At 40.0% G+C, this 144,179-nt stretch overlaps 8 protein-coding genes across 17 annotated transcripts; 5 read left to right on the forward strand and 3 right to left on the reverse strand.

The window, feature by feature from the left end:
* Nucleotides 1-6,376: 6,376 nt before the first annotated feature.
* Nucleotides 6,377-32,937, forward strand: ppp1r14bb (protein phosphatase 1, regulatory (inhibitor) subunit 14Bb). The gene is made up of 4 exons (XM_083906848.1): nt 6,377-6,779; nt 29,139-29,222; nt 30,187-30,219; nt 30,315-32,937. Exons 1-4 carry the CDS (start codon nt 6,585-6,587, stop codon nt 30,381-30,383), a joined length of 381 nt encoding a protein of 126 aa, XP_083762974.1. The 5' UTR covers nt 6,377-6,584; the 3' UTR covers nt 30,384-32,937.
* A 1,945-nt stretch (nt 32,938-34,882) lies between these two features.
* brms1 (BRMS1 transcriptional repressor and anoikis regulator) lies at nt 34,883-38,166 on the forward strand (the record flags this gene model as incomplete). Its single annotated transcript, XM_083906845.1, has 9 exons — nt 34,883-35,105; nt 35,205-35,295; nt 35,409-35,536; nt 36,441-36,520; nt 36,633-36,759; nt 36,865-36,954; nt 37,073-37,137; nt 37,853-37,892; nt 37,970-38,166. The coding sequence occupies 9 exons, from the start codon at nt 34,883-34,885 to the stop codon at nt 37,987-37,989; spliced, it is 864 nt and encodes a 287-aa protein (XP_083762971.1). The 3' UTR covers nt 37,990-38,166.
* Nucleotides 38,167-40,880: 2,714 nt separating this feature from the next.
* pfdn2 (prefoldin subunit 2) lies at nt 40,881-43,049 on the reverse strand. The gene is made up of 4 exons (XM_083906847.1): nt 42,946-43,049; nt 42,056-42,144; nt 41,839-41,962; nt 40,881-41,719 (listed from the first exon to the last, which is right to left on the reverse strand). The coding sequence occupies exons 1-4, from the start codon at nt 43,024-43,026 to the stop codon at nt 41,528-41,530; spliced, it is 486 nt and encodes a 161-aa protein (XP_083762973.1). The 5' UTR covers nt 43,027-43,049; the 3' UTR covers nt 40,881-41,527.
* Nucleotides 43,050-43,370: 321 nt separating this feature from the next.
* Nucleotides 43,371-46,288, forward strand: nit1 (nitrilase 1). 4 transcript variants are annotated; one of them, XM_083906841.1, is made up of 7 exons: nt 43,371-43,506; nt 44,106-44,357; nt 44,451-44,501; nt 44,774-44,877; nt 45,002-45,138; nt 45,287-45,412; nt 45,731-46,288. In XM_083906841.1, the coding sequence occupies exons 1-7, from the start codon at nt 43,448-43,450 to the stop codon at nt 45,995-45,997; spliced, it is 996 nt and encodes a 331-aa protein (XP_083762967.1). In that variant the 5' UTR covers nt 43,371-43,447; the 3' UTR covers nt 45,998-46,288. The 4 variants fall into 4 exon arrangements, with proteins under 4 accessions (XP_083762967.1, XP_083762969.1, XP_083762968.1 ...); XM_083906842.1 differs by having other exon boundaries at nt 43,384-43,506; nt 44,133-44,357; XM_083906843.1 differs by lacking the exon at nt 44,451-44,501.
* A 754-nt stretch (nt 46,289-47,042) lies between these two features.
* clcn3 (chloride channel 3) lies at nt 47,043-76,371 on the forward strand. Of its 5 annotated transcripts, XM_083906838.1 has the most exons (15): nt 47,051-47,182; nt 52,507-52,688; nt 62,584-62,744; nt 63,755-63,854; nt 64,525-64,712; nt 64,931-65,053; nt 65,178-65,384; nt 65,838-65,918; nt 66,033-66,285; nt 66,872-67,164; nt 67,303-67,489; nt 68,065-68,463; nt 68,689-68,905; nt 70,317-70,392; nt 74,776-76,371. In XM_083906838.1, the coding sequence occupies exons 2-15, from the start codon at nt 52,526-52,528 to the stop codon at nt 74,974-74,976; spliced, it is 2,649 nt and encodes an 882-aa protein (XP_083762964.1). In that variant the 5' UTR covers nt 47,051-47,182; nt 52,507-52,525; the 3' UTR covers nt 74,977-76,371. The 5 variants fall into 5 exon arrangements, with proteins under 5 accessions (XP_083762962.1, XP_083762964.1, XP_083762960.1 ...); XM_083906834.1 differs by lacking the exon at nt 70,317-70,392 and having other exon boundaries at nt 74,776-74,957; XM_083906836.1 differs by lacking the exons at nt 52,507-52,688; nt 70,317-70,392 and having other exon boundaries at nt 47,043-47,182; nt 74,776-74,957.
* A 2,638-nt stretch (nt 76,372-79,009) lies between these two features.
* On the reverse strand, nt 79,010-87,337 carry mfap3l (microfibril associated protein 3 like). Its single transcript, XM_083906840.1, has 3 exons — nt 87,218-87,337; nt 85,489-85,890; nt 79,010-81,220 (listed from the first exon to the last, which is right to left on the reverse strand). The coding sequence occupies exons 2-3, from the start codon at nt 85,763-85,765 to the stop codon at nt 80,274-80,276; spliced, it is 1,224 nt and encodes a 407-aa protein (XP_083762966.1). The 5' UTR covers nt 85,766-85,890; nt 87,218-87,337; the 3' UTR covers nt 79,010-80,273.
* Nucleotides 87,338-89,483: 2,146 nt separating this feature from the next.
* Nucleotides 89,484-115,347, forward strand: mkln1 (muskelin 1, intracellular mediator containing kelch motifs). Its single transcript, XM_083907124.1, has 18 exons — nt 89,484-89,587; nt 94,082-94,151; nt 95,351-95,493; nt 96,442-96,530; nt 96,622-96,731; nt 99,663-99,855; nt 99,957-100,073; nt 100,234-100,299; nt 100,792-100,904; nt 102,160-102,372; nt 104,185-104,406; nt 104,512-104,641; nt 109,693-109,840; nt 110,857-110,971; nt 111,624-111,763; nt 113,052-113,154; nt 113,369-113,423; nt 114,527-115,347. Exons 1-18 carry the CDS (start codon nt 89,508-89,510, stop codon nt 114,646-114,648), a joined length of 2,229 nt encoding a protein of 742 aa, XP_083763250.1. The 5' UTR covers nt 89,484-89,507; the 3' UTR covers nt 114,649-115,347.
* Nucleotides 115,348-120,043: 4,696 nt separating this feature from the next.
* On the reverse strand, nt 120,044-134,784 carry LOC310941981 (uncharacterized protein). Of its 3 annotated transcripts, XM_083907250.1 has the most exons (9): nt 134,476-134,784; nt 129,034-129,309; nt 128,683-128,940; nt 127,599-127,810; nt 126,340-126,363; nt 124,657-124,789; nt 124,527-124,570; nt 124,009-124,128; nt 120,044-121,327 (listed from the first exon to the last, which is right to left on the reverse strand). In XM_083907250.1, the coding sequence occupies exons 1-9, from the start codon at nt 134,525-134,527 to the stop codon at nt 121,133-121,135; spliced, it is 1,314 nt and encodes a 437-aa protein (XP_083763376.1). In that variant the 5' UTR covers nt 134,528-134,784; the 3' UTR covers nt 120,044-121,132. The 3 variants fall into 3 exon arrangements, with proteins under 3 accessions (XP_083763376.1, XP_083763375.1, XP_083763374.1); XM_083907249.1 differs by having other exon boundaries at nt 127,599-127,804; nt 128,683-129,309; XM_083907248.1 differs by having other exon boundaries at nt 128,683-129,309.
* Nucleotides 134,785-144,179: the final 9,395 nt, after the last annotated feature.

Raw genomic sequence — 144,179 nt, forward strand, 5'->3', positions numbered from 1 at the left:
TCTTATGCGCACACAAATACCCGTGTTTTTAGATGAACAATGTTGCGTTGAATGCTGCGTTTGAAGTACAAGCACCTGTGGTGTCAATAGTCTGCCTCTGCCACTCACCTCACCTCACCTCACCTCACCTCTCCTCTATCTCTCTGTATGAATTCATTCTTTCCTTACATCCCTCCCTTTTCTCTCTCGCCCACATTCACAAACCCTCTTCATCCTCTGTGTTTTTCCTATCTCGCCCCCCTGATCCAACAGGTGTCCCTCTCTCCTATGGGATGCAAATGTGTTGTTGATTCAGTGACAGCAGTAAATACAGCTTTCCTGTCATTTCGGACGGGCCCCAGGAGATTTTGACAGGGGTCAAAATAAATCAGATAAATCTGCAGAATGTTTTCTAGCTCTTTACTCAAGATTCATGTGCATTTTGTATGACGTGTCTTTAATAACACATGCATAAAATGTCATATATATACAAGTAAATGAAGAGTATTTGTACATTCACAGTTCTGATACTGGCTACTATAGTTGTTTGAATAATTGTGTGTGTTTTTTACAGCAAAGCACTAGGTGTCAAAGAAACTGTACTTTGACACCAGTGCTGTACAATTATACACAAAAAAACCCTGTTTACTGTGTACTTATTACTGTTAGCAATAATTTATTTGCATAAATACAATGTGAGCATCGCAGAAATGGCAGTAATGTTTATGACTTAATTTGTGAATTAAATTAGGATAGATAGATAGATAGATAGATAGATAGATAGATAGATAGATAGATAGATAGATAGATAGATAGATAGATAGATAGATAGATAGATAGATAGATAGATAGATAGATAGATAGATAGATAGATAGATAGATAGATAGATAGATAGATAGATAGATAACCATTTTTTGCCAGCTTAAGCTAACCTTTAGCGAACTTTAAGCTATCTTTAAGATAGATAGATAGATAGATAGATAGATAGATAGATAGATAGATAGATAGATAGATAGATAGATAGATAGATAGATAGATAGATAGATAGATAGATAGATAGAAAGACAGACAGACAGACAGACAGACAGACAGACAGACAGACAGACAGACAGACAGACAGACAGATAGATAGATAGATAGATAGATAGATAGATAGATAGATAGATAGATAGATAGATAGATAGATAGATAGATAGATAGATAGATAGATAGATAGATAGATAGATAGATAGATAGATAGATAGATAGATGTAACATAATGCACATTTAAAGTAGTCAAAATCTCTTTAAGCTAATAGATAGACAAGGGAGCAAAAGTCCCTGAATAAAAAGAACAAAGACAGAGATAGTTTTCATTCATGGACACTGGAGTGAAAATGAGATCTAATCAAGGTCAGGCATGAAGTCTTTTGTGTTCACAGCATCAAGGAAGAGGCGATATTTAGTCTACTACATGTGTGGCAGATAGTGACAATACAAGTGTTTGGGGGCAACATGACTAAGCAAAGAAAAGTGAAAGAATGCTCAGAAAGAAAAGGTGGACTCATAATGGCCTGTTGATTAAAACAAATATTTTTTTTATTTTTTTTTTAAAGGGTTCAAAAACACATTACGAAAAGAGGTTAAGACTGAAGAAAAGCAATGGAGAGACATATGGAAAAGATGCTGCAAAAGGAAAAACACCTCCAACCACTCATCTCTCCTCTAACTATCAGCTTCTCTTTTTTCCCTCTCTTTCTTGACTGAAAGCCAGCTCCTTTTTTCTCCAACGCAAAGCCAGGAACTCACAAAGACACATTGTACACAGACATATCCACTGCCCTGCCTCCACACACACACACACACACACATACACACTCATGCAAACACCAGCTCTAATGGAAAAGGTCTGACTCAGTCAACAGTAGCAATAAAATCTTGATCCGATTACACTGTTCGAGATTCTGGCCCCAAACCTGTAGCGACAGGGTCACTGGAGAGTGGACCCACTCTGCGTCCATGACATCTCAGCATCACTGTCACGGTCATGTGGGCAAAATGTGGATTACAGTTTCAGTCAAGCAGAAGAGAGCACTCACAGATTATTTGGATAAATGTGACCCTAAAAAAAACAGCTCTCACAAGAGATTCATTCATTTCTGTCCAAATCTGTTTAGCTGCATCAGGAGATCCTTTCTACTGCCTCTAAATTATCCCCCCAAAAAAGGTCAACAGTTATTGATTTTCATGAATATTTTTACACTGTCACAGTCTGCACATGTCTGCATTAGAATCCTGTGCTGCCATCTAGTGGTTATATTGTACCACTACAATCTCACAGCCACAGGATAAATATAGTTAGGGTGGGTTTCCTTGCGTATGTTAGTATAATTGTGTGGTATTTGGAATTAAACTGAACTATTATTATTATTATTATTATGCTGTTACCATCAAGGTTATTATAGTTAACGAAAACCAGCAAAATAACGAAAAACTAGCAACAATTTGAATTGTGTGCTTACAAAACTAACTAAAATTGTAGTGAAAATTTGCATAGTTTTCATCTTTGTAAATTTATTTCATACATAATTATTTTGGGTATATATGAAATGTGTGCACCTTCTTTTTAATGTTTGCACCTGGCAAATACTCCATATTACAAAAAACTAACACTAAAACTAATACAAATTAAAACTAAGCATTTACAAGAAATAAAAACTAATAAAACTGCTAAAAAACTAACTAATTTAATAAACAAAATGTTGAAATGTTTCTTTAAATCTAGAGACTTAATTGTGTGTTTATTCTTTATATAATCTGTTAATCTCACTTGATTGAATTGTATTGTTACTTCTTGTTTTTGAATAATTCCATCTTATCTTTCATACCATTATTTGTTGTTTTAAGATTATCTGTTGTTCTTTATTGTTTGCTTCCTTCTGTATATTGCACCTTGTACCTCTGGATTTAAAAGGCACTTACAAGGCACAGAAACTGTATCGCAGCACCCCCATGTGGAAGGAAATCACATACCTCTTTGTTAGATGTATGTAAAGAAACATTACAAGTCTAAAAAATACTCTGAAAAATGTGCTGAACATGAGGTTATGTATTACAAATTCTGATGTATACACAGTTTTTACTGAGCTGGTTTTAATCTCCCACATTCACAAACTTAGGGGTCAGGCAAGGACAGGAAAACGTACAAAACTTGCTCTTAAATGTCGGTGCCTAACATTTGATTATACCCTGTGTTTTTGTTATCAATTTTATTATGATTTTGTGTAAACACAGTGCAAACATCACAGGAGAACTCTTTATGTGTCTGCAGATGTCAGAGTCATACAGTTTTAAAGTGAAACTCCTGCCAAGAAAAGTAATAGAGGAGAATCATTTCATCATGCATATGTGTATTGTACACATATACATATACATATGTATATATATACAGCTAAAAAACAGTAAGTGTGAGGAAACTGCAGGTCTATGTCAGATCTGGGGTCACCTTCCTCATGACACATGCATGCTACCATGTCTGCTCTTTATTCTCTGTAAAGAGTTCACAGCTCTGGCTGTCTGAGATTCTTCTTTGAGCCTCTGACATGACTTCTTTTTCACACAGAGGCAAAGATTCCACTCTGACCTTCCTCTGTCTGGATGACAGAGGACCCAAAAGGTCACACGAGCCCAGTAGCTTCACCGATGATGATGATGATGATGCACGTGTACAGCTAGTTTGCATACATACTGTGCTTGATATACTGTATGAAAGCGAGCGCATGTGCAAGCATTCAAGTTACCGTGTGTGGTCGGTCTGTCTGTGCTTACTCATCTGGAAGTCTCAGACATGCTCACTGAATAATTCACGTTTTTCTGTCTTGCACGCTGTTGCCACGGCTGTCTGTTAAAATGACACACACACACACATCCGGACACAAGAGGCAGAGAAATAATTTCTTGTCCTTGTCTTTGCCTCCTCCTTCACTTCCTAACACTGTTATTATTAAAAAGTTCTTGTTATTAACCAGCATACCTAGGGTGTATGGGGGTTGGTGGTTGGAGGTTTTCTTACCTTATCACAGCCTGGGACGTGAAAATAACCCAACGAGAAAGTCCAGATGCCACAGCTGCTTTGAATCTGCACAAGTACAGTGAGTGATCTTTAAATTTAACACATACAACATTCATTTCTTTTGATAAAGTGGAAACAAACAGTCTATCTTATCCCAGAGTGTGAAGTGTGGGTGTGAAATTGTCACTGCAAACATCTGACACACGCATAGCTGAGAGGACATTTTAACAGTTATGAACGAGTCAAATGAGCACTCAAATACCAAGTGTTTGAAGCAGTTTAGAGGCCTCCAGGTACAACTGCACAACTCTGCTCAGAGATTAATGCTTGCATTGATAAATAATGGGCTAAAGTGGACCTGGTGCCACAAGGAGGCTTATGAGGCATATTTTATGCTTTTTTTTCAGCTTCATACATTTTCAGTGAGGCTAAAATATATGATTTTCAAAGTATGTATGAAACAACACCATTAGCCAATTGCAAAAGCTGCAATTCAATCTGGATCTGAAATTGTCCAGTTTGAGTCCATTTGGGGGACTATAATTCAATCTTTAAATTAATATGTGGTCGATAGAAAGATAAATCCATAAAAATATTACTGTAAAACAGCCAAACTGCATCTTTTACGGCACTTTTCCACTGCACAGTTGACTCCTGGCACTTTTTTTATTAATACCTTATTCTACATAACCTTATTCTACCTCTATTGCGACATGAATTAAGATTTTTCCTGCGTATGGTGTTAATACGTGCTTAATATTTACTAATATAGGGCTAGCATGCTACTTATATGCATGTATTCTACCTCTATTACGATATGAATTAAGATTTTTCCTACAACAGGTGTTAATACGTGCTTAATATTTACTAATATAGGGCTAGCATGCTACTTATATGCATGTATTCTACCTCTATTATGACATGAATTAAGATTTTTCCTACGTAAAGTGTTAATACGTGCTTAATATTTACTAATATAGGGCAAGCATGCTACTTATATGCATGTATTGTAGCCATATAAGGACATTAATTAAGATTTTTCCTACAACAGGTGTTAATACGTGCTTAATATTTACTAATATAGGGCTAGCATGCTACTTATATGCATGTATTCTAGCTATTACGACATGAATAAAGATTTTTCCTACGTAAAGTGTTAATACGTGCTTAATATTTACTAATAAAGGGCTAGCATGCTACTTATATGCATGTATTCTACTGCTATAAGGACATTAATTAAGATTTTTCCTACAGGTGTTAATACGTGCTTAATATTTACTAATAAAGTGCTAGCATGCTACTTATATGGGGGTCGTACCTATGTTCCCCGGTATTCTAGCTATTACGACATGAATTAAGATTTTTCCTACGTAAGGTGTTAATACGTGCTTAATATTTACTAATATAGGGCTAGCATGCTACTTATATGCATGTATTCTACTGCTATAAGGACATTAATTAAGATTTTACCTACGTAAAGTGTTAATACGTGCTTAATATTTACTAATATAGGGCAAGCATGCTACTTATATGCATGTATTGTAGCCATATAAGGACATTAATTAAGATTTTTCCTACAACAGGTGTTACTACGTGCTTAATATTTACTAATATAGGGCTAGCATGCTACTTATATGCATGTATTCTACTGCTATAAGGACATTAATTAAGATTTTACCTACGTAAAGTGTTAATACGTGCTTAATATTTACTAATATAGGGCAAGCATGCTACTTATATGCATGTATTGTAGCCATATAAGGACATTAATTAAGATTTTTCCTACAACAGGTGTTAATACGTGCTTAATATTTACTAATATAGGGCTAGCATGCTACTTATATGCATGTATTCTACCTCTATTACGACATGAATTTAGATTGTTCCACCGTAAGGTGTTAATACGTAACGAAACAAAGATTTCCACAGATGTATTGAAGGAGGTTTTTATTCATTTATTTATTTATTTTAATGATATCATGTGAATGTGGTGCTTGAAGGAAGTGGGAGAGTACATTGTGGGGGAGTTAAAGTTCCGGGAGTGGGGGAAGAAGAAAACGGACACTAGAGGGTTTTTAAATGTGGGGGTTGAAAGTTATTTTTCCTCGTAGTCGCGAGAGTCCAGTAGGAGCACGCGCGCACATCTGTGTGTGTGTGTGTGTGTGACAGAGAGAGAGAGAGAGAGAGAGAGAGAGAGAGAGAGAGAGGGAGTGTGTGAGAGAGAGAGGTGTGCTTTCTCTTTGTACTGACTGAAGAGTTGACGTCGCTGTTAGACGCTGCCTCTCTTTTTATGTAAGCAGAGTTTTCCACCGCGGCTGTAAATAGCACAATAAGCCGGTCGCACTTTTCGTTCCGCCGTTACTTCGTCGCTCTCGCGTCTGTTTTGTGCGTTTCTTTCCGAGAACAAACAAAGCGTGAGGAGGTCCAGGCTGAACTGCTGCTGCTGCTGCTTCTCTGTGGATTTTTACATTCACTCACCATCAAACACCAGCCGTGGTTTTCCGCTCGCCGCGTCCTCTCTTCTCGCCTCTCCTTCTCCCTCTCCGAGCGACCATGGCTGCTGTAACGAGCCCGGAGACGAGCCCTCAACCCCGGGTGTATTTCCAGACGCCGGACGCCTCCGAACCGGAGACGCCGGTGAGGAAGCAGGGACGCGTTACCGTCAAATACGACCGCAAGGAGCTGAGGAAGAGACTGAACCTGGAGGAGTGGATCATCGACCAGCTAACGGACCTGTACGACTGTGAGGTAAAGACCCCGGCAACAATAACCTGCCTCCGAAACCGATCGAACCTATCGATCTGCCGGCTGTGTTAAGTAATAGGGCTCCGCGGTGAAGTCAGTTTATCGGCTCTTTGTGTGCACTTTCTCTGCAAAAGTGTTGACAAAGACACATTAACGGGCCTTTTGTCGCTGCCTTTCTTTGGCCTGGCCTCGCTTCTTCTTCTTCTTCTACAGCCTGTGTTACTGTACTATAGTGTGTGTATGTGTGTGTGTGTGTGTGTGCCATGTGTGAGCACATGAGGTAATGAAGGCAGACATTTAAAGGGAAACAACGTAATCATTATTAGCGGAAGAAGGAGAAGAAATATCCACAGCACACTTTCATTAGAGTGGGATTTAAAGTGCACTGCTCCACCCACAGGTGAAGGCTAAATGTAGCATGTGCAGCTTTTATAGCCCTAATCATGGAATGGACAGCTGCTGCTCTGTGCTCTGATTGGCTGAGGCTGTGTTTTAAAGCACACCTGTAAACTCGGCTCATCCAATAGTAACTGTGCACTGGAAATCACTACTTACAAGTGTCATCATCAGAGAGTGAGGAGCTGCTGTTAAAGGGCAGGTGTTCTTCTTTTGTTAGGGAAAAAAAAAACACATTAACTTAAATCCTCTAAGCTGTTTCATACAATTTAAAATAATACTTTTAGCAGTTTAATTGCAAGATATGTCACAAAATGATTTTTCTTAATGATAAAGATAATAAATACACATGCATTACCAAAAAAAGTACAATATTTGAAGATACTAACACTAAGACTTTAAAAAAGTTAACATAGAATGTGTAATGTGTTTTATAGACAGCTTCCAGAATATATACAGTATGGACTAGATATTTATGTTACAAACAGAGATTGAGCATGGGATATATCTATATTGCACTTGTGTAAAATTACAGTGTATTAGCAAACAATAGCAACACATAACAAAGCTTCATATACATATGTACATACATTTATATAGATATAGTTAGCTGCTAACTATAGCTATAATGTTGTACACTTTGTGATATTTACGCATAATCACACATTATTTTTTTGCCTTAGATTTGTGAAATGTTTCGTTATTTTGTGCCTATGCAGAAGTTAAAGGTGCCATATGTAAGAATGTGGCCAAAAACTGTTACTACATTCAAACTCAAAATACCAAGGTCTTTTAGGTTTCGTTTTCTGACATAACTGGCAACCCGTGGTTGCTCGGCAGCTGAGACTCTACTGACTGCAATGATTGGTAGACGGCGGTAGGTGGCGCCACATGCCAAAACATGATTTCAAAACATAAACATGATTTGCAGTCTGCTAAATATTTTTTGTAATGCAAATATTTTGTCTGTACTGTTGTTGTTTGTGAGTTCAGTTTGTTATTTATGAACATTATTCCTGAGTCTCTGTGACATATTAGGAGGATTTTATGGCCAGTTGCTTTATATTTATTACATAATGCACCTTTAAAACCCACTATTAACAGGTTTCTTCCACAATTAAGCATATTTACTAATAGTAGAGCACTGGCATGTCACTACACATTGAAGAATTCTAAATCACCACATCATTATTGTTGTTGTTATCATTATTATTATTTTGCATAGAACAGCATTCTAACCACTTATGTTGTGTGCCCATCTAATAACACTGCTGTTGATTTAAAAGTGTGACACATTGGAGACGAGCAGCAACAACAGCAGCAGCACCAGTAGCTATAAGCTATAATATAACCTGGCAGTAGTTGCGGTGTAGCTACTGGCGTCAGTAGTTGGTAAGCTCATGACAGCTCCACTGAGCTGGCAGTGACCCACATTCTATTCCTAGTGTGAGGGGAAAAACAACGACTTAACAGGTTTGGAGAATTCTTGTGGCTAATACAGAGAAACGACAGGTCAATCGAAGAGCAGCCACACTTTCGGTTACCAAGTGTTTTTCAGCTACAGAGAAAAACAAGTTAGTGATGAAATAATCACCCGTTCATGGCTCCACTGAGCTGTTTCCATATATTAGGATTCCAAGCCGCAGAATCTCTTAGGAAAGACTACAACTCTCGTCATGTTGTGTAAGGAAACGTCATTTTTAGTTTATCGCAGAAGTTTTTTATGCAGTTTAGTGGGATACCCCATGAGATGTGGATAATAAAGTGGTGTGAATGTGCCAGAGTCTCATGTGCCAGCAGAGGTGATTGATTGAATGGCCTGCAGTGGATTTTAAAAGGACTGGGCTTTGATTGTCTGCCAATACTACTGTAGTTTGCTATGCATCAAAGCTGTGTGGAGTCAAATGTGCGCAAAGTAAATGCATTCAGGAGAAAAGCTTTGCAGCACCAGGTTCCACTTGGATTACACAGCAGAAGACATTAAAGGTGGTTTTTGACAGAAATAACAGATTTTGAATTGATTGCATCACCTTAGGTCCCAGGGATTGATGTTTCTATCTGATATTTCTGTTTTACACGGGCTAGTTCTATTCATGTATTCATTCAATTGGACTGAAATCCACTCAGGCTTTCAGTCCTGCACACAGGGGTCACACATCACTGCTGGACACTCAGTGACTGTATCTGCTGTCCATCGACAATGACACCTGACACTTACTTAATGATTTATTATGAACACGTCACATTCATTTCAGATGATACTTGTGTATATGAGAAGTGAATGAATTATTTCCCCTTTTTTTGGCCACATATTCCTCACTCGTACCTATTCTTAGCCCCGGTCCACCGTACGGTTCCCCTTTTTTTCATTGTCCGGATCCTCCCTGCCTGCGCTGTTAGACAACAAGGAGATTAATTTACAGTCGCTTCACTGATGGAGACACATTGGGCTCATTTAGGCAGGGAAATGTGGAGTACGTGCTGCTAAAGAGTGAAACCAGAGAGGCGTTTTTCAGTCGGTCAGGGTGCAGAGCAGGAACTGGGACAACACTGATCACTGATAAAGACATGGAGCATGTCTCTCTTTCGGTTCCGACATGTTATAATCCATTCATGCATTTGCCACGCTCATCTTTTCTTTATCTCCATTTTGTGGATGTGCATTTCAACAATTAAATAAATCACAGGGGAGTTTGTTCAGCAAGGGAATTCATAACAAAGCAATTTCCCCCATTCATATAAAGACAAGCAAGCAGCTTTTGATATGCTCATCCAGCCATTAGTCAGCCCATCAGGCAGGGTTGCTATGCTTAATAGTGGGGTTGTGATTTTTCATGTGATTCTATGGCAACAAGGCTCGTTAAACGTCTATGCTGGTTAATCAGGAAGTGGATAAAGGGCTGTGACACTTGACACATTTGGCATATATATATATATATATATATATATATTTTTTTAAAACCAGATCATAATAAAATAGATAGATAGATAGATAGATAGATAGATAGATAGATAGATAGATAACCATTTTTTGCCAGCTAAAGCTAACTTTTAGCGACCTTTACGCTATTTTTAAGCTAATAGATAGATAGATAACAATTGTTTTAGCCAACTTAAGCTAATTTAGCTAATTCTAAGCTATCTTTAAGCTGATAGATGGATAACCTTTTTTTGCCAGCTTAAGCTAACCTTTAGCGAACTTTAAGCTATCTTTAAGATGATAGATAGATAGATAGATAGATAGATAGATAGATAGATAGATAGATAGATAGATAGATAGATAGATAGATAACCATTTTTTGCCAGCTAAAGCTAACTTTTAGCGACCTTTACGCTATTTTTAAGCTAATAGATAGATAGATAACAATTGTTTTAGCCAACTTAAGCTAATTTAGCTAATTCTAAGCTATCTTTAAGCTGATAGATGGATAACCTTTTTTTGCCAGCTTAAGCTAACCTTTAGCGAACTTTAAGCTATCTTTAAGATGATAGATAGATAGATAGATAGATAGATAGATAGATAGATAGATAGATAGATAGATAGATAGATAGATAGATAGATAGATAGATAGATAGATTCAAGAATGGTAATGTGGCAGTTGCTGTGTAAGAACGAACCACTGGTAAGCTAAACCAAACGAACCTGAACACTGATTGAAAATATCTATAGTAAGAAAATCAACATCATAAAGTTTATTGTATTAGGTCTATTGAAAAATATGAATAACATTCTTTTTCCACAACTGATGCAATGCAGCCTCCTAACCTTACAGCTGCTTTCCGTGTCACAGTATACATCTTAAACCCTAAGTATAAACGGTGTTAATCTAAGTATATAAACAGGAAAGTGGCTGTTAATGCAAGGCCTCAGGAGTGTCAGGGTGGCACGTAATGAAATCAGGCAGCGTTTCCTTAAGGATGTTTCCTTAAAGTCATGTTCACTCTCTGTGTTGTTGTTGTAGTGGCCCCACTCCATTACTGGCTTTGTATGAGCTGAATGAGTTTAAGCTCGCTGTAGGGAAAAGGAGAGTGTGTGTGTGTGGGGGGGGGGGGGGGTGATGCTGATTCAAGGCCACAGCATGATTTATTTTCGCACCAGTCTTAACCAGACTGATAAGATTTCATTCGCCACTAAAGACGTTTGCTCCGTTTGCTGGTCACATGGAGCTGACCAGTGGCTACATGGTTAACAGTGGAGCAAGTGGGTGGACCAATCCCCAAACTCAGTGTCCTACGTGGCCACAGGGACCCACACACATGCACATAAACACAGATGGAAATATGAGTGAGAACAGAGGCAGGATTGGTGAGCAGGAATGCAACAAACGGGGGAAGAGAACGGGGGGAAGAAAAACTCCAAGAGAGGAGAAGGAAAATGTAGCTGTAGTGGGCAGGGATGTCAGAGAAGGAGAATGTGTTTTTGTAACATGTGTCCCCCTGTTATTGCATGTTACTGACACTGAGGAAATAAAGTTCCAACTGCTCAGACTGTGTCACGCACTTCTGACAACTGAATCAATGAGCACATGTATGTTTTCCTCACATGGAGTTGTTGTTACGGCCGTTTGATCTTGTGTTTAAAGTCACACCATGAAGACACGTATCACTCGGGCAGTCATCACATGTCTCAGGAGATGAGGTGGTTCAGTCAGATCAGCAGTTTCCACCACATTAGTTGTCAGACATTTACCAATTTAAGCGGAACTAGACCGGAAGTTCCTATTATCGCTGTTTTTTTGGTGTGTATCTGCGTCATTACCTTGTTTATGAAGCCTGACGGTTCGAAACAAACAGTTCAGCCATTGCTGAGAACGTTGTGTTTTATTGTAATCTCGGGGCTCAACGAGATCACTGAAATTCCCGTAATAGTTACGTAAACAGCGGTTCTCCTGAACAGCAGATCCTCCTGCTCCGGGCACTAGTCCGGGCACATCCGGTTACGTACATTGAACCGCAGAAGAAGAATAACGTCCGTTGTGGAGGTGTTTCACGAGCAACAGTGTCTTCTGACTCTGGGTCTGACTCCGGTTTAAAGTCATAAAAGGGACTGAGGCGGGGAGTCGTGAAGAAGCTATTTTTAAACACTGTTAAAACAATGTTTTGATATTGAGGAGCAGTGCATCCGCCGTTCCAGAGGGGGGCGCTGCGCTTCTGAGAACGGATGTGCTGGATAGTACTGGCCAATCACAAGACTCTGTCTTCTGGGGGTGAAAGTTCACTCTGAAATCTCGCAGCAGAAAATCACTGTCAGAAAAGAGGATTTCTATCGGCTAGTTTACAGCAACTAGGAGGTTTTTGACCATAAAAACAAGTTAATATATGTAAGTAGACCTCCATAACTAACATTTATGTGCAACAGGACCACTCTATGTGAGCTTTAAATTAATCAGCTGTTTGATTGTGTGATGGTTATCCGATGCAAGTGCAGTGAGTATAATCCGATAATTACCAAAAGTTATGCATAAAACAGGAATATCACAATACTCATTCACCGTTTAATGTTTTAAGTATTTAACATTAAAGTACAGTTAAAGTAGGAGACACTCAAACATATTGTAAATTATTGCAAATTACAAACATTGTCTGGTTTTGTCTCAAGATAAAGATAAACAAACTGTTAAATGTTAAAGAAGAGATGCGTCCGAGTGTTGTTTGGTTTCAGTTGTGTGGCTCAGTCACATTGGCTGAAACGAGCGAGTGGGAAGCCTAACTGTACAAGCAGCTGTTGACGATGGATTAACTTCACACTGTCTTAAGACACACATGTGCAAAACCACACACACACACACTTAAATGTTACACTTAAAAGCCTGCATACCAATCAGTATTACCCTGTTTATACTCCGGGTATGTAAGAGGGCGACTACAAAGAGTGGTTGTTACACAGCGGGAGTGAAAGACCCCACTGTGTCTTTGTGAACACCCCCCCACACCACACACACACACACACACATTCTCACACAGACATGCACAGTAACAGTGTGACCAGGTTAAATGTGGTTGTGCATGGTGAGCATACAGTCAGCTTCCTGTTTGATTGAGGGTGAGTCAGCGTGCACTGTACCTCTGACCTTCTGACTGACCACGTGAGGGTTGTAAAGATGGCGGCGGGTGAGCATTTTTTTTTTGTTTTGTTTGTCTTTCGATCGGTGTGTGAGTAAGATCGGCAGGAAACTAAGAAAACAAGACATGGTGTGGATTAAGTAGAGTGCAGGGATGTGAGTCATTCTAGGCAAATGTTTTTGCATTTTGTCACAGGAAGTAACGATTGAGACATGGAAATAAAAGAACAACATAAACATCCACAGTGACTTTCCCTTTAGAAGCACACCACACACACACACCTGTTGATTCACACCGAATTCGCACATTTGGCCGTTTTTTATAAGTGAGGTTAAGGTTTTGGTTGATTAGGTTTGATTTAGGTTTTTTTGTATCAGCAGTACACAAAACCAAAAACCAGCAGTGTTAATTAAATAAAGTATAGTAGCATTCTTAAAGCTTGGGTAGTCAGCACTGTAGATTTAAGGCTATGTGTCCTGACACCTCATACCAGATAAGTGAGGACAGACATCCATGGAAATGGACAAATGACAGTCTGGTTATACATTAATGTCTTAGTAGGACTAAAACCTGACTTTTAAAATATATGTCAACACGTTAGCACCCAGATAATGCCAATGGGAGATGAATTACCATCGCATTTCCCCGTCCAAGTCTTCTAATTTCTATAACAACCAATAGGAGCGATCCTTCCCAGAATTGGCCTTTGATTGACCTTGTCTCAGTCTAGATTTTCCCAAGCCTGGAAACATATGAGGTGCAACAGTCAAGGTCTCTCATATCACTTGATTTATGATATGCAGAAAGGTTATTATGGGATTATTGCTCAATAATGTCTGTAATTGCCACCTGTGTCTGCTGTAAATGTTCTAACTCTGAATAGCGTGCATGCATGCGCTCATCGTCACGCCGTTCCTGTTGCCGTTCACCTCCGTGTGTCTTTGTTGTGTCTCGTTATCTCCATCATGTGTCAGCCGTCACACTCTGGACAGTACATACTGACACATACCTCGCACCTCCCCACAGCGTAAAGCCATCAGTGTTGTGTTTCAGTACAAGCCGCGCTTGATGAGCTTGTCGTTCCACCCTGTGTCACAACAGTTCCTGCTGTCAGCCAAGTGAATGATTTTACTTCTGACATTCTGAGAGTTAGACTGCTCATGAAACTTCACTGCAGAACTGTCTATATTCTCTGTACTAATAGGCTTAACATTGGCTCCATAAACATGTCTATGAAGCACTTAACTGCTTCTGCGCTTATCAATTATTTGAATGCAATTTAGGGCTGCGTATTGGCAAGAATCTTGCACTGCTGTAGTAGGGATACTTTATGCAAAGCGGTGTATCTATTTTAAGAAAACTCCAGTCATAAACGTAACAGTGATATATGCATAAACAATATACAGTTATAAAGAGTGTCAAATTGCTAAAAACCTGTAACCAACTAGTGGTTGGAGGCTTGAATATAAACCACTGGATTTACATCCATAGTTTAATCGAGCAGAGGCCATAGTCCGACTAAGACAGGCAATCGGACTACTTGCAGAGTCCGACTATACACGTGGAGTAGAAAATGGATTTATTGGCCACGCACGCCTGACCTTGCCTCCATAGGTGGCACTGTATCTCTGTAAGCTAGTGCATATTGAATCAGTTTCCTGTTGACCTTTACGTCGCAGAAAAACAAACAGCAAATGGTGAGATGGATCGTGCTATGGTTCCGCCCGTATAATTTCCAGCAAAAAGTACTGCAGTTTATACGTCGTCTCCTTCTACTTCCGGGTAAAAAAAAACAAGTCTGACTAAAGTCCAACTATGCGTATACATGCTGGAGTAATAGAACTATGAATCGCATTATCCAGGTATGTTAGTCTGACTAAGACTAGTTCAATTTTAATTGTTTAAGTGTTAACATGACCAAATGATCATCTTAGTCTGACTAAAGTCAGACGTTTAATATGCACGTAAACACACCGACTGTCAGGAATGTTTCTGATGAAGCGTTCAAAGAATCAATAGTATCAGGCCGTAAGGTATTATTGTTTTCTTACACCCTGAAATGTAATCCATGTTTCAGAATGTCTGATACAAAGTGTTGTTTTCATGTTTCTGCATTTGGCTTTTTCAAAGTCAGCAGACCATAATAGTAAGGTAGTTTGCTACACATGCCGGTGTTATTACTAAATGTTGCTCCGGGGTGTTGTTGCTAAACAGTTGTGTACTTTCAGGTGAACGATGAATATGAGCTTATGACGACGTTTTACCAAACAAATTAAAAATGTATGAAAGAAACAAAGCCGTTCGACAGTTGTTATTGGAAAGAGTCATTATCACCGTGGAAGTTTGGTAAGTGATGCTAACTGCTCTCTGGCTGAGTGAGGTAACAGAGACCCACTCAGGAGTGAGTTTGAGTCCCGAGAGGCGCATCAAATGCAGACGCCGGTTTATCTGTCAGAAAGGCACTGTGATTTCCCTCTGGATAAATCGATGGACGACGCGGGGTGTGATTTTTAATATTTAGCGGTTGTAGCTTTCAGCAGGTAGTCACAGATTTACAGTCAGGTCGGGTTACAGAGCAGGGACAGACTATTCTGACCTGATGTCCTTCTCTGGCAGGCAGACAGCCACTGATCAAGAGGTTGGCTTCATGTCCTCCATGATGTCACCACAGTGTCAGGCCTAACTTGAGCCCTCCGTGGTATCGTGCAGGACATCATGCGGCAGGATTCTTGTGCTGTGAAGAAAGATGGAGGGATAATGGGGGAAAAAAACATAATTATTTTTAAATATTAAATGTAATCAAACATAAATGATTCATGTGTGGTTTTCCAGGAAGAAGGAACAACTGACTATATTTGGACAACGTGTCTGACAGGACTGATTACAGGTTACTGATTCATCACACACACACACACACACACACACACACGACTATCTTCACAGGACACTGAGTTCCATTCATTAGGACAGCTTAAAACTAAACTCTTTTCCTTAAACATAACCAGTTAAACCATGATTAAAATCTTAGCCATAAACTTAATCAGTTCCTCAGAAATGAGGTTTCCTCAAAGCCTGTTCCTCATTAGGTTGTGGTCTCCATGAGGACTACTGGTCCTGACAAGGTTAATGATAAAATGCCAGAAGACAAAAAAAACAGTTTGATCCTGCTGTTGTATAAAGTAAAAACAGGCTCAGTAAACAATTAAACAAGTCCAAATAGGTCAGTCAGTTTGACGGTGAAAGTTAAGAATTATTTCCTCACTTTCATATTTAAACTTCAGTGTGTTATTCATGACAGTGACACATTTACCAGATATTTGAAACCCTAACAATGTTTTGTAAGTGAAAGACAGTAATCATATGAGGGGGACAATATGTCAGTTAAGTTTATGTTTAAACAGTGTGTGTGTGTGTGTGTGTTTTTCTTAATATCCTGGAGCCGACTGAACATGGAAACCATCCAAAGCAGCAATTTGTTTGATTACGCAATATATCACTGACTTTCCCCGTTCCTTGAAATCATGGCAGAATGAATTAAATTAAACGGCCGCACATAAAAACCACCACAGTTCCTGTGGATTAAGAGCCGGAGGAAACGACAACAGGGTCAGAACCGCTTCAACAAAGGAATTCGTCACCGAGTGAGTGACATGGCAAAAGAACAAATGAATGATCATCTGCTGTTCTTTCTTTAATCTGATCGTAATCTCTTCTCTCAGGGCAATTTAGTGGCAATGAGGACGTGCATCTTAAATAGATTGTGCCTCAAAACTGTCATTGTGATGACGTTTTAGCAAGTCCTCACAAATTAAGTGGGCTTTTTGAGGGTCAAGATTCTTAGGGTTTTAGGGTTAGGGTTCAGGTTAGTGGAGGGAATGCATTAAAGTCAAAGTTCATTTATATAACACATTCAAATAATAGAATTTACTTTCAAACTCTGGGATTCACATATGTAGGCTATTCATCCCAAAACTCCTGTGTGTGTGTGTGTGTGTGTGTGTTGGAGTGATTCACTCGAGTATTGCATTTTTTATGGCAGATAGCTTGACTCGCAGTATCACAGTACATCATAATATGTTGAATCAATATCCTTGTATTATGATTACATTCTGTATTGTATGACTGGGGTTCCCTTACTCTGTGTCTGTGCTTTCTATTGTTGTTTTGTTTGCTCCCATGAAACTTGGGCGATTGATCGAAGGAGGAGAAGAAGGAAAAATCAATTTGTTGAAAACGCCCCCAGGCAACTTTTTTCCAAGACATCTACACACACTCACATATATATAGAAGTGCACTTTTATTGATATTATCTGTGGAGCATCTTACTGCAGAAATGGATTAACCCATGCATTTTCAGTTATATTAATACATTTATATCTAGCCACGTTGCTGATATCCTCATTATATTCTTACAAGTTTGGAAGACTCGCTGTGTGTTAGAACTGTTTTTCCTATCCTTTGATGTGTTTTAGTGTCAACCTCTTGTTTTTGTGTCAGGATCCACCGAAGATTGAAACATGTCAACATGACAGTTGGCAATTTCTTAAGTGTCTGATTATACTTGTTACACATTTTAGCTTGCGTGTACATGACCGCAGTTATATTCATACTAAATTAAAGGTCTGGGTCACTCACTAGTGTTCCATGCACTCGAAAGGGTCATTCCAGCAGTGGTTGTACGTTGTGGTATTCTTTCAGTACCGACAAGTTTCATTCGTTATTGTCGTTGTTATTGTCTCTTTGCTTAGAAAATGTTGCTCTACAGGGTGTTGTCGGTACGTGCGGTCAAACTCATGGAAAGTATGATTCTGACCGTTGACTTTGGTTTTCCAGTTTCAGTGTGTAATCTTATTTGTTTGTCTTCTTATCAGTGGTGGCTAGGGCTCGATTGATCGAGTAGTTTGGTCCAGAAAATGGTGAGAAATGTAGATTTTTTTTTTAGAAAGAAACCAGATGATATTCAAAAACCAGAAAGCCCTATTTCTATTCCATTTAGTTCTAAGTTTGTTTGTTTTTGCAGATCTTTTCTGACAGGTGAATGGAGAGGGAAAGAGAGAAAGATTGAAACTGGACAACAGCAGCAGCCGTGGCAAACTGTTGCCTTCATGTAGAAGTTAGCAAACATGAGACAGCCCTGGGGGGCATCGCACTGTTGCCAGTTACAAGTCTTCTCAGAGCTGCTCGTGTCCCTCTGGAGAGGCTGTGGCACAGACATGTCCAGTCGACACACAGAGAGCACTGAACCGTCGAGTCAGGCCAAACAAGCTGATGTGCTGAGTTCATTCAACCGTGCGAAGATCAGCTATGACTATGAGCGGGTTTGATGGGTCAAGGTTGGGGTAACATTCAGTGTTTTAATTCCAAAGTGTGAGTGTGAGTGTGTGTGTGTGTGTGTGAGATCATGCTATTTTCTGATTGGTGCTAAAGCTTCATCATGTGGCAGTCTAGAGGGAATATAAGACCCGGGTGAACAAAGCTCATTTCCTCTTCTTTGTCTGCTTCATTTTTGGCAGGGATGCAGATTCTTGCATAATTTTTACAGATTATTTTTTTACAATTTGGGATCAGATCAATCAAGGATGCATCTGTGGTGCAGGGGTTTTAGTGTGAAAAGGCTTCAGGTGTTCTGTCACCCCCCCCTCCCCCTTTATTAATAATCTGCATTACTGTGCCTATGCAATGGACACCACATTCACTGTGAGACCCAAAACTACTGTGCCTTCATTCTAATTATAGTAATGAATGTTTCCTGGCACCATATGAAGACTGGGAGCCTGTGTGATTTGGCTTTCTCCTGCAATAATAAGTGTGAAGCAGCAGCCCACACAGCGCTGGTGCACCACGCCACACAACAGACTCTGCCCACATCACTACCAGCTCTCTCTCTGGAAGCTTGGCTTCTTCTTTTTACTTTACATGACACAGCCATTTGCATTTTATCTGTAGTGAGATAAGAGGAAGGTTGACGGGGCCACTGAGTCAAAACAGATGGATGATGTACTAAGTCAGGGGTACATGTTTGAACAGGGTTTTCTTTGAAATGGAGCTTTAAAGCTGCACTATATAAATTTTTTTTTATTGTTGATGTTATTATTCCGCCTGTTTGGTCTTCATGAGCAGTTATGGTGTGCATTTGTATGCTACAGTTCAGTTTGGTACGGTACGGAATGGTATATACCTTTAAATAGTAGGTGGGGTGTACGTTATGTTAGCGAGATACCTAGCATGACGTTGTACCTAATGCAACACAACAGAACAGATTGTTTTTTTTCTGCTCTAGACTTCAGACATTATATGAGAATAGACTGTGGGCGTTGAAGTGACGCAAGGAAGGGATGCTTTTCTGTCGCCCAATCAGCTGACTGTCTTGGGTCTAGCTCCACCCATACCGCACCATTACTCTGGTACCTCAAATAAATGGTTTGGGTAGATTATTTTGGTTCTATTACTAATGGAAACGCAAACAATTTGTATCATACCGAACCGTGCAACTTGCAACGTGCAAAACCATATCAGACCTGACTGAGGGAGCTTTTGGGTGTATACAGCAGTAGCGTTTATCCCATCAAACTGCTGAATGACCAAGTTTTTTTTTATACTTTTAATGGGCAATCTGTTTGCAGTTGTCTTACATTAACTACCACAATGTTGCTATTTCTTCCGTCTGTCTTGATATTAACAAATTATTACTTCCTGTGTGCCGCGTGGGAATGATGCCGGGTGAGATGTAAATACTGATATGCACAGAAACGGGGGGGAGTCGAGGGCACATGACGAGCTTAATGAGCCTTGTGTGAACTCCTTTGACAATGGTTTAAATGTAATTTGTTTATGTTGAACGTTCACACTGCAATTTTAACATTTAGAACAAGAGGAGCATTATTACTAAGAAAATATTACAATGCAGCTACGTCTGTGTTCTGTGAGGAAGTTCATCCAGCTGATAAGACGTAGCAAGAGAGATGAAGATCGACTACATAAACACAAATAAGAAGTGCAGTGTCCTGACAAAAGTTGTGGGTCGGAGACAAAATGTCCCCCACAAAGATTTGTATGTTTTTGGACCTTGCATAGATAAAAATTAGTACACACGTGTGCACATGTACAATGTTAGTTAGTGTCTGCATTCTTTCAGACTTGTCTAAGTGTATTGTACTCTATTGATTATTGATTGCTGTGGTTTATGGTCGTCCGCGGTCATATGTGCGAGAGGCTCAGTCTCAGTCTTTTATTACAGCAGCCAGTCACTACTTAAATTAATTGTACAGGATGATATACTGTATATCCACACCAGCAGTACTACTCTGTCCACCCTGTCTTCTTTAAAGCTTTTTTTTGTTAACTTAAACACAAACACAATCAGCATGCAACTTCCTAAAGATACCCCCCCACCCCTCCCTTATCTTCCAATGAAATGACAGGAAGTAGCAGCACTAGCTGGTGTTTTAACCCCTTCAGAGCTTAAGAAAACAATAGAATATGTTTATTATTACGCTGTTTTCTTCTTGTTGTAAAATCAGTCAAGTCCTTATCATGCCCGCATGCGCGTGTGTGTGTGTGTGAGATCGAGGGAGATAAAAGCAGCAGGCGATGACTGACACAATACATCTCTAATCTCTGCACTGCTGTTGACCCTTCTGTTCCTCTCCCGGCTCTCATATCAGCTCCCACATTTTGTCCTAAGTGGAATATCGTGCCCGCAGCAAGGTGTTCCGAACGCTCTGATCTGACCTGTTACGGATGAGCTGTGGATGATTTATGACGGGGGGGGGGGCAGCACATGCAGTCGGAGAGAGGAAGGGCATCAGAGGGAGACATGAAGATGAAGAGACAGAGGGGTGGGGGAGCATGACAGGAAGCGGGTTCAAGCCCAGTATTTTTCCACTATGTCCCTGCCTGGATCACTCCCTGTGTGTGTGATCAGATGACACATTATCTGATCAGTCATCGTGTTAAGAGATTTCAACGTAGAGTGTGTCAACAACCATGCACAGGAATTTCTCGCAGCTATTCATTGCATAAAATGCGTCTATATTAAGTTTCTTTTCTTTGCTCAAATTGTATTGATGTGCACATCTGCACACGTGATTCATTATATGCAGGAAAAACAGCTGTGTCTTTGTCACATCCAATTACCTTTAAAACCCCTTTTCTTTAATCAAATTAAAAACAAAAACGTACTCTAAATCATTTTGTCATCAGAATATGATGCATAAACGGATGGCTCATTACAAGGATTACAAGTTAAAGCTGAGGTTTTTCCCCATGTTAATGGAAGCTAATTGTGTATTATGATAAGTAATCATGGGAAAGACAGACAGACGCTCCACGCTGCAGGTTTAAACACGACTGTATTGATCACAAAGCTGCTTTGTTGTCAGAACTGGTCATCATCCAAATATTTCATCCTGATATTAGATTGTGTCAGCCATGTATTTCCCACTGGCAACGAGCCACTTGTTTTTTCCCCCTCCTTCTCCATCTCTACACGGCCTCACATTCATCTATTATTGCACCAATAATCCTTTTTCACAAATTCAACTAATTCAATAGCGTCCCGACAAGAATGATTCATTACCTTTGGGCTTTTTTTTATACAAGACAACGGCGGTGATTAAAGCAACAACGCAGTTTTTCTCACAGTGCACAGAGAGTGCAGATAATCAGCTGTTTCGGCTTAAAACACTGGACTCTGGGAACTCGTAACCAGCTGGCATAACCTTGATTTGAGCACCCGTGCTTCTTTGGTGTGATAAAGAGTGAGAGAGAGAGAAAAAAGGACTGGTACCATGTGTTCTCAAAACCATCTGAGCAACACCTGTGCTCGTACACCCTCGCTCAGTGGTGTGGAACTTGTTATTTTAATAATCGTTTAATCTGTCGAGGACTTGTCTGATTTACCAAACCTGTAAATAATGACGTTCTTAAATGTCTTGTTCTACATGGAGCAAATAAACTGGAAAATATTCACAATTTAGAAGCTGAAAAAAATCAGAAATTCTGTTTTAGTTATTGGAAAAGCACTCCAAATCTGAATCCAAGCTGCAGCTGAATAATCGTTGCAGCTCTAAATATTCATTTTCTTTCTCTTGCCACTCTGTATTCCCCGTGTTTCTCCACCACTGTGCTGCGAAATGGAATATAATTGAAAAGTGATGCAAATAAAAGGAGTAAACAGAGTAGAAGGTCTGGTTAAATGGATAAATACATTTTCACTTTGCCAGTCGAGTCAAAACAAACACACACACACACAGAAGGAAACTGGAGTGAATGGCGACATTGTTCGTTGCCACGTGGCTCACTTTTCCCTCCTCCTTCCTCCTTCCTGTCTGCAGCAGCCATCACTTCCCTTTTGTCTCCGACTTCCTTCTTCCCTGCTCCCCTTTCTCTCTGCGTGTAGCCAAAACATTGTTCTTGTCTTTGTAGTTAGAAGAAGCAGCCATCTTGAATTCTGACTATTTTTAGTGTCCCTGTGAACGAGCTGGAAGGAAACCCCCAAAAGTTTCAATCTTTACATTTTAAATACTTTCTTCTATTCTCTCAGATCGTACCATCCCGTCACAGGAGGCTGTAATGTCGTGTGTTATCATCACCGGATTCCATGCTGTGTAATCTTTGCAGGTCCTCGGTGACCTACTTACACACAAGCTTCCCACTGTGATGAAATTGGCTTCTACCCATTACTCCATATTAATATGGGGTTTTATTTCCATGGCTGTCATCACGTTGGTATCTTACACTGTATATTTAAATAGATGCGGTCTTCCAGTTGCAGAACGAACCCCCGTTGTGAAGCGTCGGAATTCACATTTTGACTGAAAGTTCACACACAGCACCTGTCTATCACATTGGTCTCCACTTGTGTGCGCAGTGATTCATCATCTATTTGCCTCTATGGAGACATAATTTATAAATCTGACATCATATAAATTTGACGAAAACCTGAAACTAGCGATTGAGACCATTAAAGGTGCATTATGTAATAAATCTAAAGCAACTGGCCATAAAATCTTCCTAATATGTCACAGAGACTCAGGAATAATGTTCATATAACAAATTGAACTCACCAACAACAACAGTACAGACAAAATATTTGCATTAAAAAAAATATTTTGCAGACTGTAAATCATGTTTATGTTTTGAAATCATGTTTTGGCGTCATGTGGCGCCACCTACCGCCGTCTACCAATCATTGCAGTCAGTAGAGTCTCAGCTGCGGTGCAACCACGGGTTGCCAGTTACGTCAGAAAATGAAACCTAAAAGACTTTGGTATTTTGAATTTGAATGTAGTAACCGTTTTTGGCCACATTCTTACATATGGCACCTTTAACTCTGACCTTTAGGATGAGATTTGGATCATTTCCCATTGAGTTCCATTCAAACCACATTCTTTTTGGAAAAAACACACTATTTGTACATTTATAATATACAGTCAATGGTTGATATAACAGTTCAACTTTCACTTTGTATGGCTTGCAAATGTCATTATTTGGGCTTCAGCTCTGTGTTGACACACATTTCAGTCAGTAAAATAACTGTAAAATCAAGTCAGGTCAAAACTAAAAACTACTGACGCATGATTTAATCCTTAAAATGTGAATTCTTGGGACTCTACTTCAAAGAAAACCCTCCCTCTTTACTTCACTATCTTCTTTTTACTTATCTTCAGTTCCCCTTTTTCCACAGATACTTACAGTAGCAATGATTTGTCTTTCTGTTGTAATACAAGGCCACTGACCTACTTGTGTGTGTGTTTAGCTTATGTTTTTTCCGGTGAGGGAGTTGTATCTGTCATTTGATCTGTCCGAGCCTACACACACACACACACACACACACACACACACACACACACACACTGTCACATATGTAGTTGTACTCTGTTCTGCATGCGGCCTCCGTACAGACAGTGTGGCGGTTGGTTTGTCTGAATCATATTTACTGATTTAAATATGATTAACTCAGTAAATAGCCGGTTCGAACCCCGACCTGTCCGCAGCTGAAGTGCCCTTGAGCAAGGCACCTGACCCCCTCACTGCTCCCCGAGCGCCACTGAATGCAGGCAGCTCACTGCTCTGGGTTAGCATGTACTTCACCTCACTGTGTGCTGTATGTGTTCACTAACTCACGGATGGGTTAAAATGCAGAGATTGGAAATTTCCCCACTGCGATACTAATAAGGGAATCTTAATCTTAATCACAGTACGATTAGCCTGTAGGCTAGGGTTTACAGTATCAGTTTGTTTAGCACATGATGTTGGTATAACGTGTTGTTTGTGCTAAAAACATGACAAAGATATTAATCGTCAAAGCAAAAAACCAAACCCCAAATCAGCTGTTTACACTAAACCAATGCAGGTCAGTCATAAATCAGTGGATGGACAGGGACTTCTTTGTGTTTATAGGTAATTACACATCTGAGCATGCAAAAATGACATGTGGAGTTCCCCAAGGCTCCATTCTGGGGCCTCTTCTGTTTGACATCTACATGCTCCCACTGGCTCAGATCATGGCAGGAAGTTATCACTGAATAAAATTAAAAGAAATCTAGTTTTGATGAGCCTAACATTGTTGTAGTAAGTCACTAAGCTGTGAAATACAAAGTAAAGCCTCACACTAAAAGTTGTATAGTTGAAAAGTGTGAACTTATTTGTCTCATAAGCTTTTTGAAATACTGTGTAAAATAATCAACTAATTCATCAACAATCCACCAGTTTTTCATAATTTCATTAGGTTTCCCTCCTATGGTATGCAATTTTTTCAATTTAACATTTACAATAATTTGGCTAAAAGTAGCATATAAAATAATTCTATAAGGATTTAAAAGGAATTTCTGCAGATGCAAAGTTTCCCTCAATGTGATTCTGTTAACCATCTCTACAGAAGTTAATCTGATTCTGAAAATCCAGAATTTAGCCCAAAGTTAGCTGGCTAACCCTCTGATCTCACTTTGTGATAGAGGCCCCCAGATGTCAGCCCTGTTGCACACCAATACTGTGAAATCACACTATTGTTGAAGTGGTCTCCTATAGTCTCATGTGTTAAACACCTTAACAAGCATGCAGATGCCCTTTGAATGGCTGCCAGGAAGATTCCAAAATCTTTTCCCTCCAAATGAGATCACTGTAAATAGTTCCACTCCGCTCTGTTTACATGCATGCAGTGTGAGCCAGTAGCTCCACTGCAGCCATCTTTCTAGTCCGGCCAAAAGTAAAAAAAAACCCTCCAGTCTAGAGTGAATCCTCCTTGTTTTGGAAACCCTCCCATGTGATTCCCTTGCTTTCTTTGTGTCTCCTCTCTGAAGCCTGTCTTCCGGTGGTTTTTCACCATCGCTCAATGCTCACTCCCCTCCTCTCGCACTCGCTCTTCGGGGGCTGCTTCACTTCACTCAGCTGCTGCCTCTTCTCCTCAAAGTGCTTCATAGTCTCGTACCTTCCTTCCCTGTGGCGTTCATTCCCTTCCCCCCCTCGTAGATGTAGTAACGTGCTGTCTCTCCAATCATTTTAGAAGTAAGACGGGTTTTAAAGGTATCACAATTATCTGTTCTGTTTTTGTTTGTCTGTTTGTTCTTTCTGTCTTTCGTTCTTATTGAAGTAGAACAGAGAGCCAACATGTTCTACAGATCTGTGTGTGTGTGTGTGTGTGTGTGTGTGTGTGTGTGTGTAAAAGTAAAGCAGCTTTAATTTTTCTGCAGTGTAAGCAAAATTTGTGTTCAGTTGCTGTTGCTGCTCACAGTGTGTACATTTGTGTGTATTTTTAGAAAATTTTTGTCAATGTTACTGCTTACAGTATGTGTACGTGTGTGTGCACTGCTAACAGTAAGTGTGTCTGTCACCTCTCGTCTCTATCTCTTGCACACAGACACACAGTCCTGCCCTGATTTAAATCCTCACACACATAAATCACACACACACACACACACACGCTGGTTTTTCATTCTTTGTGTCCACACTCATAGACATAATGCATTCCCTTAGACCAGGGGTGTCAAACTCATTTTCACTGAGGGCCACATCAGCATAATGGTTACCCTCAAAGGGCCAGATGTAACTGTCATACAGAATAAATGTAACTAAATGTAACTAAATGTAACCAAATATAATGTCAAATAATGGTAACTATTACGTAAAATATTGCTAAATAACTTTCTGTATTTATTACTGATTCAAGTTACAAATATGATGCATTATAGATGTAACCTGGTCCGCGATGGTGATGCTGTCATGGGTAACATGCATTGTGGTAAATGTAGTTTATGGTCAACACACGCAGCATAGACCTATTTTAACACAGATTTTTAAGACAAATTAATCACTCTCGGGCCCCCGGGCCTTGAGTTTGACACATGTGCCTTAGACCCATGGATGTATCATATGAACTGGATGGAGCTCCGCCCCCTCTGCCTTGAAGACAATGTTTGCATGGTGGCCACTGTGGGTACTGCAACAAAAAATCCCATGGAGCCCAAAAAGCATTTGTCCCATTGACCGCAATAGTAAAAGAGACGCGTGTAAAAGTGTCCACAGGACAGTGAGGACACCTCGAGACATGGACACAGGCTTTTATAAATCTTTATACTATGTATTTTTTAGTTCATGGAGTTTCATGTTTGAAAAACATTCCTAAAGGCCATAAAAAGCCCAGACAAATTTTATTTCTCAGAGTGACGTCACAGCTGTGTACGAGCACAGCCAAGCGCGGTCATGTGGCTCATAGGTACGACCCTGTTTGGCGACGCCTGTCCCTGGCTGGAGGTGAAAATGTCCAAGTTCAAGTTCGGTCAAAATGTCTTCACAATTCAGTTCAGTTCATCTTTATTTATCAGGGACAATGCAGTGAGACAAAAAAGTGGTGGACAACATACTGTAAAGAGCTAGCATAGCAGTATATAGCAATTTGCTAGTTTGCTAGCAACTGGCAACCTGACTAGAAGTGAAAATCTCCTCACAAAGATAGATTTATTTTGCATTTGGTCCACACAAACACACACACGGACACACACACATACACACTCAGACTTATTATGTGTGTGAGTGTCTAAAAGACGACGTGTGTTTGTGGTTATTGTGGAGTTGTCGCTACAAAATACAAGACTACCATTTGAGACGCAAATGTGCTCTCACAGCATGGTGTGTGTGTGTGTGCGTGTGTGTGTGTGTGATGGAGTAGGGGGCAGTTGGGCAGGTGCAGAGACAGCTGGTGTGGGCAACTCTAACCAAGGGGGAGGACAAGAGCGAGCGAGAGATTCCTAGAGAATGACATGAATATAGGGTAACAGTCGAGCAGCAAAAGAGGGGTAAATGAGTGTGTGTGTGTGTGTGTGTGTGTGTGTGTGTGTGTGTGTGTGTGTGTGTGTGTGTGTGTGTGTGTGTGTGTGTGTGTGTGTGTTCTTGTATTTCCAGCATACTGAGGACCAGTGAGGGTTTTTAACCAACAAAGTGAGGTCATTTTTACGGAGTGAGGACATTTTGGCCGGTCCTCACTTTGTTTTCATTGAAATCACTTCCTTAGGTTGATATAACATGCTATACTCAATTTGTAAAGAAAAAAAAAACATTTTGGACGACATAGTATAGTATGACTTTTATGTCAAATTTTGGACCAAAATTTTTTTTTTAAATTTTGGTCAACATAGTATAGTATGACGTTTTTGCCAAATTTTGGACCAAAAAACAAAAAACTAAATCAAAAAAGTTTTCCAGCTCTTTTTACTCTGGGGCTCCACCTGCATACATTTTATGGTACTGCACCCGGTAGTTCTTTGTAGATGTCATTCATGAAGTAGATATTTGTAATTGTGTTGATTTATAAAGTGGAAAATGCTGGTCCTCACTTTGTCAGCATCCCAGTCCTCAGTATGCAGCAAGTACAAGAATGTGTGTGTGTGTGTGTGTGTGTGTGTGTGTGTGTGTGTGTGTGTGTGTGTGTGTGTGTGTGTGTGTCGCCCAGTGGTGAATTGCTTTGATAGAACACACTGAGCTTGTGTGTGTGTGTGTGTGTGGCACAGATGGAGAAATGGAGAATGCAAGGGAGAACATTAAACCTCTTATTACTGAACCACAGATAAATCGCAGAAAAATAATAATTGATTGAGTGAAAAAGAGAGGATGTGATGATAAGAGGAAGGGCAGATAGACACAAGTGGATTCAGTGTAATAAATCAAAATGGAATCGATTTATAAACGCTTTTTTGGCGTGAATTAAAAGAGTCTATTTTCTGTGCAGCTCAGTGATCCAGCAGAGCAGCGTGTTTTCACGTAAGACATCAGTGTGTGACTGTCAGCAGTTCACAAAGAAGCAAAAAATACGCTAATGTGATCCACACATCGTGAACGTGTGGCCATTGTCGTCATACATCTTCATTTTTAATCATTGTTTCGGTGTTAAGTGTATCTTCGCCTGCAGAAATTGCATCTACTTCCCAGAAGTACGTTTGTATAAGTGTATATTAAGGTGTAAAATAAAAATCGTTATAGCCTCATTAAGCCGTTTGAATGTCCCTCAGGGCCTCGCTTTGTGCAGCCACCTGGATTTGTAGGATTGTAAAGCATCGAGTGAAGCCAATAATTTATTCAATTAGCCAAATAACTTTTGCATTTTGCAGTCGTCCTCTTAATTAATATCCCTTGTTCATGGGGAAAAAATAGCAGCAGCAGGTTTTTCCTGTTCCTCTTTGTCCCTGCTCTTTTCTCTGTCAGGTACAGCAACACGGTGTGGTGTGATGGTGGGACGCTGCCCTCTAGTGTTCACCAGAAGCACATTCATCAGCCACAGTGGTCACAACCATGTATTTTCAGACGACCTCAGAACAACATAAATGCGAAAATCTAAGAATGAGAGGGATGACGAAGGGTTTTTAACAAACCAGTGTTTTACAATGGAATGTTTTTTTTCTCACGTTACAGGAGGAGGCCATCCCAGAACTGGAGATAGACGTGGACGAGCTGCTGGATATGCCCAGTGATGTTGAGCGAGCAGCCAGGGTCAAGGTAGGACACAGTGTGTGCGGAGACTCTCATGTGGGCAGAAACAAAGGCTACGTTGTTTCCGTATTCCTCAACACGTTAACTCATTACTGCTTTCGAGTCCACCTGCTGTCCACATCAACCCGGCCTTAAAGAGCTGTGTAGAATACGTTTGAAAAACCACGATAATGTCACGATATCTGTCTTAACTGGAGAGAACAAAACGTGTACGTGAAAAGTTAAAAATGCAGGATTTCTCTGTTTAATTCACGACATAGAGAACAAAGTGCATAAAGTCTATGTATTGGAACATGAATGGAGCGTCTCTTAACGTAGCTTTCTACGCCATTATCTCTCATGTATTTGGCCTAGCGTATCGATTATCGTGTTGCACAAGGAAGGGCGACGATATGTTACCAAATAGGCTACGTGCACAATGGAACTTCCGCCTAGCAACTGTGGCTGCTGGTACGAGGGGCTGTTTCCGTTTGGGTCGTGCTGTCGTTGTGATTTCCCGGAGACGTTAGTGTAGTGTAGTGGAATCAAGTTTATTAGTAAAAATCAATGATCAGTATGATAAACTTTCAAAGGTTTTCGGTGGATGCGTCCGTGCGAGCCGAAAGGATGGTGAGGGTACGTGTCTGGAATCCTCACATTTTTACTAATAAAATTGACTCCAGTACTTAGCACTTAGCGTCTCCTGGAAATCACAGCGACAACACGACCTACCGGAAGCAGCCCAGCGTACTAGCAGCCACGGTTGCTAGGCAGGAAGTTCCATTGTGCACGTAGCCTATTGGTACGTTAGCGCTTATTTTTTGGTCTCTACAGAAGCAAACAACTACACAGGAGAATATCAGCTTCCTGTTTCCAGCTCACATGATGCGCTTTTTCGCGTGTTAGCGTGGACGCAGATTACGTCATAAAATACCCGATGAAAACACAGAAGTCGGAGTGTAACGACGTCCTGTCTTTCTTTGTTTTCCAGGATTTGCTGGTGGAATGTTTTAAACCTACTGAGGTAATATGAAAAACACGTTCTTTCTATCCCTTCACCAATACACTGGATTTCTCACGCTCACACTGCTGCTTTTTGTCCCTCCCGTCCCTCCGTAGGACTTTGTCTCCGAGCTGCTGGACAAGATCCGAGGGATGCAGAAGCTCTCCACGCCTCAGAAGAAATGATGGCGTCCTCCATCCTCCTACTCTTCCTCCATCCCTACGCCCTCACCGCTCATCTTTTCTTTCGCTCCCCCTTTCTTTTTTTTTGTCTTCCTCTCTTTTCTCAAGTTGCCTGGATCCAGTCCCATAAATCACTTTCATTTAGTTAACTACCCCTCTCTAGGTCATTGAATAACTCCTTCCATCTTTCCTTCCTTCCTTCCATCCTTTATTTGGCTTCCCTCCTCTCCTCTCGTCCAGCTCTTCCTCCTTCCTTCCACCCTGCTATACTCTCCATCCTCCATCTGTCTGAGGAGGAAGTGGAGGGGAGTTTGCGATGAGATGAAACCCATAATTACTGGGAGTAGGCCAAGAAAAGGAATGGATGAGTGAACGATGATGATGATGATGGAGGGAACAGCAGCTTATCACTGCTTATATCACGACCAGTCATATTCTGTTATTTGTGAGGGATTGAAAACTGATCCAGGTCCCAAACATCCTTCTTCTGCTGTTTCCTTCTTCATTTTGAGGGCACGGGGGTGATAATCACTTGAATTTAGTCTTTACATGAATCAGGCTATTTTTCACCTTAATAATCAAAGGCATTTGCTACAGTGGTGCATTGAAACGAAGTCTTTTTGTGTATCTGTTTGAAAGAAAACAAGCTGCACTATGTAATTGTGGGAGGAAATCCGAACCTCTAACCACAAGGAGTATTGTAAGGTGTATTTTTAGTACAGCAAAGAGGCTGATTTGATCCTTGAAGCTCAAAGAAAGTCACTGGTTGGCTGTGGTGGTGGTGGTTTAGACTTAAAATATCTTCCATTTAGAGTTAGAAGTAGGTTGTTTTGGGTCGGGAAGAAAAAAATAAAATAAAAGAGAAGGTTTTTCTTTTCTCAAAGACGTAGTGCTGTCCTGAGGAGAGGCTTTTTAGAAGCCCCTGCTGTCGTGTGAGGGGTTGGGGGGTTTTTTGGCCTGTATATTCTGCTGTTCTGTATGAAAACTTTTAGTATAGGACTGGTTCCTGTGTTTCTTTTTGTTTGTTTTTAAAAAACTACACACACACACACACATATGCACACACTGACAGTTCAACAGAGGACCTGGAACAAAGCTGCCTTGTTTCTTCTTTCTTTTTGTCTTTTTTTTCCCCTCCCTTTCTCAGACTCTTTCTCACAGCGTTTCCCTTTTTTTCTACGACATCATATAGTCCTCCACATTGTTTGGCGGACAGCGGTCACATGGTTATGTAGATGTGGGAACTCTGAAAATGCCTTTTTTACATCACTGCAGCCACCAAACGAGATGCGAATGTGAAGGATGGAGGCCACTCTTTTGAATTTGAATGTGTCTAAATGAATTCACCACTCTCTTTCTTCCTCTGCTCACACACACACACACATGGACCACCCTTGGGGCAGAGGAACCTCTTACACAGATGCACACACACACACACACACACATACAAGTACAAGTACAGGGAGAGAAAAGAGGAGATTTTCCCGTTTTGCAGCTGCCAATCATCTCCCAGAATAAGCCATCTGTTTCTGATTCTAAGCCAATCAGATCGCAGGCCAAAGCCCATCGGCCAATAGGAGGAGCAGCAACATTTGCTGCGACCATTTGCCGACGACACCTGCGGTGACAGCAGACCTCCGAACTCTGCACGTCTTTATCTCTCGGGCACCTGAACGCACCAGCACACACACACACACACACTGTGGCCCATTTTCTTCTTGCTGCTCTGTCATCCACTCTCTCCTCCTCCTCCTCCTCCTCTTCCTCCTCTATCTCCACCCCTCTGTTCACCCTCCCTTTCTATTCTTCGTCATTTTCTTCTTTAAGAAACAGATGTTGCCTTAGGTATTATTTATGTTACACAAACCAAATAAACGGGAGACATTCATTTTTATTAAAAACAAGGTAACACAAAGCGCTAAAGCGGCGTGTTACTGAGCAGAAATGCCGAGCGTGGAGAATCCGAGATCTTCTCTCGCTCCTGTTTCTGTCTCCTTTTTTAAAAAAACAAAACAAAATGAGTTTCTGTTTTTGTTTTTATTTTTTAGAAGTGTGTGTTTAGTACTTTAGGCCTTGATACAGTGATTTTTGTTTAGATGAACCAATGTTCTTTGCAGTCACATTGAATACAGGTCTCTTTTTATTGTGATCATGACACTTCTTGATGACATGCCTTGGATTAACATGACATTTAAACAACAACAAAATCTGTTCAGATTAACTGTGGTGTCAAATCCTCGTCTAAAATCTGAATAGATTTTCATTTCTAAATCCAGGTTTTGGATTGTACCTTCTTAGACTGTTATTGAGAAGTCTGTTTTTTTTACTGTTGGGGAAAATTGCAAAAACAAAAAAAAAGATATATATACTGATAATTATCATTGAGGTAAATACAAGAGCTAAACTGTGGGGATTGAAGGAGTGGTGGTGTGTTTTGGTTTTGGTTATTTTGGCCAATGATTGGATCAAACCAACAAACAAATGTAGCAATATCAACAACAGGTCTTGTTTTTGCCCAATTTTGTTACACTTTTATGCAACTTTAATAAAAACATGTAAAACTGACATGAGTTATTTGTGTTTGTCATATTTATTAATAATTATTCTGATGATTTGCTATTTTTTTGCTCTAACATGCCAAAATGTCTGCCATGAAAAACGTCTATTGTCCAAATGATATGAATTCCACCATTATCATTTTTGCAGTGCTCTTGAGGGCTCTGCACACTGTTTTGGCGCCATCTTGTGGCTGCAGTCCGGTAACTACATCCACATCTAAGACGGTGGGAATGTGCATTTTTGGAAATATAACTGCTATATGAATAAACCTTGATTGATTGATTGTGCAGAATAAAAAAACAGCAATAAATTAATTAAATAATTAATATATAATTATATAAATGATTATAATCAAACAGAGATAATAGCGTGATACTGTTGCTGAGTATACTATGGAAAGTGCAGTATTTAAGATTTTTATATTATATTATGTGATATTATATTATATTATATTTTCAGAAACAAGCAGTTGTGATTGGCTAACACAGTCTGCTCTAGCATGTCTGATTGGACGAGCAGTGTTCGAGAGAGACCGTCGCTCCTATTGGCCAAGCGCACAATTGAGCTGGACGCTGATTGGCTGAGTTCGCGGGCAGTTCGAGTCCGGCGAAGTGTGTCAAACAACTGCGGGCTGAAGTGAAGTCTGAAGAGGAGGAAGTAGGTTTTTTTTTTTTGAAAGAATGGAAATGCGCTGAGGCGCAGTGGAAGTTGGGAGAAGGTGAGCGCACTCTTGTGTTTGTTTGTTTGTTTACTACAGCTCGTACGTTAAAACGTGACCTACTTTACGAATAGCCTCATCCTAATGACGGTTAACGTGATGTGCGTATATGTGTGTGTGTGGTTAATCCGTGTGTACAGTATGGGAAGAGAAGAGAGCGTCGCTGCTGTGACCGATAACATAATGTATAACTACTCAAACGTCAGATAGTTCAGTATAAATCATTTATGAGTGAATAAAGTGAGTGATGAGCAGAGACGGTCATCCATCCCACCGCTGTGTGCGGTTTCAGTTGTAAGCTAGTGTTGCACTTGACTTCACTCCGCTTTATTTGACGCTAAATTAACGTAAAACAACGCGACAACGAGTCTCTTTAAATTCATGTGGACGTTGTGAGTAACTTTGTCAGCCTCTTACGCACTGCTCTGCTCTTTGTTTCCCTCTAATTTCCGCTACGTTAAACGATTTGACTTCTGACATCACGGAAGCAAGTAGTGGTCAAGCTAGGCGAGGCGAAGCGGTACATCCGGTCAGTTAACAAAATAATAACCCTCGTAACGGAAGTAAAGGAAATGAATAGTGAATATCCCATTTCTTTAATTAAATGTATTCATTTATTTCTTTAAGTGTTAAATACACCCTACACTTAGTAATGCCGTTATTATTGTATAATCATAATAGTGCTACTGGTGTATATGCACTGTAAAACACTATACTGTCATTATTGTGCACAATTGTGTTATTATTGATCTGCTCTGTACTTAAAATATCCTTTGTGCTCTTCCTGGTGTTTTGCCCTTTTTAAAAAGGTTTTATCCATCCATCCATCTTCTACCGCCTATTCTCCACATAAGGGCGCGGGGGGGTGCTGTGCCAATCTCAGCTGACATAGGGCGATAGGCGGGGTCACACCCTGGACAGATTGCCAGTCCATCGCAGGGCCACATATATAGACAAACAACTGTCCAGGTATTTTTTGAATTTGTTCTTTTATGCTAAGAAATGATCTAGACAGAAGTTGCTTTCATAATAAACTCATTTTAGAAAAAAAAAAAATCAAGTTTTAGTGCACAAAGAAATAGACAAGATTCTGTGATCTAATGTTGATCACATGTAAAAAATCCCACGTTCTTTCAAAAAAAAATGTCTAAAACATAATGACATAAATTCCCAGCGTTACTTATTCATGTCTCTGACTGACTTTGTAACCTGTCTGCTCACAGCTATGCCTGCACAGCCTCCTGTGGGGGAGCCAGAGGAGGAGATGGAGGCAGAAGGAGAGTCACAACTCCCCGAGGCCAATGGAGAGTTGGAGGAACTGAGAGAACATGAAGGAAGAGGAGGTGAAGGCGGAGAGGAGAGCATGGACGAGAGAGACAGTGACTTAGATGAGAGTGAAGACGACGAAGAAGACGAAGAGGAGGGAGAAGAAGAAGAAGAGAGTTCGGGTAAAAATTCACTCCATTACAGGACTGTATAAAAATACCCGAGAAGAAATGAAGACACCGTATCTCAGGTTTTGATTGTTTTGTCTTTCTCCTGGGAAGAGATGGACGATGAAGACTGTGAGCGAAGGAGAGGGGAATGTCTCGACGAGATGCTCGATCTTGAAAAACAATTTCACGACCTGAAGGAGAAGTAAGACGAGCCTCGGTGGAGTTAAAAAAAAAAAAAAAAAGTCTCCACTTTCAACACGACTGGAGGGGATGTTTATTGTGTGAAGGACTGACTGAAGTGTTTTCACTCTGTAGGTTGTTTCGGGAGCGACTGAACCAGGTGAAGGTGAAGCTGGACGAGGTGTTGACAGGGCAGGCTGGAGAATACAGGGAACCACTGGCTGCACTGCAGAAGAGCATGCAGATACAAACACAAGTGGCAGGTATGTGGCTGGTGTTTTTCCTTTTCAGTGATCTCGTCAGATCAATGTGTCAACGTGTTGTGTTGTGTTGTGTTTGGACGTATGTCTCTCATTTTAGGATAACAACGACCTACTTTCTCAATATTAAGCACAAGCATTTATGCAGTAAACGTTTCAACGATATTGTATATCACAACCAGTGATAGAATGTTTCACTTGTTCTGTGTAATCACTTGTTTCTGGTCCCATTGGGAGCATTTCCTGAAAATGTCGACTTTTAGAGTGATCTTGCTAACAGACGGACAAACAAACAAAAGCCGGCAAAAAAACATATGCCTGCTGGCCGAGGTCAATAATAATATTTACTGTCTTTCAGAAAAAAATAAGAATAATTTAGAAGATTAACAAAATGCATGAAGGCAGTAACATCTCTACTGTGTTTCCAACAAGATGCAAAACTATACAAGTACCTTTTTTTTTTAGTACCTGGTACTGCCGTCATAGGAAGAGATGTCCGACACAAGAATCAAGCCCAACGATGACTTAACAATCCTAAAAACGTGGTTAAATCTCCAACAATTACCTAAAATCTCAATATTTAACAGAGGAGTCTGGTGTATTTATGCTGTATTTCAGTCCATGGAGGAAGTACTGACCAAATATCTTTAATTAACTGATTCTAATGATTCAGTTCCACTGAAAACAACCACTTTATAAGTCACTCTTTAGTGTGTGTGTGTGTCGTGCAGCTGTGCAGTGTTGACTCCGCCCACTTTGAGTAGGTACAAATTTTGTAGTGGAAAACTAACCGAAACCAGTTCTTTCACTAAGAATGAAAACGGCCTAATCATAATTTGTTAGTTGTGTGTGTGTGTGTGTGTGTGTGTGTGTGTGTGTGTGTGTGTGTGTGTGTGTGTTTCTGCAGGAGTTTACAGAGAAATGTGTCTGCAGATGATCAAACGCAAGCACGAGTGTGAAGTGCAAGGAGCAAGGCAGCACCTGGAGGTAACACACACACACACACACACGTTTGTCGCACAGTATGTAAACTGCAGAACAACACAACGCGTGTAGACGAGTTAATCTGAGCATATACAGGATTGAATGTTTGTTACAGAGCGAGCGCATGTTACTGTTCGATGCCATGAAGACTGAGATGCTGGAGAAGATTCGGAGACTGGATGAGGACAGACAGAATATAGACCTCACCTCAGGTACACACACACACACACACACACACACACACACACACACACACACACACACACACACACACACACACACACACACACACATCCTTTGTTAGTATTTAAATGTCAAATAATGCATGTGGTTTGTTTTTATCTCAGAATGGAGTGATGAGATGAAGAGCAAGAAGTGTAAAAGAAAGAATCTGTTTGGTCGCACAGAGAGAAAAAAGAAAGTAGCTCTGGTCTCAGGTAAAAGTTCTTATTTCTTCATGTCATCTGTTACTTGTTGTTGTTTGCCGTCTGTCACTCTCTGTACCATGTGTTAGTTCTGTTTGTTTGTTTTTAAACACCTATATCTCTCTCACAGGACCTTTCATCGTCTACATGTTGAGAGACATCGACATCCTTGAAGACTGGACTGCCATAAAGAAGGTAATGTCTATTTTCCCCTCACTGAAAGCCCAATTTATACTCCTGCGTAAAGTGCTCTGCGTAGGTTGATATAAATGTATTATCATATAAAAAATAGTTAAGCCTCCATTTCTTTATTAATGCATTGAATGGAAAGTTTGAACATATTGTAGCTTTTTCATGAAATGTAATAAACATAGTGTTTGCTTTTTCATGACATTTGGACACTTTGAAGATATGGCAGGTGTGGTTAGCATTTTAATATTCATAATATTTAACAAGGTATAATAGGTTAACTAGTTTTATTAAAAACTAGAGAGAAATTGATGAGTTCAGGTATTCTGTGTTCAATATGGAGTTTATATGGATACTTTGAACATGTATAAAGTGTAGTCAGCATTATATCATAATATTTAACAGTTATTTTGTTGAATTTATTAATAATTAATTAAAACAGTTCGTTGCAGGTGCAAGTGCGTATACTTTGGGTATATTGGAAAGTTGAGGATTGGACAAGTTCGCGGATATACCCCTTGCTGTCGGCCCCAGACAGCGTAAGCTAGTTAATTGGAATATTAATTGAAAAAAAATGCTTTTACTTCAAAGTTAAGGACATTTCTGTGACCCCAAACTTTTGAACGGTTGTGTACATCGACTGACTGTTGCGTTATTATCTGCTGTTGCATCATCACTACATTTCCCTTGTATTTTTTGGTAACTTTCTGTGCTTTTACAGGCAAAAACAGCTCTGTCGCCGCTGAAAATTAAAGCTGAAAGTAAGTCTATAATTATAATCTATACGTTATAATCACACACGGTGAGCGTGAAGCTTCACACTCTAAATCATCATCAGTTTGTCTTTCAGAGCGGTGATGAAAGGACGCCAGACACACACACACTTGGACTGTTATTGTTTATTCTGCGCCTTTGACGACGGCTATCGTTGTGTTATCTATTGCTATTTAAAATAAGTTTTTAATGATATGACAAACCATGTATTTATAGAGTGATTTATGATGGTGATTAAAATTTTAACCTTTTGTGACACGAGCATGCGCGTGCGTCTGCTTTTATCTTTTTCTAGAGTAGACGTCTTTCAGGAAGTCAGTGTGTAAGAAATAGTGACCTCCGGTGGTGAGACTGCAGTAGTGGAAAACTCACCCGTATCTTTGCCAAGTGTCAGGAAACTGTGGTGGCTGTAGAAACATGGCAGCACAAGATGGCGGCTTCGGTACAGTAAGGCCCTGTCTTAAAGAGAATAAAAAATTATTTATAATCCCTTTAAAAAAAAATCGTTTTTTTGTTTTCTTTTAAAGAGATTATACACTTACATGAACATACTTATTGGAAGTTTCATCAAATTCTTAAGATTCACTTATGTTGCAGTGTTCCACAGGTTGGAAACTGTAGTAAAAGTAATTGGTAGTAAAAAATAGGAAAAATCCCATGGACAATTTAAAAATACAGTGACAGTGGAGTAAAGTATGAGTGTTTCAAACAGCAGGAGACAATTATTAGTTTCAAAAGTATTTATGAACAAAGTGAGGAGGGATCAAAAAGATGTTTTACACGGCAGCAATAAATTAGAAAAACTATGAAGACTGTTTTTCCCTCCATTTTGTCAGTTTCACAGTGCACTCCCCATTCTGTCCCCCTGCCCATCACTCCATCCATCACTCTCTCTGACTGCATGCTGTTGCACAGGATGCCGCCTCTTCCTCGCGTCCTCACAGCTGCTTGCTGAGTTTCCTCGCCTGCCTCTCCTTGGCTTCAAAGGCAGCTTTGGTGTCCATGAGCACGTCCAGCTGCCGGCGGATGTGGGCCATGTCCAGCTGGGTGGCCTCGCACTGCTCCCTCAGGCCGGCCGACTCCACCCTCAGCTGCGTGGCGGCCATGCAGAGCTGCTCGCTGCGCTCGCGGCACTGCGCCTGCATCCTCTTGGCGTCGTTCAGCAGGGACTCCACGCTCAGGACCACTGACTCGCACTGATCGCGAGACATGTTCTGCGAGACGGCGACATGGAAAAACAAAAGCTCTGGATGAGGATAGGAAATACTGACAGGATTTGAAAGTACCAGTGTGTGACATTTTGGAAGGTTAATTGGCAGAAATTGAATGTATAATACATCCGTTTACCGGTAGATCTAGATTCCAACCCTCACCTTTGGACATGAGCTTTGGGTAATGACCGAAAGAATGAGAATACAGGCAGAGAAAAATTAGTTTTCCCGCTGCTTCTCCAGCTGAGGGATCCCCCTTAAAGGAACTGGCCAAAGTGGCTGGGGAGAAGAGAAGGCTGTGTGGACTTCCTTACTAAGGCTACTGGACCCAGATAAGCAGAAGATGGCGATAAATCTGTTCATATAAGTCAGGGGTCTGCAACCTGTGGCTCTTCAGCCCCTTTGCAGTGGCTCCTTGTAGCTTAACATTGCGTTTATTTTTGCAGTATTTCCACGTTTTTCACACTTTCTTGTCGAGACGAAGGCATAAATAATAGGTTTTCAATATTTTCCTGTATTTTTGACGTCAAATGCGACACCAAAACCTCCCGAAATGAAATGTCAACAGTTTTCTTAAATTTCATGACAAATTGTAGTTCTATAGAGTATATATGTATAATATATATTGTGATATTATCTTCAATTTAAGTATCAAATCAAACTGGACCTCAAACTGGAGGCGTGTACACAGTATTGTCCAAGTGGAGGTTTGTCTTTGATTCAAATGTGAGATTTAAGGACTCTGCTTTGTTTCCTGTGGTTTACTGAACAGTCTCTATTGGCAGTAAAACTGCAGCTCTCCTGGAAAACAAGCAGATAATGTAAACCAATAGCTCACGGCACAAATCAAGGGTTTAAAACACTGGTGTGTGGAGCGTGGAGTAGCTCACAGAGGCTTATCGTGGTTTAACTCGTATTTGTTCACTACTCCTGTTTACGTTTTATTAACAGCAAGCTCTTCACGTCGCTCCTTTCTTTATATCCACACAGATCAAGATAATACATGAAAAATGTCTCACCATGGGCTCTAGAGTCAAATTTATCACCAGCTTTGTGGATTTCTTCTCAGTCTCGAGATCCAAACAGTCCTCAGTCTTCTCCAGAGTGATGTCGTCCTTCACAGATTGTGTCCTTATATGCAATTTTATTTTATTTTTTTAAATAAGAAAGTACAACAAGGATTCTCCTTCCTGCACAAATAGTAAACCGACGTTTTACATCTCCTTATTCTTCTCCTGCGTCGTTCCTTCTCTCGGGGAACATTATCTTTTGCCTCTAGACTAGAGGGAGGTCAGGTAATCCACAGAGATTATGCAGTTAGGGAGAGACAGGAGGAGTAAGCTCATTTTGTCTATTTTGATCTGCTCCAGCGCAGCCTAATCAGCCTTTCAGCTTCTGTGGCTGGTCACACACATTTAGAGGAGGACATGTTTAGATTTTAAAAACACAGCCTCCTCTACAGAGGATTCAAGGTCATCTTCCCCCATCAAAAAAAAAAAACGTATAAGGTATAACAGTAAGGTAATCTCGACTGTACGCAGAGTTCTCCTTCCCAAAATGTCATCCTTATAATCTTAAATTTAACTTTAAACAAATTGTTTATATGTACTTTTTCCATTTCCTCACTTCTGTTGCAAGTCTATATTCAACCACCAGAGGGAGACACAGCTCAGCATGTCCATTTTCACACCATCATTCTCGCTGTGACTTAGCAGAAATTTGTTTATGGTGGACTTAACGAATTGAACACAAAACACAACGAAATCACAATCGTGACAAATCTTTAATTCACGGCCATTAACGAAAAACATTTTTGCCCTTACAGGTGAAAAGAGCGGACAGTAACCATCAGGCCCTGGGAGTTAGACTTTTAAATGATTTGTTTGAGTCTTTCTGAAATCAAGCATAATCTACAAATAAAAAAAATGATTATTGGGGATTTTGTGGATACAAACCAGCAGCAATTTCTGCATTAATTGTGTATTTTCCCAGTTGTGAGACGTCTACAGTATAATATCTTGTTTACGAGAATAAGTGTTGTCAAACAGCGTTCCAGAACCTGTTGTCTATTATGCACAATCTCAACCCACACAAGAGTCATATGATATCAGCCTTTATTTTTCAGCAGATAGTCCAAAACCCCCAAATGACAAATTGCAGATTTGCTTTAAAATGAAAAACTATCAGAAACATGATCCAGAGGCTGGATTTAACTGATAAATTCACTGCTGAACTTGTATAGAAGTCTGTTCCAAATGACATCAATACCAAGTGCTCTGTGTTCAGTCTCCAAATCCAAACTTATTCTGTCAAAAGTTCCATTTTTAAACAAAAAATTTCTGACTCCAACTGTGTATTCAATTCTGCAGAAATCATAAGGCCTTACTGTCGCACTATATTATTACAATAAACTAAGACACTAAAACCCCGGCACCGCTTTTTGAGCCGCCTCCTTCGCTGTCCCTGGAAGACGTTGCCGACTGGCCTTGTCCCTGTCCTTCACCCTCTCCCACCAAGCGGATGTTGTAACGTTCCCTGTACTCTGTCAGTTCCCGTCCTTTCGTCTGCATCTGTGTGTTGAGGGACTCGACTATTTTGGAGATCTGTGGGAACAACATTTGAAAAGTGACTGAAATTGTCGTTCAACTCCTGACCTACTACTTCTACTGAAGTAATGATTCAAGAAGCTACTTGTTATTAGTGGATTTAACGGTTACATTACCTGTTCTTTGTTGCTTTCCAACGCTGGTAGAACTTCTTTTACCGTCCTCTCCACCAAAACTCCTCCTATTAGACGAAAGCATTTCCTCGAAGGATCCACGTCCTTCAACGTGTCAACGACTAAGCTAAATGGAACAACAGAAATGTTAATAACTCAAAATGCATTGCAGATAGACACAAGCAGCACCGATAAAAACAAGTGTTTATTTAAAATGCACCTGTGCTCATTGATCTCCATCTCCAACTCTGCAGCTTTGGAAGCCAAGCTGCGTTGTTCCTGGCGCATCTTTTGAAATGTCGCCACCACCTAAAAATACACAAAAAACACACAGTCAGCAACACACATTTATGTCCTTCAGGCTGACAAATTAATCCTTGTTTAAATCAGTGCAGTAACAGCAACGGAGAAGTGAAGAAAAGAAGTAAGAAGAGAGGAAACACTATCATGAACTTAAACAGCCATGAGGGAACACTGGAGACCAAAATCCTACTGGGTGATCAAAACAGGAAGTTAAAGAAGGTAAAAGAGAAATTAAAACATAGTAACAGATAATAATGAAATAGATAAGTGAATCAGTCCTTCAAATAAATAAGTAAGTTAATGGTAGAATAAAAATCATTTGTGTCAGACCCTTAAATTGTATAGGAGTACAAATAACTAATCAATACTACGTAAAAGCCAGGTTAAAAAGTGTGGGTCTTTAAAAATATGAAAAAGGTGTTTTGACTCTCTTGTCTTCACGTAATAAGACAGGGTCGGTGGTCTTAAGTTAAAAATAGCCTATCCCCTCTCCCTTTCACTAAATAACACCATCCTATATAACAAGTGCATATTAATTTAAAGACAGGTGACTGGATTAAAGCGTAAAAGACAGCGGCACAACACACACGCTTGTTTTATATGTAAATATATAATTAAGAGTCTCTTCATGTGACTCGATTTCGCAGCGTTTTGTGGTGAGAGAAGCAGAATGATGGCGATGGGGAAGCTAACGTTAGCATTGCCTGGCTGAGAGTCAGACTAGCGGCTTTAGCTTCGCCCGGCGCGGCTGAGTAACGCAATAGTCATCGCGGGGACCGAAGCAGACTCCGCCGGAGGTGACGGTACCTGTTCGGCCGAAGGACCGGACGGTTTTCCTCCAGAGCTGCCGCTCGGCTTGCTAACCGTGCTGCTGCTGTTGGCTGCCATCTTGGAAGGGTGTTGCTGAGACGGACCCCAGACTGGAAGTGTTGAGGTGGTTCAAGTGAATGCCTGAGTGTAAATTGGATCGGTTTTCTTTCTTCCAAATTAATCCTGACTTTAATCTCACATATCTGACTTTAATCTCAAAATTGTTTTGAGTTTTGTTTCCCCAAAAAATATATACACATGGCGTGGTCATACTACTCTTCCTTATTAAACACATATTTATTTAGTTGCCATTGAAAATGCACCTTTTTAACAACGCAAGCATACATTCTCACCAGCAGGTGGAGCTGGTTTCTTGATAATGTCAAACAGCAGAGAATAAGAACGAAGTCTTCCTGTTTTCAGAGCACTGACCCAAGTGCTTACTAACATTATGGATTAAAGAGGGGACGTGACAGAACCTCAGGGTCACGTTGGATCAATGTTCCGGTGCTTTTTGGGATCATCAGCTTGGAGACTCCGGATCAGGCTGCAGAATAGGTGTGTTTATGATTATTCTGAAGAAGAATTGTGTTGTTCTGACAGCTAAGAGCTAACTGTTTTCTGTTGATTTCTGCAAACTAAAACCACCTAGATGGAAAATAGACAGCAACAATGCAACAGTGGCTTAACTGTCATGACAGAAATGTTTTTTATTTAAAATTATTTCTTTCTTTTTCGCTCTGGGTGCAAACAATGTCCAATATTATACAGTAAATGTCTAACAGTGTAGTTACTCATCAACTGTGGGCCTTTTCCACAGCAGACATTTTAACATAAGAATGGAATAAGAGTTCCATTCTGCTGCTTCAGTTTCAGGAGACTGTTATAAATGCTGACCTAAATGTTATTACAGTTATTTTGATTGTTGTGACAAAATGAGGGTTCATCTTTACCTTATTGTCACTTATGTTCAATTAAATGGAATGTAAAAAAAAAATACGGTTGTAGTGTACTTCGCCACGTTTATTTGGGATTCTGAGAACAAAAATGTGTAAACTTACATCACTACAATTGTTCACATTATCAGCCAACGCCATTTATTATAAAATGGCAAAACGCAGGGCTCATGAATCTACCTCTTGTTTCCTTGTTTGCAGCATCATAATAACCTCCTCTCCACGCAGGATGTCTCACACCCTGGCTGCAGTCTGTCAGGTGACGGCCACCCCGGACAAAGAGGCCAACTTCTCCGCCTGCAAGCAGCTGGTGGAGGAAGCCAAAGAGCGAGGAGCGAGCATGGTCTTCCTGCCTGAAGGCTTCGACTACATCGGATCCAGTCGCGAAGAGTCGCTGTCACTGTCTGAGAGTCTGACAGGAGACACCGTCTCACGCTACACTCAGCTAGCCAGGTAGATATTGACAATAATATTTGCATGAGTTGAGTTAAGCCCTATAAGCTATTTACCACCATGCCTGTGGTGACTTTCCAACCCTGCACACAGTGACTCATTTTACGTCACAACTGAGCAAGCAAGGTGGAAGAAGCCCACAGTGTGAGTAAAGCAAGATGGCTTCATACAGCAGTATTATGAAGCACCCATGAAAAGTTTCACAAGTGGGTAATACCTACATACAGTAGATATTACTTCTAATTCAACACTTAGACCTATTGACTCCTGTTTTTATGAAAGCACTGAAGGTCATGGACAAGAAAGCATTTTCTTATCACCACTGTTGCATTCTTGACAAGTACAATCATTTAAATTTCACCAATTACAAACGTGTGGCTCTTGTCTGAATGTCCCTACTTCCCTTCTCCTCCCAGGAAGTTGGACGTGTGGTTGTCTCTTGGGGGATTTCACGAGCGAGGACATAAATGGGAGACTGACAAACGAATCTACAACAGTCACATTATAATTAATGAGAAAGGTGATTTTTGTATTGTTCACAGACTCTCTGTTTTATCGCACACACACACACACAAATGCTAATTGCACAAATGAATTCATGTCACACAGTACACTGACGTACACCCTCTTGTTGCAACCCCTAGGCGACATTGTTTCAGTCTACAGGAAGTCTCACTTGTTTGACGTGGAACTGCCAGAAAAAGGCGTATCCCTCAAAGAAAGTGCCTTCACCATCCCTGGGTCTTCCCTCGTGTCGCCGGTCCAAACTCCCATCGGCAAGGTGTTTTATCTTCATGTTATATATATATTCCTTGCTAGTTCAGGTGTTACCAAGAAAGTCGAGAACAATCCGGGTTGAATCGTGTTCACTGGTCTGAAGAAAAAATGGAAACATTCTGATCATATGTCGGTCTTTATTTTGTCTATAGGTTGGTTTGGGTATCTGCTATGACCTCAGATTCCCAGAGTTATCGCTGGCTCTGCAAAGACACGGCGCCGAGATCCTGACTTACCCATCAGCCTTCACGGTAGCCACAGGAGCTGCTCACTGGGAGGTGAGTGCAGTTATATGAATAAATAATTAAAGCCCTACTACTACTAGCCCTACGCTCTAACATGAAATGAGATTTTAACCCTCTGATTAGTGTCAATATTCAAATAAATGACTACTCGGAGGACATCGGTTGAGGAGGTGATCTCTAATGTGTCCTGGGGAAGATCGTGTTCATTTGCATTCAGGCCTGAAACTTAGCACTACTTGCATGTGATGGGATCAGTCAAAACAAAACTTAGTACCAGGTCTAAACAGGAATAAGAGATATCAATGTCAACCAGTAGAAATATACTTCATTTTAAACAATATTTATTTACAGGTGTTGCTCCGCGCCCGAGCCATTGAGACCCAGTGTTACGTATTGGCGGCGGCGCAGGTCGGTCAACACCACGAGAAGCGTTCTTCATACGGTCACGCCCTAGCAGTGGACCCCTGGGGTGAGGTGCTGGGTGACTGTGGACGGGAGAAACCAGGCGTGGTGCTGGTGGAGATCGACCTGGACAAAGTCAGCAGCACAAGGAGAAACATGCCGGTGCAGCAGCACCGCAGAGACTCGGACTTCTACGACAGTGTTGAGAAAACTTGACGAGACAAGAGTGTCCACTTTGAAAACGTTTCCGTTACAATCAAATCATTGTCTAATTAGTTCACACAATGCTGATTAAGCTTATCTCATGTCACTCGGTGACAATCCTCCACTTGCACACAGGAAGTGATTTGTCTGAGACGGACTCAAAATGGCCGTATAGTAAAGTGAGACGACTGCAAGTTGGATGACGGGGTCGCCTCTGTGTTGGGTTTTATACGTTTCTGTCATATTGTATCGTTTCAAATGTTGAAATGACTAATGCATCAAAGAATAAATAAATATATATCAGATAAATTAAATTCAATTAGATTGAGGTGATTGTCCTGGCTGAGCTGAAAATCAATAATATTTTACTCACACTCCTCACTTTACGGGATCAAAAAGGGAAGTTTAGTGATGAGTTTGAAAATTGGCCAAAATCTTCATCAACTGATGGTAGTTTGGGTCAGTAAAAGCATGTAAATGGTTTGATTAAAAAAAAAGAAAAAAAAGCTGAAAGACCACTGAGCATGACTACTTTTACTTCTAAAACTGAAGTACATTTTGCATCAGGAAAAAAACTTGTAAGTACAGTAAATGCCATAAACTTGAAGACCTTGAGTATTATTATAAACATCTACCAAAGTAATTTTCTGGTGACACTTCTATAGTTTATAGTTTTATAGTTTTTATACAACTTTATACAAGGCTGTCAGGGTTTATTTTTTCACAGCCTTGCAATCTGTGGCGCAATGCTGCCATCTGCTGGACATGACTTTACTTTAATATTTTATGAGTTTTATATGAACCATAATAGTAATTACAACAATAAGTTAGCTGTATTTGTAAACCACCTCTACAAAAACAGTGACATTTGAACTATGTCAACTATGTGTCTATACAATCCCTGACTTCTGTGGCAGCATAAATGTGGTATTTTACAACATTTTTTGATTATTAGCATACAGTATATCAGTGAGTAGGAGCGAACGTGCCATCGGTATTCATGAAATCCGCCAGCGCACGTCAGTAGCGTACTCCCGTCATGCCTTTCGCTGTGGACCGAAAACAGAAAACACCATCATGATGATGATGAAGAAGGAGAGAGTCAGGAAACTGAACCGTGTTTTTTAAGAAAATAAAATAAAAAAACAGGATAAGGATGAATTGTTGTGTCCGAGCTGGAATTGAGGCATCAGGAAGGTACGTGGTTGTGATGTGTGTGTTTGCTTTCTCTGTTGTGCACATATTAATGTGTGTAGCTCGGCTAACCTCAGTGTGTCAGTGTGAGTGAATGCATGAAGCGCTTCGCTATCTGACGCCATCGGTCTCTGCTGTCACTGTTTCTTCACATGTTGTGAACTCGCACCTCGAATTTTTCATGTCCACCGCTGTCAAGAAATGGCAAGTGCTAACTAGCTAGCTAGTAGCCACCTTGTAGCCCAGTCTGCGGCTAACGGTGAGATTACCCTGTGTTAGCTTGTGTACATGTCTGTTGACATTTTGGAGTTGCATTTTATTTTTGGCGTTTTTTTTAGACCCAGGCCTTTAGTAGCTAACAGAGACTGAAACTGCTGCAAATACAGTCATCTCTACGTTCATTTTTTATCGCGTAACACAGACTTAACGTGGAAAAAACACGGCTAGCTGCTGAGCGTATGCCGCTGTCACAGTAAACCAGTCTACCTTTCCACCACTAGCACTGAACACCATAGTCCACAATCACATCTTTATGTAAATAGACTTTATATTGAGCATAAAACTACAGCACGACTAATGCGGGATTTACGGAGCCGATACTCGATACCAGCAACGATCCGATATTGGTCGAAATCACTGGATCAAATATAAGTAACATAAACTTAAAATTCAGTACGTTTCTAAAACCTGAAATACCAAATACATTGTTGTTGAAAGGAGAATATAGATGCAACACCATTTTTGACTGTATCATGTTGTGTTGCAGGTAGTTATTACCCCATGGGAGCAGAATATTTGATACGCAGGTGCTGCATTCCAGTTGTAAGTCGGAATTCTGGAAAGTCGGGACAGAGCCCATCCAAACAAATGGCAACGACGACATAATTTCACGCCATAACATGAAAAACAAGTTGTGATAAAATTGCTGTGTCTAAAACAACTCTACACGCAGAAAAGTAAAGTTTATAGCCTATTCATGTGACTCCATGGGAGCCGCCATTATTCTCCGACGTCATTTTGGTGAAGTCGGGGTAGGTCGATCAGCCCCGACTTCGCAAGTAGGAGGTCCCACTTCGACAGGCATTCCAGTGCACTTTTTCTCGTTGGAGGTAGGATAATAAGTCCTAAGTCCAACTGGTTTGGATGGGCTCTGGAACGCAGCAAAAGTCACCAACCCCGTCTTGGGATTCCAAGATGGCTGCCACTCGAACAAACACTGCTACCTTTACTGTTAAAAAGGGATGGTGAACTGTTTTGCATATTGTGCGATGTGTTGTCCACGTTTGGGGCTAGCGGTGTCGGAACGTAAACAAACTATGTGTTGTCACTGTGAAGTCACTTATTAGCATGCTTAAAAACATTAAAGAGAAGGGGATTTACCAGGAATCCACACAGTTGGTGTAGCACTTTTGCAGCAAGAAGATCCGGGTTCAAACCCCGGTTGGAACAAGGGCCTTTCTGCATGAAGTTTGCATGTTCTGTGTGGGTTTTCTCTGGGTTCTCTGGCTTCCTCCCACAGTCCAAAAACATGCAATATGGGGATAAGGTAAATTGGTCACTCTAAATTGACCATAGGGATTTTCTCTCCTGGACTGAGTTTATTCTGGGCAGGGGTTAATTTGGTCTGTTACACTGGCAATCACGTAAAACCCCAAAAAAGTAAAACTTCAAGCACTGGTTCCAGGTCTAGGAAAGTTCTCTCTGTCTCCAGCACTCAAATATTTGCTTTGTGACATATTTCCAGTGACTAACAGAAACAAGATAGACGGCCTGTCCTCGTCATTTACCGCAGTTAAGCATAAACCTAAGTAAAACCAAGTAAGATCAGACTACATAGCAGTGGTCAGAGACTGGTCAAACCAAAGACACAGCAGTAGCATGACTTATTTGATTTGCCTTCATGATTAGTGTAATCAGAGCCCCTGATTGTGTTAGGTTTGCCTGAAGTATTTGCTTCCATTTCATTAGGCACATTCATGTTTTAAAGTGTGTGTGTTACCGATGACACTCTTGTGTTGTAGTGCAGTGAAACCTCCCCGTTATGTTGAATTTGATGTGCAGTGGACGTTTAGTTACAAAGCGATCCATGTATTGACCATTCGCTGCCTTTTGAAAGATGCGTATCAACTTACTGGCCCCCCGTCTCTCAGTAGAAGAGAGTGTAAAATGCTGAATCACATTCCAGCAACAGTTTCCTGGGCAACGCCTTCGTAGTGACCATCCAGAAAAAGATAAGGCCTCATGTTGCACAATTTGCTGTGCAAGATCAACAGACCCTGCAATGTGGCCTTACCTCACCTCACGCACCCCTGCCTCTCCTCAGCTTAGCCGCATCCACAATGAAACTGTGCATGGTCGCTGGTTAGAAACCCATGGAAAAACACAAGCTTCTTCCCCATGATTGATTTTATTATTTATTTGTTTTGCCAACAACAAGGAAGACATGGCCCATGTATGTTGCAGAAAATGTGTCATAATTATGGCTATCACATGTCAGCACCAGACAGAAGCAGGAAGAAAGACGAGACGTCTTATAAAAGCAGGCCATTGTAGAGAGGCTCAGCAGCAGCAGCAGCACAGACTATTTGATATCAGATCTGTCTGAAAATATACACAGTTTGTAGTTGTGCTGTTTACCTTTAAACCTCAAAGTCTAAATCATGATGACTCAGCATTGTAAGTCGATGTCAAAGGGCAATCACATGGGATCAGCCTCGCAGCTCTTTGCCCTGACGTTGACTGTGCAGACGAGCTTCATTGGATTTCCTGGCCATGCTGATTCAATAGAGCTCAAAGGGAAGTTGTGTCTTGTGATTGTTGGCTGAAGGGGAAAGTTTCTCTGTCCTATTTGCCTCACACATTATAGATTTTGTGCCAGGGAGGATTACCTTTTATTAAGTTTCACTGTCGTCGTTTGCAGGAGGCTTCTTTGTATTTTTTTGGTTAGCCTGTTGTTTTACTGTCATAACAACGTGTCCTGTGTTATCTGGTAGGGGTGAACGACTCTCTGTGCAAAAATCATCTCAAGTAAAAGGGTTTAATTGGCAATGTTTGTATTTTATTTGGTTTATTTTCCTAGTCTGCAGATGCAAACTGTCATTTAAATTAATCAAATATGCTAAATGAATACTTTTTAAAGGTCCAGTGTGTAGAATTAGTGACATTGACCATTAAGACTGTATAGTGCTTACTCCTTTCTTTTCCCAAGCACATTCAGGAACTATGGTGGCCCTCACTTACCAGAAAGGATGTAAACACTATTTCACAACTCTGCTGTTTCCTCCTTCATCAGATTTATGTGAACGGAGCTGTTCTGTTCTGTTATGTTAACGTAGTAAACAAGATGGTAGGATAGTGGCCTCTATAAAGCAAGACCCGTGCCTTAAAGTACATACAAAAGGCCCTTAGGCAAAGACAACCTTCACAGTTTTATGAACATTTTTTTTTTTTTTTTATTAAATTTTATTTTTAGGAAAAAATAACATCAGGTATGAAAGCGAGGAAATCTGTTTGGCCTGGGTGTTTTTCCATAGATGATACTGGAGTCAAGTGCAGCATGAGACTAGAGTGAGGATCAGTGAAGCTACAGCTGTGGAGCACATTAAATGTCTGTCTTCCTTTTTATTCCTCTGTGATTCATCATTGAACCTCTGGGCTGATGGTTTTAAAAATATCTCCAGGTTATCTTTCGTTTTCATGCACCATCACAGTGTCATTATTGAGCTCAGTTAGTGTGGTGGGGGTCGTTTTAATTCAGATCCATCACTGTGCCTACTCGCTTGTGGTTACATATTGAAGTGTAGTGTCCAGGTCTTCCACAGGGAGGCAGACTTTAAGAGCAGGTGACGGGCCTTGTGTTGATGCTGTTTTTGGCTCTCCTATCATGTGCATTAGTTTTTCATTTGAACAGAAGTGTTTTTGGTTGTTTTACCTTGATTATAAACAAGGAACTTTCTTCGTGGAGCTCAAAATAGGTGAAGCTGTCAGCAAACCAAACAAACATGCAACTTTACAAAGTCTTTCATTCTCTCTCTGCAGTCGGTATATTGCAGGAGAGGAACTGTCTGCGAGGAGTCTTCACGGCCAGGGAGTTGGTAATGAGTGACAATTAGCTTTATCAGCTGCTTAAATACGTTATTTTTGACCGTGCTTAATTACATCGTGCCTTTGGCAACAAAGTGGGCGATTGTGTGTGTGATATCACCATTTTAGTTGCATGGCAGGGAGCACTAGACAGTGAAGACACTATGGTCTGCTGTTAGCTTTAAAGGGAGGGCCACCAGCACGTACTTGGGTGTCAGACCGAAGTCTTGCATTGTGTCTTCTCCAGGGGATGGCGCTGCTTCCTCTTCTTATGTCCTCTTCTTGGTCTTCTTCTGTAACGCTGTCGCTAGGATTTTCTGTCATCATTTTCTCTTTTGGCTCACTCTCAATTCTGGTGTGTTGACTGTGCGTGCAGTGCCTCCCCACTGCTCGTCTTACATCTTGTGTGTCAACTTTGGTTCACAACAGCACTGTTTCTCTCATTGTCATTGGCTGTTTGGGTTGTCTGTCAAAACGTGGATGAAATGAGTTCTATCAAAGTTATATCGAGGTAAATTGTGATATCACAATCGTGTTATCGCCCAGCCCACCAAATTTTAAATGTCCCTGCCGATTTGTGCACATTGTCTGATCTTCTTCTTCCTCTAATTTCTGGCAGGGTAAACACTGCGAGAGGCTCAGTGCTGCCCCTACACAGTTCAAAGTTCTCAATTCAAAGCTCTTCGCAACAGATTTTCACCAAAGTCCTTACTCTTTCCTCCACCCTCAGCCCTTTTGACCCCACCAGTCATCTTACTCTTCCAATAAGTTCCATCAGGCTTTAAACAGCACATTCATAGACTTAAAATAATGTAAATACAGTACATACGACTAAAATCCTGAATATGTACTGGCACAGTCACAATAGCAATGATATTAAACAGCTACAACATAAAAGGTGAAAGCTAGTTTAACAATCACATGTCAGTAAGTGTTTGAATGCTTATAATACATTGTGAGTAACTTTCTTAAATTGAACCTGCAAACAGAAGGGGGAAAACAGCTGTAAATCCTGATTTCAAGACATCAAGAGGGGATTTCCTCGTCTAGTTGTCATGTGATTGAAACAATATTTGGGAATAGCAAAGTAATAATTAAACACTTATTCTAAAAGCCTCTAGGGAGAGGAAGTAGATCAGGTTCTCACAGAACATGAAGATGCACTACCCAGAGTATCATACTCTTTCATCCTTCTCATCTCCTGTCCTCTTCTTATATCCCGCCCTGCCCTTCTTATCGTGCAGGGCACTGGCGTGTTGCTAAATGGAGTCGAAGCAGCTGTACCACAGAGGTTACTGCAGGAACAGCTACAACAGCATCGCCAGCGCCAGCAGCGACGAGGAGCTGCTGGATGGAGCTGGCGTCATCATGGACTTCCACACCACTGAGGACGACAACCTCCTAGATGGAGATGCCGCCTCTCCAGGTAGGGAGGCAGTTTGATCGCTCACTCAAAATCTGGATGAAGTCTTCTCAAGCTTTCCTTTCCTGACCCAGGGTTGGCAAACCCCCGGCCTTCACTCTTCAGTCAGATATGTTCTGTGAACTCTCACTCAGCTTCCATCATGCTCTAATCTTATCTCTTTGTCATATTGATCCTCACCCATCAGCTGCTCTGAATACTCCTCTTGTTGCACACTTCAGACACCTGCTTCCCTGCAAATGATCATCCTGCTCCCATTTTTTTTTTTACCTTTCAAGCCTCACAGGTGGTTATAAATGAATAAAGAACAAGTGCAATACCCGCACCTGCATTTATTGAAATGATTTCCCAATCCAACCCATGTGACTCATATCCCGTCTTAAAGTCTATGAATACAATGCTTTATAAACATGTGTGAGGCTCTCTGAAGTGGTTTATTAGACCCACAGCATTAGTCTTCTTTTGTCTATCTTGTCTTGTATCATAGCTGTGATGCTTGTTTTATAAACATTACGTCATATTCGCTCTTTTGCCTGCTCCTCTCTCCTGGCTCGGTGTGGCCTCTCTCTCGCTTTACATGGATCTTTTTGTCAGTGCGCATGTTAAAGACTGATGCAGTGGTGGTGGTGTTGTGAACTATCAAGTTAGTTTGAATGTGCTACATATTAATGATGCAGTATTTATGGAATATGTTGGAACTACAGTTGATAAGGTAGCTTTTCTTCTCACATGTCACTCACTCATTCAGAAGCTTGGTGGTGCTGTTGCTTTTTGCTGTTGTATCTGTTGTCAACATCAACGTCTGATCTGCAGCATCCACTGTTCATTCGTCATTGACTGGTTTGGTTATTATTATTATTATTATGCAGATTCTGCTCTTTCTGAAGTTTCCCAGTTTCTTCATCTGCGACATGCAGCCGATCCAACAGTAAACATACCACTGCCACATATGCCACTGGCTATACTGGGAGGGATGGCTAAATTAAACTACTTCTCTTCCACACTCTGAATGACATTTTATGCATTATGCATTCTGTAAAACACATACACATATTTTAAATATCAATTTAAAAGGTTATGAAAAATTCTTCAAATTTGTTTGGGTACCCCAAAAAGTCTGCTGTTTGTTAATCAATGATTCAACATAAGTAGGGCTGCAGCTATCAAATAGGGTTAGGGTTCTGATCGGTAGAATACTCGATTATAAAAATATTTGATAGATGCAGCTCTAGAAAGCTACATTAAATCGGCTAACGTCATTGTTTACGAAGCTTTAGCAACTGGATGCTTTGGGCTCAGATGCTGAATCATTGAGGATGTGCTGTTGTGGTACGCCAGATGTAGCTTTCAGTGGTTACACTGCACCTTGTTGGCTTCTTGTTTAAGCGTGAAATGGTCCCACATTTGGACGGGCAGTTTCGCTCTCCGTCATCCGGATTTCTGCTCTGTGCTTCTGCTAAAACGGTCCGTGTGGAACAATGATCCCTGCGCTGAACAGGCCGCGTGAGATAGGATTTAAACGAATACTCGAGGCAGAGTTTTTGCCTCAAGGAATTTCTGTAATCCATTGACTCGAATCACTTGAGTAAAGGTTGCAGCCCTAATAGTACCTACCCTTTCAAAACACATGAACAATCCTTTTAAGAGACGAATCGGGGAGTGTGTATGTTTGTCTCACGTGGCAGTGATGAAAACACAGAGTAACCTTAACTCTAACCTTAACCTTGGCAACACTTCTGTTGTCATTCCTCCAACAAATACACATTAGTGGGCCACATTAGTAGTACACACAGCTACTATTTGGCCCATATTGTAATATTGAAATTTTTGGACCATATTGCAATCAAGTATGTGTCTGGCCTTCACCTGCAGATCTCGTCTGTCTTGATTTGTGTCTGGCCTTCTCGTACGCTAACATTCCTTTGAACCTGTTTGGCTGCCTGTGAGAGCCAGTGGATAGGGAAGTGTCTGAATGAATAGCCCTTCCTTGAAGTTGGTGAACTACTCTCGGGTGCTATTTTTACGTCATGCTGAGGGGTTGGTTCACAGTAAAGTATGTAAAGGTCTCCCTCGGAACTAAGTCTGCAGTATGAGCGGTGAGCCAGCTCACTCCTCAGCCGTATGGAAATATTAGCACATTGTTGTGTGTGTAAGAGAAGTAACGGTGATAAACGTTGGCTCTTGATCTTAAATCCTTTCAAATGGGCGGATCACAGAGACACGAGGGACTTTTTCCTTTTTTTCCACATTTGTTAAACGTGGTGACAAACCATGGCTGACCTCACCTGTGTTATTGCCTAGCAACAACAGCCCTGCTCAAAGGTAAGAGGCAATGGTAGTTCAAGGACAGTCGTGTAGTGTGTGGAATGTCAATGTCTCATTGTTTAAGTCTGGGAAGTGCAATACATATCATAAAGGTGGTTTGCACCAGTGTGAAATCCAGTTGTGAACAGTTTTAAGTGGAAACTGATGAAAATGATGTCCAGATGATGTACTTCATGGAAAAAAAGGACTGAGCACCTGCTGTCACCATGCTGAAGGCATCTCTTTGCATACTGTTGTTGTTGGCGTTTATGAAAAATGTCCATAATATGAAAGCCAGAAGAGCATATGACTCAAATTATTAGGCATTATTTGGGACATTATTGATGTGGTATTGCTCGTGCTGTAATAACTACATGAAGTGATTTGATTGGCTGGTGCTTGGTCCGTTTGTAAAGTCTGGTTGGCTAATTCCAGGAGTGTAAGAAAGGTTTTATTGAAGATGCTTCATCTATGATTCGTCTTCACTTGTTGCTGTCGGGAGAGGAAACCCAAGTATTTTGATATATATAACATATATATATAATGCTGCATTTACCTGAGGCCAAGTGTGAACCGCAGTCATTCTTTGAGTTGCTATAACAAGACGATAATCAGACTTGCATCAGAATTAAGTGACTGAGGAGCTTTTTCAATACTGCAGTTGCGCAACTCCTCTTTTTAAGTAGAATTTATTGATTTAATCAAATCCAATTACATTTTATTTGAATAGCATCACATCTTTATGTACATTAAGTAAGATGCGACCATACGCTATTATAGTGGGAAAGATAACCTTAGTTGACTACTCGCTCAAGTGTCAGCTGCTGTTAAAAACTGAACAGTTGTTTTTGAATTGAAAACGCAGTTTGAAACAATACAATCAGTTTGTTTGTTTAAAAAAATAAAGATCAATAAGTATTTCCAGCCATATTCAATCATTCTGGTTTGTGGACAAAACAAAACTAAACATTTGAGGATTTTAGGAAACACTGATGAACATTTTACAACATTTTATGGACCAAACAACTAATTGATGAATCCAGAAAGTAATTGACAGATTAATTGATGAAAATAATTATTAGTTGCGGGCCCATTTGAGTTGATCTTAAGTATATGTGTACTTCATATATCGATGGTATCATGTGGTTATAACTCATCTTGTTTGAAATGTATAACGGTAAATAAAATGTACTGTATTTGTCAGAAAAAAATCGCAATTGGATATTTTACCCAAGGCTTTTCAAACAACCTGTTCTCTTCCACACTCTCACACCCCTGTGACCCAACACCATGGTTGCTCCCATACAGGCAGGGCTCACTTATCTCCCCTGGCAACCGAGCAGGCAGGGCTGACCAGTCTGGTGTGATCGTCTTCCCTTCTTTGTGTGTGTGTGTGTGTGTGATGACATCATCAGCTCTAGCTGTCAGCTGCTGCAGTAGAGAGCGAGAAAGAAAAGGGAGGGTGGGCGATGTGACCGTGCGCACACACTCAAACGCACATGCGCTCTCCCTCACACTCACACTCACACACACACACACACACTGCTCCACTTGTCTCCCTCTGGTAAACATGGTAGCAGCAGCAACCAACACACACACAGACACAGACACAGCAGTGTGTAGTGAAGCTTAGTTTAGCCTCGTCTCAGTTATCAACATGGAGGAGGAGGACGCAATGGCCGACCCCTATTTGCCCTACGACGGGGGAGGGGACACCATCCCTTTGCAGGAGATCCCTAAAAGAGGTACGCCACACATCCCCTCATCTCCGTCTCCTCTCGTCCCTCTTGATGACACAGGCTTCTACAGCGAGAGTGTGTGTGTGGCGTTGTAGCTACTGTTGGTGAGACATGGAAGCTTGTAGGCGTCGGGATCTACCAATGCTAATGTCATCCATGCTGCATGTTGACAGGCTCAATGTGCACGTCGTTTTCACCGTTCACCCCCCCGTGTCGATGATTAACCGGCAGTGTGTGCGTTGCACGTCAGCCGGAGATAAAGGCGATAAGGAAGAATTGTGATGAAGGCTTGTGGTTGGGCCTTAAAGCAGCAGCAGCAACTAAAGAGACAATCCTGGGCATCCATTTTAATGTTCCCACGCCCCCCCCCCCCCCTCATGTGTGGATGAATGTATGGTGTTTGTTGTCAAAAGCAAACTCCCTGCGTTATGAGGACACCTGTTGGTAAGATCACCTCATGGCACACAGAACAGAGGCCTGTTGTCAGACTGTAGCCCGAAAATGGGTTTTTCTATGGCCGTAGAAAAAAATGGCTATAGAAATCCCCTTCATCCCTTCCCCTTCTGTTTAATGATAATACATAATCCAAAAAATTTATTTTTTGGTGATATAATGGTATTATTTTAACCAGTTTATGATGATAACCAGCTATAGAACACTAATGCCGTCTCTCCAATCCACATTGCACTGCAGTGCAATTATATACAGTATTTCTAATCAAAATATAAAAATGTAATGATTTTCAAATTTAAAAACAATAAGTGATCCATTCCTATTAGTAAAAAATGGCAAATATCGACCTGATTAACTATATATATATGACATTTTAGCTTAAACCATGCGATTGTTTGTCTGTTTTGTGTGTCGTTCAGGGAGTTTTTCCCTCTCAGTTTTCTGCAGTTGGTTCCTCCAGACCTTATTAGATTTTGTATGGAGAGTGGGCAAATACAAAAGGCCCCCGGTGAGTTTAGCGACTGCCAACATCTCCTTTAGATAAAACCATCTCCCTGCACACAACCTTACATTTGAGCTGTTACTTCCTCACCTCTTGCACTTGAAGTTTCCTCATCTTTCGTTTAATATGTGGTTTACGAATAGTTTCTCCTGTAGTCCATGTGGTTACACTTTCTTGCACACCCATCTGTCTATCACTTGTATGGCTATGCCTCTGCACACGAGACAGCTGTTGATGGCGGGATTATATTTCCACTTGTTCATCCATCCATTAATCCATCCACATGTACATTGAAAGAATGATCCCATTCTTGTGAACTCGACATCTCAAGAAACGTTTTGAGAGCATCCTTTCAAAGTTGGCACAAAAAGTGGACAAAAGGTAGTCAATGTCGGAATTAATGTTTGCCTCATGAATATGCAAGTCTAACGTCTTTCAAATGTTCACTTGGAATCGCAGATTAACCGATTAGATTTAGGTTAAGGTCATGGTAGTAGAGGTAAACCCATTAATCGGTTGGGTTGGAAGTCATTCTACCTTTCTCCTCCAAAAGTTTTTTTGTTGTGTTTCATGTGTTTAATATTTAGTTGATACGTTAATATTATTACTGTAGTGCAGACATAACATGTTTAAAGTCAATGTACTTGCATCATTTCTGATAGTTCTCCATTTAATTGTCATATTTGAACAATATTTTGGTCACTTTAAGACATTTTCTTTAAAAACGGCTGCCTTTTCTGTTGAAACCAGGACGTCATATGTAAACACATGAGGACAAGTTGTGTAAATGGTCAGGCTTTTTGGACTTTGACCCGTTATCCACCTGCCTTTTGTGTGTTCCTTCAGTCAGGTCAGCTGGCTGGTCACATGATGGCTAAGCAGACTAAACCTACTCCAACCCCACTGACCTGCAATGTCCTAGCCTGCCTCTTAACCCCCCCTTGATCTGATTTACTGAGTAGGCCTCATACCCAGGAATGCAGCCATTAATAACCTGAAACCTGTGGCCGATGCTCATTTTCCACTTCATTGTCTTTGTGCACCTACGTGGCTTCTTGCCCTGAACAGAACTGCAGCGTCATTGTACTAATGCACAGGTGGAAATAACCACTACCTTAGTTGTGTGTGTATGTGTATGTGTGTGTCTCTTATGTGAGTCCCCGCTGAACTGTAGTGCGACACTGCTGATGTGGTCGCATGCAATTCTCTATGGTTTCTGTTTTTTTTCTGTGGCGTCAATGCAACTTGGCCCTGAGGCTGATCGGTGCCAGTAGTGCAACATCATCATCAGAAGGATATTTTATTCTATCTCTCATTAATTACATCCTCTTCTTCTCACTGGAAGGTAAAATCAGCCACATCCTTTTTTGTGCCGAGTTGGATATTGACTGTAATGTTGAGCAATAGCTTCTTAATTCTGCTCTGTTGTCTTCAGCTATGGACATTTTACTGAAATATTTGTTGAAATTATTAACTATTTTCAGGCGATGTTTGCTTTTAGGTGTGTGTTCATGATTAGCATTGTAGTTGTTTTTATTTTATTTCCAATCAAACCTGTTGAACTTGCCTCATGAGTCAAGTATATTACTTCTACACAAGGATGGGAACATCACTTTACCATGGATATGAGGAATTTCTGTTTTTCTAAATCTTGTTATGCACTTGTGTCACCTTTGTGTTGAACTAGGACACACATGTAATGTTACTGCTGCCTGCCACTATAGTATGAAAGGAGTGGTTAGAAAGGTTTATTAAAAATCAATGTGTTCCCTCTATATCAATGCTGAATATAAGGGCATAAGAGTCTTTACTTCCATCAACATTACCCTTCAAAGGCGAAGTGAAGCACAGAGAGAACTTACGAGTTACATTACCAGTTTTTTTCTGGTGTGCAAAGAATTCTGGGATATGATTCATCCGACACATTTTCTGCATTTGTTTGCCTCATTCGAAGGACTCTAGGGTCCTGACACCTTCTTCTTCTGCTCATTACAACAGGAACACTAAGGTTACAGATTCTCCTGGGTTCTATCTAAATAGTTTTCACAGACTAAAGTCTGAACTGGATTTAGCTAAATCTACCCCAGTAACTACATCAGTTCCCTTCCAACAAGACCACAAAATGGCTACTACCATGTAGATGTGACGCACAAGCATCTCTTGTGGCCCCAGCCTTCCAGGTGATCTCATTTTGGTTGCCCGGACAACATACACTCTGCATTATTTGCCAATGAACGGCTCCATATTTGATTTTTGTCTGAATAGAGATAAGAATAGTCATAAATCCATTAAGTCTCTTTACCCCACACTCCTGTTGAATCTCATTGGCCAGACCTCCTTGTCAGACTGCTACTGTCACTGAGTCATAGAGTGTGAGTCATCACGACTCGCCTCGCCTCCCCTGTCAAGCACACACTGTCCATCCACACAGAAGTCCATACTGCAGCTGACTCCACAGCAATACTCGTCACTTTCACTCCACCAAAGGCCTCCAGCAGCTTTCACACCATCTCTCATATCATCAAACATCAAAGGGAGTGACTTTCAAAGACTCCATCATGGCCCACATTCAAATATTGGGTCTTATGGGGAAACTGTCTTTGTAGAAAATTAGCTCTTAGTTGAGATGTATTTCTCATCAAAGCAACATCTAATGATGTTTCTTATGACTACACAGTAAAATCATTGTAAAGGGTGCAGCAGTTTCAATGTAGTAATGCTTGGGGAAAAGTTGCAGCTGTGTTTATGATTTGTTTTATGGACCTAGATCGAATCATGAAAGGGATTTCTTGTCGCTGGTGAAAGAGAATAGAGAGCAATGAATGAGGTATTGTTTGACGGTTATAAAAAGTAGTGAAAATGCAAATTAAAGACCTAATGGAGAATAGAACAAGTAGTGTAATGAGTATGTTTGATGTTCAGATGGTTTTCTTGGCGTAGTATTTTAAGCACTTTGATAAATAACTGCCCACAATTGAATATGTGGTGTTTTAATTCAAAATACCCAATAAATAAGAGTAGATTTTCTATTAAAGTTGAATTTATCTGGTAAAATGTTCTGTCAAATTGAGTAACTTCCTCAATTTCCAGAGAAGAAGTAACATTTTATTGTGGAAACTGATGATGCAGCAGTCGTAAAACATGGGTACTTTTCCTCACAGCTATTACAACGATTGAATGATCGGGAGTTGTTGAACGCTGTGCTCTTCATTGTGTTGCATGTGCAGCTCCTCTTTGCCGTAAATCAAGTTGACAGTTTTCCGTTAAAAACTGCATCTTGGTGTCTGAGAAACATCAAAGCTTATAGGAGAACAATGAGGATTTTAGGCCTGAAATGAGTTTTGTTGATAAAAAGTATTGGTTGAATTTCTCAATTTTCCTCTTCTTCTATGGAGTTGAATGGCAGCTTGCATCCAACACACTTAACCAGTCACAGCCCTGTTGAAATAGATTGATATAAATTGGACGAATCGGAACATTCGCTGGCCTTTAACGCATCAAAAGCTCCGATTGTTGTTCCACATCTGCCTTTTGTCATCGTCAGGCACAGTGCGACTATTGTGTTGCTGATGAAGACGTTTCACATATTTGTCATCATATCACATGTAGGCAGCTTTGGCGTCTTGGCGAATGGGTTTGGCCATGATATCCCAAACGTGTGATGGTGACTTATTCTTTAGTGTAATTAAGATGCTTAATTATCAGATTCTTAAACTACAGTTTTTATTACATGATTCATTTATCAATATGTCAGCTAATGAAAGCCACGTATTGATGTCTTGTGATGTTTTCCAGATGAAGCAGAGAAAATAACCCTCTGAGCTTGAGTGTGAGTGCACGTGCAGCTGCAGATGTGTCACTTTACTTTATTTGCCAAACTGTATCTGTTCACCCAGGCAGAACAAATTCGATTTAACAGATGACATTTGAAACTCCTGTGCTCATCGCTGAAAAGGCACTGGACAATGTTTGCATTGTATTTTTCTGTACAAATTGTTGATTTATTCTAGGTGACGATGATGAGTCATGTTCAACTCATTGCCGTACTGACGTAAGATGGTTATTATTGGGCATAGGGCTAGATTATCTAGGTGTGGCCAGTGAGCTGCAGGAAGTGAGAGGTGATTTGTTTTTAGTTTTTGGCTCTATAGTTCTGTTGTGCCATCTTGCACCACCATATTTCTACAGCAGCCTGAAGGGACAAACCACCCAGAGCAGGGATTTAGTGTTTTGAAGCAGAAGCTTTGTATGCAAACAAAGAAGAAGGTCATGCTTTCTGTTATATGAAGGCTAATGTAAATCCATGATGCACTTGGGCAAGGAAGGAGTGAAAAGAGGACTCCTCCATTTGTGGCAATGTGTAGTCAAGAGCTGTCACTAATTCTTGCATCTGACCAATGGAAAGTTGGATTTGGAGACAAAATACCAATATGTCTGTGTACACCACTGTTCAAAAGTTTGGGGTCACTTAGAAATGTCCTTATTTTTGAAGGAAAAACACTTATTTTAATGTGGTAAACGACTATTCTAGCTCCAAACGTCTGGTTTTTATGTACATAGGTGTATAGAGGCCCATTTCCACTGTTCTTATGGTACATTGTGTTTGCCAATCGCGTTAGAAAGCTGATTGGATGATTAGAAAACCCTTGAAAACCCTTGTGCAATTATAAAAATCATTATTTATAATCTTGTCGATGTCTTAACTATATTTTCTATTCATTTTGTATAAAAGTGTGACTTTTAATGGAAACCACAAAAAATTGTATAGGTGACCCCAAACTTTTGAACGGTAGTGTATGTCGGCTTCTAAAATGTGTCATATTGTACAATGTTGAATTAAAGGTTCCCCTTCTCTCTCTCTCTCTCCCTCTCTCTTGTTCCGTCTGTTTCTCCTGTTCAGGGTCTAACTACGCCATGTCTAACGGAGGCGGAGCTGCCAGCAGCACCACTCACCTGTTGGACTTCCTAGAGGAGCCCATACCTGGTGTAGGGACCTACGACGACTTCCACACCATCGACTGGGTTCGTGAGAAGTGCAAGGACCGAGAGAGACACAGAAAGGTGACGAGTCCTTAAAAAAAAAGCCTTCATATGGTTTTAAACATGTAGTATAAGTTGTCATCTGACCACGACGGCAGAAGGCTTTAAACCTGGTTTGATTGGCTGTTGTAACCTGTTGCATCACACTGCCTTCTAGAATTGCACAATATGGTCAAAATATATTGCGATTCTTTTGAAAGATATCAAATGTCATTTCAGTGTCTTGTGATGCACTTGGTCATATTGTGATTTTGATTATTCTGCAGCCTTATCAGTTATCGTTTTCACACTGTTCATACTTTTTATTAGAAATAAATCAGAGGAGCTGATGTTAAACAGTCTGTTTACTGTTGCAAATGTCTAATCAGACAAAAGCACTGTGTATTAGCTGTGTACCAAATGAAGTGGCTGATTAGTATATTTTTTGCAGTGTTTACAGTTTTTACTTCATGAAGCTCAAAGACTCACCACTGGTGTCAGAGAAAATAAAAATCTTTCTTCACAGGAAGTGTGTTACACATTAGCACAGGTCAGCAGTTTTAGTGTCAGTGGTTTAACAGTGGATGAAACATGTCCAGAATTGTCAACATCAACATAAAAATGAAAACTTAATTTGGAATTTACTGTCACATATTTAGGGAAGTTTTCTGTCAGAGATGTTCTTTATACTGCCTTTGTAACAAGTTGTTATTTGACTTATTGTGGCATCAACAAGCCATTTCCTCTCTAAGAACTGCTCCTCACTGGATATTTCCTCTTTTTCTGGACCATTCTCTATAAACACTGGTGATTGTTGTGCATGAGAATCCCATTAGATCAGCAGTTTGTGAAATACTCACCCAAAACCATTAATCTTCAAACCTTTTCTTCCTCTTTCTGATGCTCAGTTTGAACCTATCTTCACCATGTCTACATGAGTAAAAACACTGAGTTGCTGCCATGTGATTGGCAGATTTGATATTTGTTTTAATGAGCAGTTGAACTGAGTTTTATTACCTGTATTATTATAATTCTTTGTGTGATGTTTTCAGATCAACAGTAAGAAAAAGGAGTCGGCATGGGAGTTCACAAAGAGTCTGTACGATGCCTGGTCTGGGTGGCTGGTGGTGACACTCACCGGCCTGGCCTCAGGTAACACGCACGCACGCACGCACGCACGCACCAGTTGCTTCAGTTTGGTCTTAGTGAGCAGAAAAGATGTATTATTGGTATGCTCTGTCCTTCATCTGAACACAGACCTGACTGAGGGAGCATTTGTGTGTATACAGCAGCAGAGCAAGTGTTTACGTGGACAAAGAAGCCTCTATCTTACCTTTCATGGATGCTTCTTAGCGTTTTTACTCGTACTCCAACTGGTTTGCAGCCATCTTGCTTTACCAGCACAATTTAGCTTTTACCTCGATCTGTCTCGACATAAAACTCATCACTTCCTGTGTGCAGCGCGGGAATATTGGTGGGCAACACGAGAACTAAACACTGCTATACTGAGAAACACAGTCACGTAGAGGTGATAGACTTAATCAGCAATGTGTTTCACATTGGTTTGAATGTAACGGACGTTTGTTTAGAAGTTACGCACTGCAGCTTTAAATGTGAAATAATTGTTTTCAGTTGTTTATTCTGAGAAGTGTCTTAACATGTAATGTAGTTTTGGTGAAAGAGCTTTTTATTTTTACTCTATCAGGCTCTTACGAATCTGTTTAATGATTCTGATAATGATGCCTTTTCTTCTTCTTCTTCTACCATCTCTCTCCTTTCTCCTTGGCTTCACTCCTTCACCCCCCCCCCCTCCTCCTGCCAGGTGCTTTGGCTGGCCTTATTGACATTGTTGCTGATTGGTTGAATGATCTAAAGGAGGGCGTGTGTCTAAGCGCCATGTGGTTCAACCACGAGCAGTGCTGCTGGACGTCCAATGAGACCACCTTCGCTGAGCGGGACAAGTGTCCTCAGTGGAAGAGCTGGGCCGAGCTAATACTGGGCCAGGCTGAGGTAGACTAACACTGGCACACCTGAGGCCTGAACACTCACATTCACGGTGCCTTTCATTTGAATTTCCGAGGTCATGGGGCTTTGCAGATTAATATTGAAGTCAACATAATTTATTATGCAGATATGTTCAGGGTTAGGGTGTTTCCATAAAAACTAGAACTTAAGAATTCTGGGTAATGAATATCATATCTCGTGTCTCCTCCTCTTCCTCTCTGCAGGGTCCCGGTTCATACATCATGAACTACTTCATGTACATCTACTGGGCTTTGTCCTTCGCTTTCCTGGCTGTCTGTCTGGTGAAGGTGTTTGCTCCTTACGCCTGTGGCTCAGGGATCCCAGAGGTGAGGAAAATGATGTTCAAGTGGGAAACTCCACTAACCAAGACCTAAAAATTAGCTGTAGTGCAATAGAGTGTGTTGAGCATCGACTTCATTTCAATATGTACACCTTCTTTCTTTCTGTCAGATCAAGACCATCCTGAGTGGGTTCATCATCCGGGGCTACCTGGGCAAGTGGACCCTGTTGATCAAGACCATTACTCTGGTGCTGGCTGTGGCGTCCGGCCTCAGCCTGGGGAAAGAAGGACCTCTGGTCCATGTGGCCTGCTGCTGTGGAAACATCTTCTCCTACCTTTTCCCCAAGTACAGCAAGAACGAAGCCAAGAAGAGAGAGGTGAGTCATCGTGATGAACAATCATGGGCTCCTCTGGGACACCTCCTGTCCTCCCTCCCCTTTCGTAATTAATGAATTAATGAATTAATTAATGAGAGCCTGGAACATTCTGCACATGCACGTACCTCTGTTACAGGTTACTGCTCACCTGCCTTTGAAAAATCATAAAACATACTTTTAAATACTGCTCTGTACTCGGTCTAATGTCAAGATTCTGCAGTATGACGCTGCACATCAGTTGGTGCTGTCTAAATTTCATAATAAAACACTGAAAGAAAAAAGTATTAGTAGCTTGAGTGCTTTTACTTTGAAATAGGAATGTCACATGTTGTGTTTATGACGTAAGCCACCATACTGATTCTGAACTTGTGAGGAAAGATCATTTTTCACAGTATTTTTGCTGTAAGAGACTTGTATCAAAAAAAATGAGGTGCGTTTGTTTTGCCCTCTCAGGTTCTCTCTGCTGCATCAGCGGCCGGGGTCTCTGTGGCTTTTGGAGCCCCGATAGGAGGAGTTCTCTTCAGCCTGGAGGAGGTACATTCTGTTTCTGTCTAGAGCTGCAACTCATCATTATTCTCTAAATCTCTACATGGTAACATAATGCAAAATTATAGTAAAAGGTTTCACATCTGACTCTTCTTCCTCCAGGTGAGTTACTATTTCCCTCTGAAGACGCTGTGGCGCTCCTTCTTCGCCGCCCTGGTGGCCGCCTTTGTCCTGCGCTCCATCAACCCCTTTGGTAACAGCCGCCTGGTGCTGTTCTATGTGGAGTACCACACGCCATGGTACCTGTTTGAGCTCATCCCTTTTATCCTCCTGGGAGTCTTCGGAGGTCTCTGGGGAGCCTTCTTCATCCGAGCTAACATTTCCTGGTGCAGGCGGCGCAAGTCAACTCGCTTCGGTAAGCACTATTGACTTGATTCAGGATTCAGTTCAGTGAAATATGTGAGGAAAATTAGATTAAGATCTACATTACTGTTTTCTTTTACACAAAGATTATGGGTCAGATACTGCATGCCTGCCTACATTACATCTGTGTTTTCATGAAGTCTGCTCTATACTCGCTCTCGTCATCTACATCACTGTTATCTTTTTGTGCTTGTGTTTGGAGATTGCTTGGTCTATTAGCTCTCTGTTTTATTTTCTTTCTCAGTCCCACTGGCTTCATTCTGTCTCCGTTTCTGTGATTGCTTACATTATAATGTATACAATGATCTGTAGCAGCGTTACAGCTCCACATACAGGCCTGGCATATGTACTACAGCTCTTGGAGTCCTTTTAGTTTGGATGAAGATGTTTCTTGAAATAAATAATGCCAAGTTTACAGAAAAACTCTATAAAAACAACAAAGAAAAACATTGTATTGGGTTAATTCCATGTGTTTCCATAAGTTTGTATGTGGATAAGACCCAAGTGTTTTCTTACGCAGTGAGAAGTTCCTGATATTATAAAGTCAAACACTCTTACCGTCTTGTCCGTGTCCGCAGGGAAGTACCCAGTGTTGGAGGTGATCCTCGTGGCCGCCATCACAGCTGTGGTCGCTTTCCCAAACCCGTACACGCGTCAGAACACCAGCGAGCTGATAAAAGAGTTGTTCACCGACTGCGGCCCGCTGGAGTCGTCTCAGCTCTGTCAGTACCGCACCCAGATGAACGGCAGCAAGGCCTTCTCTGACAACCCCAACCGGCCGTCGGGGCCTGGCGTCTACGCCGCCATTTGGCAGCTCTGCCTGGCTCTCATCTTTAAAATCATCATGACTATATTCACATTTGGACTCAAGGTGATGCCTGAATGTATGACGATGTTTAACCAGTAGAGTGCGGCATGGGTTCCATTTTTCTGTCCGAACCGGTCTGAACCAGAGAGAATATTGACGCTCTGATATTGAAACCACTGCCTGTGTTTCTCACCCCCTCAGGTGCCGTCAGGCTTGTTCATCCCCAGCATGGCGATCGGAGCGATCGCAGGGCGAATCGTAGGCATTGCCATGGAACAGTTGGCCTACTACCACCACGACTGGTTCCTGTTTAAAGAGTGGTGTGAGGTCGGAGCAGACTGCATCACTCCAGGTCTTTACGCTATGGTGGGGGCGGCGGCGTGTCTGGGTGAGTCAGCAGTTTATAGACAGCAGTGCAGGAAAGTGTACAGTTACTGATACCAGTTTGTTTTCATGCTTGTGATACTGTTTCACACATGTATATTATTTGGGAACTGAGCACACAAAGCCAAAAATAATGTAAAAAAGTAACTGACTCAGCATTCGATTCACTATGGGTAAATTACTATGGGTACTCCTACTACTTCTTCCTCATGACTATGATTTGTAATTGTGTGATACATGCAAACATTTCCGTCTCTCTGCATGTTTTATATAGAGCAGCAACTAATGATTATTTCTGTAATCAATGAATCTGTCAATTATTTTCTCGATTAATCGTTCGGTCCATAAAATGTCAGAAAACGTTAAAAAAAACATTGATCAGTGTTTGTCAAACCTGGAATTGATGATCTTGTATAATATCTTGTCCACAGACCAAAATGATTTAGTTTTCGTGATTTCTTTGTTATGTGGAGCAAAGAAACAAATAAAATATTCACATTTAAGAAGCTAAAACAATCAGAAATCTTGGTTTAGTCATGAAAAAAGCTTCAGCGTTCAGTTCCTCTTCCTCCCCTGCAGGTGGCGTGACCAGAATGACGGTCTCCCTAGTCGTCATCGTCTTTGAGTTGACCGGTGGTTTAGAGTACATCGTCCCCCTCATGGCTGCAGTCATGACCAGCAAATGGGTTGGGGACGCGTTTGGCCGCGAGGGAATCTACGAGGCGCACATCCGTCTGAACGGATACCCCTTCCTGGACGCCAAGGAGGAATTCACCCACACCACGCTGGCCAGGGAGGTGATGAGGCCGCGCCGCAGCGACCCGCCGCTCGCCGTGCTGACGCAGGACGACCTGACGGTGGAGGAGCTGCAGGGCGTCATCAACGAAACCAGTTATAATGGTTTCCCTGTGATAGTGTCCAAGGAGTCCCAGAGGCTGGTGGGCTTTGCGCTGCGAAGGGACATCACTATCGCTTTAGGTAAGAAAATCCCTGGCCACTTTATTAGGTACACCTGAGAATCAGTGAATACAGTTTTGTATGAATGTTATTGGAGTTGATGTACCATCTTGGACACATTATTTGAAGGTTGAAATTAGCAAACACAATGTACCATAAGACCACTGGAGAGATGGTTGCTGGCAATGGGCCTCTATACCCCCATGTACGTATTCCATTAAACCTTTTTTGTTCCTTCCTGAACAGAAAATGCTCGTCGTAAGCAGGAGGGAATCCTGCTCAACTCCAGAGTGTACTTCACTCAGCACGCGCCCACGCTGCCGGCCGACAGTCCTCGGCCCTTAAAGCTGCGCTCCATCCTGGACATGAGCCCCTTCACTGTCACCGACCACACGCCCATGGAGATTGTGGTCGACATCTTCAGAAAGCTGGGCCTGCGCCAGTGTCTTGTCACTCACAACGGGTAAGTAGGTGAAACGCAAAGAGCGTGTGCGTAAATGAGTGATGGCTGGAAGAAGAGAGGGCAGATCCTTCTCTCTGTCGTCGTCCTACAGAAACACATGTACACACACTGTCTTGGTGTTGCATGGGCTCTGAGGTCCTGGATGTGTCCTTTTAATCTGCATGGCCTGGCCTGGTACTGCTCCTCCTTTATCTCATCCTGCTGAGCAATAACAGACCAAGCGACTCAAACTAACGACAACTGCATAACAAGTATTATGTGTTTAGCAAATATTATTCAGTCAGGAAAAGGCAGGTTTTTGCAGAGAGCCACCTGCTGGTGAGATGTAGGAATGAGGGGATTGACCGTGCGTTGTTCATTTTACTCCTCAGTTTTCAGACCTCTTGTTATTGTTGCTGTATAGCAGCAGTGTTTGCTTTCGTATCCATTCTTATATTATTATTATTTTTAAATTAAACAAGACTGGTGTTCTATACTTTCCAGAAAACCAAAAAAAAAATCTCATGAAAAGATCAAATCTATTAGTGCTTTATAAGTCCTTCTCTCTGTAAACGGATCACAAACATCAATTTGAGTTTACCTAGCTTGGGCTAGCTAATGTCAGTAGCCACTCAATCAACATGCTACATGAAATTTTGCACACTCAGTCAGCATCTGCATGTGGTTAAAAATTAGACAGTATTACGAATACAACTGTAAAAATCGCAGTATGTGTATTTTGGCAGCCAGGAATCACAATGTCGTGGTTGGTGAGGTTGCTCCAAGTCTTCCGAGTTGGAAATTCCCACGTTCCGACTAAAAATGTAACGCATAACGAGCTTGGGCTTTGTTTGTCTGTTGGGGTTGAGATGAGATAATGGGGTTAAGATGGCATCCTCTGTAAAGTAAGGCCATACCTCAAGTATTTTAAAGCTTCAAAACCACTACATTTTTATTTTAACTTGATTATACCACTCTTAAATGTTCCACACCAGACATTTACAATATATCTGCAAGGAATAGTCATTTTAAATCGAACATTATTCCAACCATTAAAAAGGGCTTTTGCTGGGGACTCTTTTTTGGGATTAAATTAATGTCCATCTTCATCTTAATCCTTCACATGAGGGTCGCAGGTGCTAATCCCAGCTACACAGTGTGGCAGTTTAGCTCGAAGCATTTTGTTGGTTTTGATCTTTTCATTTGATTTGATAAATAACTTATGCATGAACATTTTCATGCACTACATTTGATATCATTTCCCCATGTTCAAATTAATTCATAAGATGTTTTGTTGTCTTTGTTATAATTTAAATCCTGTCATGTTTTACGTTAACACTGTTAAGTATTTTAAGTTCCACCCTGTTATGTTTTTGTTTATTTGTTTTTTGTTTTTTTGGGCAGTTTCCCTAGTAACAAGTGTGTGTTTCAGGATTGTGTTGGGCATCATCACAAAGAAGAATATATTAGAGCATCTGGAGGAGCTCAAGCAGCACAAGGAGCCCCTGGTGACTACTAGCCCCACCCCTCTACACATACACCCCTCCCTTACTTTCGCACCTGTCTCTTAGGCTCCGCCTCTCAGGAGTGACGCATGAAAAAACGCGGTGTGAACGGCCGTTGACAGTTCCCAGCGTAACATTCAGACCTCCTGCTCTGCTCTCCTTCCTACTGCTGCCACTGCTGCTGTTGTGTGTGGGTTGTTTGGTTGGTGTGGATTCACCTCTAATGGTGTTAGACGAGCATGTGTAGACAGACGACCTCTGACCTCTGACCTTCATCACATAAGGGAGAGGGCTGCATATAGAGAATCTTTCTTCTGTTTTGTGGGTCTTGTAAAGTGGGACCTGTATGGGAACTGTCACCTGCTTTAGTGTAGAGCTCCTTTCAGACATGAACCAAGACAATATCATTTATTTTTATTTATTCTTTGTTATTTGTAAATTAAATATTAGTTACTCAATCTGCAATCCTGAAATCTGAAATATGGCGATATGAAGTATGGCGATGCACATACAAAGATTCATCGAGTATTAATTTCATCATCTTAAATGCTCCGTATATTTAAGAAGATCATCATTTTCAGGTTTGGGAAACATCAATCAGTACTTTTCAATATTTTTCAACAAGTACTCAAACGAGAAAATACTGATGTGATGACGCTGTTTTTTTCCGGACAAAGTGGCAACAAATGTGCTCTTGATTTATCTCGTAGTCTACGTAAATCCATGGTTGAACAGCAAGTGCAGTGGCAACATGTCCATGGATACAAAATGATAGTCTCCATGTGAAACAAATAACAAAATACAATCAACAGTAAAAGTAGCAGTGTTTGTATCAGCTACAAACCTTATTGACCCTTGTTTGATGCCACAGTTTCGTTACTGTGTTGGATAGCGGTGGGAATCACAGTGTACTTCAGGATACGCAGTCCACGATACCAATAATACCATACATACCATACTTAATTCTGTGATTACAATACAATCATAAAGGGATGTACAGTTAGGCCCATAAATATTTGGACGACGACACAGTTCTCTTTATTTTGGCTCTATACACCACTACAATGGATTTGAAATGGTAACAAGATGTGCTTTAACTGCACACTTTCAGCTTTAATTTGAGGGCATTTACATCCGAATCAAGTGAACGGTGTAGGAATTACAACACTTTCTATATGTGCCTCCCACTTTTTAGGGGACCCTAACCCTAACCCAAGTGCAGGATTTCTCTGTTTATTCACAACATAGAGAACAAAATTCGTAAAGTCTGTGTATTGAACGTGGACGGAGCATCTCTTACCGTAGCTATCTCGCTGTAAACTCCCTCTTCTTCAGCCAATCCAATCCGGTCCAATCCAACTTTATTTATAACTTTTGCTTTTAAAGCACTTTTAAAACAAATCACTTTTAAAACAACAGCAACAGCTGAAGCAAAGTGCTGTACGTCAGAGATAAATAAATAAATAAAACATACAAACGTGTGTATGAAGTAGGGACGCCTGTCGAGTAAAATGGGCAGTGACTTTTCACTTTAGAGTTAGTTCATTTGTTTATTTAAAGGTGCATTATGTAATAAATCATAAAATCCTCCTAATATGTCACAGAGACTCAGGAATAATGTTCATATAACAAACTGAACTCACCAACAACAACAGTACAGACAAAATATTTGCATTAAAAAAAATATTTTGCAGACTGCAAATCATGTTTATGTTTTGAAATCATGTTTTGGCATGTGGCGCCACCTACCGCCGTCTACCAATCATTGCAGTCAGTAGAGTCTCAGCTGCCGAGCAACCATCTGGGTTGCCAGTTACGTCAGAAAACAAAACCTAAAAGACCTCTGTATTTTGAATTTGAATGTAGTAATGGCACCTTTAAAATATAGATATTTGCTCTGGTGTATTGATTATCGTATTGTACGAGGAAGCACGACGATACATCAGCAAATGGATATTTGAATATTAAAGGAGTTTAGTGTAACAAACACATCTGGATGCAGCAGTTTTGCAGCTGACATGTCTGAAAAGTGCTCACTCCATTCCCCAAGTTCACCTTGTTGTAGTTCTGTCAAACTCTATTTTAACCCTCTGTAGCTCTGGTTAGCGCCTTCTTAGCTCACGAGCACCTTTCATTAGATTTGTTTTTATGATATCGCCGTAACTTTAAAGCTCTAATGTTTAATAAATACTTCATCAGACATTCATTAGTGTATAAAACACTAAAATGGTTGTTTCCCTTCTTCCTTTTTTCCACAACATGTTGAAAATATTCACCCGCTCTCAGTTTTCTGTCTCCATTAACATTATTTTTTCTTTGTTCTTTTTTTTTATAAACTCCTCCCCTCTCTACTCCCCCCATTTTGCCTCCCGAGTCTCCACAGATTGACAGCATGTGACCCGTCGCCGTAACAACCACCCGGCGAGTAGCTAGCCGCCTTGGGTAGCGGAGCGCTGTTGTTTTTTTTAGTGTATTTAAGGGTGGAGTTATTAGTCGTGATGTTTCTCCTAGTTGTGTGGTTGTGTAGTTGTGTAGTGAGCGCTGTGGTGATGATGATGATGATTGGTGTTAGAAGATCTGTAGTGACCCAGTCGGTTAGTGTGGTGTGGTAGCATTTACCCTGATGAAGTGATCACTAATCCCACAGATTAATAACCTGCCAGTGTTTCCTCTAAGGCAGCGGTGTCGTGTCCAATTTGAAAAGATGGAGAGAAAAAACAGAACTATGTTTTCTTAGAAACAAAAAGGGAAAGAGGGAAGTGAATCTTCACTTTGATAAATACATGATTTAAATGAGAAAAAGTGATAAAGTATTTTATATTCTGGTGTAGGAGGATTATTTAAAATAAAGAGCAACAAGGCAATTTTACATAAGAAAGAAAAGATATTGTTGCAATTTGTAGAAATAAATTAAAGAGAGGTAAATATTTATTTTACTTTTCATTATTATTATCATCCCTATTTATGATGACATTGTAAAGTACTTATAAATCACATTATTATTGTTATTTAATGAATTAATCGAATAATTCATTCTCATTTTTGGGATTTTTTTTATTTATTTAAATGAACATAATACATTTCTACTGAGTCATGCCAAGAAATGTATGAAATCTTCAGCTGCAGTAGAGAGTCCAGATGAAGATGTAGTTCAAGTCTTTAGTCCAATTAGCACAGTTTTACTTTTTATATTTATAAAGATGCTAAAACACTCGAGCTGATTTGATTTACAGTCCAGATTTTCCACTCTTGATTGATTGAGATAGATAACTGACTTAGAGGAAACGCCGCCTTCTTCTTCCTTGACCCTTCATCTCTGACTCCAGTTGGTCTTTACGTGGTTTCCAAAGTGTCTGCGACTGCCTGTGTTTGTTAAAAAAATAAAAAAATAAATGTCAGCAGCTCTTGGAAACTCAGTAGCTGTAGCTCTAATCAAACCAAAGGTCATCTTGACTCCTCTTTCTCTCAGATCTGGGTTCAAATATAGATATTCATATAATTCATGAATGAAGCTGAATGTTGAATGAGTAGTAAATACATGGTGACAAAGTTTGGACCCAGCTCTGCTCTTTCCAGCTGTTTTTGAATCTCCAGATGTTTCTTCGTCGCCTGAATTCAAGAGCACAACAACCAGAAACCTTTTGTCGTCTTAAAGTCTTTGACCCTGTTCACACCTGGTAATAATCATACCCATCCTGAGTGATCCACTTATGGACAAATCTGAGCACTAACCAGGTCACGTTTGAATGAGCTGAACTGAGGATGGATAGAGTGTAACACCAGGTGTGAACAGAGCGGCTGAAATCATTATAAGCATCATTAGCATCATTAGCTGAGTGACTGAATACTGTAAAAGTCAATCAGATGAACACTTGTTCAGCTCTGTGTGTGTTTAAGACAGTTACAGTGTGAAGGAGAAGAGGAGGAAACCGCTCTGTCCCACGAGTCACCAAACCAGAGCGCCCTCTGCTGGTCTCACGCTGACGTTTAAAGTGTAGAGTCGATGTCTGTTCCTGCCCATTTTCCCATTCCTGTTGATATTGTTCACCGTGCAGACTCGTGTGACACAGAGCGTTTCCGCCTCCTCTTCCTCTTCCTCTTTAGCACTTCCTGTTTCCTGTCGGGATCCAGTTTCCCTTCTCTTGACCAGCTGCTCAGTTATTAGCAGACTTTCACATCTCTTTTCCTCTGGTCGCTCACCTCCTCCCTCTCCTTCCTGATGACTCTTGCTCCCTCAGGGACTCCTTGTTTTTGTTGGCTTTGATTGTTTGTCATTTATACCCAATCACAATCGCAATCCACGCCAACAAAAACGCCTGTGTTGTTTTCACCTTCACCTCCTCTCACTCTGTATCTAACCCTCCTCCTCTTTGTCTCCCCCTGCAGGCGGCTGCTTGGTATTATCACAAAAAAAGATATCCTCCGTCACATGGCGCAAATGGCAAACCAAGATCCCGAGTCCATTATGTTCAACTGATCTGTTCCTTCCAGGACGGCAGCGTGGGAGAGGACGACGACACGAAGGAGGGAGAGGGGGAGGAGGAGGAGGAGGAGGAGGTGCGTCTCCTTGACGACTCCGATCTTTGACATTTGGATCCTGGTTGTTGTTGTTTCCTGTTTTTTTTGTTCTCAGCTTTGTGGTGAAACTCGCTGACTGGCTCACAGAGACTCAATGGCCATTAGAGGGATGATTTAAAGACTTGTTATTATTCTGGCTGCTGAGGACACACACACACACACACACACACACACGGATATGCACTTTTTACACACACACACACACGCACCACGTGAACATGCATGCTCTCTCTCTCTCCACCCTCAAACACACAACCTGTAAAATAAACACTCTTCCTTCCGTCTTGCCTCACTTCCTGTCTCGTCTCCTCTGCTATGCTCATGGTGGGTGAGTGGGTGTGGCCTGGCTGGGGTGGGGGTCAAAGGTCAGCATGAACCGCCGATCGGGGACGCGCGATGAGGGACCTTTAACTTTCGAATCAGGCGTCTAAACGGACCGCACACACACACCTGTGTCCCGTTTACCTGTGAATTGTGTGTGTGTGTGTTCTTGTACTTGCAGCATACTGAGGACCAGTGAGGGGTTTTAACCAACAAAGTGAGGTCATTTTTACAAAGTGAGGACATTTTGGCCGGTCCTCACTTTGTTTTCATTGAAATCACTTCCTTAGGTAAACATGCTATACTCTGATTTTAGCTCCTCAATTTGGTACAAAAACCCGTTTTCCAGCCCTGGTGTTGCAGACACTTTTTGCTCTGGGGCTCCACCTTCAGAGATTTCAGGTACTGCACCCAGTAGTTCTTTATAGGTGTCATTCATGATGTAGATATTTGTAATTATGTTGATTTGTAAAGTGGAAATGCTGGTCCTCAGTATGCAGCAAGTACAAGTGTGTGTGTGCGCGTGTGTGCATGCGGGCGGACGGGCAGGCGTGCGTAAAGAGAGAGAAAGGAAAAAGTGTCCTCTGTTACAGGTTTTAAAAAAGAAATCAAATTTCCTTTTTTAATCTTAATCTATTAACTCTCACTACAACTTTTAAACTAATGATCTCGCCATAATCGGTGTATAATTTTTTTTTAATTTTTTTTTTGCAAAACAAAACTGGAAATCTGCACTGTTTTATGTGAATGTGTTTGTTTGCGCTGAAATCTGCCTGTGTTATAGTTGTTGTTTTTTAACAGGAAGTCATATTTGGTAAATATTAAATTCTCCCTTTTAAAAGAAACAAGCTTCCACAGCTGCTGTTTTTACACTCCTCATTAAAAAAGGTGTTGATCGTAAAAAAAAAGAAGAACTTTACGTTTGGTGATTTGTCCACGTCAAAATAATTAAATATTGTCTATTTTTAAGTTCTGTTAATCGACTAATTCTTGCATCACAACACTAGAAATAATGAGGAATAAAACCTGACATTGTGCAATTCTTCATTTATCTTTTTTGTAGTTAAATGTCATTTGTCGTCTTTAAAATCAAGAAATTTGCCTTGAACGTTAATACCACATTTAAAGGCACAGTATGTCAAATTTAGCAGCATTTCCTGGTGAATATCTCTCACCTCGCCAAACAACGATGCACTCAATCAGGTGATTGTACATGTGCAATAAATTATTATGATTTATCTTCAATTTTTGCCTATTTATTAATAATTTCACGCAAATTGTTACACACTGGAACTTTAAATCACGTCTAAAATGTAACCACTTGTTCCTGGTCCCATTGTGGACATTTCCTGAAAATTTCATCCAAATCCGTCTGTGATTTTTCCAGTTATGTTGCTAACAGACAGACAGACGGACAAACTTGTAAACCTCCTGACGGAGGTCAATTAGTCAAATGTCCAGAATTTCAAGATGGAGGTGAAACATCTTTGATTTAATATGGTGAATTCATGGTTCACGTAAACATAACTATTGGAGTCAACTCTCCATCGTTACCAGACAGTTTGAGACGCTCGAATGCGCTAGAAAATGAAGGAAAGTCATTCCTTTGTCGACCACAAGGGGGAAACAAAACCATCTTTACTCGCTGCATTTGTCAAGTGCCTCCTAAACCACTTGGACTCACCAAACTCTTTCTTTTTATTATTCTTTTAACTCTTCAGGTCTTTTTCCAAGTGTGGTCTTCTGAGGTTCTGTCAATGATCGCGCACTTTATCGTAAAAATATATAACTACTTAAATCTATGATATCTTGCTTTAAACTAAAGTGTGTGTATTTGATTTTAAAATCACTGCACACGGCGTCGGTCGTCGTCGATCCACCGCTGCTTCCGTTTAAGTGTGTTATTTTGTGCGTTACTTTCGGTGTTTGAAATCCTTTTGTTCAGATTTCCCGAGGTGACACAAACTTGCCACACGAGGCAGCGGTGGACGAGTAGCTCCTGTGTCGTCTGTGAGCTAAAAAAAAAACACTGCTTTTCTCTATGGAAAATTCTACTCAGATCAGGGGTCTCTGATGATTAATTATGATTCAATGATTAAATTTAACATTTTAATTGATTTTTGTTTTGTTTTAATGTTATAATTCTGTTCAATTTCTGTCTGTTTTCCTTATTTACAGATTAATTTCGCATCATAAATACGTTGTTTTTTTTTGTCGTGAACTATAATTTCGAATCACTAAGCCCAGCCCCTCCTGACCAGACTAGAAGTTCACTGGCCCCCAGGTCATTTTGAGTTTGAGGCCCCTGCTGTAGATTGTGTTAAGTGGTGTTCGGTGTCTAAGGTTAGATATATGCTCGGAGGAGTCCAAACCTCATGGAACCACACTTTTTGAAAAAGACAACAAAAGCTGAACTGTCCCTTTAAAAGAAACGCCTGATATTCCTAACGTCTTCAGCGCATGAGCAAAGTGAAAACCATGAAGGGAAACGAAGCGTTGAGCTGCACCTTACCTGTAGGCAGCAGGTGTGTGTTTGTGTGAATGAGTGTGTGAATGAGTGTGTGAGGCGGTCTCCGTTTGTCTTTGTTAAACCAGTGCTGTTGCCTAACATTCTGTTTCACACTGATTTCAATGTTTGTTTTTTTAATTTATGGCTAGTGTTGACAGAGTTGTGCATTATTATGAAGACTTTTACGTATGATTATGTTGTTGGATTGTACATTTAAAACAAAACATGTAAAGATTAAATTTTGTTTTAAAAGGAGCAAAGTATAGTTGTGTTGGTGTTTTCTTTCCTCTCCACAGTCAGAGTGGATTATTTAATCCTCATAATCTACGTTATTAGCCGGCAATCGTTAATCTTGTTGAGAGACATTTTTACTTTACTATGGCATTAATCCAATACTCATGTGCATTAGCAGGCATTTTGTGGTATATTTAATCACTTTTTGGACACCTTTATAACAGCATGCTGCATTTTCTTACTTTTGAAGTACAATTTATTTTGGAATTTTTTATCATAAATTTTACCCACGTTATTGCTAATTGCATTTTCAGGTATTATTTATTTTTTTACCATGACGCTTTATCATTTCATGTTGCTAAATTGTACCAAATTGTTTCATATTCAGGTGTTTGTGCAATTTTTCATATTTTTTTACAACATACACTGTGTTAAATTGTATATGTCTTTTTACAAATGCCATTGCTAATTCAAACTTGCATAGTCAGCCTTTTTTCTACTATCTATTTTATCATGTCTTTATGCTTTTTTCTGTGTTGCTAATTCATTCTAAATAATTGCAAATCCCATTTTTTTGACACTTAAACCGTCTTCTATAATTTTCATCATGTTGTTGTTTTACCACATTTTTCATCATTTTTACATGTTATACTGTGATAATAATTCTGTGGTTGTCACTTATTTCTGCTAAATTATTACTGTTTTTAGGTTTTTTGTGACATTCTGTTATTATATACTGTAGCTTTTACCATATAACTGCTAATGTGTGGTATATTATTGCATTTTGAAGTGACAGCCCCTTTCATAGCAAATGTTAAAACATATTTACAAAGTACAGTCAGATGATTGAATCAATTTCATGGTAAAACAAACAAACCCATTTCAAAGTCTGTAGATAAATTATTTGATTGATTTATTTTGCACAGCACTTCCATTTTATTCCACTACCAAAAAAAAAGAGAGGCATTTCAAGAGCACCAGTAAAAGAACAGAGTCCAGTTCATCTCCACCACACAATGGACTACTAGCCAAGCAAAGGAAGAAAGAAGTCCTTTTAGTCCCAGAGAAAAGATGTCAAACATCTCCATTGTTCAATTTCACATGCAGCAGAAATGCAACTGTACTAGAAAAAAGGAAAAGAAAAAAGCCAAGAGGCTGAGAAGTTGAGTTAAAAATGGAAAAGGGCACATAACAGAGGAGAACAAGCTTCTCTTCTCTACTGAGAAGACTTTATTTTCATTTTTTAAACTAGCCAAGGAACCAAAATCACAATACAGCAGGTAATAATAATATATTATCATACTTAATAATAAATCAAAGGAATCAAACTCTATCCAGAAGTGTGTGTGTGTGTGATCCAATCAGGAAATACACTCAGGTTAACCTGGCTTTACTTATTTGCAGACATACAGTAGAACATACAATCATGAAGTTGTGACCACTCTGATTTTTTTTATTATTTTGTTGATTCAGTCCAGCATGCATCTGTGTGTGAGCGGGACACCGTCAAATACCAGTAGATCGGCAGTAACCGAGGCTGGATGTGACATGTTCTTGACTTGAATATGACAAGTATCAACGAGTATCAGGGCCACACATGAAGTTATTGTTATATATTGTTTTGCCATGACGAGCTTAAAGTTGGAATATCATCTCGAGAGCGAACGCTGAATCTGAACAGTCGTCACCAAAGAGAGAGACTTTACGTGATTATTATTTTTTACCACTTCCAGCCCAAGAGGACTTTGCAACCACATCTGAGACCGAATGTCCGGATTCAGTGGAGGTTAATCTCGTCATCGCAGAATAAATGTGGCCCGAGTACTTCAACGTTCATGGTTTTTTGTGAAAAAGGAGCAGCTTTGAGGCAGATTTCTTCATAAAAATCTCACCACTGTAAGAAACTGAAGACTGAAATATCAAGGACCCTAAAGTGAGACTTTAAATAATAATAATAATAATGTGTGATGGTAATTTCAATACAGTAATGTTCCTTTACAATTCTCTGCTTTTTACATTAATCATAACATCCTCCACAACATGTACATTCAAGCATGGAAAGACCCGAGTGAGAGAAACAAAAACCTTGCGTCAGTAAGAACTGCCTACAAAGGTTTAAAGAGATTGTTCAGAAAAGATAAAGAAAAATATGATAACTTCTCTCCAAAATGTTTTGTGGACCTTTAGATTTTGTTGTTGTTGTTTCAAGTGAAAATGCATAGCAGGAGAAGTCCTCGTTTCATCACACGTGGCTTTCGTAGATCACCTGGCAGGGCGGGCTCTTGTTCGCCTCCTGTTCCACGCTCTGTTCCACGCTCTGCTCCGCCTCCACCTCCACCTCCACCTCCACCTCTGCCTCAGGTTGCTCCTCAAGGTCAAGAGGGACTAGAGGTGTGAGGGAGGGTGGAGGTGAGGAGGGCGGGGCCTCTGGTGGAGGTGGAGCCTCGATGCTGCAGTAACCTCCGCCGGCGAGCTGCGGGTGGACCGACACCTGGATGGCGATGTGCTGCGGCTGCTCCTGAACCGAGGAGTTGTCGGAGTCGGCGGCGGGCGATTCGCTGCGTTCCCTCTCCCGCCCGCGCTCCCTCTCCTGGAGGATGGTGAAGACGTCTCTCGCCCCAATGGACGCGATCCTGCCCATGACCTCGCGCCGCCCCTCTGGCGCTTGCCTGACGAAAGTGTGCCTCATCTCTTCCACGCCCACCACCTCCAGGATCTCCTCCATGAAGGTGCGGCAGTTCATGATGAGCGGCGGCAGCGGGATGCTGCGCGCCAGCTCCTCGATGTACCGCGCAAACTCCATGGTCTTGAACTGCGTGACCTTGGCGAGCTCCAGCGTCTTGGCCGAGGTGATGATGGGGATCCTCTTGGCGATCTCAAAGGCCTTCTGCAGCTTCTCCGCGCCCTCTGTGCGGAAGAACTCGTTGATGGCTTTCTCCGTCTTCTTCAGGTGGCTGCTCATCATGCAGAGGCGCGTGACGTTCAGGGCCATGATGATGGTGAAGGTGACCAAGCACACCACCATGTAGTACACGCCCATGTCGCCCTTGGTGATGACCACGCGGAGCGTCACCGTGCAGTTGGAACTGCCGAGCGCGTTGGACGCCATGCAGGTGTACTTTCCACGATCTGCAAACTCAATGCTGCTGATGTTGAGAATGCCGTCGTCCAGCAGCCACCACTTCCCCCCTGCAGAGACACAGATGTCATGAAAACTAAGGGCATGGGTACGTCTCATTACTGTCACTCCAGCATCAATAAGCGTCTGCACAAACTACGCTGCTGTCAATATTTATCATTTGTTTTAGAGTGAGTTTACTTTAGAACCAGAAAACTCTTACGACAACCCTTTACTACAGAGGAGTCCATTGTTTCAGACAGTAGAGCCTGTCCTCTGGTGGTCAGGTCACGACTCCTCACAGGTGCTGTGCACACACAGCTTGCACACCAGTCCAATTAAGAAGCCATTGAGAGTCAGTCAGGTTTGTGCTGATTGCTTGGTTTGCAGACATCTGCGATCACCGGTGAGTGCTGTTCTGGTGAGTTTTGTAACACTGTTTTACTGCACTATTTGTTTGTAGAGCATTGACCATTGGTTCTCAAAGTGCTGCCCGGGGGCCAATGGCGGCCTGCAGAAACATTTCTGGCGGCCCCGCAATGAATTACAGTTGATAGTTTTAATCCAGGAGCGACTAAGCTTGTTAAATGTTTATTGGACATTACTGGATACAGACCAATAAGTGTAAACAAAAATACTGGGTATTTACCTGGTTTCTATATGTTGAATTTTAGTGTATTATTGAGTTATAAGCTGGTAATAAGCAGGTAGCTACAGCCCCCAATTACTAGCTATTTACCCAGTAAATATATGGTAACAGAAATGTGTTACTTGGTATTAACCTGTAATTAGAAGGTAAGAACAATGGCCAAAATACTGGGTAATTACCCAGTAAATAATAAAGCGTTATTATATTAATGCTTAAATTACATTATATTAACTCTTATATTACTTAACGCTAAACTGTAGAACTGCAATCTGGTCATTAAAATTATTACAAATGGGATTTATTTCTGTTTTCTTTTTCCTTTTTTTTTTTGCCTTTGGCGACCCTCAGTCCAATGTTGGGTTCCTAAATTGGCCCTCAGGTATCAAATCTTTGAGAACCCCTGGCATAGACTAATGGTCCTTATTTGGCGTTTGTTAAATGTTGTACCATTTGTGTTAATTAGAGAAAGTTGGGAGATGGTGCCTGTTCACCCGTGTTCACATGGAAATAAACCTGTTGGACTTTCCTGACTGCCGTGTCCTGGTGAGACGCCCATTATTGTTGGCTAGACTGTCTCACCACAACAGCTTCATTACACGCCTCTGCAGAAACAGTGAGCTCAGAATGGTTCATTACTTAGCCAGATATACTTTCTTCTGCCACGTTCCTGATGCTTTGGTGATCGTGATTGTCCAGTCCAGGTAGACAGTTTAGCTTGTTTGTGTCCTCCATTGACTTTGTGCTAGCTTGTGTCTCTTCCTGTTTCTTATTTTTTTAATAAGCCAGTCCCATTATTTCCAGTAAGCTGTCGGTCAACAATGTACTACAGCTCTACAGTCAGTGTGTGCAGAAGCTACTCCGAGTATTTGGTGACGAGGCTGTGTGCACAGAGGGATCTCACAATGCCGAAACTACAATAAGACAATTTAAATGTTTTCAATCGATATCGGACGTTTCAACATAACACAATTGGAATAATTAGAATTTCACCCTTGTTTTCCTTTGCAGTGTTTCTGGCAGTTGCTCCTTTTCATTGAGCCATCAAGCATTTGGAGAACAGACCGTTATGGCTCAAAAAATGATTAGTCAATTCAAAAAACTACCCTTAGGCCTAAAGGAAGCCTCTGAGAGGTCGATCACTGTCCTGTCAATCAATGATGTGTTTTTAATTTCAGATGAATCATTGATTGTTGATGTTTAACAAAGGGAACATGTTCATCTGTGTTGGTAACTTGAGTCCAGAGTGCACCCAGAGACTTAACTAAACCTGCCATGCTTTCCATATTAAAATAGGTGGTGGCTCTGTGTGCTGTGGTTTGAGTCGGTTAAACAAAAGTGATCTCGCTCACACGTTTTCATCAAAAATACTTGTTTTTAAGTCTTTTAAATAAATCTGAGGGCAAAATATGATTTCGTATTTAAACGGTTTTAAATGGCCTTTCAGTGACTAGTCACCAGCTATGTCTGTCAGTTAACACATTTAGTGAATATGTGAATATATGGAGGCAAAAAAAGAAACCCAACAGATCACACAAAGAGGGTTAAAAAGGGTTAAGGAAAATAGAGAAGGAGCAGAACAAGGGGGGGGGGGGTGAGAGACAGGGAGAAAACAGATCAACATATCAAGGTCAGTACAAAAGAACACACAAGGCCACAGCAAAAGGAACAAAACAAAAGAACGATTACATAAGCAAGCCAACAAAACCACAAAGGTTTATACAAATAAACACTATAAATCTCCGTTTCGCCGAGGAGATAATGGGTTGGACTCTTTAGTTTTCGGACACAAAACTAAACGGGAAAACTCTAAAAACAGCCTTTGACTAATTGAGATCTAATCTGATGTGATTTTTGTTGCTGAACGAATTCACTTCTGAAACTTGTTGTGGACTCTTCCTTTGTGTTTGCAGTCATATCACTTTAGTGGTGCACTCTTGCCGTCTAGACATCAAACAAATCACTTCCTAAGCTGCTCTCTCTGTCTCTACAATGTGAATGCATAATGAAATCTCTCGCCTTAAATGTCTAGACGAGACAACACTACTGCAATGTCCCTGCTTCCCTCTGTGCTGCTAGCATGATCAATTTCCCATAGCCGGGCCGACAACAGTGTCCTGACCATCTGTTTTTTAAAGTAGACATATTATACCCTATATCTCCAAGTGAACCTAGTTCCCTGGTGTCCTAATGAACATGTCTGTGACATGCTTTGGACAAAATACCTTAAGGATGAAGCACCACAGCAGTTCAATCACCCTGACAAATGCAAATGAGACATAGGAAACTACGTCAGCATCACTGAGGCTCTGGCAGCTAAGAGTAGTTAGCATTTGGAAAGCCATCATTATTGCCAGTTTGTGTAGAACTCTGTGCTGCACTGTGCAGCCAAGAACAGAACACTTGGCCGACTTCCACTCTTCCAGATACTATTGCCCTCGCCAGCACTCTCGTGTTTTTTGAGGGACAAAGTGGAACTCTGAGAGACAACAATTCCAAGAATTTCGACATCACATTGTGTGCAGAAGTCAACATCGCGCATTTTATCTCCTGTACTTAGACTGAGGCGAACCACAAAAACATGAGTGAGTCATCTTTTTTCAAACTTTGCCAACTCATAGGGCCTCCAGAGTCCCAAATATAAGTAATAAAAATGATTAAAAAGTTGATTTAGCATAATATGTCTCCTTTAATATTCAAGCAACATTTCTAATTTAATGTTGCTTGAACATCAATGCATGCAATCAATGCAGTGCCCGATACTATAAGAGACTGTGTGTGCGAGAGTGCTCGACATCTGCATAGGAAACTACACTACTCTTCATGGTGGTTGCTTTTTAGGTAAACAATCCGCCACCAAAACCCAAAATACTCCTGAGCGTAACCCAGGGGACATCGCTCTCATGGTACAGACACTGTTCTGGGTTTGTGGGCCATAATGAAAACAATAATAATGCTGCCTCTACATGCTGCCACTGCAGGTTTCAACAGGTCAGCATCGGGACGTGAAACAACAAACGTTTCTTCACTCTGCATTCCTTCTGAGGGGAGTGACTATACTATATTTTGTATAATTGTGCATCCTGGCTTTAAAATGTATACTAATGTTGTTTAGCTTTAGAATAAGCCTTTTACATGTACCTTACAGAAGCTGCCATCTTGTGCTGCCATGTCTCTACACCAGCCTATATATATACGAACAAGATCATTTTGAGGGTCAGTGTAGTTCCCCTGATGCTTTTGCAGGGGTCTTCCATTTGTTATAATCTGCAATGAGGGGAAGAAGGAGAGAGGGGAGCGGCGAGAGGGCGTGGTCTGGTAGTGAAATCTGACACCGAGTTGGTGGAGACAGAAAGGTGACGAAGAGACGGCTAAGGGGGAGGAGTGTGGGATAACGACGAGCCTCAGTCTGGTTGGACAAGTGGGCGATAAAAGCTTGTACCAGTGAGGTGTGGACAAGGGAAGCAAATGGCTAAATTTAAATGCAGTTATTTGACCAGAGAGACAGTAGATACAATACTAATAATAAGTAATACTGGTTTAGTGGATTTCTTTGTTTACTTTCAGAAGTTTTCCAGTCCATAGTAAACATGATACATTATGTATAAATTAAATAATAAGTGAGTGACTGGCAGTGCTGGTGACAAACAGAGCAGGAAACCAGGTGTAAAGTAACAGTACACTCCTTCTTACCACTCGTCTCTGTGTCCAGGCGGTCACCATGGGAGTTGAACCACCGAACACTGGGGAATGGGTCTCCAGTGACATTGCAATCAATCAGCACGCAGCTTCCCTCCCGGGCAATTATCTGGCTCACTTTAGTGAACACAACTGGGACAAATCCACCATCGTTCGTCACATTGATGCTCTTTGTTCCATTTACATCAGTGTCCTCTGATAAGGCGCCGGCGGTGTGAGAGGTGATAAGGGACACCAGGAGCACAGAGACGTATCCACAGGTCCAGGGCATTTTCTCTGAATGATGGCCAGGCTAAAGAGACTTGTCATTCCTCCTTGATCTCCATCCTGTACACTGGCTATCTCTTGATGGTTGAAGGCAATTTGGTATTTAGCTCAGTGGCTTGAAACTTCTTACTGAAAAGAAGAAAAATAATTTACATATATTCAACGAAGGCCTTTATTGGACAAATACAACACAGGACGGACGAAACAACAGAACAGCTCCTCCACTGGCATAAATGTTGGACTGTAACTTAACACTATTTTGATTATTAATGCATTGTTTGACACTGCAGTGCATCTAAAAATAGAGAAATAGAAGACCTCTTGAGAGTACATTTGAGTTTTAGGAGACGAACAGTAATAGAAAACAATACAAGGATTATCACAATTAAGAGGCTTTAACCTGGCAGTTACAATTTCTTATCTGTTGACTGACTAATTATGGCTCAATATGGTAAATAATAAATGGTTAACACACCACTAAATAACCTCTCATGTGGAGTTAAGATAAGAAGGTTGAGATAAGCTACTCCTTTAATAGTCCCACTACATGGATATTTTGCTTTATTGTGGCAGCATTGATAATAGTAAAAAAAATAAGTCACACAAATGTCTACAAGAAATCTGATTTTTACTGCCTTTCTTTTGACACTACTATAGTTGATATTTGTCATAAATGTCTCGTTTTGTGTCAAAGACAGCGTATAACCTTGTGGACAACAAAGTTGAAACTAACCCTATAACCTTTCTGGTCATATTCACATTCATTAATAATAGGTAAATAACGGTATAAAAGCACCACATCCAGCTAACATTTGGTCACGGCTAAAGCCTGTCATATAATAACATATATAGGATTCTCTATAGACGCAGTAACATGACGTGTGTCTTAATAAATATGTAATAACCACACGACAACATGGACATAACGGAGCTATGCGGGCTCCGTCTAAATGCTGTTCACATGACTGCAGCACGTAGCCGCCGCATTTTGAGTCCCATACAAATGTACTCACGATAACACCGTCCACCGTGTGTGTGTGTGTGTGTTAACGGTATATTTGGTACGTGCTACGACGATTTAACCGCATTAAACTGTAATCGTTTTCAACGCAACAGAAAACAAAGGCGCGGGAGCCGGCTATGTGCTGGGCCGCTCCGCGTTTCGCTTATCACGGGACCCTTTCAGAAGAATGCGCTGTAAAACACGACAGTATAAACAGTGTCCTTTGAATACATGTACGTTTTTAATTCGTTACGATTGTTTTTGGCGTCCCGGCAACAGTTTTTTTGAGTGAATGTTGTAACCGGGTAATAAACGGATAACGTTCGGAATTGACGCCGAGAAACGGGGCAGCGCTGCAGTCCAGTTGCACAACTCAGCGTCGACGTTAGCGGCTAAATGTTAATACAAATGTAAGCTAATTCAACCTATCTAGAGCCGGTTTTGTTTACTTACACCATGGTCCGCATCCGTGTCACTGCGGCTGTGCTGTCGGACAAACCAGAGGAGTTGTTTTTTTCTCGCTTATTTCTCCGCTGTCTCCATCCTCCTCCTCCTCCTCTTGAGACGGGGGTATGGCTACTGCAGCCCCGGAGCCTCCCGTTCCGAGCCCTCCCGTCTCAGGCCTGGGCGTGTACAACCATGAGTGTACAGCAAGCACACGCAGTCCAAAATACAATTCGCGAATTAGAGCGAAATCTCAGGGGGATTCACCGTTAGCTGGCGGTATTCGGGGTCGTACCTATGTTCCCCGCTTTGTATGTGACAGGGGAACATAGGACCGTTTTTTTGAAAAAGGGTAGGGTTAGGATTAGGGTTAGAGAAAGGGTCCTATGTTCCCCGGTCACATACAAAGCGGGGAACATAGGACCCGGGGAACATAGATACGACCCCCATATAAGTAGCATGCTAGCCCTTTATTAGTAAATATTAAGCACGTATTAACACTTTACTTAGGAAAAATCTTAATTCATGTCTTAATAGCTAGAATACATGCATATAAGTAGCATGCTAGCCCTATATTAGTAAATATTAAGCACGTATTAACACCTGTTGTAGGAAAAATCTTAATTAATGTCCTTATATGAGTAGAATACATGCATATAAGTTTGCATGCAGTGCATGCCCACTCACAAAGCAGACAGCCGTAGTGCGGCTCCGCGGATGTGTTTTTCCAAGTTCTTCTGTGTCGGCATGTTTTACTAGTTCCGCAGCTTCGGTTTTGGAATTTTCCATGTCTATCCTATCCATCTTCATCTTCACGTAATACTAGTGCTATAAACCTCAAACCTCGCAGTCTCACCATAAAGGTCTCAATATTTTGACACGTGTATGAAATAAATTTTTTTGAAGACTAAAAACACGCTAACGCTAAATGGCTATCCATTTACAAAAGCCTCCACACTTGTATTTAGGGTTGCCACCTTTCAGAAATGAAAATATGCATTATTTGGCTGATTTCCCTTATATAAATCATATCATGTACCCAAATGTAGAAATGCACTTATTGAAGGTCTCTTTTGGATAAAAGTGTCTGCTAAATGACATGTAATGTAATGTAAATAGTGTCAGCGTGTCAGTACCACTTCCACAACGATGTGAGGTAGCAAATCACATAATGTGCCCTGTCTGCCAGAAAGCAAATAAGAAGAAGGGCTAGGGTGTTCTGTACCTTTAAGTTTGTGGCAGCCATAGATATAATAAAGGGTAGATGTCTTACAGCGGAGTGTTGAACGTCTGCACTGGCGGCCATCTTGCCCCAGTCTATCTCTCTGGTGGGATCTGTGGAACCTGAGGTAAGTTAGTGATCTGCACAGGGGTATCCCGGTGTATAGGGATGATTTGGGTGATGTTTTATGGTTCCACCTCTTCTGGGGCGATTTGACTGACGTGGAGAATCGCCCTAAAATTCTCCCATTGACTCTCATGTTAAAAAAGTTTTTTTCGAAACTTTTCTTCTCTTCACGTCTCTTGATAAGTTGTTTGCCTCTCGAGTGGCGCCGCTGTGAGCGAAGCGAAGCTCAGCATTTTAAAAATATATGGACGATTGTGCTCGTTTAATCGGTCCCAGCACTGGAAATCTTGCACCTTTTTTTTTTATTGCAAATAAACATCACTTTTATAAAAAGAATAATACTAATATAATCCGATCATTTGAATTATTACGTGTTTAAACCAAATACGTAATAATTCAAATGATTTTAATGGGAATATTACTAATATAACTAATAATTTGAATTATTACTTGTTTAAACTAAACATGTAATAATTCAAATTATTTTATTATATTAGAAATATTCCTATTATAAAAGTATGCACATATCTCTTGCCATTCTGTATCCCGAGTATTAGTAGCCCATATATTGATTTAACATAAATACCCTTGTGTGTGTGTACATTAATTGCACCTTTCTGTTCAGTTTAATGTTATTTGAACCCATGGTTATAATTATTCATAAATATGCAGTTTCATAATAACTACATCTCCGGCGTTTATGACAAAACAAACCGTTTGAAAATCGGCAGAAAATTGAGCAAGTTGTGGTTATTTAAAAACTCCATGTACCACTACAACTCATGTTATGGGTGAGCGAGCTGACTGTGACAAGATGGCCGCCAGTGCGGACGTTCGACTCCATTGGCCGGCAGCGCGGACGAGACATCTACCCTTTATTATATCTATGGCGGCAGCTCCCTCCGTCGTGATACGCGCGAGCTCGTCTCTGCTGTTATTATCTGGAACAAGATGGCTGTCGTTCTCGACAACGGTGTTCTGACATTCAGCGTGTATAAATGGAGCTCGTACTCCTCTACATATTTACCCGAGTGAGTTACGCACACTGTTGTTTGTCAAGCGTGTCTGTTAGAGTGTGTAAGTAGTGACATCGTTTTTCTACTCAATGAACCAATATTTGTTCCCGACGGGCCTAGCTTTCCTATGATCTAAGCTAGCCCGCGTTAGCATTGGCAGCAGTTTAGGGGTGTTTTGTTGGATAAGGTTAGCCGGTGGCTCTCAGTTGTGTATGCTGGTGGCTGTAGCATTTGAGTTAGACCGTTGCTTTTGAATGATTGTAAATTCGATACGATCATGTCTGGAGGTATACGAGACATTTCGAGTAAGTAGACGGTTTTATTTACATCTTGCGGTAGATGGGAGTGAGTTTCTTTTGCTCTATTCTCACTGAACTGCTTTGATTTCACAATGTTAGATATTCCATCGTCAATAACTTTCTGTATCAAGTATGAGTATTTGGCGAGGGTCCGAGCTTGGAGTAGAATTCATCTGCAGGGATGAATGTTGTCATTTAAAAAATGAAATGCCCATGTCTAAGGGCTGTTAGATGAGGAAAAGAAACGTATATTGCTCCTTTTAAATGTTGCAGATTTAGTTAAGAGGCTAGAATATTTTTTGGTTTATCATGTAGCAAAAGGAAAAAAAAGTGCTTCTTGTGTTTTTATGTAAATATTTATATTTAAAGCCACATCTTTATCTGTCTAATCTGAACATTTGCAATAATTTACTGATAACGTGTAATCATGACCTATTACACACTAAAAGGATCAGGGATAATCCCATATTGGTGACCTCCATGGGTTTGTTTTTGACCTTAATGGTTGTTCCTAACTATTATAACTAAAATATATTTAAAATGATTGAAAACAACAACTGGTGTGGGCAGTAAAGCCTGTATAAATTAAATATTATCAGCAGTAGTGATGGAGATGCAAATATCTCCATCACATCAGATGATTCTCTTCATTACCATGCTGCAAGTTAGAGCATTGAAAAATATTATTAAAAATATAAAAAATACCTTTGAATAATGACGCTAGTAATCAGGAATTTTTTTCTTCTTTGCTATAGATGTACTAATTTGATTGTAATTTAGATTAGATTTTAATACCATACCTATTTGAGTTATAACTATGAAGAAACATAGCTTAATTATATTTTTTTGCCAACAAGTATAATTTAAAAAAAAGAAGAAAAAATAAATAAATAAATATGTTCGTAGTCCAATGCTGTAAAGTCCAGAGTAGACCTATTAGTTGTCTGTGCTGGACTTTTGCGGGTCACCTATTAATCAAAAATATGTTAACTTAATTCAAGTTGCTAAAATAACAGTGATTTTAAATGGAAACATATTATGCATCTGTAAAATAACATTACAATAAAAATGTGTATTTAATTTCAAAATCGCAATCAGCAGTGCTGGATACACTAGGCTCCACTGTTAAATTTTGAGATTTTACACATTTCCCTGGTAATCGTTGGAGATTAACCCACGTTTTTAGGACGTTTTTAAGTCATTTTAACTGATCCACAGTTCAGCATTGTTCAGCTTGATTGTGTCGGGTGTCTCTTCCTGTGACAGCACTTTGACCAGATCAGTGGCCGGCAGTCTGGCAGCATCACACATAGTACCTACTTGGCTTGCTTGGAACCTCCCCAGAGCAGGTACAAAAAGTACCTGGTACCAGGTACTATGCCAGTGGAAAAACAACTTAATTGTGCCATGCCGAGGCAGTAGCGCCATTAGTGTTTCTGTGTTATAAGAGTTCTGCATTGCCTTCATGAGCGCCGTCCTGCTCTCTCTCTCTCTCTCTGTTGGGCTGTAGCGATACACTAATCTCACGATAGGATTCACGATACGATACACGATATTCAGCTCAAGTTACGATATATATCACGATATTCAGCCAACGATACGATTCGATATAATTCGATACTTTTACATCATTTTCTGAAAGATTTAAAGGGGACAAAGTGATTTTGGTGACATCTTGCGAGTGTTCCATTTACTTGGATTGTTGTTCCGTTTTTGAATAAAGATGTGGCAATAACAAATGTTTCTTTTTTTTAACCGATTCATCGATTAATCGGAAAAATAATCGACCGATTAATCGATTATTAAAATAATCATTAGTTGCAGCCCTAATCAGCATCAATGAGGGGAATTTCAACAGAGTTGAGGTGAGACCAGGCACTTAACTCTTTCTGCCGTGGAATGTTATCACGGGTCACAGGCATCTTGCACTCAGTTTTATTGAAAACTACTCATAGTAATAAAATGAAAACATTAACACTGTATAACAACAGGAGTGTCTTTTATAAAATCAAAGCTCCATAAGGTGCACATTTAAATAAAAAAAATATCTTAAATAAAAATAGCCTATAAAATAGGCCAATCTTTTTCTGAAATAAATAAGTGTATATGAGAAAAGTACAATATCAAAATGTTTTAGTTTGACAACTATAAATGGCTTTTGAAAATCAAATTACAGATTTTCTTCTCTTATAAAAGAACAAAATATGACAAACCCTAGTAAAGGACAGCATTTATATATAAAGACAACAAAATAAAGTGCTAATTTTAAGAAAAACATTTTTAAACATCAGCTTCAGATTACCTTTTCCTTTTTGTCAACTTATCTGAACAGTCTCAACCAGTTGCAGAAGAAACAGAGCAGCAACTCAATAAACATTTCCCCCTCTTTTATTTTACTTTGATAAACAGTAGTGCTGTCACATGTGCTGCTTGACCACATATCGCTGGTCGACGCTAAATGGTTGACGATAGCTAGCCGGTTTGCAAGACTGTCTGACATCACTGTACATTTGCGGCAGTGCTTCTCGTGCACAATAGTTGCGACTGGGAAGCTCATATCTCGGGTCCATCGTTTTCATTAGCTTTTCATTTACATGTCATGTAACAACATGTGGACATGAGCTGTGCAAAGTCTGATGCTGCTGAAATGAAGCAGAGTGAAATTACAGATGTTTTATTAAAGAGATGTCTGGGCGTCCTCACTTTTGGCACAGCTTGGCATCATCTGTGCCATTTGAGATTTCTTAGGTACTAAATTATTAAAACCCATTTAATTTTATTTATATGTCACTACAGGTCTAAAAAAAAACTTGTTATGAAAAAAAAAAAAAAAAAAAGTATGATAAATGGATGCTCCCTGTGCGGTGCGTAATAACAACTCTGTGACTCTGCTGTGTCTTCAGTTACGCAGCGCCATAGCTCTGGCTTACCTTGGTCAATTAGGGTGATTGACAGCTCGTTTTAAACCTCTAAACCGGTAGAATCAGACCCCGGTCTCCAAATGTGTATGAATCACTTCATTAGCGAGTCAAAAGGACATAAATGCATATGACGCATTTAGGCGGACATTCACCTTTCTCTAATCAGAACGATCTAATGTCGCTCTGTAATGATCAATCAGACCGGGATTTGTTCCCAAAGCATGCTGGAAAGTGTAGTTCTTCATTAGAAGTGGTTTTGTTCCGGTGGAAATAACTTGTTTTGATAAACAGCAAAGGTAAGACAACATTTCTGGTTGTATTTCTTGAAAGTCAGTTGTCGTTTTGCTCTTATTTTGGGGCTGGATCAGTGAATCTTGGTCGTAGAGTGATAAAAATTGTACCGCTAGAATCTGTATATTCTCCGCTGTCCAGCCGACACGTTTCTTTTGTTTACATAATCACGCTGACTCTCTGGTGCCGCTTTTCAATGTGTGCGCGGTGATGTTTTTTTCCACTCCTGCAGTTTGAATCATCAGTGTTTTAACTGTGTTTCGTGAACATCAGAATGGTTTATGTGAGCTTTTAGCTGAGTTTCTGACCTTTCTGTGGGTATGCAGCATGTCTGTGTTTGTTAAAGTTAGACATGGCTTTATGACGCTTTGGTCGCTGAGTCTGACGCTGCCCCCGATCCCGGGGGCAACCGTGAAGAAGAGGTTAATCACGATTAAATATTTTAATCGTTTGACAGCACTAGTGAACAAGAAAATACTGTAAACAGCTTTTTAAAAAACTATATGAACTTAGTAAAAAATACATTAAAATGTAAAGAACCCACATTATAAAATAATATAAATATATAGAACTATAAAATACTGTAAATTACTGAAAAAAACATAAACTGAGTAAAAAAGATATGCATTACACTGTAAATAATCCTCGTCATTTTCCAACTTGCAGAACGATAACTTCACACAGGTTAACGTGAGTTGGGGCCCCTTTAGGGAGGTTTCCTACTGAGATGTCATTGCAAATCGGCCATTGTTTTTAAGGGGGACTGGTAAGTAAAAACAGCCCCCAGGCTCCGAGTGTCGGGGGGCCCCCTATCAGCTCGGGGCCCCAAGCAGTTGCCTGCCTTGCCTTTTCACAAGCTGCGCCTCTGGAACTAGATCATTACTCCCACCTCTTTAACCAGCTCATGTAATGATTTTGCTTTCAGTGTTATGCGAGAGTGTATATAGTACATTTTTTGACATGTATAAATACTCACACCATATTTTTTGTGTTTTTAGGAATATCTTGGTTGACAAACCTAACGATCAGTCTTCCAGGTGGTCCTCGGAGAGCAACTACCCTCCTCAGGTATGTCTACTGGTGATTGGATACATTCCTCTATGACCCCCTTTACACCTGGCATTTAAATGCATCGGATGGCACCTGACCACATGTAAGTGCAGGTTTAAATACACCCAAGGACGGGTTATTGTCCAATCTGCTAAACCTATTCAGGAGGTGGTTGGAGACGCATCATGACCACATGGAACAGTAGCGTAAATGCGATGTGTCTCCAAAGATACTTGGTGGCTTCAGGCACAGCTCGTGTAGCAACAACTTTACTTTCTTTCCCGTCATCAGGCGGGCGGCTGCGTTTTGAACCACCTGTAAACGGTGCAGTGCTGACTGGTCGAGACCAACAAACGAAAAAGAATTGCAATAGTCTAACTGTGAAGTGACAAAAGTGTGAATGACTTTCTCGAGATCATTCCTGGGGAGATAAGCCTTTACTTTTGCTAATAATCTTAGCTGGAAGAAGCTTGTTTTTGCAATAGAACTTATCTGCTTTTTGAACCTAGTCACTGTCCAAAATAACACCAAGGTTCCTTGCAGATGGGTGACAGTAAGGCTTCAGGGTGCCAACGGCGCTGTCATAGACATCTAAGAGATTTTGTTGCCCGAATAAAATAATCTCAGTTTTATTTTTGTTCATGGAGAGAAAGTTCACTTCCATTCAAGATTGAATGTCATTGAGGCAGTCTAAATAAGACCTGGACAGAGGTTTGGTCATTTGTTTTTAAGGGCATATAGATTTGTACGTCGTCTGCACGGCAATGAAATGAGACATTGTACTTTCTAAATATGGATCCCAATGGCAACATATATATCGAAAAGAGGAGAGGGCCCAAAATAGAACCTTGAGGCACCCCACAGCTCAGGGGGGAAGGGGGGAAGTGGCCGAAGTATACTGGCCCAGCTGAATAGAGAAGCTTCTGTCAGAGAGATATGACTGAAACCACTTAAGAACAGTACCCTTAATGCCCACACAGGTGTTTTAAGCAAGACAGGAGGATGTTGTGGATGTCAACCGATAAAAGAAGGTCATTTAAAATTCATAAAAGTGCTGTTTCAGTACTATGGCGTGACTTAAAGCCAGACTTGAACTTCTTGGAAATACCATTTAGATCAATAAAGACTAATTTCTTGTTTTTTTGTTTCTCTCTCTCCCTCTCTCTGTATCCATCTCTTTCTCTCTCCCCCCTCCCTCTCTCTCTTACTTCTTACAGTTTTTAGTCTTAAAAATGGAAAGGCCGGCAGTTGTTCAGAGCATCACGTTTGGGAAGTATGAAAAGACTCATGTCTGTAACCTGAAGAAGTTTAAAGTGTTTGGTGGAATGAGTGAAGATAACATGACCGAACTTTTGTCCAGGTGAGGTGACCCTTTTTATAAACATAGATAAATGTGGTGGTAAAAATAAATATAAAAAATACTCACTTTTACGGAGGCGGCACATTCAAGTGCCCACAAAAAGTTCTCCAGGTACCTGGTTCCGGCCACGGGCACCACCAAAAAGCAGGTCTTTTCCCTCGCAGCCATATCACTTTGAAAACTACATTCTGTCATTGTCGTCTCAGTTTACAAGGCCAAACTAAAGAGAGCGAGAGCCGGTGGTAACTTTTAGCAAAGATGGCGGACACTGTTTACACATTCTGGGAATGAAGTCTCGTCCATTCTGGGAAGTCTCGTCCCCCTATGGGTGAGTCTAAAAAGCGCAGAACTAGTGTTGTAGTTTCAACACTGAAACGAAGTGGTCCCTACTGGGGCGTCAAATGACGCAAAACGTGCCATTTGACGTCCCACTAGGGGCTGCTTAGAAGAGGGAGAACAGTTTTTTTACAGCTAGGTGAAAAACTAAGGGAGGGAAGCACATTTTTTTTTTTATATATATTACTGCTTTTCTAGCAATACAAAGCCACATGCAAATCAGTGAGGTATTCCTTTGACTAATTGATTTTTTTGTGATGATCAAAACCACCGTTTTCAATCTAGACGTTTACAGTGAGCATTTAATAGTGAATAATATGTAATGTTTCAATTGAACTATGAACGACCAATTAGACCAGCCCTAGACGACACTGTGAAGTTCTACAGTGGTCTGGGTCTTGATCATGTATTCAATAGTTTCCCATCTACGGGGCAGTGTTTTTGCAATCCTCAATGTCTAATTATATTGTTGTCATTTTACATGTGAAAGTTGAAAGTTAATTCACATGCAGTGTTCCTACTTTCAAATAAAATAATTATCGGCACTGCTCAAATCTCACTAATATGTTTCAAAACTTCTTCACTATATTCATTCCTCTCTTCTCCTGTCAGTGGCCTGAAGAATGACTACAACAAGGAAACATTCACCTTAAAGCACAAGATTGATGAGCAGATGTTTCCCTGCAGATTTGTTAAAATAGGTAAGAGTTGATCCACTATGCATGTGTGGAAGAGAGAGATATGGTGAATTTAATTTTTACAATGCTTTTCTCTTTCTTTAATCTTTTCCAGTGCCTCTGATGTCCTGGGGTCCCAGTTTTAACTTCAGCATCTGGTATATTGCGCTGCATGGTATTGAAGATCCTGATGTGGTGCAACCTTGCCTTAACTGGTATAGCAAGGTAAATAAAGCACTTGCAACAACTGCCTTCACTACAAAGAAAAAAGGAAATGAGTCCAAAAGACAGAATAAATATAATCAGAAATGAGATATTGCCAATCATCTGTCTTGTATGAAATAGGTGTTTCTCTCCATGCTAATCTGCAGACAGTACAGACGAACAGGAATATTTTACAGTTTTTCTCCGTTTGCTTTGGAGCATTTCCTGATCAATCCCAAGTATTTGAATACTTCAGAGTTGAACATTGAAATTGAACATAGAGCTGCTAATGTGATGGTCTACTCTGCTGTGTAGCAAGAAAAGAAAATATTTTCTGTCATGAAGCAGAGATAAAAATTTAGGTTAGCTTTTATATTTGATGAAAAGGCAACATAAACATAAGCAAATCCAAGAAACAAGTTTACATTTATTTAAGTTGAACAGTCAGACAAAATGGCCAACTACTCAGGCACTGAGACCCAATTACATCACTTCCAGTTACCTGGCGAAAGACAGTTGGGATAGCTCTTGTTGACTGGCACGGTCTGTCTTCTGGGGGTGGTATATCTGTCTGAAGTTAAATTAACAAGTTAATGTATGTAAGTAGACCTCCATGACTCACATATATGTGTCCAGCCATGGCAAAAGCGTTCACAAGTCTACTTCAGGATATTTGGAGTTATTTACAGATTCTGAGAGTGTGATTTCTAAGCTTTCCAACAATGTCAAACACATGTAAATCTGATCATTTTTGAAGAAGATGTGGCCATTTGAATGTAGGCACTCCTCAAACTGCTTTAGGGAGAAATTCAGCCTGAAAGATCTTGACCAACTTGAGGAGCCAGGCCAATAGCTGCTCATTTACATCACATTAACATGGTCACAACCCCCCACCCAGTCTAGCTGTCAGTGACATCTGATGTCTGTTAGCCCACAGGACAGAAACAGTGTAGCAGTTTGAAAACAAAGGAATGAATGTAGTTCATGTCAATGTAGTGTTATTTGCTGTAAGTACTTCAGTGGACTGATAAGAATCAGAATTTACTTTATTGATCTCCAGAGGGAAATACTTCTGTTACAAAAAGCACTTGAATAAAAATGAGAAACAAGAAAGGTGAAAGATAGATACATACTTCAAATATCCAATAAAATATATCTAAGTGTGTGAAGGAGAGTTCAATATTTTCCAGACCATGGACTATATTATCATCCTCAATACCAGTTCCTCCCCCACAATGTGGCTGTACCCACTCTGTCCATCACTGTTGATATGCGGGCTAAATGTATGGGACGGGAAGACTGTCAACAGGGGGCAGAACTCCTGGGTTGCGCAGTAGCTGAAACTCGATAGGCTCTGCATCACTGAGTTTGAGCAAGCACCACACCTGGGGCCTCATGTATAAAAGAGCGCGCAGCTTTCATACTGAAAGAGGGAGTACTCGCAAAATTTGAAAAGTATGTACGCAAAGAAAGTCTCAGATTTATAAAACCGTGTGTGCGGCGAGTCCAGCGCACCTTCTCTTTATACATCCCATCAAACGTGAAACTGAGCGGAGGTGAATGAGTAACACACCACGCCCTCGTTCCACCCACAAATTAATATACAAATGACTGTAAAACGCCCTCTCTGACGCCTTCTTCCTGAAGAACAATGACTAATGCAGCAGCGAAGGAGGAAAATAAAATAAAAAGATGGAAAGTGTGCGATCGACGCATCGATTTATGATGTATAAATTTGAAAAAAGATTATTAATATTTTTTGTTTGTTTGTTTATTTGGAATTGTATATAAACACGAAGGAACTAATGTGAGGGTCACCGCGGCTGCTCTCATATTAATGTTTAAAAAAACTGGCTGTGCATTGATAGTTGATCCTGTAGGTGTTTTTCTGATGTAACATGTTTGTTTACACACGACTTATCCATGTGAGCTGAATTTACAGATCATTTCAACAATCTATAAATGTGTCAGTGTCACGCGTCATCATCCAGTTACGCACACGCGCATTACGCACAGAATAAGCAGATAGAGCTGATTGAGTTACTGCATAATAATGATTCATTACTGTCACTGATTGTGTTGTGGACGCTGGGGAGGGAGGAAGAAGTTGACGAGCGCACATGCATCAGCTGTCTCTTCTGATGAAAGGCGCAGTGGTGGTGGAATAACTTTTTTGCAGTTATTTTGTTATTGTATGGATTAAAATGGGATAAGTAAATGTTCTACTCAACGTTCAAGTCCCATTTTCTTACAACAAATGAGTTGTAGCGTTTAAAACTGACGTGTGTTCATGCGTTCACGTCAGCAGCTGTGTCTATTTACATAAAGAAAATATTAATTTGTGTTAAATCAATTTCAGTTATTTGCTCAAAGTAAGACAGAGAAAAGTGTGACTCACTCACACACACACGAGCGCGCGCGCACACACGTTTGAAGTGTGTGTGTTTGCACGCGGGATCAGTTTTGTCCTCAGTGTCCTCTCTGATCTTATCCACACATGTTCAAACGTACGATGGTGTATCATTGTTGTTCGTCACAGAATAATTCATGTTTGTCACTGTAGACACATTAATAATATCATTTTGAAACACTGTGATAAGTTTCAGAGCTTAATATTGCGGCGTCTCCACCTGACAAGAGTTTGCGCAGCGCTCCGCAAATTCTCACGGCAGCTCGAGAGTTTGCGCTGCGGTCCGCTAGGTTCCACGCCAAGTACATTTTTATAAATGCCATCGTGTGCGTGAAAGCAAGCGTACGCCGTCTTTTTGTGCGTACACACGGTTTATACATGAGGCCCCTGGTAATTAATTTTGATGATCTGATATACTTCAAGGCTGAATATTTTGGACTCATGTTTTTTAAGGTTCAAGTTTGAATCCAGCCCTTTTATATCTCAGTAGATTGGTAAATTGACATATTTGAGCATGTATCCTCTCCATTGTGTTCTTGCAGTACAGAGAGCAGGAAGCTATCCGCCTTTGCCTCAAGCACTTCCGGCAGCATAACTACACAGAGGCCTTTGAGTCGCTGCAGAAAAAGACGCGAATAGCACTAGAGCACCCCATGCTCACCCACCTGCATGATCGACTAGTGCTACAAGGAGACTTTGATGCGTGCGAGGAGCTCATAGACAAAGCTGTGAGAGGTATTGTTTAGATGCCTTTTGAGTTTTTTTCACTAATTAATAGGTAAAGCCTATTTTTTGTAAGTGTTTTGCCATATTTAATAATTGATTCTCATTTTTAGATGGTTTGTTTAACCACTATATCAGCCAGCAAGAGTACAAACCCAGATGGAGTCAGATTATCCCAAAATGTAACAAAGGTACAGGCATCCCAGAAATCAACCGAGATGACATAAACGGTGAGCCTCAGGTTTTAAGCAACACATTTTACCAATCACTTTAATAATTCAGTTTACTTAAAGCTGTGTTGCCTTGTAGCTAAATTAGATTTGTCTTTTGTTTTTGTCATTGTTGCTCTACCTAATTTTCTTCTTTTTTGCCTTCCTCTCTTATTTGCAGGTGATGGAGATGACAACAGGCCAGGAATGAGGGGGGGGCATCAAATGGTCATTGATGTCCAAACTGGTGAGACCCACGCAGCTATTGTCATGACAGTGTTTCCCCTACCATTATATTAGGGGGGCACTCCGTCCCCCCAAACAGCACCCCCTGCCCCCTTTCGAGGACTTATTTGAAAATGTTATACATTTTTGATCATATTGCCCACCACTAAATAACATACATACACGCACAGATTCAGAACAACATGTCAATTTTTACACAGTGAACAAGTACACTGGCTCTCTGTGATGCACGTTCCATGATGCAAATGATGAATCCAATTTTGAGAGATGGGGAGAGAGAATTACAGCAAATTAGACTGTCATGTGTCTCCACATTCTCGATACTTAATCAGAAACACTGATATTCAAATGAATATGTTGAGTGACAGTTTGTACTGAGTGGAGAGATGGAAGAGCACTTAACTATAAAGCTGAATGCACCACAATATAAGAGTTATAGCAATATGTATATATATATATAGCAATAGCAATATATCCTATTTTCTCTCTGCAGAGACTGTCTATCTGTTTGGCGGCTGGGATGGCACACAAGACCTGGCTGACTTTTGGGCTTACAGTGTTCAGGATAATCAGTGGGCCTGCATCTCCAGAGACACAGAGAAAGAGGTGAGAAAGTTTGAAATAATTTTTGTGAGAAGTAACACAATTTAATTTTAAATATAACAATTATTTCTAAATGTATAATCTTAATTGTTAATCCTTTTCTATATTGTATATTCATAGATGTAAATGTATGTTTATTATTTATTACCTTTACCTTGACTGTCTTTGCTGCTGTAACAACATAAATGTCCCTGTAATTGGATGAAAAAGGGCTTATCTTGTCTTTTTCATACTATTTTTGTTGGATAGAAAATTTGTGGTATTATACATGAATAGTACTTACAAAACATTGTATTTTCAAATAGCAGTTTTCACAATTCAAGCAACACTTTTCACAAAGCAAGCAACACATTTTCAGAAGCATTCAAAAATATATTATTTTAATGTTTGAAATTATACGTATGTATATATCTACAGAAATGAAAAGGCTACTTTCTTTTATAAAGTGCACACATTGAGGTTTTTAGTTGTTTAAAAGTTACCTGCTGTGTTGGAACAATAACTAAATGATAAAAAAAAAAAATGTAAATGACCAATCTGTCCACAGTATTTGTCTCTAATATGTAAGTAAACTCGTTTTAGAAAACTTGTAGTGCTTAAAAAAAAGGGGGAAAAAAGTAACACACAGACTAAACTTAACTATTCATGCTTGTAAAGCTGGATAACAAATACATTAACCCATGGCTAATGTTGCATGTCCTTACATGTTTTCTTTCAGCTGCATCCCTGTGGTGCTCCCGTGCTACGATATTTCGCTTTTGCAAAACACACTTTTTAGGTGTATGCATTGTAAAGTGCTCCCACACTTTGGAAGAATTCGGTCTAATCGTTTTCGCCGCCTCTGCGGCATGAATTTCCGTGGTAGGCATCTTTGAACAGTTCACCGCCTATGAGTTAATCATGCGACTCAGCGAATCGATAACTAAATTTGTTGCCAATGCTTTTAGTAAACAATTTTTACCGATTAGTTGCTGCAGCCCTAGTTTTGATTGAGTGGTGATGCCTCTTTGATGAGAGGCCAGTTGCTACTGACTTTTTTAATATCACTTCAAGCCTTGTTCCGAGTGAAGAAAAACTATACAAATACCTTATCAACAAAATATAATTATTTCATGTACCACACAATATTTTTATTGTCAGCCAGTTTTGTTTTTATTTATGATTGAATGAACTTAATGCCCCTCTCTATAAGTCTGGTTTTGATTGCAACATAGAAAGAAGAAGAAGAAGAAAAAAAAAGCTTCTGTTGATTTACCAGAATGGTCCAAGTGCTCGTTCCTGTCACAAGATGTGCATCGACTCCCAGCGGCATCAAATCTACACACTAGGTCGATATCTGGACTCCAGTGTCAGGAACAGCAAGTCTCTGAAGAGTGATTTCTACTGCTATGACATTGATGCAAACACCTGGACACTACTAAGTGAGGACACATCTGCAGATGGAGGGCCAAAGTTGGTGTTTGACCATCAGGTATATTGAATGTGTGACCTCTGAACACATTGTCTTGCACCCACAGATGACCATTGGCAAACATGACCATTAAGGGTTAATGGACAACTCTGTGAAACATATCATTATTATTATTATTATTACAACAATATAATAATAATAATAATAATGATAATAATAATAATGATTAATGATATTCATATGAAGACTGTCTGATCCATTAATGATTCCACGGGTGGTTTCTGCGAGCGATATTGCCCGTGGGCACCCTGTTCGTGACCCCTGCTTTATTTTGTTATACTTTGATGCACTTGGTTAATCATTCTGTGAATGGACTATTGTGTCCATTTTATACACACAGACATTTTTACTAAGCAAATAGACGATACTTAATTTGTCAACTGGCAGGAAAATATATTTATTTACAATAGGAATTTGGTTTGGGTTTTACAATTTAAAAAATAGGGCTGTCATCTTAATACTGAAGCTTGTCATTTTAATGTAAAATCACAGAATTATTGATGTAATTTATGCACTTACTGTATGCATGTACAGGAAAAACTCAAACCCATGCCAAATGTAAGAGCGATTAAGGCTGTCAAAATGATGTTAAAGGTACATTATGTAATAAATCTAAAGCAACTAGCCATAAAATCCTCCCACACCAAAGGAAGTGAGAAATATTTTGATCAATTGTTTTAAAGAACCGCTTTGGGAGGAAAAGTGGGAGACATTGGAACAAAAATAGAAATTTGGGCAAAATGTTCATTTTGACTGCATTAATTCTTCCAATTAACGATAGAGGTAAGCTTCCCCATCTTTGGAGGTCAGATTTAATTTTGGACATTAAAGGCAGGAAATTAGCAGAAAAAAGAGAGTTCAGCGTTCTGGTTACATTGATCCCTAGATACCTAACACCAGACAGGCTACATTTAAAAGGGATGTCAGACTGTTTGAGCAGTGATGCTGAAGCATTGACAGGGTAGCATTCACTTTTAGATATATTTACTTTGTAGCCTGAGAATGATCCAAATCTCTGAAAAGTAGATACGATTGTTGGGATGGAACGGACAGGATCTGAGACATACAGCAATAAATCATCAGCATACAATGATAACTTAAATTCTGTGCGTGAAAATCCCAGTAAAAATGGAAGAGGACTTCAGAAAGATTGACAAGGGCTCTATAGCTAGTGCAAACAATAGGGGAGATAAAGGACACCCCTGCCTGGTGCCACGGGCAAGAGTGAAAAAAACTGGACTGGATATTATTGGTGGAAATAATAGCTTGTGGAGATGTATAGAGGAGACGTATCCACGAAATAAAAACATTTCCCAGCCCAAATTTCTTCAGTACAGTGGTTGTATAGGTGGTTTAGCTTTTGGAGGAGGCCTTTTGTTCGGTAAGAGGTCGGCGTTGAGTAGAAAATATGGTAGTGGGGAAAACACACACCGAAAAAACGATACAAAAGTGTGCCTAAAAATGTTTTTGTTAAAGTTGTTGCAGGAGCTCAGAGAGGCGCGTCCTACTCCATCAGTCTCGACCCCGGAAGTCAATCAATGTTGTATTAGTTAGCTTCTTGTTTACATGTTTCATTATTATTATTGGTCCATGATTTATCCTCTCCTGTATTGTACACTGGCGCATTACAGAGTCACCAGGCTGTTTTGGATTGTATTGATAGATGGATCAGTTGGACAACTATTTTGAAAGGAAACTTTCCATACATGTTCACGTTCAATCTCAAGCTTTGGTGAATGCAGAGGAGCATCGTTTTTTTTTGTGTGAAATGAATGCATTGTTGTTTCCTTTATCTCGTGATCTTTGTTGCAGATGTGCATGGATTCAGAGAAGCACATGATCTACACTTTTGGTGGTCGGATCCTGACATGTAGTGGAAGTGTGGAAGACGCTCGAACATCAGAGCCTCAATTCAGTGGCCTGTACGCCTACCATTGCCAGGATGGAACATGGAGCCTCTTGCGTGAAGACTCGTGTAACGCTGGGCCAGAAGACATCCAATCTCGCATTGGACACTGCATGCTCTTCCACACTGTCAGTACATATAGCAGACCTGAAAACATATTTTGGGTTAATTTCTATCTTATTTCTATCTGTTTTTCTCTTCATTTACTATAACTCATAATCTTCTTTCCACAGAGGAATCGCTGTCTTTATGTTTTTGGTGGTCAGAGGTCAAAAACATATCTCAACGATTTCTTCAGCTATGATGTTGATGGAGACCATGTAGAGATCATATCTGATGGGACAAAGAAGGACTCTGGCATGGGTAAGTCGCCAAACCATTCCACACTGTTTCATTGTAATTGCTTTTTAAATCATCTTTTTAAAAACATCCAAATGCAATTGGGACACAAAAACAAACTCTATTCAAAAAATGTAACCCTGAAGTTTGTGGCCTCGTTTTGTTTCAGGACAAATAAAACTGGGCTATAGGTTAGACCGGAGGTCTCTAAACTTGCAGCCTGCGGGCACATGCAACCCCCTTATCGATTTCATGCAGCCCACCACTTAATATAATGTTATCATTACACCTGCTCTTCGGTATAAAGACAGCACATGTTGGAGCACTGAGGAGAGAGATTGAGAGGTAGAGCATAGCCAGGAGCCTGTGCACAGCAAGGCAGAGTTGGACAGCTGAAGTGAAACTTAACTCGTAGCAAGTGCAGTGGCAGAAGTGAAATGGCGAATGGCTATGTGCTACATGCAACAAATGCTTCTCAAAACCAAAAATGAACAAGTATAGTTTTGAGAAGCATTTATTTTCTGTTGGACTTAACTCCTAACAAAGCTGAAATATCAGTCTTTTAACACAATGCTGCTCATAACACTTCAATCTGTCTGCACTGTTTGTAGAAATAATGCTTGTCCTTGTTCTACAACTCGGAAAAAGATGAGCTTTGGTGTAAAAGTAAATACAAATGTAAACCCACAATGACTCCATGCATTTTGTAGCACTCACACCAACAATTAGGACAGTGCTTCTCAATTATTTTCTGTTTTGCCCCCCTCCCCCCCCAGGATGAGGAAAACATTTCACACCTCCCCCCACTCTCCTCCATGACTGTAAATAGTATAATGTGTCTATAACTATAATTTATTGTACATAACATTGTATGCTTATTAACATTTAAGAAAACAAAATATAGATCAGCTTACAACAAAGACCACAGGGTTTTTAGTAGGGATGCACCGATCCACCTTTTTTCACTTCCGATCCGATCCTGATATCTGACTTTAGATAGCTGCTGATACTCCGATACTATTCCGATATGGATGCTCTGTTTGCTTTAATATTATTATCATCATTGTTTTTATCATCATTTTGATTATAAGGCTACCCTCAGGGGTCCCTCGGCCCTTTTCGTGGCTTTCTGTTTTTTAATTGTTAAGCCATTTTGTCTGTGTTGAATGGATATAGCTAAAATTTTCCAAAGGTTATTAAATTTTGGTAAACTTTAGAACTGTCATCTCACTTTCTTAAATTAGCCTAAAATGGCTAAGCAGCGCGAGAACTAACTAAAGTGTTTCTTCGTGGCAGAAAATGGCCACCTTCCCAAAAACTGCTATAAAAACATTATATATTAATATTTTTTTCCACTTTAAATTGTCACTCTTTTAAAGCTACTTCAGCCTGAAATATATATATCAAATATTAATAATATTTTTTTAATTTTAACCCTTCAAAGGCCGGTTTGTTTTCACAACTCCACTGTTTTTTTACATAAAAAAACACAAAAACTACAATAATTCCTGTAAAATACATTTCAAGGAATATTTGGTTATTATCATTTTAAGGCCCTAAGATGGGTCAATGATTGACAGCAAGATTTTGATTGCATTGTTAGTTTGTCTGCAGTAGCAGATTTAAAATAAACTAACCTAATGTGTTCTTCGAGCCTGAAATCGCTCCATTGAAAACCATTGAAAATACTATTTTTGATCAGACATTTATCTTAACATGAAATAATGCATTTCTTGATATTAAGGTTTCACGTTGGACTACGAGCATTAAATTTAATATTTTTATATTTGTCCACCAGGTGGCGCTATGTTTTCCCATTCAAAGCATTGAGCAAAGTTTCACTGTTTTTTGCACACATTTCTTGCTACTAAAATGATAATTGTGTGCCACTGTTGATGTTGGATAATGTGTATGTGTTAAAAAATTGTCTGAGTGTGTATTTTATGTCCAACTTCATAAGACTTTTTTCTTAGAAGACCACAGTCAGCGTTATAAAATCTTTCAATAATAAAAACAGCGATTCGCCTTTTAGCACTTCAAAGATAGCTCAGCAGCAGGAACCAAAACAAGGTTGGACTTGTTTTGAGTCTTGCTGAGATAGTTCTAGTATGCAGATGCACTGCAGCCATGGTTATAAGTATGAGCAGTAGTGCAGCAGCAGTCATTTTGGAAATGGAAAGACTTTACACCACACAAGAGGCTTTGGAAATGATCATGAACTCTGAGGATTCAGAGGCCGACATGGATGAGGCCTCAGAAATAGAAACAGACCAGCTGTTGTCCAACTCATCTGAAGACTGATCTGAAGATGAGAGTGAAGTGGAGGTGGATGATGCTTTTATGAAGACACACACAATGGTCTCTTCCATCCCCTGAGGAGGCAAGAATGGAGCCTCCTCAGGAAGAGAGAAGGGAAATATTACAACAGATGCAAGAGGTGACAATAACCTTGATCAGGTACGTGCCATTACGCATCAGTTACTCACACATTTATTTATTGTTACTCTAATGTTCTTGTCTAAAATGTATGTCAGTTTTTTTGTTGCAAATGTCCTTTATTTGGCATAACATAAATAATATATGTATCATGAGAAAGAATACTTGGATACATTTTTTTATATTGTTGTTTCAAGTGTTGTTTTACTTTTGTTAGGTTTTTGGCACAAACCCCTGCAGAAGGAGAATACATAGGTAGCAACTGGACCTTTCCACAACCTGGTTGATGTTTGGCTGTATAACACCTTTATGCTGTGGTGGGAGAGATGCTGGTGACCCCCCCACACATCGAGAGGAGAGGGCGGCTTCCCTGCTCATCAGCTGCTGCAGGAATGGTTGCATACCTGCAGGGTGCTGATGCTGCAGGTCCCTTTCTCATGAGTAAATGTGAGGACAGGAGGCTGTGTCATTTTTGCACTGATAGAAAGACAAGAGTTGGTAACACCTGCTGCAAATGTAGGGAGTTTACGTGCAAAGACCAAAGTCTGTACATTTGGAGTCTCTCTCACATGCTGCAGTCAGTCAGTCAGTCAGTCAGCCACTCACTCACTGACTCAGTCACTCACCCACTCACTCACTCACTCACTCACTCACTCACTCAGTCACTGACTCACTCACCATCTCTATCTTTTCCTTTCTACCATCTCCAACAACACACCTAACTGCCCCATGTTTCATATTCAATGTTCATATTTCAGTGTCCTTCTTTGCAAAATAAATGTTTGTTTCAGGTTCAACTTATTATTGTTTGTTTATTAATCTTAAAACAAAATATGGTAATAATTATTTAGCAGGGAAAAAAACATTTCGCTTGTAGCAGGAGACTGATTCAAACATTAATATAATGGCCTTTAAAGGGATAAAATACCAAAAATATAATTAATATTTGACATGTATATTTCAGGATGAAGTGGTTTGAAAAGATAGACTAATTTATATTTTATATAATATTACAGGAGTTTTTGGCAAGTTGATATTTGCTGCTGCTAGGATCGAATTTTTGCAAGAATAATAACAATGCATCAAAATCAATGTTTCTGCTAATCATTGACTCATCCCAGGGCCTAATAATAATTATGATAAAATCCTCCTTGAAATGTATTTTATGGAAGTTATTGTTGTTTTTTGTTGTTTTTCAATTAAACACAGTGGAGTTGTGAAAACAAAGTGACCTTTGGGGTAAATTTCAAAAATATAATTAATATTTGACATGTATATGTCAGGCTGAAGTAGCTTTAAAAGACTGACAATTTAAAGTGGAAAAAAAATATTAATAGACAATGTTTTATAGCAGCTTTTGGGAAGGGGCTGTTTTCTGCCACGAAGAACACTTTAGGGATTTTTTTGGAAAAATCTGACATTGCAAAAAAAATAACAGTGCTTCAAAATAAATGTTTCTGCCAATCATTGACCCATCTCAAGGTCCAATAGTGAGTACAATCAAATTCCTCTTGAAATGTATTTTATGGAAGTTATTGTTTTTTGTTTTTTTTCAATAAGAAAACAGTGGCGTTGTGAAAACAAACTGGCCTTTAAAGGGTTAAAATTTCAAAAATATTATTAATATTTGATATGTATATTTCAGGCTGAAGTAGCTTTAAAAGACTGACTAATTTAAAGTGGAAAAAATATTAACATATAATATTTTGACAGCAGTATTTGGCAAGGGGCTGTTTTCTGCATCGAAGAACACTTTAGGGACTTTTTTAAAGGGATTGCTGAGGGTTAATAAACTCCTTTATACAGGCAAGTATGATATGTACGACTTTTACAATGTTTATAGCGACTTTACAGACCCCTGGCGACACACACACACCCAGTGAGCGCAGAGCAGCGCACACACAAACGGAGTCACAGACACACACACATAAACGGAATGTTCAATCTCCAAACACAACGCGATGCCGGCGTTTTAAATAAAAAAATAAATACATAAATAGCGTCTCCGTGTTAATACCGGCTAACGTGAACCCTGGCTTGGCGGAGGCATTGTTTTTATGCCGCCGTCAGTACTGTTCTCCTCAGCGAGCAGGCGTTTAAAACGGTGACGGCTGGGATTACGTCGGCTGCATGTTGCGGAGCTGAACTTCCTGGTTAACTCCTGGTCAATCATGCTCGCCTGCTAGCTGGCTGTAAACTATGGAATGGATTTCCTGAACGGAGTCGTGCATCATTAATCCACGTCTCATGAAACCCATTCCACTTTTTTGCAGCCAGCTAGCAGAGCAGTCAGGGAATCACTTGTGGAGACATTTCAGCAGACACACACACACAGACGGATCGGAAATTTCCGATCCAACTACAGAGATTTTCGATCCGTCAATTACGTCTGTATCGGAACCCGATACCGATACTGGCACATACTGCTTATGTGTTATCTAAATTACTTTGCATCATAAACATTTGCTGTTTGTATTGTGAACTCTTTGTAATTGAATATCAAACAACCAAATTGAAATTCAGTTGAAATATAGTTTTCATTGTGATATCAAGATAAAATATTGTCAAATTTAAAATGTTAGGATAAAATAAAGAATTTAAAAAATAACTAGTCTAGTACTAACTAGTATTTTGCACAGTGCCGATGACGGGCTTTACCCAGAGAGCCACCATAGACCCCGAGCTCAATGAAATCCATGTGCTGTCAGGCCTCAGCAAAGACAAGGACAAACGTGAGGAGAATGTCCGTAACTCCTTCTGGATCTATGACATTGCCCGCAACAACTGGTAGGAGGCTGACAAATGAATGAAAAATAACACATACATTCTTTGGCTGCAAATTATCACCACTACAGTGAGAAAAGCTTGCAGGACATGCTTCCACACATGTGGATCTTGGCTTTAACAAAGCTTCACCACACAGAAAGCAATGACCCTGCATTAAGAAATACACAAGCTCAGATGTCATTAACTTGTAACTTTTTTTTTAACAATTCTCAACAAATTTCATTGTGGTTCCACAACCTATCCACATACATTCTCAGTTACTCATTCCATTGAATTTTAATATGTTTATGTCATATGCATAGTATAATACTTCTGGGTGGGCGGAGCTAATGGAAGTACATTAGAAATTTGTTTGGAATCACGAGAGCAACAATTGTACCAACAACTATGTGTGATTTGGACACAAAAGAAAAAATGAAAAATGTATCATTTTATGCAAATTTGACCAATTATAATTCCCCAAATATTCCTCAAGAAAATTTGGACTGTGCCTAACACACTCACCAAATTTTCTCCAGATCAGACTACTTTTGTCTGATCCTAACCTAACTTCTGGGGGCACTGTCGGCCCTGGCACATTTGTGCTCAGGCCCTAATTAAAGGTCTCCTATTGTGCAAAATCAACTTTTTAATCTTTTAGTACTTATATTTGGGACTCAGTGGGCCAAATCAGGCACAAAACCGAGCGTTCTGAAAAAGGCTGTTTTGGCTGAGTTATTGAACTGCTATTGTGCTTCATCCTTATGATGTTTTGACTAAAGTGTGACACAGACATGTTCATTAGGGCACCAGGACCTAGTTTAACTTGGGTTAATAGGGTGTAATATGGGACCTTTAAGATAATAATAAAAAAAAAAAAATTACAAAGGGCTGAATACTTTTGCAATGCACTAAAGTATACTTTTGGGGACACATTTGAGGCAGTTAAGTGGGTTAACATATAACTGGTGTGTACATAGTAAAATTTGTTTTCATTGAATGTTTAACTCCTTGTTTTCATGCCTATTTCTGCTTAGGTCATGTGTGTATAAGAATGATCAGACAGTGAAAGATAATCCGAGTAAAGCCCTCCAGGAGGAGGAGCCATGCCCACGCTTTGCACACCAGCTGGTGTATGATGAAATGCACAAGGTAAGGTACAGGGTACTATAAAAGACCCTAATGGTGATGGTCTAAATCCCATTTTTGAGAACAGTCAGCTTTTTTTGGCCTTTTAATTCATCCTAGGACTCAGTAAAGTGATAGTTCAGGTGCAGAGAGTTTTCTTTGCACCAAAGAGTTTAACGTAGTTTTATGTGCGAATCAAATGGCACGTCCTGGTCAAAAATAACCTCACAGTGGAACTGGAAGAAATGGAGATGTCCTCTAAAGTGACAATGTGGTCGGAGAGTTTTTCTCGAAGGTGTTTTGGGCCAAGTATAATGACTTCAGTTTTTTCTGAGTTTAAAAGTAGAAAGTTACAGGTCATCCAGGACTTAATGTCTCTGAGACATTCCTGGAGTTCAACAACCTGATTTATTTCATCCGGCCACATTGATATAACTGCGTGTCATCTGCATAATGATGTAAGTGTATGTTGTGCTTTCTAATAATGTTTCCTACAGGAAGCATGTATAAAGTAAAAAGTATAGGCCCAAGCACGGAGCCCTGTGGAACTCAACAATTAACTTATGTTTGCAATGTTTATGCAATTACCTAAAGTTCAGCGGAGTGTCCTCTGGATCGAGGTTTTAAGTAAAGGGTGGAATATAATGGAATATTTGATTATTGTGTTTCGTTCCAGGTTCATTACCTCTTTGGTGGAAACCCTGGAAAGTCTTGTTCTCCCAAGATGCGTTTGGATGATTTTTGGTCTCTCAAACTGTGCAGGCCCTCTAAGGAGTATCTGCTTCGTCACTGCAGATACCTCATCAGGAAATACAGGTGTGTTGCTCTTTTAACCCCAGCACACTTTTAATACTTCCATACAGTATTAACGCAGATAAAAATTAGTTTTTTATCATCAAGATGTATTAAGTTCTTTTTATTATTTTATTATTTCAACACCTGTCGAGGTTAATTTTTTGGGCCAGCATACAGCATAACTCAAAAAGTAAGTGACATAGTTTGACTAATAATGTGGCCCAGTTTTCTCCTTGTGTGTGCGTGGGTTTTCTCTAGACTTTCTGGCTCCCTCCCACAGTCCAAAAACATACACATTTTGGGATTAGCTATATTCACCATAGGTGTGAATGTGAGACTGAATGGTTTTTGTCTCTATATGTGGCCCTGCGATGGACTGGCGAACTGTCTAGGTTGTACCCCGCCTATTGCCCTATGTCAGCTGAGACAGGCACAGCACCCCCTGCGACCCTCTGGTGGAGGATAAAGCAGAAGATGATGGATGGATGTGGCCCAATTTAGAAATTATTAGATATTATTTCTATAGCGCATAAAAAAAAAAAACAACAGTGGACCAAAATGATGTACAAACCATACAAATATAAAATAAACTGACAATATACACAGTATATAAACTCTCACACACAAACGTAAATAATGAAAACATTAAAAAGAAGAAAACAAAACACTGAAATAAGAAAGTAGTGTGAGTACTTTCTCTTTTTATTATGCCTTTTTTATTATGCCAAGTTGATCTTTTTTTTTAACGATGCATTATTTATTATTAGGGCTGTCGAAATAATAAATACAGGGTAGCTGTGGATTAATCATGATTAATTATCATTCGTAAATATGCCAGAAAAATTAAAATGTTCTCTTTATATTGTTGTAGGAACGGAGAGATAAATAAAGTATGTGAACATTTAAATGTAAAGAACAATAAACTACTGTAAATAACTTTTTTTAAAAACCTTTACACACTTAGTAAAACAAATAAACATTTCATTGTAAAGAAATTATTATAAGACGATATAAATATATAGAAAAAATAAAATACTGTAAATAACTTAAATAAAAAAAATAATTTTGACAGCCCTATTTATTATCTTAAGAATTAAGATCATGAAAATGGAAGCTGACATTAAATTCGTTTAATTTGAAGTATTATGGTCATAACAAAAAGGTTGTTCCATGTGCATTTGTTAGTGGAGGTTGACATTTTACACCGTTAAAGACCTACAACTAAAAATGCAGTGCCTTGTGTCTTGTGCAGTCTAGTGTTTAGTTCCTCTTAATGTAATCATATATTTGGTGTGTTTTCATTGTTCAGGTTTGAGGAAAAAGCTCAGTCAGAGCCAATAACTGCACTAAAGTACCTTCAGAATGATCTGTCTCTCACTGTAGACCACACAGACCCCAGTGAGACCCAAGAGGTATGGCTTTTTATTTTTGTATGAATGTTCGTTGTCTTTACATGTTATACGTCTTTTTTAAAAAGAGGTTAAAGGTAAAGTTAAGAACATACAGACGGTTACGTTGGATGTAGTGTTAGAATGACCACCATAGTGGAAGCCTCATCTGCTTAAGCTGTTTGATTGTTCAGCACTGTACAATGTCACATTTGCTCAGACTGCTTTGTACTTTTAGTTTCAGCTCCTGCCCTCGGCTCTCTTCAAGTCTGGCTCTGATTTCATCCCACTGGGTAAAAACATGACCTAATTACATACTAGGTCTACATCCACGCTACTATGGTTTCAACTTAGAAATGTGGTTTTCAAAGCTAAAATGAATTAATATAATAATAATAACTGTACGTCACTAACTTTAAGTGCCACTGCATATGTGCGTGCTGGTAAAATATGAAACTGATTTTCTTCAGAATGTATGACAAGACATCCCGATGATGTTCTAATCTTATTTTAAAAGACAACATGAATTGGAGTGTTGACAAAGCTAGCTAAAATCCTGAACCTACAGTTGTGCTCATAAGTTTACATACCCTGGCAGAATTTAGGATTTCTTGGCCATTTTTTCAGAGAATATGAATGATAACACAAAAACTCATGACTAGGGGTTTGCTGAAGCCATTTATTGTCAAACGACTGTGTTTACTCTTTTAAACTTTGCACACAGTATTTATGGTAGGTGGGACTACCTGTGGCAGACGGACACTTTCACCAGCCAATCAGGATTGGCGTGATGAGATTAATGCTTCTGAGGGCTGCAGCAGGGCCGTGCATCCCATAGTGAGACATCTCACTAGATTTGTGTTGTATTTATGATTTAAAAAGAGTAAACACAGTCGTTTGACAATAAATGGCTTCAGCCAACCACTAGTCATGAGTGAAAGAAAAGTTTTTGTGTTATCATTCATATTCTCTGAAAAATGGCCAAGAAATGGTAAATTCTGCCCTGGTATATAAACTTATGAGCACAACTGTAACATTAAGTGAATGATCCACTTTATCTTTGTAGCCATGTAGTTAAAATAAATAATGGGAAACTCATAGTGTCATGATAACGGTAATTCTTATTATATGTTGATTTTCTCAAATTTGAGTTTTTATAATTACACTGATAAATGTGTGTGTTTTTGTTTCTGTTAACTTTTGATTTAGCATACAGTTGGCATTCTTTTTTAATATTAGTTTTCATAATGTTTCTTTGAAATGACCCTCTTCAGTCGACCTTTAGGGATTATCTGTCTTTCTCCCCTTTATTTTCCTGTTTTGGCTGTGTGGATATGAGTTGTGAATCAGAAGCTGATACAAAAAAAGCAGCAGTAACCGTTGTTTTCACTGTCAGGTTTTTCAGATGTGGACCAGACGTATGCTCAGCGGACACAGCTCTTTGACACACTCGTCAACTTCTTCCCAGATAGTATGACCCCGCCCAAGGGCAACCTAGTAGACCTCATCACGCTTTAGCCCCTCTCCTCTCTGACACATCCCTCCATCACCCATCACTCCTCCCACTGGACTGGCTAAGAAGGTCATGAACCAAACAAGTTATCTTTCTCTTCCAGAAATGTGTTTGTGGAAGTTCACTTGGTGTGGATTAGCTGTGCTTCATCACAGTGGCATGCTGCTGTCACAATCTGTGTAAATACTGGTGAATGTCATAATGATTAACATCACTTTCATTTCAATCTTTATCAGCTGAGGTGTCTTTTTTTGTTTCAGCCCAAAACAAAAGATTTCCACCGTTTTCTTTTCAGTCATTTTTCTATGAAAGTGTTCATATTTTTACCCACACAAATGTCTTCAAAGTCCACTATCAGCATCCATATCTGTATGCATGTTGGAGGGAAAGCAAAGTATGATGGCTCATTCAGGCCCATTATAGTGAAAGCCCAAAAAAAATTGCTCTTAAGTTGAATTTTACAGCTAGGTGTCAGCTATCTGCTACTCTCACAAATGATTTAATCTTATAATCTTAGGACACATCTATTAATTACATCTTATATTTTGATGGTTTTTCAGAATGCCTAGATTCACACATAGAAACCCTCTGGCTCTACATGGAATACTCACTAGGATTTGGCAGAAATCCAAATTTTGACAAGGTGAAACACATTTTGCCCCAGTATTACAATAATACAAACTTATGGACTTAAAGGCAACAACAGCTGAGTTTCCTGATTTCCTCTTTCACTGAAGTGGTAGCATAATAGCATCCAGTCAATAAAGTTCATGAAATGTCATGTTCTGAATCAACAGATAAGTGAAACTTACTAATGAAACTGAAAAGCCAGCCTCACAGACAGATATGTTAGACCAAACAGGTTTTACATAAGATATACTTTATAAAAACCCTAATTTATGCATATTGCCAAGCTGTTTTTTTTTCTGAAGTCATAATTAAACTGATTGAATGTTTGGTGCTTTGACATGGTTTAAACCATTGGTTCTCAAAGTGCGGCCCGGGGGCCAATGGCGGCCTGCAGAAACATTTCTGGCGGCCCCACAATGAATTACAGTTGATAGTTTTAATCCAGGAGCGACTAAGCTTGTTAAATGTTTATTGGACATTACTGGATACAGACCAATAAGTGTAAACAAAAATACTGGGTATTTACCTGGTTTCTTTATGGTGAATTTTAGTGTATTATTGTGTTATAAGCTGGTAATAAGCAGGTAGCTACAGCCCCCAATTACTAGCTATTTACCCAGTAAATATATGGTAACAGAAATGTGTTACTTGGTATTAACCTGTAATTAGAAGGTAAGAACAATGGCCAAAATACTGGGTAATTACCCAGTAAATTATAAAGCGTTATTATATTAACGCTTAAATTACATTATATTAACGCTTATATTACTTAACGCTAAACTGTAGAACTGCAAAATTATTACAAATGGGATTTATTTCTGTTTTTTTCCTTTGGCGGCCCTCAGTCCAATGTTGGGTTCCTAAATTGGCCTCAGGTATCAACACTTTGAGAACCCCTGGTTCAAAGGTTACATTCATCCAGAGATGAGTAGAATGAGCTTAACTCTGAAATGAAATAGCGACCATCTAATTTACATACACAGAAATCTGACCATGCTTATCTTGAAGTACACATCCATTATCCATTATCTACCGCTTTATCCTCCACGAGGGTCGCGGTGGGCGGTGCTGTGCCCATCTCAGCTGACATAGGGGCGATAAGCGGGGTCACACCCTGGACAGTTCACCAGTCCATCACACATATAGAGACAAACAACCATTCACTCTCACAATTACGGTCAATTAGAGTGACCAATTTACCTAATCCCCATATTGCATGTTTTTTGACCCACAAACACACAGGGAGATCATGAGACCATGCAAACTCCATGCAGAAAGAGCCTTGCTCCAACCCAGGTCTTTCTTGCTGCAAAGGCAAGGGTGATTACCACTACACCAAACATGTGGTCCTCCTGTCATACAATCGTACTATGATTTTGGTGTCGACTGCAGTTGGTGGTAGTAAGTCTTGAACACAATTGTTTTTCAGCACGAGTAACATAATTGAATTTTCAAATACTAATCTGCCGAGGGGCTTCGTGGAGCTAGAGCCCAGATCACCAGTCAATCATAGGGCCAACATTTACACCTCCCTTCAAACTGGAGTCTCTGAAACCTTTTTACAAACCCCCGTACAGTTTGCCATGGACAGTGATTTGGAAAACGCTGCTATACCCTATATCTCCAGTCAATGTGCCTCATGTTAACTTTCTGAAAGACAAATCCCTTCTAATCATTGAAAAAAAAACCATATGTTTCAAAATGATTACATTTATTTTGTTAAACATAAAACATCCTCGGTGTACAAAATGGAAAGCCATGAAAGGTAACAATATTTTTTTTCTGAGCGAGTGTCTTTGTCTTGCTTATGGCTCAATAAGGTAAATGACAATTTACCGTCTAAAAAATGAACCAAAAACAAAATGAATGATTTTTCAAAATGGCATTGCACATCTGCAATTGTACTTTTCCCATTGTCATCAACATGTGGGAATGTAAATGGTGAGTCGACTGCAGCCTAAACATGAGTTTGACTTACCAGCAGCTTGTGGGTCTTGCCAACACACACAGTCGCATTCAAAGTGCTTGTGATCAGTGAGGCGTATTCTTTTAGTGTTACTGTACAATTAAAACATTTTTGGTTCAACATCAAAAGATTAATATAGAGGAATAATGCAATAAGAATAGGATGGCCAGATTGGAATTTGAGAAAGGTTAATTAACCTTAAAAAGGTTTACATTAGTCCATAAATCTTTGTCCCAGAACCCTGTCTCTCTACATTTTGGCAAAGTGATGGAGAATTTAAAGTGTGGAGAAACAATGGATCTTCACCTCCCAACCAGAGGTCTACACAAACATTTTGATGAGAGATCCTTTATCGTACAGCAAGACAACCTTATTTAGCGAGCATTTGTAGCTGCTAAACAGGAGATTGCAACCTCAAAACAAAACCATCAACTGAAAAGGCCTGGACAGTCATCACAAAAGAATAATGCAAGTCCCTCTGTTCCTCTAATTTTGCTCACCCAAAGATTGTGTGTTTCTTTTAAAATTAGTTTTTTTTTAAGTTGTTCCTCAATGTAATTAATTAATTAATTAATTACATAGGAATACAAGCTGTATACAAGCAAAATCAAGGGATTGTCCTCACTGTTCAAATACTTCAGGAGGTATTGTAGAACAGTCCAGTACAGAACCACCTGTGAGCTGGGACTTTTGAATTTTGGGAATTTACAAAGTTTATCATGTTGTATCATCATCACTTTAAGATGAGGTGGTTGTGTCAAAAAGAACTAACTGAAGTGACCTGCTAGCATAAAGAGATAAAACATCAAAATTAATATAACTTATAAATGATGATTTGCTTCTCCAGTTAAGAGATTAGATTTATTTTTTAATAAAAAAGACCCCAGATTTGAAAAAGATGTATATATCTCAGAAAATGTAAAGTAAATGTGAGGGATAATTGATGGTATGCAGACATTTATTTGGCTCATCATACAGTGGTATGCAAAAGTTTGTGCACCACTGTAAATGTTCATGATTTTCCTTTATAACTCATTGGTTGTTTGGATAAGAAATATCAGTCAAATATATCATATAGGAGACAAACACAGTGATATTTAAAACGTGAAATAAAGTTTATATGATTTACAGAAAATGAGCAAGAATTATTTAAACAAAATTAGGCATGTGCATAAATTTAGGCATTAGTCATTTTATTGATTTCAATATATTTAGCACTAATTATTGGAACTCAAAATTGGTTTGGTAACCTCAGTGACCCTTGACCTCCATACACAGGTGAATCCAATCATAAGTGTTTCTCCTCTTTGCATCTTCTCTGAAGAGTGGCAACATGGGAGCCTCAAAACAACTCTTAAATGACCTGAAAACAATGATTGTTCAACATCATGGTTTAGGGGAAGGATACAGAAAGATATCTCAGATATTTAAGCTCTCAGTTTCAACTGTGAGGAACATTGTGAGGAATGTGAAGACCACAGGAACAGTTCTAGTTAAGGCCTGAAGTGGCAGACCAAGAAAAATCTCAGATAAACAGAGGTGAAGGATGGTGAGAACAGTCACAGTCAACCCACAGACCAGCTCCAAAGACCTACAACATCATCTTGCTGCAGATGGTGTCACTGTGCATCGTTCAACTATTCAGCGCACGTTACACAAGGAGATGCTGTATGGAAGAGTAATGCAGAAAAAGCCTACAGTAACATTTGGTGATGGTTCCATCATGCTGTGGAGCTGTGTGGCCAGTGCAGGGACTGGGAATCTTGTTAAAGTTGAGGGTCGCATTGATTCCACTCAATATCATCAGATTCTGGAGAACAATGTCCAGGAATCAGTGACAAAGTTGAAGTTGTGTCGGGGCTGGATCTTTCAACAAGACAACGACCCTAAACACTGCTCAAAATCTACTAAGGCGTTCATGCAGAGGAACAAATACAACGTTCTGGAATGACCATCTCAGTCCCCAGACCTGAATATTATTGAACATTTGTGGTGTGATTTAAAGCGGACTGTCCATGCTCGGAAACCATCAAACCTGACTGAACTGGAGATGTTTTGTAAAGAAGAATGGTCCAAAACACCTTCTGCCAGAATCCAGACTCTAATTAGAAGCTATAGGAAGCGTTTAGAGGCTGTTATTTCTGCAAAAGGAGGATGCACAAAATGTTTCTTTTACCTAAACTTATGCACATGCCTAATTTTGTTGAAATAATTCTTGCACACTTTCTGTAAATTATATAAACTTTATTTCACTTCTCAAATATCACTGTGTTTGTCTCCTATATGATATATTTAACTGAAATGTCTTATTCAAACGACCAATGATTTATAAAGGAAAATCGTGAACATTTACAGTGATGCCCAAACTTTTGCATACGACTGTACTTGATCAGCCTTTTTGTGCAAGAACACTGTTTGGGAAAATATACTTTTAACAACTTCCAATGGTACTATTGACTGTTTATGGTAAAGCTCCTCCACACCAAACTTTACTGTATGAATTAGTCATTTTGTATAATTTTCTATTTTTGTCCCAATCCTGACTCCTGAGTGGCACTCAGTTTTTAAGCTTGTACTACCATTCAGTGAATTTGTAGAAAGCCTTGTAGTATTGTATTGTATGTAATGTATATAATGAATAAAGACTGTATTTTGTTCAGGTTTTTTTTTAAACTGCTCCCTCAGTGGTGTGTTTGCCCTCCAGTGACCATGTACTGTAGAATAAGAAAACTGAACCAAGTGGAAAGATGCTTTTTTTATTTGCAGATGAGCTTCAGTGTGTCAGACTCCTGCTGTTTGCCGTTAGCAGCAAATAAGCCACAATCAAATACTGTAAAAGTACTTTGGGTTAAAAAAAATCTATTATTAGCCCAATAAAACATATGTGGTGTTGGATAATTCCTCATGATTAAAACCCGAGTATACATTTAGCAGCTTTGGCATCACTAAAATAACTTCAGCTGTTTAACAAGGGACCAGGCTATCATAACATGAAATCATTTTCCTTAACTTTAGAAGTTTTTTTTTTTTTTACTGCTTCCTGAAGGCCTTTTCTGTGTGTTAAGAAACAAATACACGAGTATCACGGGAAAAGCTAAACCTTCTATATAAATATGCAATTTGAACACTAGGATGTCCTTTATACTGTACGTTTACAAGATGATAAGCTTCTCTTGAGTCCAGCGATAGATACAGTGAGTAATGATGAGCTGTTGTATTTTTTAGAATCAATACAAGGACACTGTATTGATTGTATTGTCCTGGATTGACTTGGAAAGGAAGCTCAATCTTTGGATTAGAGAGGAGAGATAAGACCATGGTTTATTGGTCTGGATTTATGTTACATGTCTGTTTTCTACCCAGAAAGGGCATTTAGTGATATTTTAGACTATATCAAGTAGTCACAATTTGTTGTAGTATCATAAACTCGGTCTTTATTCTTGTATTTTCTCAATGAAGTAAAAGTAGAACCGCTACAACAGTCAAGTTATAGCCCAGACCAAGTAAGTCACCAGGACTATTGGGTTATCCTGAGCTGGATAGCTTCTGTATGCTACACTATACGTATGCCATGTTTGCGCTTCCACACATGCAGAAGCTAATGTAGAATACAACGATTAGGGTTTTATTTGATTTTATTAGATCAGTGCAGGAACACATAGCATCCCTTTGGCAGTGTAAGACTGTAGCTCTGGATTTGCTGAGTAACAAAAAAAGTGCACAGGAAAGTTGTATTCTGGAGGATAGTGAATGTACAAAATGCTACATTAATATGGTAGCTTGGTGACTCTACTTAATGCAGGTAAATGTAGGAGGGTCCTCTGTAGCTTAAGGGACATACTCCCTGTGCCAGGTCATATCACCCTCTCCTTCCCTTCTTTGCCTCTGTCAGTCTACAGATGTGTGTCCTCCTCATCAGCTATGTCCTCTTTGATCAGATTGTCGATGGGTACAATCCAGCTGTCGCTGAACTCTCCGTTTAGAGCAACCTTCTTCTCCTGCATCTCTGGCTGAACCTCCATCACCTCCAGCGTAGGGTTGTCATGGTAACCATTCTCCACAGTGTGCAGCTCCTCTGTAAGATGTTGCTGCAGAGATTAAGAGGACAAATCTTGAAAAACTGTGCATTCATGTTTGACACCCCAGGTAATCTCTAATATGATTTATTGCCCAGACTGTATTAGCTATTTGGCATTTCAATTGTCTCCTTTTATATTGAAATGACAGTTTTAAAAGCCTCTAACTTGAAACCAACAAAGTTTTACTTTAAACTATGTTAAGGGTTAATGTATATAAGTGAGAAATGGAATATCATTTTAAACTGTAAATCAGAGTCATGTCAGTTGTGCAGAGGATTTGAGGGTCACTAGACCAGCTTTCATTGTCAATGGTCGTGTATAACTATTCAAATACCTTTAAACAATTGCATTGTTTGAAATTAAAATGATAGCTGGGTTTTTTTAAAATTGTTGATGTATGAGGTACTGATACTTACTCATTGACTTTTCTGTGCACACCCTCTGCCTGCTGTCGGCATCAGGGACCAGGACTTGCTGTCACTTAAACATCACCTGGCTGTCTTATTCTAATTCTCAGCGCTACTATCCCTTTAACACTTTAAACCCTAGTCCTATTTTTTAGATCTCTGCTAGAACATTTCATAGCCATAATTAAATGGGTATATCTCTGTAAGCACAAGGTCTATTTGAATATTTTTGAGCACCGAAAGGAGGCTCTCCAAAGCCCCAGAACTAGCCAGGGCGTATCGGTCTGAAATTTCGAGGCGTGAACAGACGTGGAGGACATGCAAACTCCATGCAGAAAGGTCCTTTATGATGCACTATACGTTTGGGTCCACATACACTATAACTAGGTTCACAATGCGACTATAATTAAGTTTTTACAACGGTAGCCTACAGGCCGTACCTGAACGTTGCCTTCTTTGATCTCCGGTTGACCATAAAGTGGATGCATAGGTTAAACATTTGTCCTTGTGTGGTCAGTGATGTCGTCCCTATGGGAGACTGAAGGTCCAATAACATAATAGTAAGAGCACAAGATGATGTATAGGAGGACTAGCAAATGCCCTTTAACCTCTTCTTCCCTGACCCTCTTTTTGGAGTCCCCGCTCGAAAATGACATGCCCAAAGTAAATACACCGTGTTCCAAATTATTATGCAAATTACATTCTTCTCAGATTTTCCTAAATAGTGCAGCAAATGACAGTCTTAATCATTTTCAAGTCATCAACCTTGAGAGAATAATTCAAAATTTTATCGAACAAACCTCCCAACAAACATTGGGGACATGGTTAAAACCTTTGCTTTTGTAAGAGCCATTTTCGTGTGTGGTGTGTTGGACGCAAATCGTCCACTAGGTGCCACTGTTGTGTTGGGGATCACATGTTATTTATCTAGGAGACTTTAGACGGGTAACTGCACTGGTGCTGCTTAGTTGGAGGAGCACAAATAGTTTTGACCGCTGTCGAATGCAACGATTCGCTGGCCTCCTGTTATTGGAAATGTTTGGAAGTCAATGGACACTATATGATTGTGATTGTTGCATGGCTGATAAAATAAAACAACATCAATCAGCAGAAGACAAATTTGGACTGTTATTTCGAATCACTACAGGATCGGCATAACGGCACATTGGGCGTGTCAGCTAAATCGTTAGCCACTTTAATATTTGTTTGTTATTAGCCCATATAGCAGCCCCTCAGTGGCTTTAAGTTTTAGGGTTAGCCATTACAGCTTTTTAAGGTCAATATTGTGATGTCGTTTCAATCATTATTGGATAATTGGATAAGTATAATCTTGTAGCCCAGGTTCTGCTGTTTAAGTAGACGTGAAACATTCTAATTTCGTGATAAGTGCATTATTTCGCACTGTGCTTACTAAGAGGTTCTCTTGAGCTTAAAGGGTTAATAATCAGTAGTCCTAATGCTTACATGGTGAAAACATGGTGATGCTTCACCATTTGGTGATGATCTACACTGCAGCCAACACTGCGGAGCTGTTGTCCATCTTTATATGGTGTCAGTGTACTATTATCAATGATTGCTAGTTATAAATGTGCTTATAAACCAAAGTATTAAACAAATTTAAATTGTGAAGGCAATAAAGTGAAGAAATAACCACATTCTTTGTGACTTTCTCTCCTTTAACGAATGCCTCTGAACCAAGTTTGACAATGTCTTTGTAGACTCTTATTCCTCCAGGTCAAAGTTCTCCAATAGTAGCAACTGAATTTCTTGAATATAGATTACAATAGTGTGGAAAAGTTCATTTATTTAAGTAATTCAACTCAAATAGTGAAACCCTGTATTAAATAAATTCAATAAACACAGACTGAAGTAGTTGAAGTTTTGGTTCTTTTAATTGTGATGATTTTGGCTCACATTTAACAAGAACCCAAAATTTGGTATCTCAAAAAAACAAACTTGGTCATAAGACCAATTAATTGAGCCACAATCATCACAATTAAAAGAACCAAAGACTTTAACTACTTCAGTCTGTGTGTACTGAATGTATATAATACACAAGGTTCACTATTTGAGTTGAATTACTGAAATAAATGAACTTTTCCACGATATACTAATTTATTGAGATGCACATGTAAGTAAATTAAAAGTCCAGTTCCTCAATGACTTCTGGAAACAGGTATGGAGGTGTTGGGTGACCAGCTGCTACAAGGGGAAACCTCAAAAAGAAAGAACCGCAAAAATGTGATGGTCTTCTCTGTCACGTTGTAGTGTAAAAACACCAACCTGATTCTCATTGTATGGCCTGCGGTGGTGTGAGGCACAAACGGCAAGGATGACGATCATGATGAGCAGAGCTCCACAGGAGGCCAGGATGGCTATTAGGGTTTTGTTATCTGTTGGCGTCTTTGAGAAGAAAACACAAGAACATGTTTTTAGATGAATCTTTGCAGTCACACTTAATGACCAATGACTAGGAGTCGCACATTCTGACTGATATCTCTTCACAATTAACAAAATCATGCCTGAACCAGGTTAGTTTCATGTCAACTGGTCAACTACTGAATGATTATTGTACCAGTGCTGTCTGTAATTTCTGTCATGTCTTTTTATTCTCTCTGATGATGGTTTGTTCTATTTCTCCGTGAGGTTTTGGACCCCATCACCCTATAAGGGTCTGGGATTTGCTGGATCTGGCAATCTGACATCTCACTGAAAGTTATGTAGCATGAACTAAGCTTTAGTATGCTGCTTTTAACGTGCAAATTAATTAAAATGCAAAATATGACATATGTAGTCCTTACCTTGGAGCGTTCCTCATAATACTGGGTTGCGACGCTGGGTTTCACTGCAAGAAAAATTTCAAATAATTTGTCTTTTAACCAAATCTCTAATGACAAAAAATGACTTCAGCGATGGGGAAGGGTGCTTTACCTTTGCCAATTATCTCCACACTTTCAATATGTACTTTTCCTTTTTGGTGTCTCCATAGCAGTGTACAGTTTCCATCTTGCAAATTTGCCATCAGTCGCTGGCACATGTCCATGAACACCTCGTTTTTCCCCGTCTGAAGGTATAATTACACATCTGTAAAAATCTACATATTAATTCCATCAATGCTATAGTACATAGCCTAAATGCACAGCTGCTACTGCACTCTAACAGTGTGGGTAAATGAAATAGGTGTGGAAATGATATCTTCTCCACCCAGTGACCAAAATCCTTTTCAGCTGACTTCAATTCTTACTATAATGTTGCTGCAGTCTGTGTGCAATATCTACCCAAAGAACCCACATGGGGTGACAGGTACTTTAGAAAATGATGACTACAAATGACTCTATTCAGTTATCTGCTGTTTCCTACATCATTACTGCGTATTTGGATCAAAAAGTTGTATACTGACTTTCCGTGTTATAAAATCTAGTTCAGTGTGTCAAGTCATCACACACAAAATGTTTGAATCTTTTCTTCTAATTTTCTAATTTTTAATGTCATGAGTCATATTGATGTATTGCTCTCTGGTGAATTTTGACTTTGACCAAAGAAAGTCAATAAAACTACCCACAGTTCACTGATGTTGACAATATGGTTTAACTTCTTGTTAAACAGACACGAAGCAACGTGTCATTCTCACGACAGTGACACTCAAAGCTGCAGCAGACAGGATCGCTAGACTCACTGAAAGTCTATTGAGCAACAGTTGTCTGGGAGAAAATGTCTTGTTCATTTAAGAGGTCATAAAAAAGTGTTCAGAGTGGTTCAAGGCAGTCCTGATACTTTATCAGTTGCCCTTTGTTGTAGCTGCTTGTTGAGTTTAATTTGCAGATACACTTGCTGATGTGACATGTGCCTCAAAGCAATCTCTTCATCTCTGAAACTGCATATACGTGTTTTTTTGTATTTTTTTGTCCAACTCCCATTTAGACTCTTTGCACTGTAGGCAATCAACAATAAAAACACTCTGCCTACCTTTTAATATTTAATTTTGAAACTACAAATTCTGATCATGTGATAAACTTGATGCTGATTGTTTTGAGCTATACACACACTGCTTATATGATATGCAAAATTTAGTGATAAAAGAAATTCACCAAAGCCACGAAGAAAAACAGTCTGTTCACAAACATAAGCAGTTATCCTTCATAGATAACGGCAGATTCTATCTGAGTGGATGCTTCTGTTACAAAGGTGTTTTCCCTCACAATTAGTCTAACAAGTAATATATACTATACTTAGGATTTACTTACAAAATAGATCATTATTTGGCTTAAACGACTTTGGACAAGGAGGGAGATAAGACAGTGTTAATATTGGTCTGGTATTTAGGCAAAGAGAACTCCTGTAAATTTGTAAAAAATGTTGCTTAGATAGTCCCTGACCAAGCATTAATAAACAAAAACAAATGTGCCAAGTTTAATTCTACACCTGAACCAGCTTGAGGGAGGATCATCAAAAGTCCGGGCATGGAACTGATATAAAAGTCATACATGTGCTGATGAAATGTTATTAAATCAACATCGACGTAGACAGGCCAATACAGAGGCTTGATAAACCTGAGCACTTTATACAGGTACTGTTTATGTAAACATAAACTCAAATCAAAATGGAAACCCTTACCTCCTGTTTGTTGTTTAGAGAATACTGTAAGAGAAATAACAAAAAAGAAACAAGTCAGTCCAAAGCACCAATGGGCCATAAAATGTGACTTTTCTGAAATATGTTGATGGTTGTACACATAGTCCTGATTGTGTGGCCACAGTGCACCATCAATGACACGGACCCACGTCCTCAAAAAAAACGTTTTAATCTTGCTGTTAGTCTTCTTACTGGAAACTGAGGCTTGTGATAAACTCACTCTCCCACACAAAAACATCCACATATACAGTATATGTAGCAGAGTATACATCTGTAGGTTGAGTAGCAGAGTTGCCAAATTTTCTCTGCCAACGCCAAACAGCTTATTCTGCTATTGAGTCGTGTTTGGTGTTGTTTATTGGATTAGATGATTGAAATCTGAAGAAACAAGATTTTCAGAGATTACCTCCAGAATTTGAGAGAAGAGGATGGAATGGTCTGCCTGCAGTCTTGACTTCATACTCGCTCACGTCGGATTGCACCATTTGCAAGGTGTTTGCAAGTGTGTCTCTGATGTGCACATCACTCTGACGACCACTTGTTTTCACATTATTAACAGTTTCCCATCATCACCACTAAGTGTCGCCAAAGGAACAATAGCTGTAGAAACGGGCGTACGCCAGCCATGAAGTTGGCGTGGACACCTCACATTTCCACGGTCATTTCACGTTTCATAAATCTGAACGTGAGCGTGGAAAAGGACGTACGCCACGTTTTTGTGCGTACGCAACCTTTGTACACGAGGCCCCAGGATTGTGAGCCAGTTCCGACTTCTACATGCTGTCCTGTTAGATCGCTGTGCCACACTGGATCAGCATCAGCATGCACACAAACAGGCTCCTAGACTAGAGTGATTACTCTTTGCACAAATCCAATTTGACAAACAACCCTCTTACAATGTTTCTCCCCTCAAACTATTCACTTGAAATGATTTCCCCAACCCTCAGTGCGTAGAGGAGTGGATCTTAAGTCTTTAGATCTTCAGGATTTACAGTATTTGCCGCAGTCTGTCACTCTAAATGTCTTTTTTGCCATTAGACGCTGTACAAATCACCTTGCACCTTGATTTCTGATTCTGTGAACTTCCTCTCTCTGTTGCTCTCTGTTTGCTAGGATTGTCCAGTCACTCCCGATCAAGAATGTTAATCTGTTATTATTAAAACCATTTGCGAGGTCATTGTGATTTATAAAGGGAAACTTTAATTAGGCCCCAGAATCCTTCATGAAAAGCCCTGTCTCACCTGATATCTGTTTTGCTGATACTCTGTGGTAGTGTCCATGAAGGTGGTGGTTTGCTGGGATGTGGTTCCACTTGTGTTTGTGTTTTCAGGTGCAAGAGACCCTCTTGTGGTCAGAGTGGGGAGGGTGTTGCTGGTCTCTGGCTTCCCAGCTGGCTGTGTGGCCCCTGATGATCCCTGTCCATTACTTGTCACAGTCAGAGTTGTTTCTGTATCTCAAACAGAAATAACACAACAACAATACATATGATGTCCCCAGATAATCATGCAACAACACTGACAGCTGTAAATGGCCTGTATTCATCAGTGTTGGAAATGTTACTTAAATTAAACAGTTACTCATTACTTCTCCCAAAAAGTAACTGAATTTGTTACTGCGGTACAAACAAGTTACTCGGGAAAGTAACTTTTGCGTTACTTTCAAGTACATTTTAAATGATAAATCTTAATATTATAATGAAATGGACACTTAATGCGACAAATTACTGATAGAAATATATGAACACAAATCTAAACTATTATAATGTTGCTGTGGGACAAAGCGAGTCTAACCTGAATACCAGTGATTTGCATCACTTTTTTTGGCAGTAACAGCGTTTTCATGATAGAAACAGTAATTAATTAGACTACTTACCGTTAATAATATCTCTAATATCGTTACTCCTATCACTGGTATTCATATAGTGCTTTTCTAGTCTTGATGACCACTCAAAGCTGCTTTACCCTACAGTTTGGCCAGTCACCCATTCACATTCACTCACACATTCATACATATTTACTGGAAGTGAATGAATGGTACAACTGTCATTATCACAGTCCTCACTGTGAGTGAAAAAAAAAGACCAGCACCACAAAAGTATGAGTTTACACACAATAAATCGCCCTTTACATTGGTTCAGCTGTACTTCACAGGAGAGTAGTGTGTGTTTCTATGTTTAATTTAAAGTTGCAATACAACAAAAACATCTGAATTGAAATATACTTCCATGAAGTGAACTACCTTCAAACCTCAATCACAGAGACCCTTTCACGCTTACCAGTGAGTTAATTATGCTATTGGGAATAGGGAATTGACAGGAAAACATACCTCCTTTGCTGATCTCAGAAGCAGTGGTGGGTCGAGTTGCGGTTTGTTGTCTTGAGACATATGTTGAGATCTTTGTCTGTAACAAGTCACCACTGCCAGTTGTTGTGGCTCTTCCAACAGTTGTTGTAGCTGCTGTAGCTGCTGTAGCTGTTGTAGCTGTTGTAGCTGTTGTAGCTATTGTAGCTGCAGCTGTTGTGGCTGCAGCTGCTGTAGCTGTTGTAGCTGCTGTAGCTCTTGTAGCTGCTGCAGCTGTTGTAGCTGCAGCTGTTGTGGCTGCAGCTGCTGTAGCTGTTGTTGCTGCTGTAGCTGTTGTAGCTGTTGTAGCTGCTGTAGCTGCTGCAGCTGTTGTACCTCGGATTTTAGTGTTGGGGGTGCTAAAGGTAATATTCTTGTTTTGATGAGTCGTTGTCGTTGATGGGTTGTTTGTAAGGGATGATTGGGGTTGTGTTTGGACATCCTTGGTGGGCACTGCAGTTGTGGTGATTATTCCCGTGCTAACTTTAGTAGTTGTATATGATTGTATTATATCACCTTTGTTTGTTGCCACAATTTGCTGAGTTTTAGATGTGCTGACAACTGCTGGACTCTGAGTAATGGAATCTGAACAGATGCTGTGAAACAGGGAGCCTGCAGAGGAAAAACATGACAGATTAGCCCAATATCTGATTGATAGATTCATTTTTTTTTTAACATATCTCAGAATCAAATTAAAATGTTCACATCATTAACGCATTGTGTAAGTCATTACATGGTTAAACCAGTTGTCATACTGTCAAGCATTTTATTCTACACATTCATGAGTTTTGTCCTGAATTGATATATTGCTCAGGTGAATCTTGGCTTTCACTAATGAAGGAGAACACAGCTGTGTTTTATTGTAATCTCAGGCTCAGCGAGATCTCTGAAAAAACCCGGTCCGGTTACGTAAACAGCGGTTCTCCTGAACAGCAGATTCTCCTGCTCCGGGCACTAGTCCGGGCACATCCGGTTGCGTACATTGAACCGCAGAAGAAGAAGAATAACGTCCGTTGTGGAGGTGTTTCACGAGCGACAGTGTCTTCTGACTCTGGGTCTGACTCCGGGTCAAAGGTCGTCAAAGGGACTGAGGCGGGGAGTCGTGAAGAAGCTATTTTTAAACACTGTTAAAACAATGTTTTGATAATGAGTAGCAGTGCATCCACCGTTCCAGAGGGGGGAGCTGTGCTTCTGAGAGCGCGTGTGCTGAAAATGTCACTTCCGGGTATTGGCCAATCACAAGACAGTTGGGAAGCTGGGGTGAGAGTTGAGTCTGAAATATCGCGGCTGGGGAACAGCGTCAGAAAAGAGGATTTCTATCGGCTCGCTTACTGCAACTAGGAGGTTTTTGACCATAAAAACAAGTTAATGTATGTAAGTAGACCTCCATAACTAACATATATGTGCAACAGGACCACTCTATGTGAGCTTTAATGGTGTGGGTGAGGTAAAAACACAATTGTATCGGTGACAAATCAGGTCAGCAAGAGCCAATTGTGGTGATGGGTGAACATCTTTGCAAATATTGAACATTATTCTGGAAATGTATTGACGTGACTGAGAAAGTGTAATACTGCACTTTGTTTATATATAAATGTTTTGCTTTTTTTTGCTTCATTAGAAAAAGCTGCTCACAGAATGAGCTTAGAGAATTTGTAAACTGTGCAAATGGTTATTTCCATGCAAACATTTTCAATATGGACCTGAGTGGAGGCAACAATCAAATCTACATCAAGCCTAAACTGGCCAAATTGGAGCACTTAGCTGTAGGGTAGATGGATGTGAACTGTAAATGACAGAGACGTTTCCTCACAACGTGGTGGAGAATGGCAGGGTGCAGCGTAGCTGTTGCCTCGCAGCAAAAAGACTACTTCTCGCCCCAGTCCGAGCGAGGGCCTTTCTGCATGGAGTGTTTATGTTCTCCACATGGCATCGTACAGCTACCACATTTTTTTAACATTACTTGTCTTGTACGTGTCTCCCCAGGCATATCGGTCTGAAATTGCAGAAGACCTGATAAGCGCAGCTACAGGGTGTCTGACAGGCCTTTTACAGTGATTGTGGTGCTGCACTTTATGGATCAACAGACTTTAAAGTGGTGAGTTTTACGTTTTTACTTCACCCAGTAAATGGTTTGACTATAGTATTAATTATGCACATGTATATTCCAATTAACTAGCCTACGCTGTCGCGGGCCGACAGCAAGGGGTATATCCGCGAACTTGTCCAATCCTCAACTTTCCAATATACCCAAAGTATACGCACTTGCACCTGCCACTAACTGTTTTAATTAATTATTAATAAATTCAACAAAATAACTGTTAAATATTATGATATAATGCTGACTACACTTTATACATGTTCAAAGTATCCATATAAACTCCATATTGAACACAGAATACCTGAACTCATAAATTTCTCTCTAGTTTTTAATAAAACTAGTTAACCTATTATACCTTGTTAAATATTATGAATATTAAAATGCTAACCACACCTGCCATATCTTCAAAGTGTCCAAATGTCATGAAAAAGCATACACTATGTTTATTACATTTCATGAAAAAGCTACAATATGTTCAAACTTTCCATTCAATGCATTAATAAAAAAATGGAGGCTTAACTATTTTTATATGATAATTAATAAATGTATATTATAATCTAATAAATATTATGAATAAGTGCTAAATAAATTTTTCTGTGTTCACTAATAAGTTAACCAGTTAACTTATTATGTAACTATTACCAATCATAGCCAAAGTAATAATGATTGTACTTGTAGATAGTTGTTACATGAATCATTGTACATTTGAAGGCAATATCTCCATCAGTCTGGAAGATAAAGCCCAAAATGTGTTTTTAGCATAATAAATAAATTAATTTGCTAATTAATAATAAAGCTACAAAGATAGGGATAATTCTCAGGTGGTATGTGATGCTTGCATCAGGAGCTGCTCTCGCTCTCCTCGTCAGCACAGCCTGTGTCTTGTGATTTTATACATTCCATACCATGTTAGCAGGTGTACATTGCAACAGAATAGAACAGTTAGTACATCTTCTTACTATAAAGTAAGTTGTGTCTGTCTGTCTGTGTGTCTGTGACAGGCATATCTCACTGACCGTTAGTTAGATCGACCTAAGATTTTGGATATGGGTTGAGCTTGGCCCGGTGGTGTACATCCTTGATTTTCAAATTTTTTGTGATGAATTTTTTGCAGATTTATCACGCTGCACTTTCACTGATTTATCACTCTACACCAGGCAGGCAACAGCTCATCAGCAGCAGCTGCGTTGTCTGGGGCCGGGAGGTGGGAGTGAAAAAGCTGTCCTTAAGCCCAATTTATACTCCTGCGTAAAGTGCTTGTCCCCTAAAGATCATCTAAACACATATGCTGATCATCAGTGGATATATGTGGATGTGATTTAGGTGTGTGGAGGCAAGAAAACAGCATGGGGGTGAGACTATTGTTTTCTTTCAGGGAAGTCAGGCAGTGATTGTTGAACACTGGATATAGGCAGCAACCATGGGTGTGGTGTTTCCAAGTTATTGTGTGTGGCATCCTGTCCTGCCCACTACAAATCCAGGAAGAGAAAATGATGAAGCAGTGTGGTTGAACTCCACAACAAAAGATGAAGAAATAGCGCGATCACACACGGGACCAACTGTAACTAGTCCATACCAAGTAGACTCTAAACAAGTAACAAGAATTGTTATAATCATAACATGTGTCAGCAGCTATCTACAAGGGACACACACACACACACCTCAGAGCTGAGGCATGAGGGGAGTTCACACAAAATGATGCTGTATAGGAAAAGATAACAGGAGCTGAGGAATGAAAACACAGAGAAGAAGAGCAAAGTCAAGGACCATGATGGTACCAGTCACAGGCATAATTAATGGATACTTGTGTGTGCAGCCTGGTATGCAGGGAGAGAGGGAGTGGGAGGTTTACAGTCCAGGAGAAGGCAATCAGCTCTTCATCACCATCGAACAATAATGAAACACTCAGGTTCCTCTGAGCGTCAACATGCCAACTTTGCATGGCCTTAGAAAACACATCCATTACATCTGGATGTGATACAGGGCGTGTCAGTCCTATGAGGTTACGCTGTATAGAAATGTCATATTCATGTACTGCAAAAATGACAGAAATGTGTGATTATGATTCTAATCTTTGCACAAAACAGCAACGTGAAGGCACACAATTTGCAAAATCACAGAGAAGTACATTAAGCGTAACACAGTTATGCAAGAAAAATGATCAAAAAAGGAGAAGAAACAGGTGGAATCAGACAGTTTGATAATACAAGGAATTATTATTATTATTAGGTTTGATTATAAACAGTCCCAGTCATATGTTTTACATATTCGGATTGGTTATATGTGTCCATATTGGAAGTAAAATTTTGAAAAAGAATTAAATGCTTAGCAGGTTCCATTGCTAATACCCCTTATTACAAAACTGAACACTAAAACTATTTGAAAAATAAACCAAACTAAAACTAAGCATTTACAAAAATAAAAATTCATATCCACACCCTTAAAACAACCCTTCATATAAATGTAGATCTGCAAAGCTTAATGTAGAAAGACAATTCACCATGATACAAGAAATAATACACATTCACAAAATAGAAGTATCTGTTTCCTACACACCAGAAACGTGGGTCAAATTAAATACAGTTGAAAGTGCATGTTCTAGTGTTCAAATTACAGTTAAATTAAGACTATAGTTATGGTTATTTTTTAAATTGTTCTTCTTAATGATCTGCCTCCTGAGATGAAAGATGACTTTACATTTTTAGGAACGTTCTTTGATTACACTCTAACAAAGAATGGATTTCTTCTTCATCATTTAAATGCAATGCAGCAATTGTGTCTAATGAAGACTCGTATGTTATAATACTTTAAGAGATTGTGTAGTGGGGGTTAGGGTTTGCAGTAGCTCTATTGAAATGTATGCACATGTTATCTGGGGATAAACAACAAACACGGAATATCCTGAATTATAGAGATGAGCAGTAAGATCAATGGGCTAAAGCAGAAGTCATTTGTAAAAATCAGCTGAGATTAGCACAGCTCACTCTCATGTGGAGGATACATCGGTAAACGATGGATGGATGTTTGTTTGCAACTTTATTTTGCAGCAGGAAACTTAAATGTACTTTGCACTATGCAAACTCGTCTTCACCAAAGTCCATAAAGAAAATCATTCCATTTACATTCACAGCATACACAACGTATTGATCCACTGCTTCCTCCATCACTAAGTTGACATTCTCTATGGACTTTGATGTGACAGAATAATGAGAGGTTTACATTCACGTGATGATGAGACTGTAAACTTCAACATAGATGGAATCAGATGGGCTCTTTGTTAAGTGGTCAAAATGCTGACATTTGTGAACCCCACTGACAATGAAACCATCTTCATTATCTCTATTTTTTTTATTATTATTATTATTATTATTATTTACTGAGTTTATTGTGTTGTGGTTTTAACTAACCCTGTGAGGACAAAGACAAAGTTTCCTCATCTTTTGTCAAAACAATAAACAATAACATTATAACCATAGCGTATACATTATGACTTTACATAGTAAGAGTCACATTATTCTCCTTTGTGCTGGATTATAGCACTTGATGCTGCTGATCCAAAAACACAAATCTATAGCCCAAGATAAGGACTGGTCAACTATTCAAATATATATATAAGTCGTGCCGTGATTGATTGAAGTTTGTTTCGTGCAGTTAATAAAAGTAAAAAGTGAACTCACTGAGTGAAAGCAGCAGCCACGCGATCCTCATTGTCCTGTTTTTGTCCAACATTCATGCAATCTTTCACTTGGTGCAGAACAGATGATGAACCGTCCTCTCTCTCTCTCTCTCTCTCTCTTCTTGAGTTTGTAAAGTGAAGGACACACAGTCTCCCTGAACAGCGTGTTGTTATTTCGTTCTTCTTTTCAAAATGAAAGCAAAGAATGCTTTTGTTCGTTCCCTTTCTCTCTCCCGTCTGCACCGAGTTGCGGATTTGGAAGAAGAAGAAGAAGAAGGAGAGTGTTTCTGATGTTTCCTAGGCTGCCGTTGTTGCTCGCGCTCTCTCTCTCTCTCTCTCTCTCTCTCTCTCTCTCTACACACACACATCAGCACTGTGGTGCATGCACCACAGTGCTGATGTGTGTGTACTTCTTCATGCATACACCATGTCTGTTAACTCTTTTAACTTCTGAGAAAACCTTGGAGTGAGACATCGTGTCGTGCTTTACACCAGTGTTTTTCCAACCAGTGTGTCGTGAGAGATCGTCAGGTTTGCCGTGGGAAATGATCCAATTTCACCTAATTGGTCTAAAAACATTCTTAATTAATTATCTGCAAATAACATGGATATAAATATTCAAGACACTTTGATAAGAATGACTACATTGTTAATATAGGCTAGTGATGGGCTCTGCAGTTCATTTGAGTGTACTGAATCACTTGAATCGGTTCATTAAAATGATTCGTTCAAAAGATTCGTTCACCGAATCGTTGTGCGTTGTGCCCCGCTACGTGACTCACCTCCTCCCTGAGTGCAGTACGTGCACGTCGCGGGTCATAGAGTGAGTGAGTGACAGCGCGGACGAGATTCATGTCCTCAGCGTCAGTTCACCTGCTCTCTGTGTGTCAGTTCATCTCTCAGCGTCAGTTCACCTGCTCTCTGTGTGTCAGTTCGTCTCTCAGCGTCAGTTCACCTGCTCTCTGTGTGTCAGTTCGTCTCTCAGCGTCAGTTCACCAGCTCTCTGTGTGTCAGTTCGTTTGTACGTGCGAATCATGAACAGCGATGCAAAGAACAGTGCTCTGGCCACAACAGACTGGTAAAATAACTCCAGCATCTTGCTGCATACATCAAAGTATCGCAGCCTCCTCAGAAAGAAGAGCCTGCTCATCCCCTTCCTGTACACAGCACTGGTGTTACCCTTCCAGTCCAGTCTGTTGTTTCAACCTCACACCGAGGAATGTGTAACCCTCCACCATCTCTATGTGCTCCTCCAGCTCCATCAGTGGTTGTGGAGCTGTCCTCTACCTCCTGAAGTCCACCACCATCTCCTTGGTCTTGGTCACATTCAGAAGCAGGTGGTTCTCACTGGCCCACTTCACAAAGTCAGCTACCACTGTCCATCCTTTATACACCCTATACCACCGCAGAGTCATCTGAGAGTCATACTGAAAGTCTGAGGTGTATATGGTGAACAGGAAGGGGGACAGCACAGTTCCTTGTGGGGCTCCCACATCAAATATAGACTATATAATATATATAAAACTATAGACTAGTGCAGTGCCCGTAAGAAGTATGTGGGAGCTGAAGAAGATTTTTAAGTTATGGTAATGCATGATAAGGAACCTAAAGGCTAACATAATACAAACACTGTGCAACCTCATTAGGCACAACGCAATTGTTTACATTTTCAATTAGCATTAGCGTTGATTAGCAAAGCTAAGTGTGCAGTTAAAGCACATCTTGTTCATTTCATTTCAAATCCATTGTAGTGTTGTATAGAGCCAAAATAAAGAGAACTGTGTCGACGTCCAAATATTTATGGACCTAACTGTACATGTGACTAGTGACTGTAACTCCTGAGCTGAGAGCACAGCAGAAAAACTGAAATCAAAAGGACAGTCTTGCTGCGACATAAACATGAACGAGGGAACAACGAGATACAAACGCTTGAATCGATTACTTGGTCTTCTCTGAACAAACGTGACGCATCGACAAAGGGAGAGTGAAGCTTTTAAAGGTGCAGTGGTTATTGCTGTTACCACTGCACCTTTAAAAGCTTCACTCTCAGAAACCCATCACCAAAATAAAACAGGAAGTGACATAAGAAAACCCAAAAACCTAACTAAAAACAGCAACTAAACCAAAACAACCGCAGCTTTGTGATACTCTCCTATCCTCTCCTCTCTGTTCCACTACTCACATAACAACCACCCCTACACATGTAACCCCCCCCCCCCACATTCTCACATGGTACCAGTCTCAGAGAGACACCACAGTTTAGGTTTTTAGTATAGCTACAGGAGATATGATGTAGTACTGATAACATCTGGGTAAAAAAAACCCAGAAAGTTTATCAAGAGGTTGGTCTGATATTTTATTCCATGTTATATGTTTGCTACACAGCACTGTGACAGGGCTTGTAACAACGCATTATGTAATAATGTAATAACTATGTAATAACTGCCGCATTTTGTAATAAACTGCCGCATTATTTAAAAAACTTCTTGAGCGTAATATGTAATAAAATGTTGCCACATTTTGTAATATAATAAGTTATTACATATTGTGGCTATAGTCACTAAAGCCATGTCATGGTAGTTGGGTAAAATATTGTGGAAAGGTTATAGAAAAACTAATTGAAATGTAAAAAAGAAAAGAAGTGTTTACTTGAGTTCTGTTTAGTTCTCCCATCATTTTCCCCCATGACTTTTTTGGACTCAATATTATTTTTGCTGTTATTTTAATGGTGAGACCACGGGTCAAAAGTGTTCACAATTAGGATTAGGAGTGATATTTGAAAGGACGGTGAAGAGAGAAAAACAAATATTAGAAAAAATAGAAGATGCTTTCCTTCGTTCTGCAATGTTATCTGCTGTGAAAGGAGGCCTGACATGAGATCAGCGGTCGGACAAACAGCATTCCACACACCTTGTTATCAGCCTCGTACCAATTGGAGAAGCATCTGGGGCCTTAAGTGTGTGTGTGTGTGTGTGTGTGTGTGTGTGTGTACCACACAACTATGTTCCATGTCAAGAATGGACAGGAAGGGGCCAAGGGTCAAAGGTTATATGTAGGACGGATGTGAAGCAGGAAAGATAAGAAAGGAGTGGACAGTTGAAGAGTGTGTGTGTGTGTGTGTGTGTGTGTGTGTGTGTGTGTGCGTGTGTGTGTGTGTGTGTGTGTGTGTGTGTGCGCGTGTGCGTGTACTTGTATTTGTTGCCTCTTCAGGACCAGCCTAGGGAGAGAGTGCAACATAAAAGATGAAAAGGAGAGTGGAAATAAATTTATGTGACAAAAGTGAATAATTTATTACAATTTACAAGGAAACATGGTTTTGTTTGTGATAGTGTATTCACAAAATTTCGGGGTGAATCCAGGCCAAAAAGAACAAACTCCCACTTTCCCGATGGATAGAAACTAACTAAACCATGACAAATGAACTTAAAACATGCACATGCACCGTTTCTGCAGAGGGAGGGGTCTGGTCAGGGGTGTGTGCTTGGTGGTGATGTTTGTTATTTTCTAATGAGAAGTCTATTTCTGTGTTTGTCCTGTTGCCTCTGTAGTTTGTGACATGTTTCAGTCCCTCCCACCCTGAGTTGTTGTTGTCTGAGAGGTGATCAGACAGCTTGTTCACACAGTCCAGTTTAGCCCCTCTGATGCCCTTTTTGAGGTCTGCACCACTTGCTCCTGTACTTGGCCCGGTCCCCAGATCTGTAAGAGTTACATGCATTTAGCAGTGACTCAACCTTACCCGTCCGTCATCCGTCATTCAATGCAGTGCGTGATGTAACCTAGCACTGCGTCTGTAGGTCCTCATGATCGAAAACAGTCCTGCAGCTGAGCCAGGGCTACATCAGACAAGCTGTTCATGGTTCTGGTGGTGGGCTTATTGTTTTCCTGAGTGGTGTTTTATGCTGGGATACAGAGCAGGGAGAGATGACCTGGTGGGGAGGGGGTACATCAGTGTGCGAAATACCCATTAATAATCGGGGGGTCCCATCTTCCATTTGTTGTGTCACCACCCCAGGTGCCACCCTGCACTATTGGCTATTTTCCCTGTCAGATGTGGGCTTGTGTCTGGGCCTTTTCCACAGTGCCATTCGGTGGGAAGCGTAGCTCTAAACCGAAGCCCCCGGCTAGCCTACGGCCGACCCACGTTTCAAACACATTTTCCCCACTCAGCGACACACCCGCTGAGGAAACGACTCTAGTTATAGGTGACTCTATTTTTTACGGAACGTGAAGTTTTAGACTCCAGCGACCACAGTCCGTTGCATTCCTGGGGCCAGAGCGGGCGACATCGAATCTCATTTGAAGCTGCTGGCTAAAGCTAATCGTAGGTTCAATAAAATCGTTAATCACATCGGCAGCAACGACATCCGGCTTCGCCAGTCGGAGGTCACTAAAATTAATGTGGTTTGTTTCTCTGGACCTCTACCTAATAGAACGAGTGATGACATGTATAGTCGCATGTTATCATTCAACCGCTGGCTGTCAAGGTGGTGCCCTAACAATAACATGGGCTTCACTCGGTCAGTCACACCCCTATAGATAATGACTATGCTATATATAAAGATAAAGCTATATATGAACATAGATTTAGGATTAACACAGTGTCTGCCTCTAGGGCTCCATACATTAGACAGTCATGGAGAAACAGTAGTCATTCATAGTAACCTCGAAAGTAACCTTAAAATAAACACGAGGACATTCTCCGAGCCGAGAACAAACAGTTTTAAGTGTGGTTTGTTAAATATTTGTTCTCTCCGCTCAAAAGTGTTGCTTGTGAATGAATTGATAAACGAACAGGATATACAGGATGTATACCGACCACCGAACTCCTACGCTGGCTTTTTAAGTGATTTTGCAGATTTTTTATCTGATTTAGTTCTCTGTTCAGATAAAATCATCATAGTAAGTGATTTTAATATTCATGTAGATGTAGCCAATGATAGTCTTGGCTCATCTTTTAAAGTTCTGCTTGACTCAATTGGCTTCAAGCAGCAGGTTAACAAACCAACACATCGTCATGGACACACACTTGACCTTATCTTGACATATGGTATTGACATACATAACTTGGTAGTATTTGATGAGAATCCTTTGATATCGGACCATTGTCTGATCTCATTTGAAGTTGTACTTACTAATGTTACTGATCCTAAACAGCAGCATTACTACAGTCGCTGTTTAACAGTTCAGTTGAAGAATTCACTGAACAGCTCTCGTCTGCCCTCCAGCCATGTTTTATCACAGAGGAAGACAATAGAAACATCACTCCCACAGAACTTAATGGAATAGTGGACAACACAAATTTAACCTTGCAAACAGTTCTAAACACTGTTGCTCCTCTTAAGAGAAAGGTTATCACCCGGGACAAGTCTGACTTGTTCTACATATATTTGTGTTCTACATATTTGATTAATGTGTTCATCTAGTGATAAATCAAAAAGGATTGTCAGTGAAAGGATCTAAATAGTGGACTGATACTCAGATAACAGTGTTCTGAATCCTGTAAACACAGCAGTCATCAAGTCAACTTAAAACAAATGTATGGTAAGATGTGTCTGCTTTGCCATAGATCCTTTAATCTTTTATTTGCCAAATGCAGACTCCATTATTACGCAAGGTATTTTTTAGCTTGCAACAAAATGTGCCAAGCGTCTCATACACTACAGTAAAACAACGACATCAATGCTGTCCTTTAGTTCCACCCTCATCTCCAGCACTTTGGTCATTTTTCTTTACAATTGTATTCATAAAGTTCCAGTAAATCTCAGAATGTGCCCTGAATGAAAAATGTAAAAAAATAAAACTTGAGTCTCCAGCGTGCTGTTATTTATAGTTTTAAATATAACAAAGAAATTGATGGGAGTGGAGGGGTGATAATAAGAAACTATTGAAAAGGAGGAAAAGGAAAGGGAGGAGGCTGAGTCTTTTTTTGGGAGTGCCTCCCTAGACGGAAGATCGATTCCGGTGTGCGTGCGTGTGTGTGTGCGTGTGTGTGTGTATGTGTGTGTGTGTGTGTGTGTGCTGTTTATTCACAGTGTGGGAGCTGTTAAGGAAACAGTCAACAGGAGCTTCCTGAAGAAAAGACTACACGTAATACGTCTTTCAATAGGAGGAAATGAAGCATGTGAGCGTGGGCGGGACCAATTTCAGGCACACACAGGAATGTGTTCACATTCATTACAGTCAGTTACCAAATGATTTCATCCAAACATACTTACAATAAGTGCATTGAGACATAGGCCTATGGTTTTCTAATAAACAAGCATCTAGTAACCCTAACCCAGGGGTCGGCAACCTGCGGCTCCAGAGCCTCATGTGGCTCTTCAGCCCCTCGGTAGTGGCTCCTTCTCGCTTTGAAGAAAAAAAACTTTTCATGTTTTTCACACTTTTTTGTCAAGTTAAAGGCGTAAATAATAGTGTTTTGGATATTTTGTCCATCACATCCAATTGGAAAACCACCCCTGAAAGCCATTAAAGTAATGCATACATGAAGAAATTCACATTTGGAGTCCTGTCCATGCTTAGATCCATATACTTAGGCCAGGCAGATTTTCTCATACGTAAACTACATAAAATTGTACATAAAATTTCATCTCAAAGTCATTTTTCTACACTTTAGAGGTTTGGTATCAACGTGCGACAAACTGTAGTTCTTTGAATATAGTACATGTGTAAAAACAACAACTTTACATGTTATTTTATCTTCATTTTAAGGATGAAATAGGTTTTTTGCGGCTCCAGAATAATTTTATTTGGGTGGAGAGGGGACACAAATGGCTCTTTTCATTCTAAAGGTTGCAGACCCCTGCCCTAACCCATCCAAAGAGCATATCCTATGCTGAAATACCAAAACAACTCTTTAAAATACAGCGTAATATATTGTAAGAGGAGGGTAGTATACATACATATTTAATGGGGGTTAAAAATAGGATTGTCACACTTTTTCCTCCCCTTATTGTCTATTTGGCTGTTTGTTTAGAATCCCTTCTAATCACTTATTGTGGACTATTTGAGTAATTTCATTTTCTTCACTTCTATTTCCAGAGATTGTTTACACCTTATTGGTCTCGCAAGATCACGTGACGGCTGCTTTACAATAGTGGACAAAATTTTGAAGATTTAAAACACTGATCATAAAAACTCAACTGTAGGATTCCAGGAGGAGAACTTTTATGCTTTTGTTCAACATGTCCAGGTCTTTTAATAAAGTAAGAATTAAGTAGTCCCCAAGTATTGTAACAGCTGGTCGTAGAGCCGCACAGCAGTGACCCCACAGACTGGAGCACTTCCGTTATTGAAGATGCTGTTTTTTTTCTCTTCTATTTTGGGATTTGTGTGTTGTTGGTTTTGCATCGTTTTGTTCTCTCAACGTGTTTCTGTTGTATGTATTTTGGCTTTCGGCTCATCATTTTTCTTTTGCAGTGCATTTTCTGGTGTCACATTGCTTTTGTTTTCGTTTGTGCTTTTGAATCTGCATTATTTGTGAATATGCAGCTTGTTCCTTCTTCTGCGTGTGTTTTGGGTCGTTGTAGTGCGTTTGCCCCTGTCAGACACCATGTTAGGTGAGTATTCTGTTAAAGCTCACATAGAGTGGTCCTGTTGCACATATATGTTAGTTATGGAGGTCTACTTACATACATTAACTTGTTTTTATGCTCAAAAACCTCCTAGTTGCTGTAAACGAGCCGATAGAAATCTCTCTTTTCTGACGCTGTTCCCCAGCCGCGATATTTCAGACTCAACTCTCAGTCCCAGAAGACAGAGTGTGTTGTGATTGGCTCTCAGAAGCACAGCTCCCCCCTCTGGAACGGTGGATGCACTGCTCCTCATTCTTCTCCTCGTTCACTTGCTGTTTGTTTACATTCGCGAAGCCATCAACATGGCCGCCACGTCCCAGAATGCAACGCGGTACCCGAGCCCTATTATGATATGACAGCGGTGCTGTCGGCGGTGATTAATGTCGCACTGTCATTGTATATGTATTTAAATGGACACTATAATATAGCGTCCATTATATTTATATACATATATATATATGTACACATAGATATATGTATGTGTGTATACATATGTATAAGTTTGTTTTCGTTCGTTTTTTTCAATTTTGGCCAAAAAAAACAAAATTCAGTCTGATTTTTCGTTTCACTGGTCTTACTGACAACCAGATATATCCCCAAATATTTCCTTTTCATTGGTGGGTGGGTCTTCTCTTCCCACTTGCTTCCGATTGGCTATGTTTGCGTTGTACTCTTAAAAATAAAAGTACTGCCTCTTTGCCTTCATTGCAATGTCAACACTTAGATAGATAGTTTGATGTTACTGATACTTTAGAGCTACTCACCTGCAGACTGCAGGATGTGTGGTCATTAATAGCAAATGGTTCATTGATTTTCAAATCAGCTGTTATCCGGTGGTATATCTGCATTCTCATGTGTAGCTGTGTAATTATGAAAAACGACCAGCAGGTGTCGCCCCGTGAAAACCTCCTGATCTATAGGTTTGGTGAATCTCATTTTCTCAGAAATGTGGCTTTCCTGAGAACTGGACAGTAAAAAAGACATCGATAGATAGAGACAGGTATCTATGTGAGTAAACTACAGCGACAGTGAACATCATCATATAAAGTGTCAACTATTGCACAGTAGATCTGTTTGCAACATCACATTAGTATATATCAGAATGAAGCTCTGTAAATGTATCTTAAATAAAAAACAACAACATAAAAATAAATGTGTTAATGTTTTCTGGACTGTATTTCTGCAGCATGCACTCTAACTGAGATATGTTCAGAGTACCCATCATAAATAAATGACAAAATATTACCATTTTAATATGAAATCAGGCACTGAGGTCGTAACCAAAAAGATAAGACACATTTCTATCTTTTCACTTGATGTCTTTTGATTGTTGTTAGGACCCAAAGCTATTGAACAAATTACCTATAGAAATCAGGGAAGCCGGCTCGCTTAATATTTTTTTAAAGAAAGTTAACAATGTATGATTTTACTTTGCATTTATCCAGAACTGAAATGTTGTTGCAAACACCTACGCACTGCGTTGCCTTTATTGAAATGCTGACTTTATTTATGCATTAGGTTTTAACCTTACTTTTGCTTCATTATAACTTTTAAATATGAAACAAATTTGAAAGTTTACAAACATTAAAACATTATAGTGTTTTTACTGGTTTACCGTGTTAATTGTAAAAGGGCATAAACATAAGTTCTAACAGAACATGACCAAGGACTAAAATATGGTTGAGCGGGTTGTGATTTTAGAAATGTTGGAGGATTTAAAGATCTTTTTAACTGATCTACAGTTCAGCACTGTTCGCTCTGATTCCTGTGGATCAGATCTGCTATAGTGTATTGAAGGTAAACATTATGTCTTGACTGTACACTGGTCCTTTCAAATAAATGAAGTAAATAAAGAAATCCCACACTCGCTAGCTTCAGTTTAATGTAGGGCCCACAGTTCTCCTTTACCTGAAACATCTGTGCAATACATAGAAGTAGAATTATGATAACATGCACATCAAAAAATAATTAAAATAGATAAAAGAACCATAATTACAACAATAAATAAACAACAGTTAAATGAACTGGCGTGCATGACTACCCATTTAGGTAACATTATGATACATAGACCCAATCTACAAAAAAAAAAGAAGTAAACCATGGTTCTGTTCATCTTCATCAGTATAGTTCA

Source organism: Microchirus variegatus (genome assembly GCF_963457635.1).
Source record: "Microchirus variegatus genome assembly, chromosome: 20".
NCBI lineage: Eukaryota > Metazoa > Chordata > Actinopteri > Pleuronectiformes > Soleidae > Microchirus > Microchirus variegatus.

Excerpts from the sequence above, each read along its gene's own strand:
- ppp1r14bb (XM_083906848.1), top strand. The coding sequence starts at position 6,585 with ATGGCTGCTGTAACGAGCCCGGAGACGAGCCCTCAACCCCGGGTGTAT. Across the intron at positions 29,223-30,186 it reads AGCGAGCAGCCAGGGTCAAG|GATTTGCTGGTGGAATGTTT; the intron begins GTAGGACACAGT and ends TTTGTTTTCCAG. Across the intron at positions 30,220-30,314 it reads AATGTTTTAAACCTACTGAG|GACTTTGTCTCCGAGCTGCT; the intron begins GTAATATGAAAA and ends GTCCCTCCGTAG.
- pfdn2 (XM_083906847.1), bottom strand. The coding sequence starts at position 43,026 with ATGGCAGCCAACAGCAGCAGCACGGTTAGCAAGCCGAGCGGCAGCTCT. Across the intron at positions 41,963-42,055 it reads ATGGAGATCAATGAGCACAG|CTTAGTCGTTGACACGTTGA; the intron begins GTGCATTTTAAA and ends TGTTCCATTTAG. Across the intron at positions 41,720-41,838 it reads TGGAAAGCAACAAAGAACAG|ATCTCCAAAATAGTCGAGTC; the intron begins GTAATGTAACCG and ends TTGTTCCCACAG.
- nit1 (XM_083906841.1), top strand. The coding sequence starts at position 43,448 with ATGTTCCGGTGCTTTTTGGGATCATCAGCTTGGAGACTCCGGATCAGG. Across the intron at positions 44,502-44,773 it reads AGGTGGAAGAAGCCCACAGT|GAAGTTGGACGTGTGGTTGT; the intron begins GTGAGTAAAGCA and ends TTCTCCTCCCAG. Across the intron at positions 44,878-45,001 it reads CATTATAATTAATGAGAAAG|GCGACATTGTTTCAGTCTAC; the intron begins GTGATTTTTGTA and ends TGCAACCCCTAG.
- clcn3 (XM_083906838.1), top strand. The coding sequence starts at position 52,526 with ATGGAGTCGAAGCAGCTGTACCACAGAGGTTACTGCAGGAACAGCTAC. Across the intron at positions 68,464-68,688 it reads GGACATCACTATCGCTTTAG|AAAATGCTCGTCGTAAGCAG; the intron begins GTAAGAAAATCC and ends CTTCCTGAACAG. Across the intron at positions 70,393-74,775 it reads AGCAGCACAAGGAGCCCCTG|GCGGCTGCTTGGTATTATCA; the intron begins GTGACTACTAGC and ends CTCCCCCTGCAG.
- mfap3l (XM_083906840.1), bottom strand. The coding sequence starts at position 85,765 with ATGCCCTGGACCTGTGGATACGTCTCTGTGCTCCTGGTGTCCCTTATC. Across the intron at positions 81,221-85,488 it reads CCTGGACACAGAGACGAGTG|GGGGGAAGTGGTGGCTGCTG; the intron begins GTAAGAAGGAGT and ends GTGTCTCTGCAG.
- mkln1 (XM_083907124.1), top strand. The coding sequence starts at position 89,508 with ATGGCTGTCGTTCTCGACAACGGTGTTCTGACATTCAGCGTGTATAAA. Across the intron at positions 99,856-99,956 it reads CATAGACAAAGCTGTGAGAG|ATGGTTTGTTTAACCACTAT; the intron begins GTATTGTTTAGA and ends TCTCATTTTTAG. Across the intron at positions 111,764-113,051 it reads TACCTCATCAGGAAATACAG|GTTTGAGGAAAAAGCTCAGT; the intron begins GTGTGTTGCTCT and ends TTCATTGTTCAG.
- LOC310941981 (XM_083907248.1), bottom strand. The coding sequence starts at position 134,527 with ATGTTGGACAAAAACAGGACAATGAGGATCGCGTGGCTGCTGCTTTCA. Across the intron at positions 127,811-128,682 it reads TTCTGAGATCAGCAAAGGAG|ATACAGAAACAACTCTGACT; the intron begins GTATGTTTTCCT and ends TTTCTGTTTGAG. Across the intron at positions 124,790-126,339 it reads CTCTAAACAACAAACAGGAG|ACGGGGAAAAACGAGGTGTT; the intron begins GTAAGGGTTTCC and ends TTATACCTTCAG.